The sequence below is a fragment of the Pristiophorus japonicus genome, unplaced genomic scaffold (genome assembly GCF_044704955.1).
Source record: "Pristiophorus japonicus isolate sPriJap1 unplaced genomic scaffold, sPriJap1.hap1 HAP1_SCAFFOLD_378, whole genome shotgun sequence".
NCBI lineage: Eukaryota > Metazoa > Chordata > Chondrichthyes > Pristiophoridae > Pristiophorus > Pristiophorus japonicus.
In genome coordinates, this window is record NW_027253631.1 from 539,071 (window position 1) to 665,529 (window position 126,459).

The 126,459-nt window shown below is 49.7% G+C and overlaps 1 protein-coding gene across 3 annotated transcripts; it reads right to left on the bottom strand.

Annotated features, from left to right (window-relative positions):
* Positions 1–44,792: 44,792 nt before the first annotated feature.
* LOC139250462 (interferon-induced GTP-binding protein Mx3-like) lies at positions 44,793–119,562 on the bottom strand. Of its 3 annotated transcripts, XM_070872863.1 has the most exons (15): positions 119,373–119,562; positions 118,700–118,837; positions 117,150–117,301; positions 115,180–115,318; positions 112,121–112,319; positions 109,808–109,886; positions 103,434–103,550; positions 94,527–94,671; positions 85,676–85,834; positions 67,410–67,486; positions 66,206–66,424; positions 62,819–63,031; positions 48,522–48,602; positions 48,246–48,408; positions 44,793–48,013 (listed from the first exon to the last, which is right to left on the bottom strand). In XM_070872863.1, the coding sequence occupies exons 1-15, from the start codon at positions 119,560–119,562 to the stop codon at positions 47,034–47,036; spliced, it is 3,051 nt and encodes a 1,016-aa protein (XP_070728964.1). In that variant the 3' UTR covers positions 44,793–47,033. The 3 variants fall into 3 exon arrangements, with proteins under 3 accessions (XP_070728964.1, XP_070728965.1, XP_070728966.1); XM_070872864.1 differs by lacking the exon at positions 48,522–48,602; XM_070872865.1 differs by lacking the exons at positions 44,793–48,013; positions 48,246–48,408; positions 48,522–48,602 and adding an exon at positions 54,680–54,820.
* Between the last annotated feature and the right edge of the window lie 6,897 nt (positions 119,563–126,459).

Sequence of the window (126,459 nt, forward strand, 5' to 3'; positions counted from 1 at the left end):
CTTAAGAACTGGCGCCCGGTCTCCCTCCTCAGCATGGACTACAAAATCTTCGCCAGGGCGATGTCTGCTCGCCTTGGTGCCGTGCTGGACCACATGATCCACCCCGACCAGTCATACACGGTCCCGGGCCGGACAATCCACGACAACATCCATCTGGTCCGGGACCTCATCCATTGCTCCCAGGAGGCTGGTCTGTCGGTCGCCTTCCTATCCCTCGACCAAGAGAAGGCGTTCGACAGGGTGGATCACGACTATCTGCTCGGAACTCTGCGCGCTTTCGGGTTCGGGACGCATTTCGTCGCCCGGATCCGACTTTTGTACGCCGCCGCGGAGTGTCTGATTAAGGTTAACGGGTCCTTGACGGCGCCCCTTCGCTTTAGGAGAGGGGTGCGCCAGGGATGCCCCATGTCCGGCCAGTTATACGCCGTTTGCGTGGAGCCTTTCCTGCGCCTCTTGCGGACGAGGTTGACGGGACTGGCTCTGCAAGGGCCGGGCGTGGAGGTCGTCCTCTCGGCTTACGCCGATGACGTGCTCCTCGCGGTAGAGGATCCCGCTGACCTGCGGAGGATGCGTGAGTGCCAGGAGATTTACTCGGCCGCGTCCTCCGCCAGGATCAACTGGGAGAAATGTTCCGGACTCCTGGTGGGTCAGTGGCGGGTGGACTCCCTGCCGGAGGAGCTCAGGCCTTTTGCCTGGAGCACGACCCATCTCCTCTATCTGGGAGTCTACCTTAGCCCCGACGAGGGAGCCTGGCCGGCGAACTGGCAGGAGCTGGAGGCCAAGGTCGCCGCTCGCCTAGGGCGCTGGACAGGACTGCTCCGAGTGCTGTCCTACAGGGGTCGAGCGCTAGTCATAAACCAGCTGGTGGCCGCAATGTTGTGGTACCGGCTGGTCACTTTGACCCCTCCCCCTGCGTTTGTCGCCAAGATACAGAAGAAGCTGGTGGACTTCTTCTGGAACAACAGGAAGCACTGGGTCTCTGCCGCGGTCTTGAGTCTCCCGCTTGAGGAGGGCGGTCAGTCGTTGGTGTGCGTCAGCGCCCAGCTCGCGACTTTCCGTCTTCAGACCCTGCAGAGATACCTTTACGTCGAGCCCCCTCCTAGGTGGTGTGCTCTGGCGAGGTATTTCTTCCGCCAGCAGCTCGACCTCAATTATGACACGCAGCTCCTGTTTGTGAACTTGGGGGGTGCCAGGACCGCCCTCCGGGAGCTGCCTGTCTTTTACAGGGAACTCATCAGGGTCTGGAACAAAGTCTCCACCAAGCGCAGCTCTCCGCCGGCTGGAGTGGCGGCCGTCCTGCAGGAGCCGCTGCTCGGGAATCCGTACTTCCACGGCCGAGGTTTCATGTGGCGGTCGGAAGAGAGGGCTGTGGCTGGTGAGGTGACCAGGGTCAGGGACCTGCTCGATGGCGGAGGAGCGGGCTTGATGGCGCCAGACACGCTGGCGCGGCGCCTAAACTCTGCCAACGTCCGCCACGCGGCCGATGCCATCGAGTCGCTAAAAACAGCTCTGGGCCCTGACTCCGTTAGGTGCGTCGAGGAGGCTCAAGCACGTGGGGAGATCCCGTCCGAACTGACCCCCGTCCAGACGGAATTCCTCATCGGCGCCAAACCCCGGAACCTCCCTCGGGGGCCGGCGCCTCACAACTTGAGCCGCCTCGGGGAAATCCCCTCCGTGCCTTTCAGTTCCGCGCGGAGGGGTTTCCTGTACGGGCTGCTCCTGCACACCCTCAACTTTGCCATCCTCGCCGGCCGTCCGGACACGCCATGGCGTACCATCTTGCCGTCCGGAGGAGGCGGGGGTCCCCGATGGAGGGCACTCTACGCAGGGGTCCTCCCACTATTCATCGGGGACTTGGCCTGGAGGGTGGTGCACGGAGCAGTGCCGCGCAACAAATTTTTAAGCCGGTTCACGGACTCCCAGGCCGCCTGCAATTTCTGCGGTCTGGAGGAGTCCGTGTTCCATGTTTTTATTGAGTGCACGAGGTTGCAGCCCCTGTTCCATTATTTGAAGGGGCTGCTCCTGAAATTCTGGCTGCACTTCAGTCCCACTCTCCTGATCTTTGGGCACCCTGTGCGGAGGGGAGCGGGTAGGTCCGAAGGCCTCCTCGTAGGACTGCTCCTGGGCACGGCCAAGGGTGCCATCAGCCGGTCCAGGCAGCGGGCGGTCGAGGGGGTCGTTCAACCTGACTGCCTGCCTCTCTTCCGCTCTTACATCCGGTCCAGGGTGTCCTTGGAGATGGAGCACGCGGTGTCCACCGGTACGCTCGCGGCCTTCCGCGAGAGGTGGGCACCGGAGGGACTGGAGTGCATCATCACGCCCGGCAACCAAATTTTAATTTGATTTTACATTTTAAAGTTTAATTTGTTTTAATTGCCGGTGCTTTTAGTGTCCCCCTTCCCTTTTATAGGGGGCACTGGGGAAAATTGTGATTTTATTGCCCAAAAAAAAAAGAGAGAAAAAAAGAAAAACACAAAAAAAAAAAAAAGGGGGGGGAAAAAAAAAAAAAGGGCCTTGTAAATGTCTGGAGTGTCACCCAGGTCGGGTGGCACCATTTAATGTTTTTATGTTTTGCAGGTAAACTCAAAAGAGTTTCATGCACAAGGACCAATTGTGGAGCAGTGGAGGCGTGTCCTGCACAGTTGGAGCTGTGAGCAGTGAGGAGAGCAGCTAGCAACTTGTGCTCCTGCCTGGAGAGCCCTGAGACCAGCCCAGGAAGAGAAGGAAGGAAGGGGCTTCACCACCACTTTCACCCAGAGGGAGAGGAGGAAAAAGCAGAAAACTTTTAAACAACTTTTACCATTTCTGCAAGGAGTTGGAGAGAGGGGGAAAAACCAACAACAAACCAGTGTGGAAGGAGGGAGACTCTACTATTTCAGCAGATGGGTGTGGGTGCATTTCCCAAAAGACTTTGTTGTATCGGTGGGGGGAGGAAAGAAGACCACTGAGGGCCGGAACATCGCGGGGGTTGTGTGTGTGTGTGTGGTAGTGTGTGTGGGGGCCTTGCTTACAACTAGGCCCCCCCCACAATTGGAATCCCCCCCACCCCCCACACTCCCCCCCAATTGCCTAGCCTGGGATAGCTGGAGCTACCAGGCTGAAGTTTCTTTAAATCACTAATTAACATCGTTAGGAGTGTGTGCCTGGTGGCTCTAGCTACCCCAGGTGAAGACATCTTCTCCCCCCACCTGAAGACCAACCCAAAGACTGTGCTTGTGTGTTTTGCCATCTGGGGAGTGCACCCACCCACAGCTGCGAGGGGAGACCTGCCCTCGCAGTTCCCCCCCCCCTTCCCACCCCCCTCTCTCTTTCTCCGTTACTCTCTGTTTCTCCCCTCTCTCTCTGAGAGCCCTTTTCCTCCCAAATCGATTAAAAAAACAAATAAAAAAGTAAAAAAAAATAAAAACAATTGAGACAACTGAGCAGAGGGAGCAAGGCCCCTCCCCAATTGCCAACGAGGGTAGAGGTACCTCATTAAGGGCTCCTCTGCTCAGTCTAATCAAACGAGGCCAATTAAGACCATTAAGGCCTGTGACTTTGGGGTGGGTGTAGCCCTTAAAGGGACCCGGTGATGGCGACCCCATCCACGCCGGTGGCAGGGCCAGCGAGGACATATGCGCAGGTGGCAACCGCTTCCACGGCACCTCCTGCGCCACCCGCTGCCCTGCCACCTTTCAGTCTAATAACCAAAAAACACGGGGTCAAGAGCTACACTCACCCCACAATGAGCATTGAGGAGTGCGTGCGGGCGATGGCTGGGGTAGTCGGCCCCTCGGCCGTTGTTGCAGCCTCCAAGATGTCTGGGAAGGCTGTGTTCTTCCTGGGGTCGGAGCGGGCGGTGTCCCTGGCCCTCGAAAAGGGGCTCACGGTGGGCGGGACGTTCCTGCCGGTGGACCCTCTCGAGGCCACCGCGCAGAGGGTCATCATATCGAACGTCCCGCCCTTTGTTCCCGCTGAGCTCCTCCTCCCTCACCTACACCAACTGGGGGAGGTAAGGTCGGGGATCAACCCCATACCGCTCTGCCTCAGGGAGAACAGCCTGCGCCATGTGTTCTCCTTCCGCCGCCAGCTCTTTGTCCGGCTGGCGCGGGAGGACACGACGGAGGGGTCTTTTAATGTGGTGCACGAGGGGACTGCCTACCGCGTCTTCTGGACGTCAGACGGCGTGCGGTGCCATGCCTGCAGGGAGGTGGGGCACATTCGCAAGAACTGCCCCGCCTCCAAGGCCGCCAAACCACCGAAGGCGGCCAAGGCTGGCGCCGCCGCCACCCCTCCCCCTAGTGCCGGGAGTCATAGGTGCGCGGGCATCGTCGGAGGCCTTTGTTTTCGGGGCCTCCGGCGGGGGGGAGGGAGAGCGTCCGAACGGAAGGAAGGCGCAGAAGAAGACGAGACATCTAGAGGCGGGTCCCCTCAGTGCGCCGGAAAGTTTGACCACCGCGCTCAGCCCAACCCAGCCACCGGCGAGCGCGGGGTGCCCCGAGCCCGTGCCCGAGCCCTTGAATAATACCACAGAGGGGCCCGGGCGCGGGCAAGGAAAGGAAAAGGGGGGGCGGAGCGGGAGGCCTCGGCAGACATGGGGGTCTCCCTGCCTCCGCGCGCCCCCAGGAACAAAAAGAGGCACCGCCCCAATGAGGCGGAGGGGGAACAACATCCCTCCGCGGAGGAGTCGGTGCCCGCCGCGTGTCCCGCGTCCCCCACCAGCGCCCCCAAATTGCGCTGCAGGCGTGAGGAGTCTGTCCCCGCGGAGGGTGAGGCAGTCGAGGCTGCCCAGCCTCTGCCTCCCGGGGATGGAGTGGAAGATCTGCCTGTCGTGGGGGGCGTGGGGCCAGCGGAAGAATGCATTGCCGCCGGGCCGGGCGTCCCGGGGACTGAGGCGGGCGGGGCCGAAAAGGCCGGACCTGAGCCCGCCCAGCCAATACCCAACTTCCCCCGGGAGTCGCTCGACCCGGCAGAAAATGAAATTAATGTTTTTTATGACACTGTAGATGCTGGGCCGGGGGGTGGCAGCGGGGAGGGGGAGGAACACCCACCCTCGCCCCTTACTTTGGAGCTGGTGCACTTGGGGAGCCTGGTGATTTCCGATGGCCGGGTCTCTCCTTGTTCTCCGGTTCCTGGGGCGGAGGGGGAACCCCTTCCGCTGTCATTTCCCGACCCAGCACCATTTTTAAAAGAGCCCAGTGGGGACTCCTCTGCCGACGATCCTGGGGGTGGGATCGGGGCAGAGCCAGGGCCGGTTGGAGCGGCCGGTTCATTTGCCGTACCTTGTGCGGTCGATGGGCCGGCTGCTGGCGGCCACCTCCCGGAGGAGGACGGGGACTCGGTGGGGGACGCGGGAGAAGAACTAGAGACCACCGCCAGCGAGGCGGTGGATCTGCTCGCGGCCGCCGCCGAGACCATCCTCATTCCTGCAAAGGAACTCTGGGACTTTTTGGCCCAGAACCGGGGTCGCTGCGACCAAGCCCGACTGGCCCTGGAAAAATGGTCCGAGCCAGAGCTGATCAAGGGGTCCGTCCGCGCCGCCGTTAAAACCTTGGCCGCGGGCGGGCCCTTGACAAAGGCGCAACACCTTGAGCTGCGCGAGCTCGAGGGACTCCTCGCTGGGCTGCGGAGGGAGCGGAGTTCAACAAAAGACTCCGCTCCCTCCCCCACAATAGGTTAAGGTAGAGGTTGTACTATGCTTTTGCCATGAAGATAACCATAGCCAGCCTCAACATCAACTGCGGCAGAGGGGTACGCCGTAGATTTGACAATTTTTCGCTCCTGCGGGAGGGGAAATATGCGGTGTGCTTCCTGCAAGAAACCCACACCGTTCCGGGAGACGAAGCCACGTGGCTCCTGGAATGGCAAGGAGAGGTCCGCATGAGCCACCTCACCGCCATTTCTAGTGGGGTGGCCATCTTGCTGGGCCCGCATTTTCAGCCGGAGATCTTGGGGGTCGAGGAGCCCGTGCCAGGCCGCTTGCTGCACGTAACGGTTCGCCTGGGGGACGTGCCGCTCCATCTCGTGAACGTGTACACCCATCAGCCCGGCCCGCAGCAAACGCGCTTCTTTGAAGAGGTGTCCGCTCTTCTTGGCTCCGTCGACGTCGGCGACTGCATTGTCCTCGGGGGGGATTTTAACTGCACCCTCGAGGCGAGGGACTGCTCCGGTGCCCTGCAGTGCATGACGGCGATGGAGAAGTTGAGGGACCTGGTCGGGTCCTTCGACTTGGTGGACGTCTGGCGAAATCTCCACCCCGACTCCAGCGCCTTTACTTGGGTGAGGCCTGGAGTTGGATGGTCCAGAGTCGACCGCCTTTACGTGTCTCGGGCGTACATTTCCTGCGTCCCGGCGGCCTCCATGCGGCCGGTGCCGTGTTCGGACCACCACCTGGTGTGGGCGGAGCTCGCTTCGCTCCGCGCGAGGACGGGGTCCGCGTACTGGCACTTTAACAACCGGCTGCTGGAGGACGTGCGGTTCCAGGACTCGTTCCGTCGATTCTGGTCCGACTGGAGAAGGAAGCAGGGGGGCTTCGCCTCCTTGAGGCTATGGTGGGACGTGGGCAAGGCTCATGTCCGCGTCTTCTGTCAAGAGTACGCGAGGGGGTCGACCAAGAGGCGGGCGGCCAGAGTCGGGCGCCTAGAAAAAGAGGTGTTCGACCTGGAAGCCCGTCTCGGTCAAGTCGTCCAGGACCCGGCCCTGCGGACGGTGTACGAAGCGAAGAAGGCCGCGCTGAAGGACCTGCAGCTCGTCGGGTCCCGAGGCGCGTTCGTGAGGTCGCGGATCCGGTTCCTGCGGGATCTGGACCGCGGCTCCCCCTTCTTCTACTCGCTGGAAAAAAGGCAGAGTGTCCGTAAGCAGCTCTTGACGCTGCTGGCCGACGACGGCTCTCTCGTCTCGGATCCGGAGGGCGTCAACAACAGGGCCCGTAAATATTACGGGGCTCTGTTCTCTCCGGATCCGTCCAGCGAGGAAGCACGTAGAGTTTTGTGGGAGGACCTGCCGAAGGTCAGCCCGGAGGGCGCCGAAAATCTGGAAGCTCCGCTAAGCCTGGCGGAGCTGACCGGTGCCCTCGCCCGGCTCTCGAGGGGAAAGTCCCCGGGGCTGGACGGGCTGACCGTGGAGTTCCACAGGGCGTTCTGGGACGTCCTGGGGAGCGACTACGCGCGGGTCCTGGGGGAAAGTCTGGTGACCGGGGAGATGCCCCTCTCTTGGCGCAGGGCAGTCATCGTCCTGCTGCCTAAGAAGGGCGATCTCCGCCTCCTTAAGAACTGGCGCCCGGTCTCCCTCCTCAGCACGGACTACAAAATCTTCGCCAGGGCGATGTCTGCTCGCCTTGGTGCCGTGCTGGACCACATGATCCACCCCGACCAGTCCTACACGGTCCCAGGCCGGACAATCCACGATAACATCCATCTGGTCCGGGACCTCATCCATTGTTCCCAGGAGGCTGGTCTGTCGGTCGCCTTCCTATCCCTCGACCAAGAGAAGGCGTTCGACAGGGTGGATCACGACTATCTGCTCGGAACCCTGCGCGCTTTCGGGTTCAGGACGCATTTCGTCACCCGGATCCGACTTTTGTACGCCGCCGCGGAGTGTCTGATTAAGGTTAACGGGTCCTTGACGGCGCCCCTTCGCTTTAGGAGAGGGGTGCGCCAGGGATGCCCCATGTCCGGCCAGTTATACTCCGTTTGCGTGGAGCCTTTCCTGCGCCTCTTGCGGACGAGGTTGACGGGACTGGCTCTGCAAGGGCCGGGCGTGGAGGTCGTCCTCTCGGCTTACGCCGATGACGTGCTCCTCGCGATAGAGGATCCCGCTGACCTGCGGAGGATGCGTGAGTGCCAGGAGATTTACTCGGCCGCGTCCTCCGCCAGGATCAACTGGGAGAAATGTTCCGGACTCCTGGTGGGTCAGTGGCGGGTGGACTCCCTGCCGGAGGAGCTCAGGCCTTTTGCCTGGAGCACGACCCATCTCCTCTATCTGGGAGTCTACCTGAGCCCCGACGAGGGAGCCTGGCCGGCGAACTGGCAGGAGCTGGAGGCCAAGGTCGCCGCTCGCCTAGGGCGATGGACAGGACTGCTCCGAGTGCTGTCCTACAGGGGTCGAGCGCTAGTCATAAACCAGCTGGTGGCCGCAATGTTGTGGTACCGGCTGGTCACTTTGACCCCTCCCCCTGCGTTTGTCGCCAAGATACAGAAGAAGCTGGTGGACTTCTTCTGGAACAACAGGAAGCACTGGGTCTCTGCCGTGGTCCTGAGTCTCCCGCTTGAGGAGGGCGGTCAGTCGTTGGTGTGCGTCAGCGCCCAGCTCGCGACTTTCCGTCTTCAGACCCTGCAGAGATACCTTTACGTCGAGCCCCCTCCTAGGTGGTGTGCTCTGGCGAGGTATTTCTTCCGCCAGCAGCTCGACCTCAATTATGACACGCAGCTCCTGTTTGTGAACTTGGGGGGTGCCAGGACCGCCCTCCGGGAGCTGCCTGTCTTTTACAGGGAACTCATCAGGGTCTGGAACAAAGTCTCCACCAAGCGCAGCTCTCCGCCGGCTGGAGTGGCGGCCGTCCTGCAGGAACCGCTGCTCGGGAATCCGTACCTCCACGGCCGAGGTTTTATGTGGCGGTCGGAAGAGAGGGCTGTGGCTGGTGAGGTGACCAGGGTCAGGGACCTGCTCGATGGCGGAGGAGCGGGCTGGATGGCGCCAGACACGCTGGCGCGGCGCCTAAATTCTGCCAACGTCCGCCACGCGGCCGATGTCATCAAGTCGCTAAAAACAGCTCTGGGCCCTGACTCCGTTAGGTGCATCGAGGAGGCTCAGGCACGTGGGGAGATCCCGTCCGAACTGACCCCCGTCCGGACGGAATTCCTCATCGGCGCCAAACCCCGGAACCTCCCTCGGGGGCCGGCGCCTCACAACTTGAGCCGCCTCGGGGAAATCCCCTCCGTGCCTTTCAGTTCCGCGCGGAGGGGTTTCCTGTACGGGCTGCTCCTGCACACCCTCAACTTTGCCATCCTCGCCGGCCGTCCGGACACGCCATGGCGTACCATCTTGCCGTCCGGAGGAGGCGGGGGTCCCCGATGGAGGGCACTCTACGCAGGGGTCCTCCCACTATTCATCGGGGACTTGGCCTGGAGGGTGGTGCACGGAGCAGTGCCGTGCAATAAATTTTTAAGCCGGTTCACGGACTCCCAGGCCGCCTGCAATTTCTGCGGTCTGGAGGAGTCCGTGTTCCATGTTTTTATCGAGTGCACGAGGTTGCAGCCCCTGTTCCATTATTTGAAGGGGCTGCTCCTGAAATTCTGGCTGCACTTCAGTCCCACACTCCTGATCTTTGGGCACCCTGTGCGGAGGGGAGCGGGTAGGTCCGAAGGCCTCCTCGTAGGACTGCTCCTGGGCACGGCCAAGGGTGCCATCAGCCGGTCCAGGCAGCGGGCGGTCGAGGGGGTCGTTCAACCTGACTGCCTGCCTCTCTTCCGCTCTTACATTCGGTCCAGGGTGTCCTTGGAGATGGAGCACGCGGTGTCCACTGGTACGCTCGCGGCCTTCCGCGAGAGGTGGGCACCGGAGGGACTGGAGTGCATCATCACGCCCGGCAACCAAATTTTTATTTGATTTTACGTTTTTTTAAGTTTAATTTGTTTTAATTGCCGGTGCTTTTAGTGTCCCCCTTCCCTTTTATAGGGGGCACTGGGGAAAATTGTGATTTTAGTGCCCAAAATAAAAAGAAAGAAAAACACAAAAAAAAGGGGGGGGAAAAAAAGGGCCTTGTAAATGTCTGGAGTGTCACCCAGGTCGGGTGGCACCGTTTAATGTTTTTATGTTTTGCAGGTAAACTCAAAAGAGTTTCATGCACAAGGACCAATTGTGGAGCAGTGGAGGCGTGTCCTGCACAGTTGGAGCTGTGAGCAGTGAGGAGAGGAGCTATCAACTTTAGCTCCTGTCTGGAGAGCCCTGAGACCAGCCCAGGAAAAGAAGGAAGGAAGGGGCTTCACCACCAAATTTTACCCAGAGGGAGAGGAGGAAAAAGCAGAAAACTTTGAACAACTTTACCATTTCTGAAAGGAGTTGGAGAGAGGGGGAAAAGACCAACAACATCCAGTGTGGAAGGAGGGAGACTCTACATTTCTACAGGTGGGTGTGGGTGCATTTCCCAAAAGACTTTGTTATATCGGTGGGGGGAGGAAAGAAGACCACTGAGGGCCGGAACATCGCGGGGGGTGTGTGTGTGTGGAAGTGTGTGTGGGGGCCTTGCTACAACTAGGCCCCACACAGAACTGAACCCCCCCCCCCCCAATTGCCTAGCCTGGGATAGCTGGAGCTACCAGGCTGAAGATTGTTTAATCACCCTATTAACATCGTTAGGAGTGTGTGCCTGGTGGCTCTAGCTACCCCAGGTGAAGACGTCTTCTCCCCCCACCTGAAGACCAACCCAAAGACTGTGCTTGATAGTTTTTGCCATCTGGGGAGTGCACCCACCCACAGCTGCGAGGGGAGACCTGCCCTCGCAGTTCCCCCTCTCTCTTTCCCTGTTACTCTGATTCTCCCCTCTCTCTCTGAGAGCCCTTTTCCTCCCAAATCAATTTAAAAAAACAACAAACAAACAATTGAGACAACTGAGCAGAGGGAGCAAGGCCCCTCCCCAATTGCCAACTAGGGGAGAGGTACCTCATTAAGAGCTCCTCTGCTCAGTCTAATCAAACGAGGCCAATTAAGACCATTAAGGCCTGTGACTTTGGGGTGGGTGTAGCCCTTAAAGGGACCCCGTGATGGCGACCCCATCCACGCCAGTGGCAGGGCCAGCGAAGACGTATGTGCAGGTGGCAACCGCGTCCACGGCACCTCCTGCGCCGCCCGCTGCCCTGCCACCTTTTCAACTTATAACCAGGAAACATGGGGTCAAGAGCTACACTCACCCCACAATGAGCATTGAGGAGTGCGTGCGGGCGATGGCTGGGGTAGTCGGTCCCTCGGCCATTGTCGCGGCGTCCAAGATGTCTGGGAAGGCTGTTTTCTTCCTGGGGTCGGAGCGAGCGGTGTCCCTGGCCCTCGAAAAGGGGCTCACGGTGGGCAGGACGTTCCTGGCGGTGGACCCTCTCGAGGCCACCGCGCAGAGGGTCATCATATCGAACGTCCCGCCCTTTGTTCCCGCTGAGCTCCTCCTCCCTCACCTACACCAACTGGGGGAGGTACGGTCGGGGATCAACCCCATACCGCTCGGCCTCAGGGAGAACAGCCTGCGCCACGTGTTCTCCTTCCGCCGCCAGCTCTTTGTCCGGCTGGCGCGGGAGGACATGACGGAGGGTTCTTTTAATGTGGTGCACGAGGGGACTGCCTACCGCGTCTTCTGGACGTCGGACGGCGTGCGGTGCCATGCCTGTAGGGAGGTGGGGCACGTTCGCAAGAACTGCCCCGCCTCCAAGGCCGCCAAACCACCGAAGGCGGCCAAGGCTGGCGCCGCCGCCACCCCTCCCCCTAGTTGCGTCCGCGTGCCGGGAGCCATGGGTGCGCGGGCATCGCCGGGGGCCTTTGTTTTCGGGGCCTCCGGCGGGGGGGAGGGAGAGCGTCCGAACGGAAGGAAGGCGCAGAAGAAGACGAGACATCTAGAGGCGGGTCCCCTCAGTGCGCCGGAAAGTTTGACCACCGCGCTCAGCCCAACCCAGTCACCGGCAAGCGCGGGGTGCCCCGAGCCCGTGCCCGAGCCCTTGAATAATACCACAGAGGGGCCCAGGCGCGGGCAAGGAAAGGAAAAGGGGGGGGGCGGAGCGGGAGGCCTCGGCAGACATGGGGGTCTCCCTGCCTCCGCGCGCCCCCAGGAACAAAAAGAGGCACCGCCCCAATGAGGCGGAGGGGGAACAACATCCCTCCGCGGAGGAGTCGGTGCCCGCCGCGTGTCCCGCGTCCCCCACCAGCGCTCCCAAATTGCGCTGCAGGCGCGAGGAGTCTGTCCCCGGGGAGGGTGAGGCAGTTGAGGCTGCCCAGCCTCTGCCTCCCGGGGATGGCGTGGAAGATCTGCCTGTCGTGGGGGGCGTGGGGACCGCGGAGGAATGCGTAGCCGCCGGGCCGGGCGTCCCGGGGACTGAGGCGGGCGGGGCCGAAAAGGCTGAACCTGAGCCCGCCCAGCCAATACCCAACTTCCCCCGGGAGTCGCTCGACCCGGCAGAAAATGAAATTAATGTTTTTTATGACACTGTCGATGCTGGGCCGGGGGGTGGCAGCGGGGAGGGGGAGGAACACCCACCCTCGCCTCTTGCTGTGGAGCTGGAGCACTTGGGGAGCCTGGTGATTTCCTATGGCCGGGTCTCTCCTTGTTCCCCGGTTCCTGGGGCGGAGGGGGAACCCCTTCCGCTGTCATTTCCCGACCCAGCACCATTTTTAAAAGAGCCCAGTGGGGACTCCTCTGCCGACGATCCTGGGGGTGGGATCGGGGCAGAGCCAGGGCCGGTTGGAGCGGCCGGTTCATTTTCCGTACCTTGTGCGGTCGATGGGCCGGCTGCTGGCGGCCACCTCCCGGAGGAGGACGGGGACTCGGTGGGGGACGCGGGTGAAGACCTAGAGACCACCGCCAGCGAGGCGGTGGATCTGCTCGCGGCCGCCGCCGAGACCATCCTCATTCCTGCAAAGGAACTCCGGGACTTTTTGGCCCAGACCCGGGGTCGCTGCAACCAAGCCCGACTGGCCCTGGAAAAATGGTCCGAGCCGGAGCTGATCAAGGGGTCCGTCCGCGCCGCCGTTAAAACCTTGGCCGCGGGCGGGCCCCTGACAAAGGCGCAACACCTTGAGCTGCGCGAGCTCGAGGGACTCCTCGCTGGGCTGCGGAGGGAGCGGAGTTCAACAAAAGACTCCGCTCCCTCCCCCACAATAGGTTAAGGTAGAGGTTGCACTATGCTTTTGCCATGAAGATAACCATAGCCAGCCTCAACATCAACGGCGGCAGAGGGGCACGCCGTAGATTTGACAATTTTTCGCTCCTGCGGGAGGGGAAATATGCAGTGTGCTTCCTGCAAGAAACCCACACCGTTCCGGGAGACGAAGTCACGTGGCTCCTGGAATGGCAAGGAGAGGTCCGCATGAGCCACCTCACCGCCATTTCTAGTGGGGTGGCCATCTTGCTGGGCCCGCATTTTCAGCCGGAGATCTTGGGGGTCGAGGAGCCCGTGCCAGGCCGCTTGCTGCACATAACGATTCGCCTGGGGGACGTGCCGCTCCATCTCGTGAACATGTACGCCCCTCATCCCGGCCCGCAGCAAACGCGCTTCTTTGAAGAGGTGTCCGCTCTTCTTGGCTCCGTCGACGTCGGCGACTGCATTGTCCTCGGGGGGGATTTTAACTGCACCCTCGAGGCGCGGGACCGCTCCGGTGCCCCGCAGTGCATGACGGCGATGGAGAAGTTGAGGGACCTGGTCGGGTCCTTCGACTTGGTGGACGTCTGGCGAAATCTCCACCCCGACTCCAGCGCCTTTACTTGGGTGAGGCCTGGATTTGGATGGTCTAGAGTCGACCGCCTTTACGTGTCTCGGGCGTACGTTTCCTGCGTCCCGGCGGCCTCCATGCGGCCGGTGCCGTGTTCGGACCACCACCTAGTGTGGGCGGAGCTCTCTTCGCTCCGCGCGAGGACGGGGTCCGCGTACTGGCACTTTAACAACCGGCTGCTGGAGGACGTGCGGTTCCAGGACTCGTTCCGTCGATTCTGGTCCGACTGGAGAAGGAAGCAGGGGGGCTTCCCCTCCTTGAGGCTATGGTGGGACGTGGGCAAGGCTCACGTCCGTGTCTTCTGTCAAGAGTACGCGAGGGGGTCGACCAAGAGGCGGGCGGCCAGAGTCGGGCGCCTAGAAAAAGAGGTGCTCGACCTGGAAGCCCGTCTCGGTCAAGTCGTCCAGGACCCGGCCCTGCGGACGGTGTACGAAGCGAAGAAGGCCGCGCTGAAGGACCTGCAGCTCGTCGGGTCCCGAGGCGCATTCGTGAGGTCGCGGATCCGGTTCCTGCGGAATCTGGACCGCGGCTCCCCCTTCTTCTACTCGCTGGAAAAAAGGCAGAGTGTCCGTAAGCAGCTCTTGACGCTGCTGGCCGACGACAGCTCTCTCGTCTCGGATCCGGAGGGCGTCAACAACAGGGCCCGCGAATATTACGGGGCTCTGTTCTCTCTGGATCCGTCCAGCGAGGAAGCGCGTAGAGTTTTGTGGGAGGACCTGCCGAAGGTCAGCCCGGAGGGCGCCGAAAATCTGGAAGCTCCGCTAAGCCTGGCGGAGCTGACCGGTGCCCTCGCCCGGCTCTCGAGGGGAAAATCCCCGGGGCTGGACGGGCTGACCGTGGAGTTCCACAGGGCGTTCTGGAGTGCATAAGGGATGGTTTTTTAGACCAATATGTCGAGGAACCAACTAGGGGTGAGGCCATCTTAGACTGGGTGTTGTGTAATGAGAGAGGATTAATTAGCAATCTCATTGTGCGAGGCCCCTTGGGGAAGAGTGACCATTATATGGTGGAATTCTGCATTAGGATGGAGAATGAAACAGCTAATTCAGAGACCATGGTCCAGAACTTAAAGAAGGGTAACTTTGAAGGTATGAGGCGTGAATTGGCTAGGATAGATTGGCAAATGATACTTAAGGGGTTGACTGTGGATGGGCAATGGCAGACATTTAGAGACCGCATGGATGAACTACAACAATTGTACATTCCTGTCTGGCGTAAAAATAAAAAAGGGAAGGTGGCTCAACCGTGGCTATCAAGGGAAATCAGGGATAGTATTAAAGCCAAGGAAGTGGCATACAAATTGGCCAGAAATAGCAGCGAACCCGGGGACTGGGAGCAATTTAGACCTCAGCAGAGGAGGACAAAGGGTTTGATTAGGGCAGGGAAAATGGAGTACGAGAAGAAGCTTGCAGGAAACATTAAGACGGATTGCAAACGTTTCTTTGGTTCGGTATTCACTAAGGAGGACACAAACAACCTTCCGGATATAAAAGGGGTCGGAGGGTCTAGTAAGGAGGAGGAACTGAGGGAAATCCTTATTAGTCGGGAAATTGTGTTGGGGAAATTGATGGGATTGAAGGCCGATAAATTTCCAGGGCCTGATGGACTGCATCCCAGAGTACTTAAGGAGGTGGCCTTGAAAATAGTGGATGCATTGACAGTCATTTTCCAACATTCCATTGACTCTGGATCAGTTCCTATGGAGTGGAGGGTAGCCAATGTAACCCCACTTTTTAAAAAAGAAGGGAGAGAGAAAACAGGGAAGTTTAGACCGGTCAGCCAGACATCGGTAGTGGGTAAAATGATGGAATCAATTATTAAGGATTTCATAGCAGTGCATTTGGAAAGAGGTGATATGATAGGTCCAAGTCAGCGTGGATTTGTGAAAGGGAAATCATGCTTGACAAATCTTCTGGAATTTTTTGAGGATGTTTCCAGTAGAGTGGACAAGGGAGAGCCAGTTGATGTGGTATATTTGGACTTTCAGAAGGCTTTCGACAAGGTCCCACACAAGAGATTAATGTGCAAAGTTAAAGCACATGGGATTGGGGGTAGTGTGTTGACATGGATTGAGAACTGGTTGTCAGACAGGAAGCAAAGAGTAGGAGTAAATGGGGACTTTTCAGAATGGCAGGCAGTGACTAGTGGGGTACCGCAAGGTTCTGTGCTGGGGCCCCAGCTGTTTACACTGTACATTAATGATTTAGACGAGGGGACTAAATGTAGTATCTCCACATTTGCGGATGACACTAAGTTGGGTGGCAGTGTGAGCTGCGAGGAGGATGCTATGAGGCTGCAGAGCGACTTGGATAGGTTAGGTGAGTGGGCAAATGCATGGCAGATGAAGTATAATGTGGATAAATGTGAGGTTATCCACTTTGGTGGTAAAAACAGAGAGACAGACTATTATCTGAATGGTGACAGATTAGGAAAAGGGCAGGTGCAAAGAGACCTGGGTGTCATGGTACATCAGTCATTGAAGGTTGGCATGCAGGTACAGCAGGCGGTTAAGAAAGCAAATGGCATGTTGGCCTTCATAGCGAGGGGATTTGAGTACAGGGGCAGGGAGGTGTTGCTACAGTTGTACAGGGCCTTGGTGAGGCCACACCTGGAGTACTGTGTACAGATTTGGTCTCCTAACCTGAGGAAGGACATTCTTGCTATTGAGGGCGTGCAGCGAAGGTTCACCAGACTGATTCCTGGGATGGCGGGACTGACCTATCAAGAAAGACTGGATCAACTGGGCTTGTATTCACTGGAGTTCAGAAGAATGAGAGGGGACCTCATAGAAACGTTTAAAATTCTGACGGGGTTAGACAGGTTAGATGCAGGAAGAATGTTCCCAATGTTGGGGAAGTCCAGAACCAGGGGACACAGTCTAAGTAAAGGGGGAAGCCATTTAGGTCCGAATGAGGAGAAACTTCTTCACCCAGAGAGTGGTGAACCTGTGGAATTCTCTACCACAGAAAGTAGTTGAGGTCAATTCACTAAATATATTCAAAAGGGAGTTAGATGTGGTCCTTACTACTAGGGGGATCAAGGGGTATGGTGAGAAAGCAGAAAGGGGGTACTGCAGTTTCATGTTCAGCCATGAACTCATTGAATGACGGTGCAGGCTAGAAGGGCCGAATGGCCTACTCTTGCACCTGTTTTCTATGTTTCTATGTTTCTATGTTTCTATGAGCACAATCTGACCTGGAAGCCAGCAACTGAGCAACTGACCACAGTCTGACCTAGGACTCAGTAACTGACCAATTGATCACAGTCTAACATTGGAACACAAAACTGACCAACTGACCACAGTCTGACCTTGAAACCTGTAACTGACCAACAGACCACAGTCTGACTGAGACAACCCAAAACTGAGCAACTGACCACATTCTGTCCTACAAGCCAGAACCTGACCAACTGACCACAGTCTGACCGAGGAACTCGAAACTGAGCAACTGACCACAGTCTGACCAAGAAACTAGAAACTGAGCAACTGACCACAGTCTGACACAGAAACCCGAAACTGACCACAGTCTGACCTCGGAACCCAAAACTGAGCAACTGACCACAGTCTGATCTAGAAACCAGAAACTGACCAACTGACCACAGTCTGACCTAGAAACCAGAAACTGACCAACTGACCACAGTCTGACCTAGAAACCAGAAACTGACCAACTGACCACAGTCTGAAAGCGACAACCCGAAACTGAGTAACTCATCAAAGTCTGATGTCGAAACCAGAAACTGACCAGCTGACCACAGACTGACATCGTAATCTGAAACTGAGCAACTGACCACAGTCTGACCGAGCCAACCCGAAACTGACCAACTGACCACAGTCTGACCTAGAAACCAGAAACTGAGCAACTGACCAGTCTGACATAGAAACCATAAACTGCCCAACTGACCACAGTCTGACCTAGAAACCAGAAACTGACCAACTGATCACAGTCTGACCTAGAAACCAGAAACTGACCAACTGACCACAGTCTGACCTAGAAACCTAAAACTGAGCAACTGACCACAGTCTGACCTAGAAACCAGAAACTGACCAACTGATCACAGTCTGACCTAGAAACCAGAAACTGACCAACTGATCACAGTCTGACCTAGAAACCAGAAACTGACCAACTGATCACAGTCTGACCTAGAAACCAGAAACTGACCAACTGACCACAGTCTGACCTAGAAACCTAAAACTGAGCAACTGACTGCAGTCTGACCGAGCAACCAGAAACTGACCAACTGATCACAGTCTGACCTAGAAACCAGAAACTGACCAACTGACCACAGTCTGACATAGAAACCCGAAACTGACCAACTGACCACAGTCTGACCTAGGAACCCAAAACTGAGCAACTGACCACAGTCTGATCTAGAAACCAGAAACTGACCAACTGACCACAGTCTGACCTAGCAACCAGAAACTGACCAACTGATCACAGTCTGACCGAGAAACCCAAAACTGAGCATCTGATCACAGTCTGACCTAGAAACCAGAAACTGACCAACTGACCACAGTCTGACCTAGAAACCAGAAACTTAGCAACTGACCACAGTCTGACCTAGAAACCAGAAACTGACCAACTGACCACAGTCTGACATAGAAACCCGAAACTGACGAACTGACCACAGTCTGACCTAGAAACCAGAAACTGACCAACTGACCACAGTCTGACCTAGAAACCAGAAACTTAGCAACTGACCACAGTCTGACCTAGAAACCAGAAACTGACAAACTGACCACAGTCTGACCTAGAAACCAGAAACTTAGCAACTGACCACAGTCTGACCTAGAAACCAGAAACTGACCAACTGGCCACCGTCTGACCTAGAAACCTCAAAAGTAGTAATCTCGGGATTGCTACCAGTGCCACGTGCTAGTCAGAGTAGGAATCGCAGGATAGCGCAGATGAATACGTGGCTTGAGCAGTGGTGCAGCAGGGAGGGATTCAAATTCCTGGGGCATTGGAACCGGTTCTGGGGGAGGTGGGACCAGTACAATCCGGACGGTCTGCACCTGGGCAGGACCGGAACCAATGTCCTAGGGGGAGTGTTTGCTAGTGCTGTTGGGGAGGATTTAAACTAATATGGCAGGGGGATGGGAACCAATGCAGGGAGACAGAGGGAAACAAAAAGGAGGCAAAAGCAAAAGACAGAAAGGAGATGAGGAAAAGTGGAGGGCAGAGAAACCCAAGGCAAAGAACAAAAAGGGCCACTGTACAGCAAAATTCTAAAAGGACAAAGGGTGTTAAAAAAACAAGCCTGAAGGCTTTGTGTCTTAATGCAAGGAGTATCCGCAATAAGGTGGATGAATTAACTGTGCAAATAGATGTTAACAAATATGATGTGATTGGGATTACGGAGACGTGGCTCCAGGATGATCAGGGCTGGGAACTCAACATCCAGGGGTATTCAACATTCAGGAAAGATAGAATAAAAGGAAAAGGAGGTGGGGTAGCATTGCTCGTTAAGGAGCAAATTAAGGCAATAGTTCGGAAGGACATTAGCTTGGATGATGTGGAATCTATGTGGGTCGAGCTGCAGAATACCAAAGGGCAAAAAACGTTAGTGGGAGTTGTGTACAGACCTCCAAACAGTAGTAGTGATGTTGGGGAGGGCATCAAACATGAAATTAGGGGTGCGTGCAATAAAGGTGCAGCAGTTATAATGGGTGACTTTAATATGCACATAGATTGGGTTAACCAAACCGGAAGCAATACGGTGGAGGAGGATTTCCTGGAGTGCATAAGGGATGGTTTTTTAGACCAATATGTCGAGGAACCAACTAGGGGGGAGGCCATCTTAGACTGGGTGTTGTGTAATGAGAGAGGATTAATTAGCAATCTCGTTGTGCGAGGCCCCTTGGGGAAGAGTGACCATTATATGGTGGAATTCTGCATTAGGATGGAGAATGAAACAGCTAATTCAGAGACCATGGTCCAGAACTTAAAGAAGGGTAACTTTGAAGGTATGAGGCGTGAATTGGCTAGGATAGATTGGCAAATGATACTTAAGGGGTTGACTGTGGATGGGCAATGGCAGACATTTAGAGACCGCATGGATGAACTACAACAATTGTACATTCCTGTCTGGCGTAAAAATAAAAAAGGGAAGGTGGCTCAACCGTGGCTATCAAGGGAAATCAGGGATAGTATTAAAGCCAAGGAAGTGGCATACAAATTGGCCAGAAATAGCAGCGAACCCGGGGACTGGGAGAAATTTAGATCTCAGCAGAGGAGGACAAAGGGTTTGATTAGGGCAGGGAAAATGGAGTACGAGAAGAAGCTTGCAGGGAACATTAAGACGGATTGCAAACGTTTCTATAGATATGTAAAGAGAAAAAGGTTAGTAAAGACAACGTAGGTCCCCTGCAGTCAGAATCAGGGGAAGTCATAACGGGGAACAAAGAAATGGCGGACCAATTGAACAAGTACTTTGGTTCGGTATTCACTAAGGAGGACACAAACAACCTTCCGGATATAAAAGGGGTCGGAGGGTCTAGTAAGGAGGAGGAACTGAGGGAAATCCTTATTAGTCGGGAAATTGTGTTGGGGAAATTGATGGGATTGAAGGCCGATAAATTTCCAGGGCCTGATGGACTGCATCCCAGAGTACTTAAGGAGGTGGCCTTGGAAATAGTGGATGCATTGACAGTCATTTTGCAACATTCCATTGACTCTGGATCAGTTCCTATGGAGTGGAGGGTAGCCAATGTAACCCCACTTTTAAAAAAAGGAGGGAGAGAGAAAACAGGGAAGTTTAGACCGGTCAGCCTGACATCGGTAGTGGGTAAAATGATGGGTAAAATGAAAGAACAAAAAGGGCCACTGTACAGCAAAATTCTAAAAGGACAAAGGGTGTTAAAAGAACAAACCTGAAGGCTATGTGTCTTAATGCAAGGAGTATCCGCAATAAAGTGGATGAATTAACTGTGCAAATAGATGTTAACAAATATGATGTGATTGGGATTACGGAGACGTGGCTCCAGGATGATCAGGGCTGGGAACTCAACATCCAGGGGTATTCAACATTCAGGAAAGATAGAATAAAAGGAAAAGGAGGTGGGGTAGCATTGCTGGTTAAGGAGCAAATTAAGGTAATAGTTCGGAAGGACATTAGCTTGGATGATGTGGAATCTATATGGGTAGAGCTGCAGAATACCAAAGGACAAAAAACGTTAGTGGGAGTTGTGCACAGACCTCCAAACAGTAGTAGTGATGTTGGGGAGGGCATCAAACATGAAATTAGGGGTGCGTGCAATAAAGGTGCAGCAGTTATAATAGAAACATAGAAACATAGAAAATAGGTGCAGGAGCAGGCCATTCAGCCCTTCTAGCCTGCACCGCCATTCAACGAGTTCATGGCTGAACATGAAACTTCAGTACCCACTTCCTGCTTTCACGCCATACCCCTTGATCCCCCGAGTACTAAGGACTTCATCTAACTCCCTTTTGAATATAATGGGTGACTTTAATATGCACATAGATTGGGTTAACCAAACTGGAAGCAATACGGAAGAGGAGGATTTCCTGGAGTGCATAAGGGATGGTTTTTTAGACCAATATGTCGAGGAACCAACTAGGGGGGAGGCCATCTTAGACTGGGTGTTGTGTAATGAGAGAGGATTAATTAGCAATCTCGTTGTGCGAGGCCCCTTGGGGAAGAGTGACCATAATATGGTGGAATTCTGCATTAGGATGGAGAATGAAACAGTTAATTCAGAGACCATGGTCCAGAACTTAAAGAAGGGTAACTTTGAAGGTATGAGGCGTGAATTGGCTAAGATAGATTGGCGAATGATACTGAAAGGGTTGACTGTGGATGGCCAATGGCAGACATTTAGAGACCGCATGGATGAACTACAACAATTGTACATTCCTGTCTGTCGTAAAAGTAAAAAAGGGAAGGTGGCTCAACCGTGGCTATCAAGGGAAATCAGGGATAGCATTAAAGCCAAGGAAGTGGCATACAAATTGGCCAGAAATAGCAGAGAACCCGGGGACTGGGAGAAATTTAGAACTCAGCAGAGGAGGATAAAGGGTTTGATTAGGGCAGGGAAAATGGAGTACGAGAAGAAGCTTGCAGGGAACATTAAGACGGATTGCAAAAGTTTCTATAGATATGTAAAGAGAAAAAGGTTAGTAAAGACAAACATAGGTCCCCTGCAGTCAGAATCAGGGGAAGTCAAAACGGGAAACAAAGAAATGGCGGACCAATTGAACAAGTACTTTGGTTCGGTATTCACTGAGGAGGACACAAACAACCTTCCGGATATAAAAGGGGTCGGAGGGTCTAGTAAGGAGGAGGAACTGAGGGAAATCCTTATTAGTCGGGAAATTGTGTTGGGGAAATTGATGGGATTGAAGGCCGATAAATCCCCAGGGCCTGATGGACTGCATCCCAGAGTACTTAAGGAGGTGGCCTTGGAAATAGTGGATGCATTGACAGTCATTTTCCAACATTCCATTGACTCTGGATCAATTCCTATGGAGTGGAGGGTAGCCAATGTAACCCCACTTTTTAAAAAAGGAGGGAGAGAGAAAAAAGGGAATTACAGATCGGTCAGCCTGACATCGGTAGTGGGTAAAATGATGGAATCAATTATTAAGGATGTCATCGCAGTGCATTTGGAAAGAGGTAATATGATAGGTCCAAGTCAGCATGGATTTGTGAAAGGGAAATCATGCTTGACAAATCTTCTGGAATTTTTTGAGGATGTTTCCAGTAGAGTGGACAAGGGAGAACCAGTTGATGTGGTATATTTGGACTTTCAGAAGGCTTTCGACAAGGTCCCACACAAGAGATTAATGTGCAAAGTTAAAGCACATGGGATTGGGGGTAGTGTGCTGACATGGATTGAGAACTGGTTGTCAGACAGGAAGCAAAGAGTAGGAGTAAATGGGGACTTTTCAGAATGGCAGGCAGTGACTAGTGGGGTACCGCAAGGTTCTGTGCTGGGGCCCCAGCTGTTTACACTGTACATTAATGATTTAGACGAGGGGATTAAATGTAGTATCTCCAAATTTGCAGATGACACTAAGTTGGGTGGCAGTGTGAGCTGCAAGGAGGATTCTATGAGGCTGCAGAGCGACTTGGATAGGTTAGGTGAGTGGGCAAATGCATGGCAGATGAAGTATAATGTGGATAAATGTGAGGTTATCCACTTTGGTGGTAAAAACAGAGAGACAGACTATTATCTGAATGGTGACAGATTAGGAAAAGGGCAGGTGTAAAGAGACCTGGGTGTCATGGTACATCAGTCATTGAAGGTTGGCATGCAGGTACAGCAGGCGGTTAAGAAAGCAAATGGCATGTTGGCCTTCATAGCGAGGGGATTTGAGTACAAGGGCAGGGAGGTGTTGCTACAATTGTACAGGGCCTTGGTGAGGCCACACCTGGAGTATTGTGTACAGTTTTGGTCTCCTAACCTGAGGAAGGACATTCTTGCTATTGAGGGAGTGCAGCGAAGGTTCACCAGACTGATTCCCGGGATGGCGGGACTGACCTATCAAGAAAGACTGGATCAACTGGGCTTGTATTCACTGGAGTTCAGAAGAATGAGAGGGGACCTCATAGAAACGTTTAAAATTCTGACGGGGTTAGACAGGTTAGATGCAGGAAGAATGTTCCCAATGTTGGGGAAGTCCAGAAACAGGGGACACAGTCTAAGGATAAGGGGGAAGCCATTTAGGACCGAGATGAGGAGGAATTTCTTCACCCAGAGAGTGGTGAACCTGTGGAATTCTCTACCACAGAAAGTTGTTGAGGCCAATTCACTAAATATATTCAAAAAGGAGTTAGATGGAGTCCTTACTACTAGGGGAATCAAGGGGTATGGTGAGAAAGCAGGAATGGGGTACTGAAGTTGCATGTTCAGCCATGAACTCATTGAATGGCGGTGCAGGCTAGAAGGGCCGAATGGCCTACTCCTGCACCTATTTTCTATGTTTCTATGTTTCTATTAAGGATTTCATAGCAGTGCATTTGGAAAGAGGTGATATGATAGGTCCAAGTCAGCATGGATTTGTGAAAGGGAAATCATGCTTGACAAATCTTCTGGAATTTTTTGAGGATGTTTCCAGTAGAGTGGACAAGGGAGAACCAGTTGATGTGGTATATTTGGACTTTCAGAAGGCTTTCGACAAGGTCCCACACAAGAGATTAATGTGCAAAGTTAAAGCACATGGGATTGGGGGTAGTGTGCTGACATGGATTGAGAACTGGTTGTCAGACAGGAAGCAAAGAGTAGGAGTAAATGGGGACTTTTCAGAATGGCAGGCAGTGACTAGTGGGGTACCGCAAGGTTCTGTGCTGGGGCCCCAGCTGTTTACACTGTACATTAATGATTTAGACGAGGGGATTAAATGTAGTATCTCCAAATTTGCGGATGACACTAAGTTGGGTGGCAGTGTGAGCTGCGAGGAGGATGCTATGAGGCTGCAGAGCGATTGGATAGGTTAGGTGAGTGGGCAAATGCATGGCAGATGAAGTATAATGTGGATAAATGTGAGGTTATCCACTTTGGTGGTAAAAACAGAGAGACAGACTATTATCTGAATGGTGACAGATTAGGAAAAGGGCAGGTGCAAAGAGACCTGGGTGTCATGGTACATCAGTCATTGAAGGTTGGCATGCAGGTACAGCAGGCGGTTAAGAAAGCAAATGGCATGTTGGCCTTCATAGCGAGGGGATTTGAGTACAGGGGCAGGGAGGTGTTGCTACAGTTGTACAGGGCCTTGGTGAGGTCACACCTGGAGTACTGTGTACAGATTTGGTCTCCTAACCTGAGGAAGGACATTCTTGCTATTGAGGGCGTGCAGCGAAGGTTCACCAGACTGATTCCCGGGATGGCGGGACTGACCTATCAAGAAAGACTGGATCAACTGGGCTTGTATTCACTGGAGTTCAGAAGAATGAGAGGGGACCTCATAGAAACATTTAAAATTCTGACGGGGTTAGACAGGTTAGATGCAGGAAGAATGTTCCCAATGTTGGGGAAGTCCAGAACCAGGGGACACAGTCTAAGGATAAGGGGGAAGCCATTTAGGACCGAGATGAGGAGAAACTTCTTCACCTGTGGAATTCTCTACCACAGAAAGTTGTTGAGGCCAATTCACTAAATATATTCAAAAAGGAGTTAGATGTAGTCCTTACTACTCGGGGGATCAAGGGGTATGGTGAGAAAGCAGGAATGGGGTACTGAAGTTGCATGTTCAGCCATGAACTCATTGAATGGTGGTGCAGGCTAGAAGGGCCGAATGGCCTACTCCTGCACCTGTTTTCTGTGATTCTATGTTTCTATGTTTCTATGAGCACAGTCTGATCTAGAAACCAGAAACTGACCAACTGACCACCGTCTGACCTAGAAACCCAAAACTGAGCATCTGATCACAGTCTGACCTAGAAACTAGACACTGATCAACTGATCACAGTCTGACCTGGAAACCAGAAACTGACCAACTGATCACAGTCTGACCTAGAAACCAGAAACTGACCAACTGATCACAGTCTGACCTCGAAACCAGAAACTGACCAACTGATCACAGTCTGACCTAGAAACCTAAAACTGAGCAACTGACCACAGTCGGACCTAGAAACCAGCAACTGAGCTACTGGCCACCGTCTGACCTAGAAACTAGACACTGACCAACTGACCACAATCTGACCAAGTCAACTAGAAACTGAGCAACTGACCACAGCCTGACCTAGAAACTAGAAACTGAGCAACTGACCACAGTCTGACCTGGAAACCAGAAACTGAGCAACTGACCACAGTCTGACCTAGGACTCAGTAACTGACCAACTGACCACAGTCTGACCTAAGAACCCAAAACTGACCACAGCCTGACCTAGAAACTAGAAACTGAGCAACTGACCACAGTCTGACTGACAACCCGAAACTGAGCAACTGACCACAGTCTGTCCTAGGAACTCGAAACTGAGCAACTGACCACAGCCTGACCTAGAAACCAGCAACTGACCAACTGACCACAGTCTGACCTAGAAACCAGAAACTGACCAACTGACCACAGTCTGACCTAGAAACTAGACACTGATCAACTGACCACAGTCTGACCTAGAAACCTAAAACTGAGCAACTGACTGCAGTCTGACCTAGAAACCAGAAACTGACCAACTGACCACAGTCTGACCAAGTCATCCTGAAACTGAACAACTGACCACAGTCTGACCTGGAAACCAGAAACTGAGCAACTGACCAGTCTGACCTAGAAACTAGACACTGATCAACTGACCACAGTCTGACCTAGAAACCAGAAACTGACCAACTGATCACAGTCTGACCAAGTCATCCTGAAACTGACCAACTGATCACAGTCTGACCTAGAAACCAGAAACTGACCAACTGACCACAGTCTGACCAAGTCATCCTGAAACTGAACAACTGACCACAGTCTGACCTGGAAACCAGAAACTGAGCAACTGACCACCATCTAACCTAGAAACTAGACACTGATCAACTGACCACAGTCTGACCAAGTCATCCTGAAACTGAGCAACTGACCACCGTCTGACCTAGAAACCAGAAACTGACCAACTGATCACACTCTGACCTAGAAACCTAAAACTGAGCAACTGACCAGTCTGACCTACAAGCCAGTACCTGACCAACTGACCACAGTCTGACCTAGGAACTCGAAACTGACCAACTGACCACAGTCTGACCTAGAAACCAGAAACTGAGCAACTGACCACAGTCTGACCTAGAAACCAGAAACTGACCAACTGACCACAGTCTGACCAAGTCAAGCTGTAACTGAGCAACTGACCACAGTCTGACCTAGAAACCAGCAACTGAGCTACTGGCCACCATCTGACCTAGAAACTAGACACTGACCAACTGACCACAATCTGACCAAGTCAACTAGAAACTGAGCAACTGACCACAGCCTGACCTAGAAACTAGAAACTGAGCAACTGACCACAGTCTGACCTGGAAAACAGAAACTGAGCAACTGACCACAGTCTGACCTAGGACTCAGTAACTGACCAACTGACCACAGTCTGACCTAGGAACCCAAAACTGACCACAGCCTGACCTAGAAACTAGAAACTGAGCAACTGACCACAGTCTGACCTAGAAACTAGAAACTGAGCAACTGACCACAGTCTGACCTAAAAGCCAGAACCTGACCAACTGACCACAGTCTGACCTAGAAACTAGAACCTGACCAACTGACCACAGTCTGACCTAGGAACTCGAAACTGAGCAACTGACCACAATCTTACCTAGAAACCAGCAACTGAACAATTGACCACAGACTGACCGAGCCAACCTGAAACTGAGCAACTGACCACAGTCTGACCCGGAAACCAGACACTGACCAACTGACCACAGTCTGACCAAGTCAAGCTGTAACTGAGCAACTGACCACAGTCTGACCTAGAAACCAGAAACTGACCAACTGACCACAGTCTGACCTTGGAACCAGCAGCTGACCAAATGGTCACAGTCTAATCTAGCAACCAGAAACTGACCAACTAACCAATGTCTGTCCTAGAAACAGATTCTGACAACTGACCACAGTCTGACCTAGGAACCCGAAACTGACCAACTGACCACCGTCTGACCTATCAACCAGAAACTGACCAACTGACCACAGTCTGATTGAGCAACCAGAAACTACCAACTGACCACAGTCTGACGTAGGAACCAGAAACTGACCAACTGACCACAGCCTGACCGAGCAACCAGAAACTGACCAACTGACCACCGCCTGACCTATCAACCAGAAACTGACCAACTGACCACAGTCTGACTGAGCAACCAGAAACTACCAACTGACCACAGTCTGACGTAGGAACCAGAAACTGACCAACTGACCACAGCCTGACCGAGCAACCAGAAACTGACCAACTGACCACAGCCTGACCGAGCAACCAGAAACTGACCAACTGACCACAATCTGACGCAGCAATCAGAAACTGACCAACTGACCACAGTTTGTCCGAGAAAGCAGAAACTGACCAACTGACCACATTGTGACCTAACAACCAGTAACTGAGCAACTGACCACAGTCTGACCGAGCAACTAGCAACTGACCTACTGACCACATTCTGACCTAGAAACCAGAAACTGAACAACTGACCACAGTTTGTCCGAGAAAGCAGAAACTGACCAACTGACCACATTCTGACCGAACAACCAGTAACTGAGCAACTGACCACAGTCTGACCGAGCAACTAGCAACTGACCTACTGACCACATTCTGACCTAGAAACCAGAAACTGAACAACTGACCACAGTCTGACCTAGAAACAGTAACTGACCAACTGACCACAGTCTGACCTAGGAACCAGAAACTGACCAACTGAACACAGTCTGACCTAGGAACCAGAAACTGACCAACTGACCACTGTCTGACCTATCAACCAGAAACTACCAACTGACCACAGTCTGACGTAGGAACCAGAAACAGACCAACTGACCACATTCTGACCTAACAACCAGTAACTGAGCAACTGACCACAGTCTGACCGAGCAACTAGCAACTGACCTACTGACCACAGTCTGACCTAGGAACCAGAAACTGACCAACTGAACACAGTCTGACCTAGGAACCAGAAACTGACCAACTGACCAGTCTGACATAGAAACCATAAACTGACCAACTGACCACAGTCTGACCTAGAAACCAGAAACTGACCAACTGATCACAGTCTGACCTAGAAACCTAAAACTGAGCAACTGACCACAGTCGGACCTAGAAACCAGCAACTGAGCTACTGGCCACCATCTGACCTAGAAACTAGACACTGACCAACTGACCACAATCTGACCAAGTCAACTAGAAACTGAGCAACTGACCACAGCCTGACCTAGAAACTAGAAACTGAGCAACTGACCACAGTCTGACCTGGAAACCAGAAACTGAGCAACTGACCACAGTCTGACCTAGGACTCAGTAACTGACCAACTGACCACAGTCTGACTTAGGAACCCAAAACTGACCACAGCCTGACCTAGAAACTAGAAACTGAGCAACTGACCACAGTCTGACCTGGAAACCAGAAACTGAGCAACTGACCACAGTCTGACCTAGCACTCAGTAACTGACCAACTGACCACAGTCTGACTTAGGAACCCAAAACTGACCACAGCCTGACCTAGAAACTAGAAACTGAGCAACTGACCACAGTCTGACCTAGGACTCAGTAACTGACCAACTGACCACAGTCTGACTTAGGAACCCAAAACTGACCACAGTCTGACCTAGAAACTAGAAACTGAGCAACTGACCACAGTCTGTCCTAAAAGCCAGAACCTGACCAACTGACCACAATCTGACCTAGAAACCAGCAACTGAACAATTGACCACAGACTGACCGAGCCAACCTGAAACTGAGCAACTGACCACAGTCTGACCCGGAAACCAGACACTGACCAACTGACCACAGTCTGACCAAGTCAAGCTGTAACTGAGCAACTGACCACAGTCTGACCTAGAAACCAGAAACTGACCAACTGACCACAGTCTGACCTTGGAACCAGCAGCTGACCAAATGGTCACAGTCTAATCTAGCAACCAGAAACTGACCAACTAACCAATGTCTGTCCTAGAAACAGATTCTGACAACTGACCACAGTCTGACCTAGGAACCAGAAACTGACCAACTGACCACAGTCTGACCTAGGAACCAGAAACTGACCAACTGACCACCGTCTGACCTATCAACCAGAAACTGACCAACTGACCACAGTCTGATTGAGCAACCAGAAACTACCAACTGACCACAGTCTGACGTAGGAACCAGAAACTGACCAACTGACCACAGCCTGACCGAGCAACCAGAAACTGACCAACTGACCACCGCCTGACCTATCAACCAGAAACTGACCAACTGACCACAGTCTGACTGAGCAACCAGAAACTACCAACTGACCACAGTCTGACGTAGGAACCAGAAACTGACCAACTGACCGCAGCCTGACCGAGCAACCAGAAACTGACCAACTGACCACAGCCTGACCGAGCAACTAGCAACTGACCTACTGACCACATTCTGACCTAGAAACCAGAAACTGACCAACTGACCACAGTTTGTCCGAGAAAGCAGAAACTGACCAACTGACCACATTCTGACCTAACAACCAGTAACTGAGCAACTGACCACAGTCTGACCGAGCAACTAGCAACTGACCTACTGACCACATTCTGACCTAGAAACCAGAAACTGAACAACTGACCACAGTCTGACCTAGAAACAGTAACTGACCAACTGACCAAAGTCTGACCGAGCAACCAGAAACTGACCAACTGACCACAGCCTGACCGAGCAACCAGAAACTGACCAACTGACCACAGCCTGACCGAGCAACCAGAAACTGACCAACTGACCACAATCTGACGCAGCAATCAGAAACTGACCAACTGACCACAGTTTGTCCGAGAAAGCAGAAACTGACCAACTGACCACATTGTGACCTAACAACCAGTAACTGAGCAACTGACCACAGTCTGACCGAGCAACTAGCAACTGACCTACTGACCACATTCTGACCTAGAAACCAGAAACTGAACAACTGACCACAGTTTGTCCGAGAAAGCAGAAACTGACCAACTGACCACATTCTGACCTAACAACCAGTAACTGAGCAACTGACCACAGTCTGACCGAGCAACTAGCAACTGACCTACTGACCACATTCTGACCTAGAAACCAGAAACTGAACAACTGACCACAGTCTGACCTAGAAACAGTAACTGACCAACTGACCACAGTCTGACCTAGGAACCAGAAACTGACCAACTGAACACAGTCTGACCTAGGAACCAGAAACTGACCAACTGACCACTGTCTGACCGAGCAACCAGAAACTGACCAACTGACCACAGTCTGACCTATCAACCAGAAACTACCAACTGACCACAGTCTGACGTAGGAACCAGAAACAGACCAACTGACCACATTCTGACCTAACAACCAGTAACTGAGCAACTGACCACAGTCTGACCGAGCAACTAGCAACTGACCTACTGACCACAGTCTGACCTAGGAACCAGAAACTGACCAACTGAACACAGTCTGACATAGAAACCATAAACTGACCAACTGACCACAGTCTGACCTAGAAACCAGAAACTGACCAACTGATCACAGTCTGACCTAGAAACCTAAAACTGAGCAACTGACCACAGTCGGACCTAGAAACCAGCAACTGAGCTACTGGCCACCATCTGACCTAGAAACTAGACACTGACCAACTGACCACAATCTGACCAAGTCAACTAGAAACTGAGCAACTGACCACAGCCTGACCTAGAAACTAGAAACTGAGCAACTGACCACAGTCTGACCTGGAAACCAGAAACTGAGCAACTGACCACAGTCTGACCTAGGACTCAGTAACTGACCAACTGACCACAGTCTGACTTAGGAACCCAAAACTGACCACAGCCTGACCTAGAAACTAGAAACTGAGCAACTGACCACAGTCTGACCTGGAAACCAGAAACTGAGCAACTGACCACAGTCTGACCTAGGACTCAGTAACTGACCAACTGACCACAGTCTGACTTAGGAACCCAAAACTGACCACAGCCTGACCTAGAAACTAGAAACTGAGCAACTGACCACAGTCTGACCTAGGACTCAGTAACTGAGTTATGCTCCTCCTGTACCATGTGGGAACTCAGGGACGCTTCCGGTGTCCCTGACGACTATGTGTGCGGGAAGTGTATCTGCCTCCAGCTCCTGACGGTCCGCGTTACGGAATTGGAGCTGAGGGTGGATTTACTCTGGAGCATCCACGATGCTGAGAATGACGTGAGTATCACGTGTAGTGAGTTGGTCTTACCGCAGGGAAAGGGTCCACAGCCAGATAGGGAATGGAAGACCAGCAGGAAGAGTAGAGCAAGGAAGGTAGTGCAGGGGTCCCCTGCGGTCATCCCCCTGCAAAACAGATACACCGCTTTGGGTACTGTTGAGGGGAATGACTCATCAGGGGAGGGCAGCAGCAGCCAAGTTCATGGCACCGTGGCTGGCTCTGCTGCACAGGAGGGCAAGAAAAAGAGTGGGAGAGCGATAGTGATAGGGGATTCAATTGTGAGGGGAATAGATAGGCGTTTCTGCGGCCGCAACCGAGACTCCAGGATGGTATGTTGCCTCCCTGGTGCAAGGGTCAAGGATGTCTCGGAGCGGGTGCAGGACATTCTGAAATGGGAGGGAGAACAGCCAGTTGTCGTGGTGCACATTGGTACCAACGACATAGGCAAAAAAAGGGATGAGGTCCTACGAAACGAATTTAAGGAGCTAGGAGCTAAATTAAAAAGTAGGACCTCAAAAGTAGTAATCTCGGGATTGCTACCAGTGCCACGTGATAGTCAGAGTAGGAATCGCAGGATAGCGCAGATGAATACGTGGCTTGAGCAGTGGTGCAGCAGGGAGGGATTCAAATTCCTGGGGCATTGGGACCGGTTCTGGGGGAGGTGGGACCAGTACAAACCGGACGGTCTGCACCTGGGCAGGACTGGAACCAATGTCCTAGGGGGAGTGTTTGCTAGTGCTGTTGGGGAGGATTTAAACTAATATGGCAGGGGGATGGGAACCAATGCAGGGAGACAGAGGGAAACAAAAAGGAGCCAAAAGCAAAAGACAGAAAGGAGATGAGGAAAAGTGTAGGGCAGAGAAACCCAAGGCAAAGAACAAAAAGGGCCACTGTACAGCAAAATTCTAAAAGGACAAAGGGTGTTAATAAAACAAGCCTGAAGGCTTTGTGTCTTAATGCAAGGAGTATCCGCAATAAGGTGGATGAATTAATTGTGCAAATAGATGTTAACAAATATGATGTGATTAGGATTACGGAGACGTGGCTCCAGGATGATCAGGGCTGGGAACTCAACATTCAGGGGTATTCAACATTCAGGAAGGATAGAATAAAAGGAAAAGGAGGTGGGGTAGCATTGCTGGTTAAAGAGGAGATTAATGCAATAGTTAGGAAAGACATTAGCTTGGATGATGTGGAATCTATATGGGTAGAGCTGCAGAACACCAAAGGGCAAAAAACGTTAGTAGGAGTTGTGTACAGACCTCCAAACAGTAATAGGGATGTTGGGGAGGGCATCAAACAGGAAATTAGGGGTGCATGCAATAAAGGTGTAGCAGTTATAATGGGTGACTTTAATATGCACATAGATTGGGCTAGCCAAACTGGAAGCAATACGGTGGAGGAGGATTTCCTGGAGTGCATAAGGGATGGTTTTCTAGACCAATATGTTGAGGAACCAACTAGGGGGGAGGCCATCTTAGACTGGGTGTTGTGTAATGAGAGAGGATTAATTAGCAATCTCATTGTGCGAGGCCCCTTGGGGAAGAGTGACCATAATATGGTGGAATTCTGCATTAGGATGGAGAATGAAACAGTAATTTCAGAGACCATGGTCCAGAACTTAAAGAAGGGTAACTTTGAAGGTATGAGGCGTGAATTGGCTAGGATAGATTGGCGAATGATACTTAGGGGGTTGACTGTGGATGGGCAATGGCAGACATTTAGAGACCGCATGGATGAAGTACAACAATTGTACATTCCTGTCTGGCGTAAAAATAAAAAGGGGAAGGTGGCTCAACCGTGGCTATCTAGGGAAATCAGGGATAGTATTAAAGCCAAAGAAGTGGCATACAAATTGGCCAGAAATAGCAGCGAACCTGGGGACTGGGAGAAATTTAGAACTCAGCAGAGGAGGACAAAGGGTTTGATTAGGACAGGGAAAATGGAGTACGAGAAGAAGCTTGCAGGGAACATTAAGGCGGATTGCAAAAGTTTCTATAGGTATGTAAAGAGAAAAAGGTTGGTGAAGACAAACGTAGGTCCCCTGCAGTCAGAATCAGGGGAAGTCATAACGGGGAACAAAGAAATGGCGGATCAATTGAACAAGTACTTTGGTTCGGTATTCACTAAGGAGGATACAAACAACCTTCCGGATATAAAAGGGGTCAGAGGGTCTAGTAAGGAAGAGGAACTGAGGGAAATCTTTATTAGTCGGGAAATTGTGTTGGGGAAATTGATGGGATTGAAGGCAGATAAATCCCCAGGGCCTGATGGCCTGCATCCTAGAGTACTTAAGGAGGTGGCCTTGGAAATAGCGGATGCATTGACAGTCATTTTCCAACATTCCATTGACTCTGGATCAGTTCCTATGGAGTGGAGGGTAGCCAATGTAACCCCACTTTTTAAAAAAGGAGGGAGAGAGAAAACAGGGAATTATAGACCGGTCAGCCTGACCTCAGTAGTGGGTAAAATGATGGAATCAATTATTAAGGATGTCATAGCAGTGCATCTGGAAAATGGTGACATGATAGGTCCAAGTCAGCATGGATTTGTGAAAGGGAAATCATGCTTGACAAATCTTCTGGAATTTTTTGAGGATGTTTCCAGTAAAGTGGACAAAGGAGAACCAGTTGATGTGGTATATTTGGACTTTCAGAAGGCTTTCGACAAGGTCCCACACAAGAGATTAATGTGCAAAGTTAAAGCACATGGGATTGGGGGTAGTGTGCTGACGTGGATTGAGAACTGGTTGTCAGACAGGAAGCAAAGAGTAGGAGTAAACGGGTACTTTTCAGAATGGCAGGCAGTGACTAGTGGAGTGCCGCAAGGTTCTGTGCTGGGGCCCCAGCTGTTTACATTGTACATTAATGATTTAGACGAGGGGATTAAATGCAGTATCTCCAAATTTGCGGATGATACTAAGTTGGGTGGCAGTGTGAGCTGCGAGGAGGATGCTATTAGGCTGCAGAGTGACTTGGATAGGTTAGGTGAGTGGGCAAATGCATGGCAGATGAAGTATAATGTGGATAAATGTGAGGTTATCCACTTTGGTGGTAAAAACAGAGAGACAGACTATTATCTGAATGGTGACAGATTAGGAAAAGGGAAGGTGCAACGAGACCTGGGTGTCATGGTACATCAGTCATTGAAGGTTGGCATGCAGGTACAGCAGGCGGTTAAGAAAGCAAATGGCATGTTGGCCTTCATAGCGAGGGGATTTGAATACAGGGGCAGGGAGGTGTTGCTACAGTTGTACAGGGCCTTGGTGAGGCCACACCTGGAGTATTGTGTACAGTTTTGGTCTCCTAACTTGAGGAAGGACATTCTTGCTATTGAGGGAGTGCAGCGAAGGTTCACCAGACTGATTCCCGGGATGGCGGGACTGACCTATCAAGAAAGATTGGATCAATTGGGATTGTATTCACTGGAGTTCAGAAGAATGAGAGGGGACCTCATAGAAACGTTTAAAATTCTGACGGGTTTAGACAGGTTAGATGCAGAAAGAATGTTCCCAATGTTGGGGAAGTCCAGAACCAGGGGTCACAGTCTGAGGATAAGGGGTAAGCCATTTAGGACCGAGATGAGGAGAAACTTCTTCACCCAGAGAGTGGTGAACCTGTGGAATTCTCTACCACAGAAAGTAGTTGAGGCCAATTCACTAAATATATTCAAAAGGGAGTTAGATGAAGTCCTTACTACTCGGGGGATCAAGGGTTATGGCGAGAAAGCAGGAAGGGGGTACTGAAGTTTCATGTTCAGCCATGAACTCATTGAATGGCGGTGCAGGCTAGAAGGGCTGAATGGCCTGCTCCTGCACCTATTTTCTATGTTTCTAACTGACCACAGTCTGACTTAGGAACCCAAAACTGACCACAGTCTGACCTAGAAACTAGAAACTGAGCAACTGACCACAGTCTGTCCTAAAAGCCAGAACCTGACCAACTGACCACAATCTGACCTAGAAACCAGCAACTGAACAATTGACCACAGACTGACCGAGCCAACCTGAAACTGAGCAACTGACCACAGTCTGACCCGGAAACCAGACACTGACCAACTGACCACAGTCTGACCAAGTCAAGCTGTAACTGAGCAACTGACCACAGTCTGACCTAGAAACCAGAAACTGACCAACTGACCACAGTCTGACCTTGGAACCAGCAGCTGACCAAATGGTCACAGTCTAATCTAGCAACCAGAAACTGACCAACTAACCAATGTCTGTCCTAGAAACAGATTCTGACAACTGACCACAGTCTGACCTAGGAACCAGAAACTGACCAACTGACCACAGTCTGACCTAGGAACCAGAAACTGACCAACTGACCACCGTCTGACCTATCAACCAGAAACTGACCAACTGACCACAGTCTGATTGAGCAACCAGAAACTACCAACTGACCACAGTCTGACGTAGGAACCAGAAACTGACCAACTGACCACAGCCTGACCGAGCAACCAGAAACTGACCAACTGACCACCGCCTGACCTATCAACCAGAAACTGACCAACTGACCACAGTCTGACTGAGCAACCAGAAACTACCAACTGACCACAGTCTGACGTAGGAACCAGAAACTGACCAACTGACCACAGCCTGACCGAGCAACCAGAAACTGACCAACTGACCACAGCCTGACCGAGCAACTAGCAACTGACCTACTGACCACATTCTGACCAAGAAACCAGAAACTGACCAACTGACCACAGTTTGTCCGAGAAAGCAGAAACTGACCAACTGACCACATTCTGACCTAACAACCAGTAACTGAGCAACTGACCACAGTCTGACCGAGCAACTAGCAACTGACCTACTGACCACATTCTGACCTAGAAACCAGAAACTGAACAACTGACCACAGTCTGACCTAGAAACAGTAACTGACCAACTGACCACAGTCTGACCGAGCAACCAGAAACTGACCAACTGACCACAGCCTGACCGAGCAACCAGAAACTGACCAACTGACCACAATCTGACGCAGCAATCAGAAACTGACCAACTGACCACAGTTTGTCCGAGAAAGCAGAAACTGACCAACTGACCACATTGTGACCTAACAACCAGTAACTGAGCAACTGACCACAGTCTGACCGAGCAACTAGCAACTGACCTACTGACCACATTCTGACCTAGAAACCAGAAACTGAACAACTGACCACAGTTTGTCCGAGAAAGCAGAAACTGACCAACTGACCACATTCTGACCTAACAACCAGTAACTGAGCAACTGACCACAGTCTGACCGAGCAACTAGCAACTGACCTACTGACCACATTCTGACCTAGAAACCAGAAACTGAACAACTGACCACAGTCTGACCTAGAAACAGTAACTGACCAACTGACCAGAGTCTGACCTAGGAACTAGAAACTGACCAACTGAACACAGTCTGACCTAGGAACCAGAAACTGACCAACTGACCACTGTCTGACCGAGCAACCAGAAACTGACCAACTGACCACAGTCTGACCTATCAACCAGAAACTACCAACTGACCACAGTCTGACCTAGAATCCAGCAACTGACCTACTGACCACAGTCTGACTTAGGAACCAGCAACGGACCAAATGACCACAGTCTGACACAGGAACCCGAATCTGAGCAACTGACCACAGTCTGACCTAGAAACTGTAACTGACCAACTGACCACAGTCTGACCCAGAAACCAGAAACTGACCAACTGACCACAGTCTGACCTAGGACTCAGTAACTGACCAACTGACCACAGTCTGACCTAGAAACTAGAAACTGAGCAACTGACAACAGTCTGACCCAGAAACCAGACACTGACCAACTGACCACAGTCTGACCAAGTCAAGCTGTAACTGAGCAACTGACCAGTCTGACCTAGAAACCAGCAACTGAGCTACTGGCCACCGTCTGATCTAGGACTCAGTAACTGACCAACTGACCACAGTCTGACCTAGGAACCCAAAACTGACCACAGCCTGACCTAGAAACTAGAAACTGAGCAACTGACCACAGTCTGACTGACAACCCGAAACTGAGCAACTGACCACAGTCTGTCCTACAAGCCAGAACCTGACCAACTGACCAGTCTGACCTAGAAACCAGCAACTGAGCAACTGACCACAGTCTGACCTAGGACTCAGTAACTGACCAACTGACCACAGTCTGACCTAGGAACCCAAAACTGACCACAGCCTGACCTAGAAACTAGAAACTGAGCAACTGACCACAGTCTGACTGACAACCCGAAACTGAGCAACTGACCACAGTCTGTCCTACAAGCCAGAACCTGACCAACTGACCACACTCTGACCTAGGAATCGGAAACTGAGCAACTGACCACAGTCTGACCTAGAAACCAGAAACTGACCAACTGACCACAGTCTGACCTTGGAACCAGCAGCTGACCAAATGGCCACAGTCTAATCTAGCAACCAGAAACTGACCAACTGACCAATGTCTGTCCTAGAAACAGATTCTGACAACTGACCACAGTCTGACCTAGGAACCAGAAACTGACCAACTGAACACAGTCTGACCTAGGAACCCGAAACTGACCAACTGACCACCGTCTGACCTATCAACCAGAAACTGACCAACTGACCACAGTCTGACTGAGCAACCAGAAACTGACCAACTGACCACAGTCTGACGTAGGAACCAGAAACTGACCAACTGACCACAGCCTGACCGAGCAACCAGAAACTGACCACCGCCTGACCTATCAACCAGAAACTGACCAACTGACCACAGTCTGACTGAGCAACCAGAAACTACCAACTGACCACAGTCTGACATAGGAACCAGAAACTGACCTACTGACCACAGCCTGACCGAGCAACCAGAAACTGACCAACTGACCACAGCCTGACCGAGCAACCAGAAACTGACCAACTGACCACAATCTGATGCAGCAATCAGAAACTGACCAACTGACCACAGTTTGTCCGTGAAAGCAGAAACTGACCAACTGACCACATTCTGACCTAACAACCAGTAACTGAGCAACTGACCACAGTCTGACCGAGCAACTAGCAACTGACCTACTGACCACATTCTGACCTAGAAACAAGAAACTGAACAACTGACCACAGTCTGACCTAGGAACCAGAAACTGACCAACTGAACACAGTCTGACCTAGGAACCAGAAACTGACCAACTGACCACTGTCTGACCGAGCAACCAGAAACTGACCAACTGACCACAGTCTGACCTATCAAGGGATCAAGGGTTATGGCGAGAAAGCAGGAAGGGGGTACTGAAGTTTCATGTTCAGCCATGAACTCATTGAATGGCGGTGCAGGCTAGAAGGGCTGAATGGCCTGCTCCTGCACCTATTTTCTATGTTTCTATGTTTCTATGTTTCTATCAACCAGAAACTACCAACTGACCACAGTCTGACGTAGGAACCAGAAACTGACCAACTGACCACAGTCTGAGCTAGGAACCCAAAACTGACCAACTGACCACTGTCTGAGCTAGGAACCAGAAGCTGACCAACTGACCACAGTCTGACCGAGACAACCCGAAATTGAGCAACTAACCACAGTCTGACTTAGGAACCAGCAATAGACCAAATGACCACAGTCTGACCTGGAAACCAGAAATTGACCAACTGACCACAGTCTGACCTATCAAGGGATCAAGGGTTATGGCGAGAAAGCAGGAAGGGGGTACTGAAGTTTCATGTTCAGCCATGAACTCATTGAATGGCGGTGCAGGCTAGAAGGGCTGAATGGCCTGCTCCTGCACCTATTTTCTATGTTTCTATGTTTCTATGTTTCTATCAACCAGAAACTACCAACTGACCACAGTCTGACCTAGGAACCAGAAACTGACCAACTGACCACAGTCTGACACAGGAACCCGAATCTGAGCAACTGACCACAGTCTGACCTAGGAACCCGAAACTGACCAACTGACCACAGTCTGAGCTAGGAACCAGAAGCTGACCAACTGACCACAGTCTGACCGAGACAACTCGAAACTGAGCAACTGACCACAGTCTGACTTAGGAACCAGCAACTGACCAAATGACCACAGTCTGACCGAGCAACCAGCAACTGACCAACTGACCACAGCCTGACCTACGAACCTGAAACTGACCAACTGACCACATTCTGACCTAGGAACCAGTAACTGACCAACTGACCACAGTCTGACCGAGACAACCCGAAACTGACCAACTGACCACAGTCTGACCTAGAAACTAGCAAACGAGCAACTGACCACCGATTGACCTAGAAATCAGCATCTGGTCAACTGACCACAGTCTGATCGTGACAACCAGAAACTGAGCAACTGACCAATGTCTGACCTAGAAATCAGAAACTGACCAACTGACCACTGTGGTGTATGTAGCACACAAATCACTGACTCCACACGGTCTGGTGTAAATCTAACTGCTGTGACCTTCGTCCTTTATTGTTCAGCTACAGAGTGTCTCTCAGGTGTGGTGGTCAGCCTTATATAGCACCTGTTGCAGGTACTACCAGGGTTTCCCACCACAGCGCCCTATGGGTGTGGCATAGTGCTTACAATACATTTAAGCTACTGGGACAATACACACATCATTACATAACATCACACTTGTCCAATGGAAGGAAGGTAGGTATAGACAGTGCGTTAGTATGGTACATATTATCTGATACATTAACTAGTTATTGACTGGTAACGGATCCCTGATTTCCTTGTTAGCCGTTATCATTAATTGTACTTCATCCATTATTTTACACAGATACAGTGGCCATTCAGCATTAAAAAATTAATTCGTATTATAAATTCACTATCTCACATTAACATAGCTCATTTTAGACTCGCTCTGCCTTACAGAAGTCCTTTGTGGGGACCACCTCTTGGTAAGGCCCTTTTAAGACTCCCGGGTGCATTTCCTTTTTAAGGCGCCATCTTTGATGCAGGAGGATTCCACGAGGCTTCTCCTTGGGCGCCGCCATCTTTGATGCTCTGCTGCTCCGACACGATGCCGCCGCCATCTTCTTCTCCGCCGCTCCGGATGCCCTCCGCCGCCGCAGCCTCCGCCGTCACCTGACTCGCCGCGTCCCCCGTGGCCTCCGTGGCCCCCGACCTCCAGCTGCTGCCGCCGCCCGACACTAACAGCTCCTCGGCGGGGCTCTTCCGAACCGCGGCCCCTGGATCCCTCGCACCCCGCCGGCTCACCCCCCCCACTAGGCCCCTCGGTGCAGGGGCTGTCTGTCTGTGGGGCCGGGGCTGCAGGGTCGCTGTGTGAGGCCCAGGCCTGGGGCTTGCCTGTGGGGGCCGGGGCTGCAGGGTCTCTGTGTGAGGCCCGGGCCTGGGGCTTGCCTGTGGGGGCCGGGGCTGCAGGGTCTCTGTGTGAGGCCCGGGCCTGGGGCTTGCCTGTGGGGGCCGGGGCTGCAGGGTCTCTGTGTGAGGCCCGGGCCTGGGGCTTGCCTGTGGGGGCCGGGGCTGCAGGGTCTCTGTGTGAGGCCCAGGCCTGGGGCTTGCCTGTGGGGGCCGGGGCTGCAGGGTCTCTGTGTGAGGCCCGGGCCTGGGGCTTGCCTGTGGGGGCCGGGGCTGCAGGGTCTCTGTGTGAGGCCCGGGCCTGGGGCTTGCCTGTGGGGGCCGGGGCTGCAGGGTCTCTGTGTGAGGCCCGGGCCTGGGGCTTGCCTGTGGGGGCCGGGGCTGCAGGGTCTCTGTGTGAGGCCCGGGCCTGGGGCTTGCCTGTGGGGGGATTGAGGCTGCAGCTCCAGCTCGGTCGGCGCTGCTCTCTGGGGACCCGGGGCACGGCAGCACCCCGGGGAGCAGCAGCCTGTGGAGGAATGAAGTCTTCCCAGCTCCCACGGACTGTCCCCATCCACCTCCGGCCGAGGAATGTCGGTCCATCGCCTGCAACGACCCACAGAGGTAAACCGTGCGTCTGGTCCCCGTGGGATACCTGCACCATCGCTCTGCCGAGAACAGGTATCAGTTCCCTGGTGTAGGTACGTAGCTTCACCGTGACCGGGACCAGCTTGGGTCGTGCAGCTGGGTTAATCCACAGTTTATCAAACGTTCTCCGACTCATCAACGACGGACCCGAGCCCGTGTCCACTTCCATTCTCACAGGAACTCTGTTGATTTTTACTTCCCTTATCACTGGGGGTGAATCGTCAGTACACGTGTACAGTCCCAACACCTCATCATCTTCTACCTGCTCCTCACTGAACAGTGGATCATCCCCCATCTCCTCAGCCACTTGGTGAGTCCGATTTCTTTTACACATACGCTGAAGGTGGCCTTTCAGGTGGCAGGTATTGCACGTGTACTCCGCAAACCTGCACCGGTGAGCCCCATGGCTTCCTCCACAACGCCAGCATGGTGCTGCTCGATTGGCCCCCCTCAACGGACTCTGAGTTCCAGGATCCCGAGGTCCGTGCTCTCTGCCCTGGGCAGAGCCACGTTCTGCAGTTTTGTCCGTGGTGGGCGCTATCCTGTGGACAGTGCCTGCTGGGTTCGAGACTGTGTGGATCATTTGCTTGGTGCTGCAAGTCGAGGTCATATATGCCCGGCTGATGGCGATGGCCTTTGTCGGGGTGACTGCGGGTTCCGTGGCCAGCAGCTTGTGAAGGAGGCCCTCATGGCCAATCCCCATAACGAAAACGTCCTGCAAAGCCTCGTCAAGGTGTGCGCTAAAATCACACGGCGCCGCGAGTCTCCTGAGGTCCGCAGCATATTTGGTGATACCCTGGCCCTCAGGTCTGCAGTGATGGTAAAATTTGTATCTGGCCGTGAGGATGCTCTTCTTTGGTTTCAACTGGTCACGAATGAGTTCAGTCAGCTCCTCGTATGACTTGTCCCTGGCGCTCCCAGGTGCCAGCAAATCCCTGACGAGACAATAAACCTCATCTCCACAACTGGAGAGCAATATCGCCTTACGCTTCTCTCTCATTGCGTCCGTGCTCCCCATCAGGTCGTTTGCTGTGAAGTAGTACTCGAGCCTTTCCGTAAAAGCCTCCCAATCATTGCCCACCGTAAAATCCTTTAGCGAGCCCAGAGTAGCCATGGTTGTGTGGAGTTCGTCCGCTTCCTTGTTGCCAATGTGGTGTATGTAGCACACAAATCACTGACTCCACACGGTCTGGTGTAAATCTAACTGCTGTGACCTTCGTCCTTTATTGTTCAGCTCCAGAGTGCCTCTCAGGTGTGGTGGTCAGCCTTTTATATTGCCTCGTGCAGGTACGTTCAGGTCTCCCACCACAGCGCCCTGAGTGGTGTGGCATAGTACTTACATTACATTTCAGGTACCAGGACGATACACACATCAATACATAACAATATTCAAGAGGGAGTTAGATGTGGCCCTTATGGTTAAAGGGATCAAGGGGTATGGAGAGAAAGCAGGAAAGGGGTAGTGAGGGAATGATCAGCCATGATCTTATTGAATGGTGGTGCAGGCTCGAAGGGCCGAATGGCCCACTCCTGCACCTATTTTCTGTGAGCCCAAGTTTCGGCCTGAGTTGCTCCTGTTTTTTTTGGAGGTACTGGTTTAGAATGGAGTATCTTAGAAATTGCAATTCTCGGCATTCAGTTTGCTCCAGTTCTAGTCAGTTAGAACATTTTCAGTTTGGAACAGATTTTTTTTTTCAAAAGGGGGCATGTCCAGCCACTTACGCCTGTTTTGAAAGTTTAGGCAGTGAAATCTTACGCCAAACTAACTTAGAATGGAGTAAGTGAAGATTTTTGTACGCTCAGAAAAACCTTGCCTGCACTTAGAAAATCAGGCGTAGGGAATGGGGGAGGGGGGTTTAAAGGGAAGTTTACAAACATAGAAACATGGAAAATAGGTGCAGGAGTAGGCCATTCGGCCCTTCTAGCCTGCACCGCCATTCAATGAGTTCATGGCTGAACATGCAACTTCAGTACCCCCTTCCTGCTTTCTCACCATACCCCTTGATCCCCCGAGTAGTAAGGACTCGGGGGATTAACACTTCAGTTTTACAAATAAAGAGCCATCATCAATAATAAATGATAAATACATCAATAAATCAACCAATAAATCAATCAAAAAAAATTAATAAAAATTTTAAAAATTTTAAAAATCAATAAATAAAAAATGTTCTACTCACCGGCTGCAGCACCGGGAGCCCTCCAACAGCATGCTGGGATGGGGCCACCCCCAGTATGTGTCTCTCTCTTTCTGTCTGTCAGTGTCTATGTGTTTCTGACAGCGAGAGGAGGGGGGGAGGGGGGGGGAGAGGACATGGAGGGAGGAGAGGAGAGGGAGGGAGGGGGAGGAGAGGGGAGGGAGGGGGGGAAACGACATGGAGGGAGGGGGGGAAGAGGAAAGGGAGGGAGGGGGGGAAAGAGGAGAGGGAGGGAGGGGAGGAGAGGGAGGGAGGGAGGGAGGGGAGGAGTGGAAGGGGAGGAGAGGGAGGGGAGGAGTGGAAGGGGAGGAGAGGAGAGGGAGGGGGGGGAGAGGAGAGGGAGGGAGGGGGAGAGAGGGGAGGGAGGGGGAGAGGGGAGGGAGGGGGAGAGGAGAGAGAGGGAGGGGGGGAGAGGAGAGGGAGGGAGGGAGGGGGTGAGAGGAGAGGGAGGGGGGGAGAGGAGAGGGAGGGGGGGAGAGGAGAGGGAGGGGGGGAGAGGAGAGGGAGGGGGAGAGAAGAGGGAGGGGGGGAGATGAGAGGGAGGGAGGGGGGGAGAGAAGAGGGAGGGAGGGGGAGAGAAGAGGGAGGGAGGGGGGAGAGAAGAGGGAGGGAGGGGGGAGAGGAGAGGGAGGGGGGAGAGGAGAGGGAGGGGGGAGAGGAGAGGGAGGGGGGAGAGGAGGGGGAGAGGAGAGGGAGGGGGAGAGGAGAAGGAGAGGGAGGGGGGAGAGGAGGGTGGGGGGAGAGGGAGGAGGCTGAACAGGCCGGCTGACGTGAAGAAGCTGGGCCCAAGACTTCGGGTGGGGCCCGCCGAAGGAGTTAAAGGTAGGTGGCCGGGGGGAGCGGAGCGGGAGCTGTGGGGGAGTGGGGTTGAGAGAGCCAGCTGAACAGGGGAGGAATCTGGAGCCAGAGCAGGAGCTGGACCAGGGAGGTGCAACCTGATCCACGCCCCAGTGAGCCCATTGGGCCAGGGCTAGGGGCTGCGTGCTTCGGGCCCCTCCCACACAGTTTCGGGCGCCTGGAGCTACTGCACATGTGCACCCCCTGTAGCGTGCCTGTGCAGTGGTCCCGGCACTGATTTCAGCGCAGGGACCTGGCTCCCACCCTCACAGCTCATGCTGTGCTGCCCCGAGCTCCAAACGACCTGCAGGGAGCCGGAGAATCTGCAAATATTTTTTAGGCGCACTTTCGGTCGTGAAATACGGGCGTCCAGATCGGGGCTACGCCGTTCTAGGCATGGCCTGAAACTTGGGCCCTATGTTTCTAACAAAGAACCTGTCCTGCCTGCTGTGTTAATAATGGAACAAAAAATGAAAATGATTCAGATTTAATGTAAAATATATTTTATTCAAAAGTTTAACAAACAGTTCTTTGTGCTTAACTTTAATAAAATTATTCTTGCATCAAACGTTAAAGTTTTCAGTTACGATCACTTACAAACTTTTAAATTTGTAAATTTACATAACTTACAAAAATCTTTTCATTTGAGAACAGTAAGAATAATAACAACAGCAGCAGCAAAGAAAGGCGGCACCCACCTTATTGTAAGACCACCCACCGTGCTTGTTCTTGGTAACTCCACCACCACTGCCCACAGGCGGTGGCGCAGTGTTTCTGGGTTTGGTACCAAGCTTATTCTTTCTAAGATCTTGGGTAGTGTGCACCTGTTGAGGGGGCGGCAGCAAGGTGGAGGGCCCGGCTTGGGCCTCTTCAGAGGCTGGTCTGGGGATTGGAGTGGGAGTGGCAGTTGATTCTGTCAATGGGCGCGGGGTCTGGGCCTGTTCCCTTATTGCAGCAGCTAACTCCAACATTCCCTCCCTCATGCGCCCTGACAGTGTCTCAACTACCTGTGACATTCCCTCCCTCATGTTCAGTGATGGGGGCCGAAATTCACCGTCCCCGAAGGGACGATGCCGCGGAGTTTGGGTGGGCGATCGATAAAATCGATGGGCCGCTGCGGTTGGATGATTCAGCTCGGTGCAGTGAATCTGCTGTAAAGGTAAGTTTCTCGCGGAGAGCTCTGCAGTGTGCAGGCCGGGATTGTCAGCTGCAAAAAAGCCACCCTTTTCCCAGCAGTGCCCCCGTGAGGTATTCGAGTCGGTGCTCGAACGGGACACCGCTGGTTGTGGCCGCGATCAGGGCCCTTTGGTAGGGAAATAGTTTTATTCATTTTAGTATTTTTATTTAAGATTACAGCATCCACTGTTTTTATCTTTTATTAGTTTGATTAATTATTAGTATTTTTATTTAAGGTTCCATCATCCACAGTACTTAGCTTTTTATATCGTGTCATTAATTGTTTTGGCTCCATTAAACCCGCTGAGTGCTGCTCAGAGGTTTGCACAGACTTTTGTACAACTTTCAGGTCTGTCTCTTTAGTGGAGGCCTGTGGGCTGCAGAGACCTGCCTGACAGGGTTCACCCTGAGGCTGGGAGGAGTGTTGGGAGGGTGACACTTGGTACACCTGGTCAGACACAGGGTGGTACGCAGGAGAAGGCATCGCCATCAGCACCGTGCAGACAGGCAGCAGGCAAGGGAGGCAGCAGCCATGATTTGTTCATTCTGCACCAGACCAGTGTCTTCACCGGCCTGAATCAGATTGCGATTGGCTGCTTGGGGACATCCCCTGTCCACTTGGCCGCTCACTCCTCTGTGGAACCCCAGGACAGCGCCAGAGCATGTATACAATGACGCTCATTGTGTCACCAGGTGCATCATCAAACAGTGTATAGACATCCTTAAACAGAGGTTCCGGTGCCTGGACTGCTCTGGTGGCACCGTGCAGTACTCTCCTCAACGGGTCTCCATCATCGTCGTGGTCTGCTGCATGCTGCACAACCTGGCCATGGTCATCCTGAGCGGACAGCCGCTGGAGGTTGAGGCAGCAGTACCACCTGAGGAGGAGGAGGAGAGGAGGCGCAGGAGGAGGAGGATCTCCGTCGCCCCAGAGCTAGGAGGCATCGACCCATCGCCACCCTGGAAGGGCCGGGTGCAGACTGGCCAGCACCCTCCTGGGAGGGTGCACCCTCACATATATGGAGGTGCCTGACACCTCCCCTGCAATCTCCCTCCGTGCATTATTACTGGCGGTCTGCCAGGTCTCCCCACGTCAGGAAACAGGATTCTGCTTCTGTCCTCCACACCGTCCATCAGTGTCTCCAGCTCCATATCAGTGACCCTGTTGGCTCTCCTTACACCTCTTACACCAGCCATCCTTCCATCCTCCTTCTCCCCTCAGGGCCTTGCTGCCTTCAAAAAAGGCCAGGGAGCAGCTGGCTGGTTAGGAACCCTTACCTGATGCTGAATTTCTCAGTGATGATAACGTTCAAAGTAAGACAGCCACACCACTGAAAACTCCACTTTGGAAGGGTTCATTAGCACTGGAACCCATTTGTTCACTTTTGGAGCTGAATATGGGAGTGGCCCAGCCATGAAAAAATTTTGCCGCTAATGGCCCCAAAAAGGTGGCCAGCTTTCCAGCGGTACTGAATTTCGGGCCCATAGTGTTTGCACCATCTCTGACATTCCTTCCCTGCTGTTCACTTACAACGCATCACCTACCTGTGACATTCCCTCCCTCATGGTCACTGACATCGTTCCCGTTTCTCATGAGATTGTTGTTACTTCTCCCAACAGTCCCGATACCTCATCACCCACCCCACTGATGGTGTCCTGGAGTGATCGCGTAAGGTCAATGCTCTCTGCACTCAATTACATCATCTGAAGCACATCTGTTAGATACTGCACCTCAGAAAGTATGGTCGAGCTCTCCATCCCCTCCTCCCCACGGGTGTGGCTCGTACCCCACCACTGGGACCTGCAGCCTCGGACATTAGGGCCCGGGGTGTGGCTTGTACCCCACCACTGGGACCTGCAGCCTCGGACAATAGGGCCCTGGATGTGGCTCGTACCCCACCACTGGGACCCGCAGCCTCGGACAATAGGGCCCGGGGTGTGGCTCGTACCCCACCACTGGGACCTGCAGCCTCGGACAATAGGGTCCTGGGTGTGCCTCGTACCCCACCACTGGGACCTGCAGCCTCGGACAATAGGGTCCTGGGTGTGCCTCGTACCCCACCACTGGGACCCGCAGCCTCGGACAATAGGGCCCGGGGTGTGGCTCGTACCCCACCACTGGGACCTGCAGCCTCGGACGATAGGGTCCTGGGTGTGGCTCGTACCCCATCACTGGGACCCGCAGCCTCGGACGATAGGGTCCTGGGTGTGGCTCGTACCCCACCACTGGGACCTGCAGCCTCGGACGATAGGGCCCTGGGTGTGGCTCGTACCCCACCACTGGGACCCGCAGCCTCGGACAATAGGGCCCTGGGTGTGGCTTGTACCCCACCACTGGGACCTGCAGCCTCGGACAATAGGGCCCTGGGTGTGGCTTGTACCCCACCACTGGGACCTGCAGCCTCGGACAATAGGGCCTGGGGTGTGGCTCGTACCCCACCACTGGGACCTGCAGCCTCGGACAATAGGAAACTATGGAATGTCCCACCAACACTCAAACCACTAATCACGGAAGGGGCTGTCACCTCCATGAGCGGCACCTCCTCCAAAGTCAGTACAACAGAGCGAGCTTCATCCAGCTCCATCCCCTCCCTCTCCCCCCCATGTTGGTCTGGAGGGTTGGACTGGAAGATGTTCTCCTCTTCAGGCTTGTCCATGTCTGAATCTTCTTCTGCATCATCAGGGTTGGCCTTAAGTTCTGCAAAATATAACAGAACACAGACAAATGGTAGCAGCAGAGGAGGGGGCAGGGTGGGTGGGAGGCTGACACAGAGCAGGCAGCAGGCTGATTTGAAGGACCACGATGAATGATAGCACATTGCATCAACTGAAGCGTAGCTGATGGAGACACCCCCAGGAACCGAAGCATGGCGAGCTCGTGCTGCCGTTAACATGTAGCAAAGCCAGACTGTGGAATTTGCAGGACTCACCCTCTCTCTCGAGTGTGGGCCAAGCTTGTGCAGTGCTGGTTACTTTTCTCCAGGCAGGACCCGTCAAAGCAGCGACCCTCTCTTCCAAGGGTGTCAGTGGCTGCAGATTTGCTGGGCCTCCTCCTGTTCCAGTTCTTTCCCTTTTATTATGTGCCACCTTCCTCTGCAAAGATGAAAATGCAACTTTTTAGAGAATGTCTTTCTGCTGGGTGAGACATAAACAACTGGTCACATTTACAATTGCACTTCCATTGAATAAATGAAAATATTACTTACATCAACTACTTGACCAACACACAACTGGCTCTTTAAAAATGGCCGATTGCCAACCCAGAGCTGTACTGGGTTTGAGAGGTGCTGTTACATAAGAACATAAGAACATAAGAATTAAGACCAGGAGTAGGCCATCTAGCCCCTCGAGCCTGCTCTACCATTCAATAAGATCATGGCTGATCTGACCATGGACTCAGCTTCACTTCCCCGTAACCCTTAATTCCCTTATTGGTTAAAAATCTATCTATCTGTGACTTGAATACATTCAATGAGCTAGCCTCAACTGCTTCCTTGGGCAGAGAATTCCACAGATTCACAACCCTCTGGGAGAAGAAATTCCTTCTCAACTCGGTTTTAAATTAGCTCCCCCGTATTTTGAGGCTGTGCCCCCTAGTTCTAGTCTCCCCGACCAGTGGAAACAACCTCTCTGCCTCTATCTTGTCTATCCCTTTCATTATTTTAAATGTTTCTATAAGATCACCCCTCATCCATCTGAACTCCAACGAGTAAAGACCCAGTCTACTCAATCTATCATCATAAGGTAACCCCCTCATCTCCGGAATCAGCCTAGTGAATTGTCTCTGTACCCGCTCCAAAGCCAGTACTCCAGGTGCGGCCTCACCAATACCCTGTACAGTTGCAGCAGGACCTCCCTGCTTTTGTACTCCATCTCTCTCGCAATGAAGGCCAACATTCCATTCGCCTTCCTGATTACCTGCTGCACCTGCAAACTAACTTTTGGGATTCATGCACAAGGACCCCCAGGTCCCTCTGCACCGCAGCATGTTGTAATTTCTCCCCATTCAAATAATATTCCCTTTTACTGTTTTTTTTCCCAAGGTGGATGACCTCACACTTTCCGACATTGTATTCCATCTGCCAAACCTGAGACCATTCGTTTAACCTATCCAAATCTCTTTGGATTCAATTTTGCTACAGTGCATCTTGTAGATAGTACTCACTGTAGCCACGGTGTATCAGTGTTGCAGGGAGTAAATGTTGAAGGTGGTGGATGGGGTGCTGATCAATCATGCTGCTTTGTCCTGGATGGTGTCGAGCTTCTCGAGTGTTGTTGGAGCTGCACTGATCCAGGCAAGTGGAGAGTATTCCATCACACTCCTGACTTGTGCCTTGTAGATGGTGGGAAGGCTTTGGGGAGTCAGGAGGTGAGACATTCACCGCAGAATACCCAGCCTCTGACCTGCTCTTGTAGCCACAGTATTTATGTGGCTGGTCCAGTTAAGTTTCTGGTCAATGGTGACCCCCAGGATGTTGATCATGGGGGTTTCGGCGATGGGAATACTGTTCAATGTTATGGGGTAGTGGTTAGATACTGGCTTGTTGGAGATAGTTATTGCTTGCCACTTGTATGGCGTGAATGTTACTTGCCACATCAGCCCATGCCTGAATGTCGAGTGTATTGGATAATGGCATAGACTACTTCATTATCTGAGGAGTTGCAAATGGAACTGAACACTGCAATTATCAGCAAACATCTGCACTTCTGCCTTATGATGGAGGGAAGGTCATTGATGAAGCAGCTGAAAATGGTTGAGCCTAAGACACTGTCCTGAGGAACTCGTGCAGCGATGTTCTGGGGCTGGGATGATTCACCTCCAACAACCACAACCATCTTCCTTTGTGCTGTGTATGACTCCAGTGCAGACGGTGCCTCAGGTTAACGTCTCATCCAAAAGACGGTACCTCTGACTGTGCAGCATACCCTCAGTACTGCACTTAAGTGTCAACCTAGATTATGTGCTCAAGTCTCTGTAGTGCAACATTAACCTACGAAGTTCTGACTCAAAGGCGAGAACATAACATTGTTAGCTATATAAGTATTTGAAAATTTCAGGATTATCCAATAACCAGTCTAGTCCTTTTCCAAACCATGCACACTCTACTCTATTAGAATCTGATGCCTTAATGACTTGGATGAAGGGACCGAGTGTATTGTCGACACATTTGCTGACGATACAAAGATAGGTGGGAAAGCAAGTTGTGAAGAGGCCACAAAAAATCTGCAAAGGGATATAGACAGGCTAAATGAGTGGGAACAAAATGGCAGATGGAGTATAATGTGGGAAAGTGTGAGGTTATCCACTTTGGTAGCAATAATAGTAAAGCAAATGATTATTTAAATGGGGAGAGATTACAAAATGCTGCGGTACAGAGGGATCTGGGAGTACCCGTACATGAAACACAAAAAGTTACTATGCAAGTACAGCAAGTGATCAGGAAGGCAAATGGAATGTTGGCCTTTATTGCAAGAGGGATAGAGTATAAAAGCAGGGAAGTCCTGCTACAACTGTACAGGGTATTGGTGAGGCCACACCTGGAGTACTGCGTACAGTTTCAGTCTCCGTATTTAAGGAGGGATTTATTTGCATTGGAGGTACTTCAGAGAAGGTTGACTCCTGAGATGAAGGGGTTATCTTATGAGGAAAGTTTAAGCAGGTTGGGCCTATACTCAAGTATTAATGCTTGGGGGGTCACCAGACACTAGAGGGGGCCGTGGTCAGAGGTCATTGGCTGTACGCATGTGGCATGTGTGCTTGCTGACCTGTATATAAGCTGGATGTCTTTATCACGCAAGCACTCTTGGGCTGGAATAAAGATGGATCAGGTTGCGCCTGAGTGAGTTTACAGTAACCCGACTCTTGAGTCATTACAATTGGCGACGAGGTAATTTAAGAACCTTTGCATGCACAATGGGCGCGGTTGGAATCCTGGAGAGATTCGTGGAGGGCAAGGATTGGGAGGATTTTGTCGACCGTATGGTTCAGTATTTTGTGGCCAACAGTGTGAAGACAGAGGCTGACGCAGTTAAGCACAGGGCAGTTCTCCTCACCATTTGTGGTCCGAAAATTTATGGCCTCATGAAGAATTTTCTCTTGCCTGTACGTCCGGTGGAAAACGGGTACGAGGAATTGTGTAGTGTGGTGTGTAACCATCTGAAGCCACAAGAGGGGATCATATCATGCTACCGTTTCTACACGCATGTTCGTACTGAGGAGCAGGTCGTGTCGGGATTTGTCGCCGACCTGCAATGACTTGCTGAGCCGTGTAAGTTCAGGAACATGCTGGAAGACATGCTGCATGAAGTCTTCGTGTTAGGCATCAGCCATGATGTGATCCTCAGGAAGCTGTTGGCTGCAGAGACGCTGGATTGAAAAAGGCCATCCCGACTGCCCAGGCATGCATGACAACGGATGATAATTTGAGGCAGATATCATCGACGAGTCGGAGTTCCACGGCAAGTACTGTAAACAAGATGGCGTCGTCTTTGGGCAGAGCTGCTTACGCAAAACCTGCCGCTGCTCAGAGCCCGCCAACTGGTTCAATCCAGATTTCACCCTGTTGGCGTTGTGGGGACAATCATCGACCTCACCAGTGTCTGTTTATACAATACTCATGCAATGGATGTTCGAAAGTGGGGCATCTTCACAGGATGTGTCCACAACGGAGCAAGCGTGGTGCAGCTCACCACGTGGTTCTGTACATGATGAGGGAGAAGGTTGAAATTGAGCTTAACAGACTCCAGCGTGAAGGGATCATATCACTGGTTGAGTTTAACAAGTGGGCTAGTCCCATTGTTCCTGTGGCACTGTCAGGATTTGTGGAAACTACAAGGTTACGATTAACCGATTTTCGAAACAGGATCAGTATCCGTTACCGAGAGCTGATGACCTATTCACCATGATAGCTGGTGGAAAATATTTCACGAAACTGGATCTGCCATCGTCCTATATGACCCAGGAGCTTGTCGACACTTCGAAGAAACTCACCTGTATCAACACCCATAAAGGACTGTTGGTCCACAACAGGTGTCCTTTTGGGATTCGTTCGGCTGCAGCCATATCTCAGAGGAATATGGAGAGTTTACTGAAGTCCGTTCCTAGAACTGTCGTGTTTAAAGATGACATTCTGGTCACAGGTCGCGACACTGCTGAACATCTGAACAATCTTGAAGAAGTCCTACAGCGTCTGGACAAAGTGGGACTCAGGCTGAAACGCTCGAAGTGTGTATTCATGGCACCTGAAGTCGAATTCCTCGGGAGGAAGATTGCCGCTGATGGCATCAGGCCCCCTGATTCAAAAACCGAGGCCATCAAAAACCAGGCCTCAGAATGTGACGGAGCTGCCTTCGTTCCTTGGGCTACTCAACTACTTTGGTAATTTCTTACCCAGATTCAGCACTTTACTAGAGCCATGGCATATGTTACTACGAAAAGGTGACAACTGGGTCTGGGGTACGTCTCAAGATAGAGCCTTTGAGAAAGCCAAGAATCTGCTCTGTTGAAACAAGTTGCTTGTTCGTTATGATCCGTGTAAGCGTCTTGTATTGGCCTGTGATGCTTCATCATATGGGGTTGGCTGCGTACTCCAACAAGCAAATGAATCGGGCAAGCTACAACCTGTTGCGTATGCTTCGAGAAGTCTGTCTGAAGTGGAAAGGGCTGACATTATGGTAGAGAAAGAAGCTTTGGCCTGTGTGTATGGGGTAAAAAAAATGCACCAGTACCGGTTTGGTCTTCATTTTGAACTAGAAACGTATCACAAGCCACTCATCTAATTGTTTGCGAAAAACAAAGGTATTAATACCAATGCATCGTCCCGCATTTAAAGGTGGGCGCTGACATTGTCTGCCTATGATTATATGATCCGTCATAGACCGGGTACTGAGAATTGTGCCGATGCATTGAGTCATCTGAGATGGAGACACCTCAACCTGCAGATCTGCTGTTAGTAACGGACATTTTGAGAGTGAAGGAACACCTGTCACTGCTCAACAAGTTAGGATCTGGACCAGCCATGACCCTATTGTATCGGTTGTGAAATGGTGTGTACTCAGTGGTGATTGGTCTGCCATACCTATGGAGCTGTGTGAGGAGACCAAACCTTACAACCATCGCAAGGATGAGCTGTCCATTCAGTCAGACTATTTACTGTGGGGTAATCGTGTAATCATGCTGAAGAAAGGTCGAGAAAAATTTGTACGTGAACTTCATACCACTCATCCTGGTATTGTCATGATGAAGTCCATTGCTAGGTCTCATGTATGGTGGCCTGGAATTGACTCTGATCTGGAACCATGCGAGCATCAGTGCAATACTTGCATGCAGCTGAGTAAAGTACCAACGGAATCTCCGCTGAGTCTCTGGTCATGGCCATCCAAACCATGGTCGAGGATCCACATTGATTTTGCGGGCCCATTCCAAGGAAAGATGTTTTTTGTCGTAGTAGATGCATATTCCACGTGGATAGAGTGTGTTATTATGTCATCCAGCACATCTACAGCTACCATCGAGAGCCTTCGTATCATGTTTGCTACTCATGGTTTGCCTGACCTTGTTGTGAGCGACAACGGATCTTGCTTCACAAGTCTTGAGTTCCAGGAGTTCATGAACCACAATGGCATCAGACATGTGAGATCAGCTCCATTCAAGCTTGGTTCTAACGGTCAAGCAGAGCGTGCCATTCAAACGATCAAACAAAGTATGAAATGTGTAACTCAGGGCTCACTGCAGAGATGGTTGTCATGTATATTGCTCAGTTACAGGTCAAGACCTCATACACTTACTGGGGTTCCTCCTGCTGAACTACTGATGGAGAGAAATCTCAAGACCAGGCTTTCTCTTGTTCATCCTGATTTGAATGTTCATATTGAAAACAGACGTCAAAGTCAGCAATGGTGTCATGATCGTGTTGCCGTGTCACGTGACATCTCGGTCAATGATCCGGTTTATGTACTGAACTATGGCTAAGGTCCAAAGTGGATCGCCGGTACTGTTACAGCCAAGGAGGATAACAGAGTGTTTATTGTCGTGTTCAAGAATGGGCAAACCTGCAGGAAACACCTTGACCAGGTTAAACTGCGGCACACGGATGAACTGGAACCGAGTGAGGAAGATACAGTCAGTGACCAACCAACCATTGTTCACCCATCAGAGGACTCTGCTGACATTACTGACTCTGAACCTTCAGTCTCTGATATGGTCATGACCACTCCCGTCAGATCGGTTACTCAGCCTCAGTCTCAATGGACTCAATGTTCGCTCAGAGACAAAGTTGAACTGAGACGACCAACTTGTGAGAGGAAAGTCCCAGACAGTCTTAACAGTTTTTTTTTTTTACAAATTAAGATTTTAAAAGGGGGATGTTGTTATATATTAATTCTTGGGGGTCACCAAACACCAGAGGGTGCTACGATCGGAAGTCACCGGGCTGTACACATGTGGCATGTGTGCTTGGTCACCTGTATATAAGCTGCGTGTCTTTATCATGCAGACACTCTTGAGCTGGAAAAAAAATGGATCAGGTTGCACCTGAGTGAGTTTATAGTAACCAGACTCGAGTCATTACAACTCATAAGAACATAAGAACATGAGAATTAGGGACAGAAGTAGGCCATCTAGCCCCTCGAGCCTGCTCCGCCATTTAACAAGATCATGGCTGATCTGGCCGTGGACTCAGCTCCACTTACCCCCCGCTCCCCATAACCCTTAATTCCCTTATTGGTTAAAAATCTATCTATCTGTGACTTGAATACATTCAATGAGCTAGCCTCAACTGCTTCCTTGGGCAGAGAATTCCACAGATTCACAACCCTCTGGGAGAAGAAATTCCTTCTCAACTCGGTTTTAAATTGGCTCCCCCGTATTTTGAGGCTGTGCCCCCTAGTTCTAGTCTCCCCGACCAGTGGAAACAACCTCTCTGCCTCTATCGTGTCTATCCCTTTCATTATTTTAAATGTTTCTATAAGATCATCCCTCATCCTTCTGAACTCCAACGAGTAAAGACCCAGTCTACTCAATCTATCATCATAAGGTAACCCCCTCATCTCCGGAATCAGCCGAGTGAATCGTCTCTGTACCCCCTCCAAAGCTAGTATATCCTTCCTTAAGTAAGGTGACCAAAACTGCACGCAGTACTTCAGGTGCGGCCTCACCAATACCCTATACAGTTACAGCAGGACCTCCCTGCTTTTGTACTCCATCCCTCTCGCAATGGAGGCCAACATTCCATTCGCCTTCCTGATTACCTGCTGCACCTGCAAACTAACTTTTTGGGATTCGTGCACAAGGACCCCCAGGTACCTCTGCACCGCAGCATGTTGTAATTTCTCCCTGTTGTAGGGCATTAGGCACCTGCTGAATATATAAATATATGTATGTTTAAAATGTTAGTCAAATATAAAATGGCTGCCAGGGGGGCTTAGCAAAGCATGCTGGGAGCTCGGTTAGCCAAGTTAGCTAAAGCTGCTGACTGAGCACTGACCCTGCAGAGCCTGGTCTCAGGAATGTCTTGAATCAACAACTTGAGACAAGATAGTATATAGAATACTGCGGTACCTAGTACGGAATGTCCTCAAGTCAGTGACCCCCATATAGGATGCCTAGCAACCATAGAGATAAGGAGCTAGGCACCGGCAGAATCCATGAGCAACGAAGTTACGGGGGGCCTGGAGAGCATCACACGGATAGGGATCCGCCCCCAACTGTCACAACTGATCATGCAGCCCCCTGATGTACCGGGGTTAATTATATTGGCCCATTTAAACCTATATGTAATCTATAATCATTATGATTGGATTGTGTCCAGCCGAAGTGGGCTGAGTAACTGTAATGAACTATTGTAAAACATATAAATATCGCTGAATTTCTTTGTTCGGTGGAGTGGAGTGCCTGGAGTTGGACCAGAGGCTCTCTCCCCGCCGGCATAATAAAAGCCGTTTTGGTGTCGGAACCGACCCAGAGTGTCGAGTGATTCTTGCAGGAAAACATTCGCGCTAACAGTGGCGTCATGAACAGGATTTCCTGGAGTCGCTGGACGCCCTTGGAAAAACCCGGGTGAGTATAAAAAGCGTTTAATTATAAAGGGTGCAGAAGGTGGATGCTGGTTGATCGACACGAGGAGACGGTCTAATATCTCAAACGCCTAGCCTGAGCCTAAATTAAGAGGACTTTAGTGCCACGTGACGGCCAGGAACTAAGTCGGCGTAGGGAACACACTTAGACCGTGGGATCGTGATACCGAGCGACATCTCCCGGACCCAGTAGTGTGATTTGAAAATATACCCCGGAGACCAGGCGGTGCACAGCGACCAACGGGAACCAAACCTGTGAACAGAGTCGGACCGACAGACAAAACGGTGGTAGGTAGTCGCTCAGGAGACGTGGGGCACTGTGGGAATTGCTTAAACGCGTTTTAAGAATTGTATAAGTTTGTGTAACAGCAGAACTTGTGACCTGACAGTAGCCAGGAGACGGTCTACTACAAGTTACGCTTGGTAGAAAGCGGACCACTGAGAGTAGATTCCTAACGGTTCTAGTCCTACCCAGGAATGGCCAATAAAGCAAATCACCTCGAGTGGCGACCACCTGGTGGAAAAACAAAAGAAACTAATTGAGAAGATAATTAATTCAGGATGGGACCCCCAGGACCCGCCAGCAAATCAGCGGGAATGGTGGGAGGGGGAAAGGAAAGATAAAGATGAGAAAGCCGTGGTCTTGATTCTTCGAGATAACGGATGGAATGTGCATCCCAGCAGCCAAGGACTGGAGCAAGGACAGGACTTATTTTAATGCATGGCTGCAAGTGAACCTGAATAAGGACAAAGAATGCGTGCAATGCTCCACGGGTACAAGGAGCAGTTGCATTGGGCGAAGGGAGGCCAGGGGGCTCGATAAATGTATTTGGGATCATTTGTGCGCCCCCTGCCCAACCACAACCGTTAGTCACCCACAAAAAGGGGGTGGGGCTGTGTGGATACTACAAGGAGGTAGAGGCTGCTGCAATATCACTGTATGTATGCTTCTCACCCCCTCCGACACCGCGCCCCATACGAACCACTACATTGCCCGAGGAACTGCCTTGTCCAACAAATACCAAGGGGCCAGAAAATGGGATCGTAATGTTCAACGAAGGGGAATTGTTGTATGATAATGTTAAGCATGAAATTGTGCCTGTCCTGATCAATATTTCAGGCATCCAGATGCCGGAATACTGTACAGAACAGTCAAGGAAAATGTATAATGTATTAAGTAAAGTCGCAATGCAGCAGGCTGCCGATGCAATGGGTGCCAGTAGATTCCGAGGACAGGGGTCAGCCCCCAGGATAAAGAGGGAAATAGTTAATGATGTTGCTTCAATACAGGGACCTCCGTAGTAAACCCGCTAGACATACAAGGGTTAAACGAAAGGGTGGAACAGCTCAAAGGGGTGATGAAGGGGTTATTAGAAAGGGTGAAGCAAAACCAGGAAGATCAAGCCAACCTAGGAAAGGAGGGTGCCGAAATCCAGCTGGATGGCATCTCAGTCATGGAAGCTCACGCCAGAACCATCAATCACCTCATTAATAGAGAAAGAGAAGATACTGGAGGGCAAACAACAAACCAGTTTGAGTTCTACATTATAAAGGTAGTAACCATATCCAGTCTGAATTTTAATTTGGGCAACTGTCACGCTTATGGTCTGTGGATGGTGGGACAGATCCGCCACAATCTCGACCAGATCCAACGCGGGGAAGTACCCGATTGGATAGACAGTTCACATTTGGATCAGTTGGCCAACCAGAGGGGGACACTGGATAATTGTACTCTGAAGGGACTGACCCGAGTACACCCAGCGATTCCAGATTGCCAGATGGGTAGGAATACTGGGATAGGGATAGTCCTGATGATCCCTATAGTCACGCCGGACTCAGGGCCGTTCTCCCTATACCAACTAGAGAATATCGGAATAATACGGGAAAATGTCTCCATCTGTTATTATCTGACCACCACCTCCGCCGTTCGCCGAAACGACATACTTACCGGAATTTCCCTAACAAAATGCAAGCAAAGGGGGGAGATCACAGTATGCCCTCATCCAGTGGACAGAGGTGAGCTAGACGAGTGCGGGTTTAACCGAACCAACGGGTGTGTACTAGAAATAGTGCCCGCACACAGACACTTCGCGAGGGCAGGCTACGGAGGGAAGGGAAGATACTGCGTCTCTACCACAGAGCGGTCATACCAGTATAATGACCTGCAGTGCCCTATACCACAGCTGAACTTTTGCTTTACGCTACTACCCCCTGTCACGATCGGGCAAGCGCATATCACCCAGGTTAGGCGCCGGAAGCCCGAAGTTATTGATGTAACCGATCAACTCCACGATCATTTGCAGGATTATGACGAGCCAGATCAGGTCCCTATCCCACATCTAACCGAAGTATTACGAGAATTGAGGCTCAGGGTGGGTCAATCCGTAAAGCTCTACCACCAACTGCAAACTAAAATTAGACTTACAAGACCAGAGTTGGTGGAGAAAGGTCTGGGACTGGGGAATAAATGTGAACATCCATCCTTGGATTCGAATAATTTCACACATACTGGTCGGGGTACAATTGATCTTAGTAATAACATGGGGCATAATGGCCTGCCAGGCATGCAGGCACCACGCACAACAAAGAAGGACCCATGCCAGGTCCCTGGGAATTAATAAAGCCTGTCTAACAGAGGGACAGGAGGATTTAGCCTTCATCAATTTGATCTGAGCAACCGGGACTCCTGAAACCGCGTGACTGGCAGCACGTTGGGACAGGGAATACCGGGCCGTGCACAAAATCTATTAGGGATGGAGATAGGGTGGTCGGTTAAAGGGGGACTAGGACTTGTCCCTTTACCGAAAGGGGGGAATTGTTGTAGGGCATTAGGCACCTGCTGAATATATAAATATATGTATGTTTAAAATGTTAGCCAAATATAAAATGGCTGCCAGGGGGCTTAGCAAAGCATGATGGGAGCTGGGTTAGCTAAGTTAGCTAAAGCTGCTGACTGAGCACTGACCCTGCAGAGTCTGGTCTCAGGAATGTCTTGAATCAACAACTTGAGACAAGATAGTATATAGAACACTGCGGTACCTAGTACGGAATGTCCTCAAGTCAGTGACCCCCCGTATAGGATGCCTAGCAACCATAGAGATAAGGAGCTAGGCACCGGCAGAATCCATGAGCAACGAAGTTAAGGGGGGCCTGGAGAGCATCACACGGATAGGGATCCGCCCCCAACTGTCACAACTGATCATGCAGCCCCCTGATGTACCGGGGTTAATTATATTGGCCCATTTAAACCTATATGTAATCTATAATCATTATGATTGGATTGTGTCCAGCCGAAATGGGCTGAGTAACTGTAATGAACTATTGTAAAACATATAAATATCGATGAATTTCTTTGTTCGGTGGAGTGGAGTGCCTGGAGTTAACCAGAGGCTCTCTCCCCGCCGGCGTAATAAAAGCCGTTTTGGCGTTGGAACCGACCCAGAGTGTCGAATGATTCTTGCAGGAAAACATTCGCGCTAACACTCCCCATTCAAATAATATTCCCTTTTTCTGTTTTTTCCCCCAAGGTGGATGACCTCACACTTTCCGACATTGTATTCCATTTGCCAAACCTTAGCCCATTCGCTTAACCTATCTAAATCTCTTTGCAGCGTTTCTGTGTCCTCTGCACAACCCGCTTTCCCACTAATCTTTGTGTCATCTGCAAATTTTGTTACACTACACTCTGTCCCCTCTTCCAGGTCATCTATGTATATTGTAAACAGTTGTGGTCCCAGCACCGATCCCTGTGGCACACCACTAACCACCGATTTCCAACCCAAAAAGGACCCATTTATCCCGACTCTCTGCTTTGTGTTCGCCAGCCAATTCTCTATCCATGCTAATACATTTCCTCTGACCCCGCGTACCTTTATCTTCTGTAGTAACCTTTTGTGTGGCACCTTATCGAATGCCTTTTGAAAATCTAAATACACCACATCCATCGGTACACCTCTATCCACCATGCTCGTTATATCCTCAAAGAATTCCAGTAAATTAGTTAAACATGATTTCCCCTTCATGAATCCATGCTGCGTCTGCTTGATTGCACTATTACTATCTAGATGTCCTGCTATTTCTTCCTTAATGATAGTTTCAAGCATTTTCCCCACTACAGATGTTAAACTAACTGGCCTATAGTTACCTGCCTTTTGTCTGCCCCCTTTTTAAACAGAGGCGTTACATTATTGTTTAATTGTTACATAATTGTTTAAGGTCTCAGCCATTTCCACATTTCCATTATTAAATCCCCCTCCTCATCTTCTAAGGGACCAACATTTACTTTAGTCACTCTTTTCCATTTTATATATCGATAAAAGCTTTTACTATCTGTTTTTATGTTTTGCGCAAATTTACCTTCGTAATCTATCTTTCCTTTCTTTATTGCTTTCTTAGTCATTCTTTGCTGTCGTTTAAAATTTTCCCAATCTTCTATTTTCCCACTAACCTTGGCCACCTTTACGCATTGGTTTTTAATTTGATACTCTCCTTTATTTCCTTGGTTATCCACGGCTGGTTATCCCTTCTCTTACCGCCCTTCTTTTTCACTGGAATATATTTTTGTTGCGCACTATGAAAGAGCTCCTTAAAAGTCCTCCACTCTTCCTCAATTGTGCCACCATTTAGTCTGTGTTTCCAGTTACTTTAGCCAACTCTGCCCTCATCCCACTATAGTCCCCTTTGTTTAAGCATAGTACGCTCATTTGAGACACTACTTCCTCACCCTCAATCTGTACTACAAATTCAACCATACTGTGATCACTCATTCTGAGAGGATCTTTTACTAGGAGATCGTTTATTATTCCTGTCTCATTACACAGGACCAGATCTAAGATAGCTTGCTCCCTTGTAGGTTCTGTGACACACTGTTCTAAGAAACAATCCCGTATGCATTCTTTGAACTCATTGGAGTTTAGAAGAATAAGAGCTGCTCTTATTGAAACATATAAGCTCCTGAGGGGGCTTGACAGGGTAGATGCTGAGAGGATGTTTCCCCTCGTGGGGGAATCTAGAACTAGGGGGCGTAGTTTCAGAATAAGGGGTCACCCATTTGAGATGGAAATTAGGAGGGATTTCTTCTCTGAGGGTCGTGAATCTTTGGAATTCTCTATCCCAGGGAGCTGTGGAGGCTGGGTCATTGAATCTATTTAAGGTGGACAGAGACAGATTTTTGAGCAATAAGGGAATAAAGGGTTATGGGGAGCGGGCAGGGAAGTGGAGTCGAGGCCAAGATCAGATCAGCCATGATCTTATTAAATGGCCGAGCAGGCTCGAGGGGCCAAATGACCTACACCTGCTCCTATTTCTTATGTTCTTATGTTCTTAAGAAATGTAACAGAACTCCAGGAGATTGATCTGTTCTCATACACCCACCACTGAACGCTGATTAGCTCCAGTTTACTTGTGTAAAATACATTAAAATAGCTCAACGATTTCAGAAAAACTCAGAGGCTCCGAGAATCCACAACAATTGTCGTGAACTCCGGGCATAGATCCAGCTAGCAGCACAGCACACTACCTGAGGGAAGATTTCCCATACACAGAGCAATCATAAACAAGTTTAGAGAGAACACATTCATGGTTACGCTGCATTTAGCCCACAGAGAGATACTTTAGAGATTTAAATGCAAAAAATTCAACTGAAATTATAGTTGGTGATTTTATTTTCATTTGAGGTCTGTTTTCATACATACATCATGAACGATCTTTCGAGTCATTGAGAACAGAAGGAGGCCATCCGGCCCATCATGCCTGTGCCATCTCATTGCAAGAGCAATCCGATTAGTCCCACTCCCCCCTGCTCTTTCTCCACTGCCCTGTCATTTTGCCCTTTTCAAGTATATATGCAGAGAGGATGTTTCCACTGATAGGGGAGACTAGAACTAATCTTAGAATAAGGAGCCGCCCATTTAAAACTGAGATGAGGAGGAATTTCTTCTCTCAGAGGGTTGGAAATCTGTGGAATTCGCTGCTTCAGAGAGCTGTGGAAGCTGAGTTATTGAATAAATGTAAGACAGAAATAGACAGTTTCTTAACCAATAAGGGATTAAGAGGTTAAGGGGAGTTTGTATTTGCCTTCCTCTGTTTTCCCTCACCGATTCCCCCTCCAATATCAGACATTTCCTACACCAAAGGGGCCTAGTGAGTGGGTCATTCTGAGGCCACCACCAAAGCTGCTCTTCCTACTCGCCCGCCCACCAGGGGCACATTTTGTTTTGGAATGTCAACCCTCCCGATTCATGAGGAAATATCCGGCCTGGCTCAGGAGCTTCCCACACAGCTTAGGCGAGATCGGTGACTCAGGACGGTGTGTCTCCTCCCACCCTCAGGTGCTGTGCATTGATGTCCCAATCTGTATCACAGCACCACCTTAATGCTCCATTGCCCTGCTCATGCTGTCTGTGTGAAGTAAAAATAATCAATAATTCACCAGAAGATTCCGTGCATTGGTCAACCGATCCAGGCTGTCCTTCAAAGCTCTTCGTTTTTCTGCTACATCATCCGCCTCGTGAAGGAGAGCGTCCATATCCGGACTCTGGAACAACAGCTGAGTCAACTCCAACTTGGTCTGGACAGACAGTTCTTGGAGAAGGAAGTATCTCAGCACCATCGGAACCATTTGGATCAATCGATCAATGGCAATCTGAGGATTTAAAGGAAAGGTAAACACTCAAACCAAGACCTGCACAGTTTAAAGATTAACTCTCACTTTCCCACCAAAAAATGATCTTTAAAGTGATTGACTTTAACTGAACTGAGAAAGAAAGACTTGCATTTATATATCGCTGGTCACGACCACCGGATGTCTCAAAGCGCTTTACAGCCAATGAAGTGCTTTTTGAAGTGTAGTTACTGTTGTAATGTGGGAAACGTGGCAGCCAATTTTCGCACAGCAAGCTCCCACAAACAGTAATGTAATAAACATAGAAAATAGGTGCAGGAGTAGGCCATTCGGCCCTTCGAGCCTGCACCACCATTCAATGAGTTCATGGCTGATCATTCCCTCAGTACCCCTTTCCTGCTTTCTCTCCATACCCCTTGATCCCTTTAGCCGTAAGGGCCACATCTAACTCCCTTTTGAATATATCCAACGAAATGGACTCAACAACTTTCTTTGAGAATTCCATAGCTTCACAATTCTTTGAGTGAAGACGTTTCTCCTCATCTCAGTCCTAAATGGCCTACCCCTTATCCTTAGACTGTGACCCCTGGTTCTGGACTTCCTCAACATTGGGAACATTCTTCCTGCATCTAACCTGTCCAACACCGTCAGAATTTTATTTGTTTCTATGAGATCCCCTCTCATTCTTCTAAATTCCAGTGAGTATAAGCCTAGCCGATCCAGTCTTTCTTCATATGTCAGTTCTGCCATCCCTGGAATCAGTCTGGTGAACCTTCGCTGCACTCCCTCAATAGCAAGAACATCCTTCCTCAGATTAGGAGACCAAAACTGAACACAATATTCCAGGTGAGGCCTCACCAAGGCCCTGTACAACTGTAGTAACACCTCCCTGCCCCTGTACTCAAATCCCCACGCTATGAAGGGCAGCATGCCATTTGCTTTCTTCACCGCCTGCTGTACCTGCATGCCAACCTTCAGTGACTGATGTACCATGACACCCAGGTCTCGTTGCACCTCCCCTTTTACTAATCTGTTACCATTTAGATAATAATCTGCCTTCCTGTTTATCCACATTATACTGCATCTGCCATGCATTTGCCCACTCACCTAACCTGTCCAAGTCACCCTGCAGCCTCATAGCATCCTCCTCACAGCTCACTCCGGTACCCAGCTTAGTGTCATCTGCAAACTTGGAGATATTACATTCAATTCCTTCATCTAAATCATTAATGTATATTGTAATTAGCTGGGGTCCCAGCACTGAGCCCTGCGGCACTCCACTAGTCACTGCCTGCCATTCTGAAAAGGACCTGTTTATTCCCAATCTTTGCTTCCTGTCTGCCAACCAGTTCTCTATCCACGTCAATACATTACCCCCAATACCATGTGCCTTAATTTTGCACACCAATCTCTTGTGTGGAACCTTGTCAAAAGCCTTTTGAAAGTCCAAATACACCACATCCACTGGTTCTTCCTTGTCCACTCTACTAGTTACATCCTCAAAAAACGCAAAGATTTGTCAAGCATGATTTCCCTTTCATAAATCCATGCTGACTTAGACCGATCCTGTCACTGCTTTCCAAATGCATCTTTAATAATTGATTCCAGCATTTTCCCCACCACCGAAGTCAGGCTAACTGGTCTATAATTCCCTGTTTTCTCTCTCCCTCCTTTTTTAAAAAAGTGGGGTTACATTCGCTATCCTCCAGTCCATAGGAACTGATCCAGAGTCCATGGAATTTTGGAAAATAACCACCAATGCATCCACTATTTCTAGGGCCACTTCCTTAATTATTCTGGGATGCAGACTATCAGGCTCTGGGGATTTGTCGGCCTTCAGTCCCTTCAATTTCCCTAACACCATTTCCTGGCTAATAAGGATTTCCCTTAGTTCCTCCTTCTCACTAGACCCTCGGTCCTCTAGTATTTTCGGGAGGTTATTTGTGTCTTCCTTAGTGAAGACAGATCCAAAGTATTTGTTCAATTGGTCTGCCATTTCCTTGTCCCCCATTATGAATTCACCTGATTCTGACTGCAAGGGACCTACATTAGTCTTCACTAATCTTTTTCTCTTCACATGTCTATAGAAGCTCACATATCTATATTACATATATATTACATATCACATTCTCCTCACATATCTATATAATGACCAGACGATCTGTTTTTATTGTTATGTTGATTGAGGGATAAATATTGGCCAGGACACCAGGGAGAACTCCCCTGCTCTTCTTCGAAATAGTGTCCTGGATCTTTTACGTCCACTTGAGAGAGCAGACGGGGCCTTGGTTTAACGTCTCATCCGAATGTCGCCACCCCCATCAATGCAGCACTCCCTCAGCACTGCACTGGGGTATCAGCCAGGAGTCCCTGGAGTGGGAAGTTTAAGTAAAGACAATGTGGTAGTGAAATTAGATATTACTAGCTAGTCAGTAGATACCACAATATAAAACATTTGCAAATTGAGATGAAGGCCAGTTAAAGGCTTGTTAATTGTACTTTTATCAAAATGGTACTTGTGCCATTTTGCATCAATTTTCTCCATCAGCAGTCATGTGGAGTATGGCCCAAATTTCTAATATGCATCCTGGTGCGTGAAGCTGTGTGTCAGGAGAACTCAATCATCGAACACATCACATTGATATTTCAGCTAGCTGTCACCGCAGCTTTAAGACAATCGGAGTTGCAGCACTGTCAGGGTGACTGTGACTGCCTTTTCCTCTGCTCCATCTAATCAAAAAGGTGTTGAGTTGATGACTGACCTCGTTGCTGCCATGTTACATCAGGCAGACCTCACTTTTGCAAATTAATATGCTTTTATTGTTTGTTCGTGGGAGCTTGCTGTGCACAAATTGGCTGCCGCGTTTCCCTACAGTACTACAGTGGCTGCGCTTCCAAAGTACTTGATTGGCTGTAACGCATTTTGGGATGTCCTGATGGCCATGAAAGGCGCTATAAAAATGCAAGTCCTTTCCTTTTATGCAATACGTGTGTGGGGCAAGCATTATGGGTTCAGTAATGATTCACCATATGGCCACACATGGTCAAGTTACTTGGGTGACTTCCTGAAGCATTTGAACCTTTCTCACCACTCTTAACCCTTTAATGCTCAATTCCATTCCTCGCCAGTTCTTCTGCAACAGAGCTAAGGAACATCATACTACTATTTTGGCCACTGTGCTTTTGAGATCTCACCTGATAATAGATTTGTAAATGAACGACCATTGACTGGACATCAGGATTGGAACTCAATGTTGAGTTGCTCCCCTTTTTTGGGGGTAGTGACTGAACCTCTATTAGTTTGTAGCTGTACATTGCATCTGGTGCATAGACCATTTCCTCCATATTAAAGTTCATGATTATCATATGCTCTGCCTGGTTTTCCATTTTCTGACAGGTTTCAGCTATTTTAATCTGTGCAAAACAGGAAAGACAATTATGATATTCAAAAATGCAGCAATGAGGAGAAAAAAATAATCTCGATAGCATCCAACAGCCTCAGGCTGTGCTTCTTTGATAGTACAAATATTCTGAGATTTCAATTGGTTAATCTAAGTGGTCGAATGCAAGAGGATGGGTGGGTGGTGGGGGGGATGCCATCTGATGCAGGGATACCCATGTACCTGACTTGCTAATAGTTTATCGTGCTGGCAACTTGGCAGCCCCAAGTTTGGCTTTGCAATTGTCCAAATTTGGGGTCTCTTGCAAACAAAGCCAAAGGAAGCTCAGTGGTTCCTTGAATTGTCCATTCTGTTCTGTGGAACCGCAGTGAGGTCCCATTTGGCATCATCCCCAGTCGTTCAGAACTTGTCTTGGGAAGAGTCACGTTCAGCCATCCACCTTACATCCAGTATGCTAGATGTGTATAAAATTGCAATAGGCTGGTTTCAAAGCATAGAATTAGGAGATGGATCGATTCGAACTTACACCACTAGTCAACCACCCTGTCTGTTCCTTTCCATTCAGCTCCAACTATTATTCATACTTGGGCTTTTACCTAGCTTGACAGTCTTGGAGGATTACTTGGGGGTGGGCTGGGGGGTGGGGGAAGAGAGAATAACCTGGCTGGAGAGAGACTCCTTGCTTCAGCTCTTGAGCACATCTCCAAACAATCAACCAAGCCTGCCATGAGGCCAGCTCACTAGGAACCCACCTTTCCTCCTAATAATCCAACCATGGACTTTAAAGTGAGCTGGCCATGAACCAAGCGTTCTTCATATCATTCTGACGAAAGCATCATCACACATCCTGACCGTCTAAACAGGGACTAAGTCTGCCTCCCAGCTGTCTGACTGAGGGCCAAAACCTTGGGCAGATCAAACAATCAACTGGCTGCAATGGATCTTTATGAGTAGTCAGTCCACCATCAAAATATGAGTTAGCAGTTAGTGTTACGTACCTTAACTTCATTGATTAAAACTGGGAAACCACTAAAGTGTTGAATTGCCAACATGTTAAACACTGTCTCAACTTTATCTGTAGAGAACAAGAAATCACTGGATTACACTTCTGAAACATGACAATCAAAAACAGAGAGAATTACAATCACTACTTTAGAGGAGCATGAATGTAAATGAAACAGTGCTTCACTACAAATTAAATAACAGCAACCTTTACTTACATCATGTAAATAATGTCCCAAGCTGCTTCTTGGACAGGTGTTAGGAAAACTGATGTTACATCAGGAAAGGATTTAGGAGGTAAGACCAAAAGCTTGGCTGAATAAAAGAACATAAGAATTAGGAGCAGGAGTAGGTCACAAGCTCCTTGAGCTACTGCGCCATTCAAGCAGAACATGGCTGATCTTCAACTTCAACTCCACAGAATGTCGGGCACAGAATGTACTCTGGGTGGAGGGACTTCAATGTCCATCACCAAGAGTGACTCGGTACTACCACTAGAGGTGTGGCGTCCAAAATCCGAAGTTCCACGGTCCGGAATGTTCTGGAATGCGGACTCCAGGACGATTCGTGGCAGTGTCGTCCAGAATCCGTAAAATGTTCCGGAATCCGGACCGGACTACCCTGCCCGACCTCGGGGCCTCGCCTCGCCGCCCTTACCTCAGGGCCTCCTCGGTGGGCCCCGCCCGACAACATCCTCGGCGGGTCCTGGATGGCCCAAACATCTCCTCAGTGGGCCCCGGATGGCCCAGACATCTCCTCGGTGGGCCCTGGATGGCACAAACAGCTCCTCGGTGGGCCCCGGATGGCCCAGACATCTCCTCGGTGGGCCCTGGATGGCCCAAACATCTCCTCAGTGGGCCCCGGATGGCCCAGACATCTCCTCGGTGGGCCCTGGATGGCACAAACAGCTCCTCGGTGGGCCCCGGATGGCCCAAACAGCTCCTCAGTGGGTCCTGGATGGCCCAGACACCTCCTCGGTGGGCCCTGGATGGCACAAACAGCTCCTCGGTGGGCCCCGGATGGCCCAGACATCTCCTCGGCGGGTCCTGGATGGCCCAGACACCTCCTCGGTGGGCCCCGGATGGCCCAGACATCTCCTCGGTGGGCCCTGGATGGCCCAAACAGCTCCTCAGTGGGTCCTGGATGGCCCAGACACCTCCTCGGCGGGTCCTGGATGGCCCAGACACCTCCTCGGTGGGCCCCGGATGGCCCAGACACCTCCTCGGCGGGTCCTGGATGGCCCAGACACCTCCTCGGTGGGCCCCGTCCGACGCAAACATCTCCTCGGCAGGCCCCGGATGGCCCAAACAGCTCCTCGGCAGGTACCCACCCCACCCTCCCCCTTTCTGACATTTCAAAATCCGGAAATAACCGAACCTGGGCTCGATGTTTACGGATTCGTGACATCAGAAAGATGTTCCAAAGTCCGGAAAAATCCAAAGTCCGGAATGGCCTCGCTCCCGAGGGTTCCGGATTCGGGACACTGCATCTGCACTGACTGAGTTGGCCGAGCCCTGATGAACATTTCTGCCAGACTGGGCCTGTGGGAGGTGGTGAGAGAACCAACACGAGGGTAAAACCTATTTGACCTCATCATCACCAATCTACCTGTCATAGATGCATCTATCCATGACAGCATTAGCAGCAGTGACCACCGCCCAGACCTTGTGGAGACAAAGTCCCATCTTCACACTGAGGACACCCTCCACCGTGTTGTGTGGCACTACCACCGTGCTAAATGGGATAGATTCAGAACAGATCTAGCAGCTCAAAACTGGGCATCCATGAGGTGCTGTGGGCCATCAGCAGCAGGAGAATTGTATTCCACCACAATCTGTAACCTCATGGCCCGGCTCATCCCTCACTCTATCATTACCATCAAACCAGGGGACCAACACTGGTTCAATGAGGAGTGTAGAAGAGCATGCCAGGAGCAGCACCAGGTGTACCTAAAAATGAGGTACCAACCTGGGGAAGCTGCACCACAGGACTACATGTATACTATAAACAGAGCTAAGCGATCCCACAATCAACGGATCAGATCAAAGCTCTGCAGTCCTGCAACATCCAGTCAGGAATGGTGGTGGACAATTAAACAACTAACGGGAGGAGGAGGCACTATGTATATCCCAATCCTCAATGGTGGCAGAGCCCATCATGCAAGTGCAAAACACAAGGCTGAAGCGTTTGTAACTACCTTCAGCTAGAAGTGCCGAGTGACTAATCCATATCAGCCTCCTCCTGAGGTCCCCACCATCACAGAAGCCAGTCTTCAGCCAATTCGATTCACTCCACGTGATATCAAGAAACAGCTGAGCGCACTGGATACAGCAAAGGCTCTGGGTCCCAACAACATCCCGGCTGTTGTGCTGAAGACTTGTGCTCCAGAACTAGCTGTGCCTCTAGCCAAGCTGTTCCAGTACAGCTACAACACTGGTATCTACCCGACAATGTGGAAAACTGCCCAGGTATATCCCATCAAGAAAAAGGACAAATCCAATCTGGCCAATTGCTGCTCCATCAGTCTACTCCCAATCTTCAGCAAAGTGATGGAAAATGTCGTCAACAGTGCTATCAAATGGCTCTTACACACCAATAACCTAATCACCAATGCTCAGTTTGGGTTCCGCCAGAACCACTCAGCTGCAGACCTCAGTACAGCTTTGGTTCGAGAGGTGAGGGGAGAGTGGCTGCCCTTGACATCTAGGCAGCATTTGATGGAATGTGGCATCAAGGAGCCCTAATAAAATAGATGTCAATGAGAATCAGGGGAAAGCTGCTCACTGGTTGACGTCATGCCTAGCACAAAGGAAAATGTTTGTGGTTATTGGAGTTCAAACATTCCAGCCCCAGGACATCACTGCAGGAGTTCCTCAGTACAATGTCCGAGGCCCAAACATCTTCAGCTGCTTCATCAATGACCATGAAGTGTCAGCTGTGGCTCAGTGGGTAGCATTCTCACCTCGGAGTCAGAAGGTTGTGGGTTTAAGTCCCACTCCAGAGACCTGAGCACAAACAAAATCTCCAGTGCAGTGCTATGGGAGCTAGCTTGTGTGCAAATTGGCTGCCGCGTTTCCTACATTAAAACAGTAATTACACTCCAAAAGTATTTCATAGGCTGTAAAGCGCTCAGAGACATCCGGCAGTTGTTGAAAGGCGCTGTAGAAATGCAAGTCTTTCTTTCTTTCCCTCCGTTATAAGGTCAGAAGTAGGGATGTTCACTAATGATTGCACAGTGTTCAGTTCCATTCACACTCCTCAGAAAATGAATCAGTTCAAGCCAGTATTCAGCAAGACCTGACGACATTCAGGCTTGGGCTGATAAGTGGTAAGTCACATTCGTGCCAGGCAATGACCATCTCCAACAAGCACCACCCCATGATATGCAAACTAGCATGATATATAAAAACAGATACGAAGAGTTTCTATAGGTACATAAAAAGGAAGAGTGGCTAAAGCAAATGTTGGTCCCTTAGCGGATGAGACTGGGGAATTAATAATGGTAAACGGGGAAATGGCAGAGACTTTGTACAAATATTTTGTATCGGTCTTCACAGTAGAAAACACTAAAAACATCCCAATAATGGATAATCAGGGCTATAGGGAGGGAGGAACTTAACACAATCACAATCACAATCACTAAAGTACTCGGTAAAATAATGGGACTAAAGCGGACAAGTCCCCTGGACCTGATGGCTTACATCCTAAGATCTTAAAAGAATGGCAGCAGAGATAGTGGATGCATTGGTTACAATCTACCAAAATTCCCTGGATTCTGGGGCGGTCCCAGGGGATTGGAAACCCACAAATGTAACGCCTCTATTTAAAAAAGGAGGCAGACAGAAAGCAGGAAACTATAGACCAGTTAGCCTAACATCTGTCGTTGGGAAAATGCTGGAATACATTATTAAAGAAGCAGTAGCAGGTCATTTGGAAAAGCATAATTCAATCAGGCAGAGTCAGCATGGTTTTATGAAAGGGAAATCATGTTTGACAAGTTTGCTGGAGTTCTTTGAGGATGTAATGAGCAGGGTGGGTAAGGGGGAACCAGTGGATGTGGTGTATTTGGATTTCCAGAAGGCATTCGATAAGGTGCCACATAAAAGGTTACTGCACAAGATAAAAGTTCACGGGGTTGGGGGTAATATGGGCCCAAGTTTCGAGCCGCGCCTAGAACGGCGCAGTCCCGACCTGGACGCCCGTTTTTCGCGCCACAAAGTGCGCCTAAAAAAACCCTCCGTATTCTCCACCTCCCTGCAGGTCTTCTGGCCCTCGGCGCAGCGCAGCAGGAGCTGTAGGGGGCGGAGCTACAGTGAGCATGCAAGTGCAGTAGCTCCAGGTGCCCGAAACTGTGTGGGAGGGGCCCGAAGCACACAGCCCCTAGCCCTGGCCCAATGGCTTCACTGGGGCTGCGTGAATAAGGCTCCTCCCAAGCCCAGCTCCTGCTTCCTTCCGACCCGACCCGACTCCTGCTACCCCCCCCACCCCCCCCGCCCCTGGACCGGACCCGACCCGACTCCCGCTTCCCCCTCCCCCGCCCCCCCCCCGGACTGGACCCGACCCGACTCCCGCTCACCCCCCCCCAAACGGACCTGACACCGACCCAACCCGACTCCCGCTCCCCCCCCATCCGGACTGGATCTGACCTGACCTCCCTCTCCCTCCCTCCCTCCCCCCGACCCGAACCGACCTCCCTCCCACCACCCACCCGACCCGACCCAACGTCACCTACCTGTAAATCTGGTGCTGGGGACGGGCCCGGCCCGTTCAGCCTCCCTCCCCCTTCTCCTTCCCCCCACTCCACCCCCAATCTCCTTTCCCCCCCCCCCGTCGATTAAGCTCTTTGGTTAAAGTGGCGTTTTGTATTATGCAGTCTATCGGCGGAAAATTGATGATTGACCATTTTGAGGCGGTAACATTGCCTGGGTGCTAATTTTAGCGCTGGCCAATAATTAGTGCCTGCGATCGGGAAATTGATTTTTACCGCTCTAAGGGGGGATAGCAACACTAAATCAAGCACTGTACACTTCTCTCAGGGCAATAGTATCGCCAAGTGCAGCGCTGCTGATCCATTTCAGCTGGGCTCATGTCCAGACACAGCAGACTTGTTGGCTCCAACTGGATCTTTAAGGGGAGGGGCTATGATGTCACACAGCCTCAAACTCACCATTCAATCCCTGCTGTTGGTGTTGAAGCAGCAACATGGCTGCTCAGGGACAAAGACTGCACACCTCGCGCTTTAGCGACGACACCCTTCAGGCTCTTGTGGAGACGGTGGAGAGGCGTTGGGCCTCCATGTTTCCTGAGACGAGCAGGAGGCCAATGCCAGGAGGGAGGGAGCGCAATGTGTGTCTGCCAGGAGCGTGGTGGACAGGACGGCAACACAATGTCGCAAGAAGTTCAATGCCCTCACTCGGGTAGTCAGGTTTGTGGAAATGTATTTTTATCTAAGCTGATACCACACGGTATTTGTGTGCCCTTTGCAATATATATATATCAAAATTGAGTCCTGGCCCTTCCAGAACTTTCTGCATTTGAGCAGTCAGCTTGCATAAACAGCTAAACCTGGTTTGAGATGGCTGATGGCCATCAGACAGCTAGGAGACAAGTCATGCTGAGACAAGTAACCCCCCCCCCCCCATGGTGCTCTCCTATTGTCTACACTACAGGAGTTCCATGTCACCCCACCCTTATCTTCTAGCCATTATCTCTTTCCAAGACCTCATCCATTTGATGCAAACAGATAAACTGACCAGGAAATTGGAACAATCCTGACACAATACAAGACAGGTGATAGCCCATTACCTATGACTCATGGAGTAATGGCCGGCTGGCTTTCTGATAACCCTGACAAAAGGAAATATCTGGATACCATGTCAGGACCAGGATATAGTAATTAACTCTTTATCTGTATTCACTGACTGTGAGACAGAGCAATACACAGGGAGAGGCCATAACTTTGGTTTTACTGTATAAATATCTTGTTAAACTGAACCATTTGGGAGGTGTTCACTTAGCCCTTGACTGAGTGTAACCTACCCCTTGCGAGCAAGTAAATTAAAGAAACTTCTACCGGAGCTGTAAGTGTCGGAGTCATTCTTTTCGGAGGTCGAGATTTCGACAGTTATAACTTGGAGGTTCCACCGAGATGCATACTCTCTGTCCTGTGAGTAAAACGGATACAGGCATAGTGCCTCTCCAGTGAAAGGCTTCAGTGGCCAAACAAGGTGAGCCTTTTGCTCACAAGAGGTTTCTTCACTGTTGAATCGCAGATGTAATCTGTTGTCCACAGCTGAGGTACTGCATCTACAAGACTCGGCATTTAAAAGCTAAAGGTATTTTTTTATAACCATTTCTTTCTCAGCTCGCCAGCAGAAGAGAACAGGTTCTGGAAAAAAATCTCGAGACAGCCCGGGGAAGGTTTCAGTAGGTAAGGGAGCGCTAGTCGATCGAAAAGGGTTCCAGGTTCTTATGTGATAAGATTTTTATTGTTTTTAATTCGGAAGGGGTTCTTATGTGATAAGACTATAAAAAAAAAAGAAAGCGCAATCGATCAAAGAGTTTGGGTACGGAACCTTAAGTTTTATCAGTTTTTATTAGGATAAGTTAAGGACTCGGTCTGTAGTGGCGTACAACGCAGACTGAGAATTTGTTTAGAGGTTATAGAAACATAGAAAATAGGTGCAGGAGTAGGCTATTCGGCCCTTCTAGTCTGCACCGCCATTCAATGAGTTCATGGCTGAACATTCAACTTCAGTACCCCATTCCTGCTTTCTCTATTATGATTTGTGTACTCGCGGGAATATTGTTTGTTGTCCTTGTATTACTGTCGTGTGCAATACCTTTGTGAGTCATTGCCATTAGAGAAACGAGAAGAGTCACTAGGGAAAGTTGTGATTCGAAAAAAAAAACCCACAAGGATTGATTAGGAAAAGAAACAGTAACTGATTGATCAACTACGGTTGGTTCGTGCCAACATATCTCACACACCCAGACTGAGCCCAAATTAAGAGCCTTTTCAGGCCACGTAACGGCCAGGAGAAGTGGGCGTAGAGAACTCGGTTGGCCGAAAGGATTGTGAGATCAGAAACTGTGGAAAAATCTTAAATCATCCAGAATGGGGGCTGGAGCAAGTAAACCACCACCAAAAGGGACCCCAGCCCATTTTATGCTCCAGAATTGTGGTCAGTCTTCAATTGACCACCTAAGAGAATGGGTAAAATGGACTAAGGGTGAAAACAGGCCATTTCCACCCGATGGTTCATTCAATTTAGAGAGAATAACCTGTCTAGAAGAATGTCTTATAGACAGAGACCCAGGTAGAAGAGGGAAAAAAAAAGTGAATTGGTCAGCGTTTGGAGATTGGAAAAGGGAAGCTGAGGAAAGACACGAGAAGAGCCTAAGAGTTAGCAAGCAGTGTACTAGAGGGAGAAAGCAGGGGGATGAACGGGTAGAGCAGGTGAATCGCCCTCGACATAACAAACACCCATCTGTTATGGTTGCTAAAGAGACAAAGGCACACTCACCTAGGGCCCCTGAGGGTTGGGATAAGGATGAGGATGAGGACTGGGATGAGGATTGGACTCCCTACAGCCATCGACCACCGCTGTATGTTCCATCCCCGGGGGGTGCTCCAGGCCAACAAGGAGGAGATGATCCTCGGGCCGGAGTACAGGGAAACGGGGTAACACCCGCTCTCAATAATACAGGTGCGGCTGCAGGAAATATAAGTCAGTCACAAGGGAATCAATACCGTGACGGCCCTGCAGGGGGCACACGAAGTCTTACCCGTGGACCAGAGCCCAGTGCCCTGGAGCCATCATCATCTGCATACCCAGTAAGTCTTACCCGTGGACCAGGGCCCGGTGCCCTGGAGCCATCATCATCAGCATACCCAGTAAGACTTTTTCCCAGTCCACTCTCTGGGGGGGCTCCGGTCCCCTATTTATCGACCATGGTCACCAAGTGAGTTAAGAATAATTGTGGAAGGATTGGCAGACCCTAAAACCAATATTGAAAAGGCCATAGACCAGTTAAAAGTGATCATCTTGTGCCACGAACCCAGTATATTAGATGGTCAAATCTTACTGAAAGCATGGTTAAAGGACACAAAATTTGCCGAACTTGAGATAAAATTAAAAGATTTTAAAACCCATCGAGAGGCTCCGGATGCAGATCCCAGCACGAAGCCAGGAGAGGGGTTCTGGGAAAGATGTTGGGAAGCCTTACATTCGGTGTTCCCGAGGAAAACGAATTGGTCCAAAATTATGGAAACTACACAAAGAAAGAGGAGGATGTTGAGGATTATGTAGAAAGAGTGCGAGAGATCATGAACCAATGTTCAGGCATGAAAATGGAGGAGGTAGAGGCTCCTATGATCAGCGCCGTGGTAAACGGGCTACGACCCGAACTCAGAGATCCCTTTAAACTAGTTTGTCTCGGATGGCGACAGGAATCGCTATCCAAGGTTGTATCTATGTTAAAGGACATACAAGAGCGAAATAGAGAATCTAAAAGCAAGGTCACCATGTTTGTAGGACAAGCAGCTCCAATAACACCCACCCCGGTGACACCGTCCTACGCCCCCCCCCCAGGGTAGAGGAAGAGGGCGAGCCAGAGGAGGATATTACAGGGGAAGAGGGAGAGGAGGTGCAGGGCAGGAACAATATGATACCTGTTACAATTGTGGTCAGATTGGTCACTGGGCTAGAACTTGCCGGGCAAAACAGCAACAACCAAATTATGGTTGGACTCAACAGGCAGGTAATAGAGCATCCCCTCCCCCTCCAGGACCCAACCCATATGTGACCCAAGTCCAGGTACATGCTAGACCTCAGACTCATTTCTCTGTGCAAGATCCATTTGGATCACAGAATCAAAAGCAATTCGGCCAACCACCAAATTGCCCGTATAATGATCAATGACGCCCAATCCCAGACCCGAGTGCTGTGAACAAACAGCTACCCGTCGTTTCGTTAAATGCCATAGGAGAACCTGAAGTAAAAATACGAATACAAGGAAAGGATGTCCCATTCCTAGTGGATACTGGTGCCACCTATTCGGTCCTTTCAAGGGAGGATACGAGGGGAATTCCCACTTCCACTAATCAAACCTCAGTGATTGGACTATCTGGACACGCACAGCAAATGTTTTTCTCCAACCCTATCAATGTACAATTAGAGGATTACGAAGATAATCATTCATTTCTACTGTCTAAGGAGGTTCCAGTGAATCTGTGTGGACGTGACCTGTTATGTAAAATGAATGCCACGATCCTCTGTTCCCCAGCTGGTCTGGAGGTTCGAGTCCCCATAGATAAATGTGGCGCATATCCACTACTTCAACCCACAACTCCCATATTGTATGCCTGGAAAAATTTGGACCCCACACTAAGCAAAACCCTATCCTATTTGGTTGGTTCATATTGGTGTGTAACAAGGTTAATCACAGACTACCTCAAATCTCAAACCTTGGGCAAGTGGTACGAAACATTACACTGCACAGCATATTGTGACAACACGGGATCAGACGCTACAGCACAAATCTTTTATCAACCATTCCTGCACCAGAAACATCAATTGATGATCGAAAAAAAAAATCTTTATCGGACCCGAAGGGATAGCGGCAGGGGTTGAATTATCCTCCCACAGTCAGAGCTTGTTTAGGGTTAAAGGGAGCGTTCCACACTGCACCCTTGCGGTTGCAGGCACACATAAACCCCAGGATTTAGGACGAATGGTTAAATGAATGCAAGGATCCCCAGTACAAGAGGAATGGCACACACGTAATGGAACTTTGGGGCAACATGAAAGGGGGGGAGGCTATTCTGTCAAGTTGAATGGGAAAATATACTTCGATGCTGTCTTAGAAGAAAGGATGCTCTCAGCCACTAGCTTCCCAGTACGACAAAGCACAGCAGAGCTTCTTGCTAAAGTTCCAGAACAACTATGGTCGACACACGCTAATGAAGTAGGAAGGATGCTCACCGCACAACCCTATAAGGTAGCGATCAATTCAACCGCCCCGCTCCCCAAGAAGCCCCAATACCCCTTGTCCCCAGCCGCAGAACAAGGTATTGAGCCAGTCATTAAGTCCCTGCTGGCCCAGGGAGTAATCGTTCCAACTAGAAGTCCATGTAACACACCGATCTTTCCGGTGCAGAAGCCCAATAGTGACAAATGGAGATTTGTCCAAGACCTACAAGCCGTGAATCATTCGGTATTCCCAACTTATCCAGTGGTACCCAACTCGGCAATTATACTTGCCAGTATTCCGGCATCATCAACGTATTACACAGTAGTTGATCTGTGTTCAGCATTTTTCTCAATACCCATTCACCCAGAGTCCCAATTCCTGTTTGCCTTCACGTATAAAGGACGCCAATATACGTGGACAAGACTCCCGCAGGGATTTACCGAGAGCCCTACCATATTCTCACAATGCCTAAAGAGGGATCTGGAAGATGTAATTTTACCAGCAGGTTCTACACTTGTGCAGTATGTTGACGACTTATTGCTCGCCTCACCCTCCAAATTGGCCTGCGAAACGGACTCCCTTGTGTTATTAAAAGCTCTGGCCTCGAAAGGACACAAGGTGTCAAAGGCAAAGTTATAATTTGTCTCAGAAAAGGTTCGGTATCTTGGGCACGAATTGGTCAGAGATACGAGACAATTGACACAAGACCAAGTAAAAGCAATCTGCTCTGCCCCACTACCAGTAACCAAGAGAGAAATGAAACACCTCCTCGGCATGACAGGATACTGCCGGCAATGGGTTACGAGTTATTCCGAGATTGTTAGACCACTGTTAGACATGTCCATGCCCGCACTACCAGAGAAGTTGATTTGGAATGAGGTATCCCGGAATGCTTTTCAGAACCTTAAACAGTCCCTCACTTCAGCACCCGCCTTGGGATTACCAGATTACACTAAGCTATTCAACTTATTTGTGCATCACAAGTCGGGTTTTGCACAATCTGTTTTGACTCAGTTACATGGGGACAGGCAGCGACCGGTAGCATATTTCAGTGTCCAACTAGACCCAGTGGGACGCGGACTATCGGGATGTCTTCCTTTGTTGGCAGCAGCTTATTATGCTCTGCAACAGGCTCAGACAATAACTCTAAATCATCAGACCATTTTGTATATCCCACACTCTGTCGAGATTTTACTTACTAAATGTGCTACCCAACACCTAACCTCCGCAAGAACCACTAAATACGAGGTCGAACTGTTATCAAATCCGAACCTTATCATCAAAAGATGTACTACCTTAAATCCAGCCACTCTACTCCCCACGGAAGACGACGGCGAACCCCATTCATGTGAAATGGTAACCGAATTAGTGACTAAACCACGTATCAATCTAACAGATGTACCAATGTGTAACCCTGATCGAGTGTACTATGTTGACGGATCAGACTTACGAAATGATAGGGGCCAACCTAGAGCAGCTTATGCAATTGTAACTCAGTTTAATGTTGTCGAAACAGCCTCTCTTCCAGACTCCTTTTCAGCCCAACAAGCCGAATTGTTTGCGTTAACTCGAGCCTGTATTCTGGCTGAAGGACACACAGTTAATATCTACACTGACTCCAGGTATGCTTTTGGGGTATCACATGACTATGGACAAATTTGGAAGATTCGCGGGTACCTGACTTCTTCAGGAACCCCTATCAAAAATGCAGAACAAGTGGAAAATCTCCTGCGAGCCATTCAATGCCCTTTGAAACTTGCCATTATCAAATGCCAAACACATACAGGCCAGTTGAATGAGGTGGCACTTGGGAACGCCAGAGCTGATAATGCAGCTAAGTCAGCAGCTCTGTCGAAAGGGGGGATGCAGGTGTCATTGTTCCCACTAAGGAAAGATAATTGCTCAGACCCGCCACCCACTATTAATGACGTGCTGGCCTTTCAGACACAGGCCAGTACGGAGGAGGTGGTGACCTGGACGAAGGATCAATGTTATAAAAATCCAGAAGGAATATGGGTTCACCATGACGGCCGCGTGGTGGCCCCCAGATCCTTACTTCCATGGATTGCCCGATGTGTTCATACATTCAACATGCAGGCAAAGGGGGATTGGCAGATTATATTTTGGCAACTTGGTATGCACCAGGTATTTCAGCAATTGCAAAACAAATCTGTGAAAATTGTGTTACCTGTCAGACAATGAATCCGGGTAAGACGGAAAAAGTAGAATCTGCCTCCCACCCAAATCCAGTCGGGCCTTTTGTACATTTACAGATGGATTTTATTGAATTACCTATGTGTATGGGATTCAAGTATGTATTAGTTATTGTAGATGTGTTCTCTCGATGGATTGAAGCCTTTCCATGTAAAAAGGCCGATGCCACTACTGTTGCTAAATGTTTGTTAAAAGAAATTGTACCGCGCTTCGGAATCCCTGCTAAGCTTTCTAGTGATAACGGGTCACATTTCACGGGAACTGTTATAAGAGAAATGTGTAAAGCTTTGCAGATTAATCAACGTTTTCATTGCAGTTATCATCCACAATCAGCTGGACTTGTTGAAAGATATAATGGAATGCTTAAAAATAAGCTGGCAAAACTATGCAATGACACTGGACTGAAATGGACAGAAATGCTGCCCTTAGCTTTGATGGTAATGCGATCTGCAACCAACAGAACAACAGGCCTGTCACCGCATGAGATAGTTATGGGACGTCCCCAACGACTACCTTTTACAGCACCATTTACTGCAAAACAGATGGACATCCACAAAATGGAGGAAAATATGTTGAATTATTGTATTGCACTGACCAAATGTATTTCCAGCTTTCATTCACAGGAAGCCCAAGTCAAGCCAGCGGAAGGGAAGTGTCATAACCTGGAGCCAGGGGAATTCGTTTACATCAAGATTTTTAAAAGAAAAAGCAGTCTACAGCCAAGATTCGAAGGACCATACCAGGTCTTGCTGGCGACCAATACTGCAATCAAGGTAAAGGAAAGACCAACATGGATCCACGCATCCCATTGCAAACGGGCACCCGACCAGGAGGAAGGGACGAAGGAATCAGAGGAACAGAAAAAGGAAGACTGAATAAGGAACTGTATGGACTATGGGGACTGATGGTGCTGGGCTTGACAGGGTTTTACTTCACATTATTGATTACACCAGGGGTACAGACCCACCACCGAAGGGAATTGCACGTAAACGTATTTATGGCACTGAGTCATAGGTATGCTCAAGAAAGAAACTTGTCGAGTTGTTGGATATGTTTCCATGTACCTGTCCACTCCGAAGGGAGTATTCCCCTGAGATCTGTCCCCTTTAACGAATCAGAAATGGTAGAATGGTTGACAGTGCAAAATAGGACAAAACTAACTAAGGGGCCAGAAACGAAGGAGCAAACAGAATGGAGGTCGGCAGGGTATAAACTTACAGCCTTCCAGGGATGGTACCAGCCCAATTATGATAATAACCATCAGCCTCCCTTCCTAAGCATTACTCCCAGAATAGGAAACCCTGAAGGTATAATATGCCTAGTGAGTAATGAAACTAAAGGACCAGAAATGGGACGCAGCAAGTGTTCCCAAATGACTAAATGGCAAGCCACAACTAATCCCACTGAGAGAAAGATAGCAACCGTTGGCTGGACAATGGTCCATAACAAAGCCCCGGGTGAAGGGTGGGAAGGTGAGACCACTTGAGTAGGGATAGTGCAAAAGGACCAGGAGCTGACGTCCTATAATTGCACCTACTTTATTTGTGGCCATAAAGCCTACCCATGGTTACCAGCCGACTGGACAGGGTCCTGTTACTTAGGATATGTGGTACCCCTTATCAGATCAGTAAGGACTCTAAGGGAGGCCTATGGAAGTCATAGATTTAAACGGGATTTGACGTGGCTAAACGGAATATTCAAGGTAATGGTGCCACCCTATGGAATAGCATCGACTGAACTGGCTAACTTAGTCGAATCAGTAGCCAATGCAACTTCCCAAGCCTTTGAAGGGATAAATGACGAAATGGTAGCTATTCGAACAGTGGCTCTCCAAAATCGTATGGCCTTAGATTATCTCCTAACCAAGGAGGGAGGAACATGCGCATTAATAGGTGAAGAATGCTGTACATATATCCCAGATAAATCAGAAGATATTGGCAGTCTAGCTGAAAACATCCGGAAAAAGGTCATAGAGTATAAACAGACAGTTGGCCAGGACGGTATCACCTTGTGGGGTTGGGCATCAGGATGGTTGGGAGCCCTGGGGAAATCTGTGGTACAGGGTTTGATCATATTCCTGCTGATAGTCTTCGCCCTGTATCTATTATTTGTCATCGTTAAGTGTTGCTGTGCCAGGGTGGGAGAAACTATGTTACCTACCGAGACCACGGCTAGAGTTATGGTAGCAACAACTGCTGAAGGCTCTTGTGTGGAAATGGAAATGGAGAGACTGTACAAGATCAGAATGGATTGAGTTGTCCTTGTGAAGGACAAAATGGGGGAATGTGGAAATGTATTTTTATCTAAGCTGATACCACACGGTATTTGTGTGCCCTTTGCAATATATATATATCAAAATTGAGTCCTGGCCCTTCCAGAACTTTCTGCATTTGAGCAGTCAGCTTGCATAAACAGCTAAACCTGGTTTGAGATGGCTGATGGCCATCAGACAGCTAGGAGACAAGTCATGCTGAGACAAGTAACCCCCCATGGTGCTCTCCTATTGTCTACACTACAGGAGTTCCATGTCACCCCACCCTTATCTTCTAGCCATTATCTCTTCCCGAGACCTCATCCATTTGATGCAAACAGATAAACTGACCAGGAAATTGGAACAATCCTGACACAATACAAGACAGATGATAGCCCATTACCTATGACTCATGGAGTAATGGCCGGCTGGCTTTCTGATAACCCTGACAAAAGGAAATATCTGGATACCATGTCAGGACCAGGATATAGTAATTAACTCTTTATCTATATTCACTGACTGTGAGACAGAGCAATACACAGGGAGAGGCCATAACTTTGGTTTTACTGTATAAATATCTTGTTAAACTGAACCATTGCGGAGGTGTTCACTTAGCCCTTGACTGAGTGTGACCTACCCCTTGCGAGCAAGTAAATTAAAGAAACTTCTACCGGAGCTGTAAGTGTCGGAGTCATTCTTTTCGGAGGTCGAGATTTCGACAGGTTGAGTACATCCTTCACAACCTCAAAAAATTCTAACCGACTTGTCAAACCTGATTTCCCTTTCATAAATCCATGGGGACAGCACTGGTATGTTCCGTACCAACCCTGGGGACAGCACTGGTGTGTTCTGTACCAACCCCCCATGGGGACAGCACTGGTATGTTCTGTACCAACCCCCCATGGGGACAGCACTGGTGTGTTCCGTACCAACCCCCCATGGGGACAGCACTGGTATGTTCTGTACCAACCCCCCATGGGGACAGCACTGGTGTGTTCCGTACCAACCCCCCATGGGGACAGCACTGGTATGTTCCGTACCAACCCCCCATGGGGACAGCACTGGTATGTTCCGTACCAACCCCCCATGGGGACAGCACTGGTATGTTCCGTACCAACCCCCCATGGGGACAGCACTGGTATGTTCCGTACCAACCCCCCATGGGGACAGCACTGGTGTGTTCCGTACCAACCCCCCATGGGGACAGCACTGGTATGTTCCGTACCAACCCCCCATGGGGACAGCACTGGTATGTTCCGTACCAACCCCCCATGGGGACAGCACTGGTGTGTTCCGTACCAACCCCCCATGGGGATAGCACTGGTATGTTCCTCACCTCTGCCTCTTCCCTGATACCACTTCCCCCGCAAACCTCAAGCCTTTCCCATTTTAGCATTAAAGTGCAGTGTCTCCATTCCTTGCTCCCTTCCTGCCCTCCTTCCCCTGAACACTCTTGTGCCTTTGTGCTTGCAGATGATGGGCCAGCACAGCAGCAGCCTGTCCCTCAGCCTCCCAGTGAGTGCAGCAAGGGAGAGGAGGATGAAGGACAGGAGACCCCAGCTCAGACACAGTCATCTCAGCAAGCTGGCCCCAGCTCTGGGGAGACGACGTCGGTGGAGGTGGCGATGTTCCTGGGCTTTGATCAGGGTGCTGCTCCAGGACCCAGCAGCATTGAACAGTGACATGATGCAAGGGAAGCTCGAGGGCCTGCTCCCCGGAGGGTGAGTTCACGCGCAGGTTCTGCTCAGCAGGTCTCAGATGAGGACCTCGACGTGGAGGCTATGGCCAGACGGTCAGCGGGCACGCACAGCGAGCTTCTGGGTGCAACGGCAAGGGTGCCCGAGAGCATGGGCACACTTGTTAGGCGTTTGGGGGAGTCCACCTCCCAGCAAATCTTCGAGCCCACCCTTAGCAGCTTCCAAAGCATGGTAGACTCGCACAGAGACGCTGGGGACCTGGACCTCACGCCTCGTGTCATGGGTGAGGTGGCAGCAGCTATTTTCGAACAGGCCGAAGCCACGCAACGGCTTACTGCAGTAATGGAGTCAGTGGTTGGTGGCATGCAGACTCAGTCTGCTCTCATACAGACTCAGACACTGACTGCTGCCACCGTTTCTGGGCAGTGCCGCAGGAGACCAGCAATCTGTTCCCCATCAGATAGCTCCGGATGCTGACACACTGCCACGGGGGAGTGGCAGTGTGTCGGGTGAAATGGAAGGTACTGTCCTCACTCAGGACGACAGTATTCCGGCTCCCACCACTGCCTCTGCGCCAATGCACTTGGCGCTGTCTGCACCCCAGCCATCCGACACTGCTGCCGCCCAGCCTCAGGTGCTGCAGTCTGCAGCTGGGCCCTCCAGGCCCAAAGCTGGGCCCTCTCAATGGCCAGGTTGTGCAGCATGCAGCACACAACAACGAAAAGGGAGACTCGATCAGGAGAGTACCTCAGGGCTCCACCAGAGCAGTTAAGGCAGCGGAACCGTTGTTTGAGCAACCCGATTCTCTGTTCGATGAGGTTCCTGTGGCGGTATGGCTCTCATTGTATGCGTGCTCAGCACGAGTGTTGGGGTTGCAGAGTGATGTCATCAACCAGGCAGCGAGTGCATAACCCTTGTCCCCCGAGCGAGCTCCATGTGGTGGTTGGAAGAGTTGTGGGACAGTGGTATCTTGGCCTTTATTGCAAAGGGGATGGAGTATAAAAGCAGGGAAGTCTTGCTACAGTTGTACAGGGTATTGGTGAGGCCACACCTGGAGTACTGCGTGCAGTTTTGGTTTCAATTTACGAAAGGATATACTTGCTTTGGAGGCAGTTCAGAGAAGGTTCACTCGGTTGATTCCGGAGATGAGGGGGTTGACTTATGAGGAAAGGTTGAGTAGGTTGGGCCTACTCATTGGAATTCAGAAGAATGAGAGGTGATCTTATCGAAACATATAAGATTATGAGTGGGGCTTGACAAGGTGGATGCAGAGAGGATGTTTCCACTGATGGGGGAGACTAGAACTAGGGGGCATGGTCTTAGAATAAGGGGCCGCCCATTTAAAACTGAGATGAGGAGGAATTTCTTCTCTCAAAGGGTTGTAAATCTGTGGAATTCGCTGCCTCGGAGAGCTGTGGAAGCTGGGACATTGAATAAATTTAAGACAGAGATAGACAGTTTCTTAAATGATAAGAGGATAAAGGGGGCGGGCAGGGAAGTGGAGCTGAGTCCATGATCGGATCAGCCATGATATTATTGAATGGCGGAGCAGGCTCGAGGGGCCGTATGGCCTACTCCCGTTCCTATTTCTTATGTTCTTAGGATAAATGAATCGTGGGTTCTGCCAGCAGGCATTGATGGCGAGGGTGAGCTATCTGCGGTCACACACCAACTGAACGTTCAGAGAGCGGTAGCCTTTGCTAATGAACAAACTATAACACCAGAAACAAAGCAACTATCTTCACAATCTGAAAGCCGTCAGCAGAATCTCTGGGAAGGTAGCAATCAATCTGACCTCCCAATGACCCGGTTGCTCATTGCCTTGTATATCGCCACGCTAGCGCTAATACCATGTGTGAGCGCGTGGCGTGATTAGAAGCAAGCAGTACATGCAGTGAAAACAATCAATATTGTGATTGGGGCACTAGCAGGGTGGTGCACACTCATTGATGTCCCTGGTGCTATGTTATGGTGCTGTCATTAAAACATTATTCAAATTGGCGAGCGACTCTAATATCGCTGTGCCCGGGCGATAAACCTTTAACGCCCCAGTAGTGCTCTTCACCAGCGTTAACAGGTGGCACTAACATATTCAATTTCCCACCCTATGTGTTTCATGTTTTACCTGAAAACTCTTTCATCATTTGAAGGGAGGGCTCCAGTAACTCCTGAATCTGGTCTCTGATAATCGCTTCGAAAACTCGGTATTTTGTGAATCCAGGCAACTCTCTGCCTTTCGAGTATTTTTCGTGATGTTCGACGATTTTGATCGCTTCCTCGTTGTCTGAACCCAAGCACAAACAAGACACAAGAGTGAAGAAACTCCATCTATTCTGGTCTTTCTGTAACCGTTCTTGATGCGAAACGAGAACAACACGAGTGGGGGGGCGGGGGGGGGGGCAGAGAGAATTTCCTTGGCCAATATAGCCGGAATTTGCTCCGCTGACTCCCGCTCTTCCACCGTGACTGCACCAGACGTGCGACACAAACTCTGTTCACGCGGGTATCTCTGCGCTCCGGGACAGTTCCGGTGGTGGAGCGGGAGTGGCTCCGGGGACACTCCCGGACTATGTGCAGTGATGTTGCATAGCGCATGTGTAAAGATGTCTTGTGTTTGGTCATTCTGGTGAAAATTGGACATTGCTTTCAGAGGGGTGAAATTAAGAAGGAAATTAGGAAAGCAAAAAGTGGGCATGAAAAAATATTGATCAGTAGAATCAAAGAAAACCCAAAGACAATTACATAAAGAGCAAGAGGTTAACGAAGGAAAGAGTAGGGCTTATTAGGTACCAAAATGTGATCTATGTGTGGAGGCGGAGGACGTGGGTAAGGTAATAAGGGCTAGAACCTCCACTTTTGTGGTATATTTCCGGCATGGGCGTTAAAAAAGGGTTTTCAGATTGCCAGCTTCTAGCCCATTCTCAAAGCACCTAGTCTCCACTTTTGACAATAGCCGTTACCGCGAGCGATATAAAATGGGCAGTAGCATTAAATTTTTTTGACCTTCTGCTGTAAAGTGAGGCCATCATTAGCAACGGCATGGCAACGCTCGATTCCCACGATCCTGGGGGTCAAGGGTCACCATGACATGCGCAGAAGAGAAGACAGAGAGAGAGGGAGCTCAGAGGGACTGAAGGTGTGTCTGGGTGTGGTGTGGCTGCTTTGGGAGGATGACTTTAGAGCTTCACAGCAAGTAGGCAAACAAAAAGTAGCTGTTACCAGCCACATATTTGCCCGAATTTAGCCTATAATGGAGAGAGAGGAGGAGGCATCACAGCACGCTGTGGAGACTGATGCTGGAGAGCGCAGTGAGCTGGGGGAGGAGCACATTGGAGGGCACAAAGGAGCCAGGAGGTTCTCGGATGAGGAAAATGCCTCCCTCCTGCAGGTCGAGTTACACTGGGGTGATTTGACACAGGGAGGGCGTGGGAAGCCCACCCCAAAGGCCGACCAGAAGATATGGACCGAGATAGCAGAGGTGGTCTCGTCGATGACCAGCGAGGTTTGTGAGGGCAACCAATACCGCAAACGATGGAACGACCTTGTGGGATCCGCAAGAGTAAGTATTACATTGATTTACATGTACTTCTGTATTTATATAATTTGATTTGTAACAGTCATGAGTGACTATCAGCAGATGTGAGGTCTTTCACTTTTACCGGGAATGTTTTACTCAAAGCCTGCAGTCACGGTGTACGTCTTTAGGTAAAGAATGATAATAATCATAATAATATTACATCTGTCGGCTATGTGTTGTATCAGTGTCTGTGACAGTACCTAGCAATGATATCACGCAATGATCTCATGCCATGTCGTCCTGTCACCTTTTACAGAAGGAGCTATCGACGATGAGGTCCGTGCAGAGGTGAACGGGTGGGGGGCCACCAGTCCCCAGCGACATCACTGGGATGGAGGAGCGGGTGCTCGCACTCATGGGGAAGCACCCCCGGACAGCCACGGATGCATCTACAGACTCTGAAGTGATGCCACGTGAGTAAAGCTTACACCTTTGTGTGACGTGAAGTCAATAGATGCCACACCCACTCATATCCGACCAATCATACATGATAGATGATTTCTAAAATTGTCATAGAAATAATGCTGGCCTAATGAAAATCATTGCAATGCAAATGTGCTGATGGTCATGAAATGTGATGTCTGTGATGATTTTGAGAGCGGTGGTGCTTTTGTTGTGCATATGTTGTGTGTAGCGCTGGACTCACCTTGTGACCCGAGTACCCCCTTCTCCTCTAATAACCTCATTCGTGTTTTTCAGCTCAGCCAGCAGCGCGGCCCCAGGCAAGACCACAGAGACCAGAAGGTGGGGGCGCGGGGCAGGAGTCGGCGGATGATCCTACACCTGGTGCTGAGGAGCTCCGATTCTCACCCGTCAATCCATTGGGTCTGTTCTCTGCGGAATTCGAGGAACCTGCATCGCCACGCTCCAGAAGCCATTCCACCCCAAGGCCATCTAGTGGTCCTCCGGTCATTCCCACCTCCACTCTGGAGGTACAGGCCCCAAGCACCTCGCCACAAGGTACCCCATTTGTCCCCAGGACAGCGCCGACCCCGCGGAGGTCTCGTGGACGCGGCAGGTCTGTTCCACGAGCGCCACATGACAGCGGAGAGGTGGTACAGTTGTCCAGGACTGTAGCCATTGGTGACCAGCTTATCGAAACATTGGGGGGCATATCCCGACAGCTGGCCACCATGACCGAGTACATTCCGCGGATGGCTGAGGCCCTGGATGCGATAGCCAGGAACACTGCTGCCACCGGCCTCCCAGTGGTCCCCGAGCGCGACACTCCACCACTGCGAACGACAAATGAGAGCAAGGACCAAGATCCTTCTTCTGATTCAGAGAATGTTGCCCCCTCGGTACCCCCCATTCCTGTACCGGTGCAACCACCGCATCTGCCTTCATCCCCTCCAATGAGGCACAGCCTGAGGAGCTCCTCGGCCAGGCGCCATGGAGCGAGGAGGGGAAGGGGTAGAGGTGGGGAGAAGCAGAGGGGGGGGGAAGGACAGTGAGGTACATGTGCGCAGATGATGGCTGTGTTCTATTTCTATCTGGATGTATGCAATTTGTTGCAATGTATGGGGGCTGGGGACCACTCTCCTGCTTTGCCTTTGTATTCTGTGTTGCTGGACATGTTGAACATGTGATTGATGTCAATGGTGGAAAAAGTGGGATGTGGGCGGTGGTTTGGTGTTATTGCCTGCGATACTTCTGATTTCAGACCAATGATGGTTATAAAATTTTTGTTATTGAACAGAACCTTGTTGCGCATTGTCTTAGATAGCTACACTGTTACACATTGGCAATTCCTTACCATGAAAGGGTTAAATATAACTTAACATCAATCAACGTAAACTTTAACTGGCACCAAGGCGATGGGCACCATTGATGTCTGAGCTGCACACACACAGCAGTGTGTCAGTGTTGTCACTCACATCAACGCTCTTTCAGGCAAATCGTTCAGATATCAGCTCTTCGCATAGGAGTGGGATTTTAAAAATGCCAGACACACCTCTGGCGTTCGTTCAGAACAGTTCCACTTTTTGTGGGTGGTTTTTAGGGTGAGCGATATTGTGGGCGATGTGTGCGAGGTGGGGAAAGTGACAGGGGGCGATCTCCTGGGCGATAGTTTCGCCAAATGTGTTCTTTACGACAAAAAAAAGTGGGTGGGCGGTATTATTGAAATTCGGCATTAATTCCGTGTGGAAAGTAATGCTGGGCGACATTATGGGCGTTGATTTCGAATATTCTATTGATTCCGCCCAAAAAAAGTGGGCATGCGGTCATATTTTTTCCCGGCATTAACTATATGGGGAAAGTAATGCTCGGCGATAAGGTTTCTAAAAATGGCCGTCAGTTTCCATTTTGTGCCAAAATGGGCGATATATGGGCATTATGCGTCATTTCAGCGGTAAAAAGGGCGTTAAACAGGCAAAAAAAGTGGAGGTTCTAGCACCATATGAATACATTGCAGCTGTCTTCACAAAAGAGGGGACAATGCTGATGTTGAAGTTAAGGAGGAAGAGAGTGAAATATTGGACGGGATAAACATAGTGAGAGGAAGTATTAAGGGGTTTAACATCCTTGAAAGTAGATAAATCGCCAGGACCGGATGAAATATATCCGAGGTTACTAAAAGAAGCAAGGGAGGAAATTGCGGAGGCTCTGACCATCATTTTACAATTCTCCCTGTCTACAGGAGTTGTGCCAGAGGATTGGAGAACTGCTCACATTGTACCATTGTTTAAAAAGGGAGGAAGGGATAAACCGAGTAATTACAGGCCAGTTAGTTTAACCTCGGTGGTGGGCAAATGACTGGAACCGATTCTGAGGGACAGTATAAACCTTCATTTAGAAAGACACAGATTAATCAAGGACAGTCAGCATGGATTTGTTAAGGGAAGGTCGTGTCTGACTGATTTGATTGAGTTCTTTGAGGCGGTTCTTTGAGGTTCGATAAGGGCAGTGCATTTGATGTAGTTTGCGTAGATTTTAGCAAGGCTTTTGACAAGGTCCCACATGACAGGCTGATCAAAAATTAAAAGCCCATGGGATCCAAGGGAGAGGGGGAAATTGGATCCAAAACTGGCTCAGTGCAGGAAGCAAAGGTAATGGTTGGGGGGAGGTTTTGTGATTGGAAGGCTGTTTCCAGTAGGGTTCCACAGGGCTCAGCACTCCGTCCCTTACTTTTTGTAGTATAAATGATTTAGACTTAATTGTTGGGGGCATGATAAAGAAATGTTCAGATGATACAAGAATTGTCGGTGTGGTTGACAGTGAGGAGGAACGCTCCCGACTGCAGGAGGATATCGATGGACTGGTCAGTTGGGCAGAAAGGTGGCAAATGGAATTCAATCCGGAAAAGTGCGAGGGAATGTATTTGGGGAGGGGCAACAAGGCAAGGGAATACACAATAAATGGGAGCATACTGAGGAGGTGTGGAGGAACAGAGGGACCTTGGAGTGTATGTCCACAGATCCGTAAAGGTAGCAGGACAGGTAGATAAGGTGGTTAAAAGGGCATTCGGAATGCTTTCCTTTATTAGCTGAGGAATAGTACATAAGAGCAGGGAAGTTCTGCTCAAACTGTATGCACCACTAGTTAGGCCACAGCTGGAGTACTGCGTGCAGTTCTGGTCACCACATTACAGGAAGGATGTGATTGCACTCGAGAGGGTGCAGGGGCGATTTACGAGGATGTTGCTCGGACTGGAAAACTTCAGCTGTGAGGAAAGATTGGATAGGCTGGGGTTGTTTTTTTGGAACAGAGGAGGCTGAGGGGAGATTTAATTGAGGTGTATAAAATTATGATGGGCCTAGATAGAGTGGATAGGAAGGACCTATTTCCCTTAGCAAAGGGGTCAATAACAGGGGGCATAAGAACATAAGAATTAGGAACAGGAGTAGGCCATCTAGCCCCTCGAGCCTGCTCCGCCATTCAACAAGATCATGGCTGATCTGACCGTGGACTCAGCTCCACTTACCCGCCCGCTCCCCATAACCCTTAATTCCCTTATTGGTTAAAAATCTATCTATCTGTGACTTGAATACATTCAATGAGCTAGCCTCAACTGCTTCCTTGGGCAGAGAATTCCACAGATTCACAACCCTCTGGGAGAAGAAATTCCTTCTCAACTCGGTTTTAAATTGGCTCCCCCGTATTTTGAGGCTGTGCCCCCTAGTTCTAGTCTCCCCAACCAGTGGAAACAACCTCTCTGCCTCTATCTTGTCTATCCCTTTCATTATTTTAAATGTTTCTAGAAGATCACCCCTCATCCTTCTGAACTCCAACGAGTAAAGACCCAGTCTACTCAATCTATCATCAGAAGGTAACTCCCTCATCTCCGGAATCAGCCTCGTGAATCGTCTCTGTACCCCCTCCAAAGCCAGTATATCCTTCCTTAAGTAAGGTGACCAAAACAGCACGCAGTACTCCAGGTGCGGCCTCACCAATACCCTATACAGTTGCAGCAGGACTTCCCTGCTTTTGTACTCCATCCCTCTCGCAATGAAGGCCAACATTCCATTCACCTTCCTGATTACCTGCTGCACCTGCAAACTAACTTTTTGGGATTCATGCACAAGAGTCCTTGGAGATGGAGCACGCGGTGTCCACCGGTACGCTCGCGGCCTTCCGCGAGAGGTGGGCACCGGAGGGACTGGAGTGCATCATCACGCCCGGCAACCAAATTTTAATTTGATTTTACGTTTTAAAGTTTAATTTGTTTTCATTGCTGGTGCTTTTAGTGTCCCCCTCCCCTTTTATAGGGGGCACTGGAAAAATTTGATTTTAGCGCCCCAAAAAAAAACAAAAACCAAAAAAAAAAGGGGCCTTGAAAATGTCTGCTGTGTCACCCAGGTCGGGTGGCATGGTTTTAATGTTTTATGTTTTTGCAGGTTAACTCAAAAGAGTTTCATGCACAAGAACCCCCAGGTCCCTCTGCACCGCAGCATGTTGTAATTTCTCCCCAGTCAAATAATATTCCCTTTCTCTGTTTATTTTCCCAAGGTGGATGACCTCACACTTTCCGATATTGTATTCCATCTGCCAAACCTTAGCCCATTCGCTTAACCTATCTAAATCTCTTTGCAGCCTCTCTGTGTCCTCTGCACAACCCGCTTTCCCACGAATCTTTGTATCATCTGCAAATTTTGTTACACTACACTCTGTCCCCTCTTCCAGGTCATCTATGTATATTGTAAACAGTTGCGGTCCCAGCACCGATCCCTGTGGCACACCACTAACCACCGATTTCCAACCCGAAAAGGACCCATTTATCCCGACTCTCTGCTTTCTGTTAGCCAGCCAATTCTCGATCCATGCTAATACATTTCCTCTGACTCCGCATACCTCTATCTTCTGCAGTAACCTTTTGTGTGGCACCTTATCGAATGCCTTTTGGAAATCTAAATACACCACATACATCGGTATACCTCTATCCACCATGCTCGTTATATCCTCAAAGAATTCCAGTAAATTAGTTAAACATGATTTCCCCTTCATGAATCCATGCTGCGTCTGCTTGATTGCACTATTCCTATCTAGATGTCCCGCTATTTCTTCCTTAATGATAGTTTCAAGCATTTTCCCCACGACAGATGTTAAACTAACCGGCCTATAGTTACCTGCCTTTTGACTGCCCCCTTTTTTAAACAGAGGCGTTACATTAGCTGCTTTCCAATCCGCTGGTACCTCCCCAGAGTCCAGAGAATTTTGGTAGATTATAACGAATGCATCTGCTATAACTTCCGCCATCTCTTTTAATACCCTGGGATGCATTTCATCAGGACCAGGGGACTTGTCTACCTTGAGTCCCATTAGCCTGTCCAGCACTACCCCGCTAGTGATAGTGATTGTCTCAAGGTCCTCCCTTCCCACATTCCTGTGACCAGCAATTTCTGGCATGGTTTTTGTGTCTTCCACTGTGAAGACCGAAGCAAAATAATTGTTTAAAGTCTCAGCCATTTCCACATTTCCCATTATTAAATCCCCCTTCTCATCTTCTAAGGGACCAACATTTACTTTAGTCACTCTTTTCCGTTTTATATATCTGTAAAAGCTTTTACTATCTGTTTTTATGTTTTGCGCAAGTTTACCTTCGTAATCTATCTTTCCATTCTTTATTGCTTTTTTAGTCATTCTTTGCTGTTGTTTAAAATTTTCCCAATCTTCTAGTTTCCCACTAACCTTGGCCACCTTAAACGCATTGGTTTTTAATTTGATACTCTCCTTTATTTCCTTGGTTATCCACGGCTGGTTATCCCGTCTCTTACCGCCCTTCTTTTTCACTGGAATATATTTTTGTTGAGCACTATGAAAGAGCTCCTTAAAAGTCCTCCACTCTTCCTCAATTGTGCCACCATTTAGTCTGTGTTCCCAGTCTACTTTAGCCAACTCTGCCCTCATCCCACTGTAGTCCCCTTTGTTTAAGCATAGTACGCTCGTTTCTGACACAACTTCCTCACCCTCAATCTGTATTACAAATTCAACCATATTGTGATCACTCATTCCGAGAGGATCTTTTACAAGGAGATCGTTTATTTAAAGTAGTTGGTAGAAGGATTAGAGGGAGTTGAGGAAACGTTTCTTCACCAGAGGGTGCTGGGGGTCTGGAACTCATGGTCTGAAAGGGTGGTAGAGGCAGAAACCCTCACCACATTTAAAAGGCACTTGGATGTGCACTTACAGAGCAGTAACCTACAGGGCTATGGACCTAGTGCTGGAAAGTAGGATTAGGCTAGGTAGCTCTTTTTTGACCGGCAGACACGATGGGCGGAATGGCCTCCTTCTGTGTCGTAATTTTCTATGATTCTATGAAGGGGACTGGGTGATGCCTGGCCTGCACTGGTTCTTGACGGGAGCATAGCTTGCATCATGTCGAAGGCAAGTGTCTTTACAGCTAAGACTTGGTCCAGCTGATGTAACCAATCTATGATACTCGCACAGAAGGAGGCCATTCAGCCCATCGAGCCCGTGCCGGCTCTCTGTAAGAGCACTTGAGCTAGTCGCACTCCCCCGCACTTTCTTTGAAGCCAATTTCTTTGCTTCAAGCGTAGCTCGTCAGGACGGGGATTGAACCCGCAATCTTGGCGTTACTAGCACATCATTCTAACCACCTCAGCTAAATGATTGGCCCTCCGTTCTCCTGGACTCGTCTCGATTGCCTGAGAGGGCCGGAGAGGAAGTTTCCCACCTGTTTTTCCCCCTTATCTGGCTTCTTTTCTCTGTTTTTTTTTAGCCTCTCCCGGGAGATGACATTGCTGTGGGGTCGTGTGGCAGATGGGACATCTTTAGTCAGGGTGGTCCAGCCACCATAAGGTGTGGGGCAGGCTTGATAGATCAGCTGGTCCTTTCCTGCCCATTGTATGTTCGTATGGTCTGTCAGGGGGAACACGGTTTTCCAAAAGAGCATCAAAAAAAATACATTTAAAATTAAAAATAATGCTAATATATTTACACTTCATTTTCACTTCGTTCAGCTTCTGATACCACTCTGTAAACTTCCCCCTGGCAAAGTCGTGCAGCTTCACATCATCACTGAAGTCTTTCTTGTAATCTCCCATTGCTAAATTCATGAGCTCTTCACAGTAGACTAGAATTTTCTGCAATTGAATTAGCAAGTATTAGTTTTCCTGTGACTCGCAGTGATATATTGAAATGAGTGTGAGAAGTTTTTAAAATAAAAGTATCGTGATAAGAATGGGCTTGTGGTGGGGAAAATTTTTTTTTTTTAAATCAAATTTTTCTTTTTCAGGCTTAAAAACTGCATGAAATACAACACCTTTTCAGTTTAGGCACCCCGTATCAAGGTCAAGCATCAGCAAGTCGATATGGTTTGGCTAAACAAGGCATCGATATTGGCCAGGACACCAGACCTCCCCTTCTCTTCAATGAAATAGTGCCATGGGATCTTTTATGCCCACCTGAGAGAGCAAACCAGGCCTTGTATTCCTGTCTCATCAGAAAGACGGCACCTCCGACAGTGCAGCACTCCCTCAGCACTGCACCGGAGTGTCAGCCTCGAGTTATCTGCTCAAGTCCCTGGAGTGGGACTTGAACCCACAACCTTCTGGCTCAGAGGCGAGAGTGCTGCCCACTGAGCCACAACTGCCACGTGATGTGAACATTGACAACAGCTGGCTGGGCTTCTCTGGCTGGAAAGACCAGTTTCGTGTTGAATTGTGGACAGCTTGCTGATTGGAAGTGGATTGAGAGTGCCAAATCATTCAGTTAGGACTTTACAGAGAATAAACTTTTACCTCATCTTAGGACCTTCACAGAGACCACAGAAGAGCCTTCAATCTGATTTCAGTGTGAGCCCAGGTTTTTTATAACATGCCACTGCTGTGACCGACCAAATCGCTGTGGGCCCGAAACAACATTAAATAAAGTGTAGAATCTTTGTGGAATGAATTGAAGTGTGATCTGTGATATTTTGAGCCACAGCTAAGCACACACACAGCTCACAAAATGGCTCCCAACAGAACTGTGCCACATGGCTTTTTATTGTTATTATGGTGGAATCGTCCACCAGGGGCTCTATGATATGATCCTCCAGTGCAGCCTTTAGTCACCTGAGGAAGAGACTGTTCAAGGACCAGGACCTCAAATCTGGCACCAAGTTTATGGTCTACAGGGCTGCAGTGATACCCGCCCTCCTGTATGGCTCAGAGATGTGGACCATATACAGTAGACACCTCAAATCGCGGGAGAAATACCACCAACGCTGTCTCCGCAAAATCCTACAAATCCCCTGGGAGGACAGACGCACCAACGTCAGTGTTCTCGATCAGGCCCAACATCCCCAGCATCGAAGCACTGACCACACTCGACCAGCTCCGTTGGGCGGGCCACATTGTCCACATACCCGACACGAGACTCCCAAACCAAGCGCTCTATTCGGAACTCCTACACAGCAAACGTACCCCAGGTGGGCTGAGGAAACATTTCAAGCCTCAAAGCCTCCTTTATAAAGTGCAACATTCCTACTGGCACCTGGGAGTCTGACCAAAGACTGCCCTAAGTGGAGGAAGAGCATCTGGGAGGGCACTGAGCACCTCGAGTCTCGTCGCCGAGAGCATGCAGAAAGCAAGTGCAGGCAGCGGAAGGAGCGTGCGGCAAACCAGTCCCACTCTCCCTTTCCTTCAACCACTGTCTGTCCCACCTGTGACAGAGACTGTAATTCCTGTATTGGACTGTTCAGTCACCTGAGAACTCACTTTTAGAGTGGAAGCAAGTCTTCCTCGATTGCGAGGTACTGCCTCTGAATGAATGAATGAATGACTAGGTGGAATAGTCCACCAGAAGCTCTATAACATGAAGCAATGATCTCGTGCTCTTATACTGAACTGAACCGTGCTATATTGGACTGCATTCAAGCTTCATCACTTTGTTCTGGGCATCATTAAAAACTGGATGGTACATAAGGAAACAAGGGTTCAGAATAATTACTGAGATCCATAAAAAAACTTCTAGCTAGTTTACAGAATGTCTGGCGGACATGTGGTTAACATTAATCAAGTTCGGACGCAAGGCATAAAAGTAATCAGGGCCAAATTTGCTCAACCTTCTGCAGACCTGGGCAGGGGGGGTAAGAACATAAGAAATAGGAGCAGGTGTAAGCTAAACAGCCCGTTGAGCCTGCTCCGCAATTTAATAAGATCATGGCTGAGGCGATCATGGACTCAGCTCCACTTCCCTACCCACTCCTCATAACCCCTTATTCCCTTATCGGTTAAGAAACTGTCTGTCTCTGTCTTACATGTATTCAATGTCCCAGCTTCCACAGCTCTCTGAGGCAGCGAATTCGACAGATTTACAACCCTCTGAGAGATGTTTCTCCTTATAAATCTCAGCTTTATATGGGTGGCCCCTTATTCTAAGATTATGCCCCCTAGTTCTAGTGTGGGGAAGATGGGGGGTGGAGGGAAGGGCTTGGAAATAGGCCAGGTCCTGAATATTTCGGGTCCCGGCCCATGCTGAGAGTTTCCATTCGGCATTGTGAAGTGACAGATCGTCCACACACCCCTTAGAAGGCAAATGACGCAAAGGGGGAGGTTCTGGGACAGGGCAGAGGGCAAGGACCCCCCCTGTGCTGGGAGGTCCCACTCCGCTGTGCTCAGTGGGACCAGGCATCATGGCTGGAGGACAGTCCGCCCAGTGAGATGAGCTATGTGGTCTCCGGAAGAGCACAAGGTGGTTATGTTCCTGGGCCAGTAATCCTGAGGCCCGGCCTAATTATCTGCTGCACAGCAGGGCAGGAAAAAGAGTGGGAGAGCGATAGTGATCGGGGATTCGATTGTAAGGGGAATAGATAGGCGTTTCTGTGGCCGCAACCGAGACTTCAGGATGGTATGTTGCCTCCCTGGTGCAAGGGTCAAGGATGTCTCGGAGCGGGTGCAGGACATTCTGAAAAGGGAGTGTGAACAGCCAGTTGTCGTGGTGCACATTGGTACCAACGATATAGGTAAAAAACGGGATGAGGTCCTACGAGACGAATTTAAGGAGCTAGGAGCTAAATTAAAAAGTAGGACCTCAAAAGTAGTAATCTCGGGATTGCGACCAATGCCACGTGCTAGTCAGAGTAGGAATCGCAGGAAAGCTCAGATGAATACGTGGCTTGAGCAGTGGTGCAGCAGGGAGGGATTCAAATTCCTGGGGCATTGGAACCGATTCTGGGGGAGGTGGGACCATTACAAACCGGACGGTCTGCACCTAGGCAGGACTGGAACCAATGTCCTAGGGGGAGCGTTTGCTAGTGCTGTTGGGGAGGAGTTAAACTAATATGGCAGGGGGATGGGAACCAATGCAGGGAGATAGAGGGAAACAAAAAGGAGACAAAAGCAAAAGACAGAAAGGAGATGAGTAAAAGTGGAGGGCAGAGAAACCCAAGGCAAAAAACAAAAAGGGCCACTGAATGTAAAGGGGCTGCAGGAGGGGTCAAAACTAAAAATCATGGTTTAAAAACTTTGATGAAAACACTCTACCTAAACGCACGCAGCATTCGAAATAAAGTAAATGAGTTGACGGCACAAATCATTACAAATGGGTATGATTTGGTGGCCATTACAGAAACGTGGTTGCAGGGTTGCCAAGACTGGGAATTAAACATACAGGGGTATCTGACAATTCGGAAAGATAGACAAGAAGGGAAAGGAGGTGGGGTAGCTCTGTTAATAAAGGATGATATCAGGGCAGTTGTGAGAGACGATATTGGCTCTAATGAACAAAATGTTGAATCATTGTGGGTGGAGATTAGAGATAGTAAGGGGAAAAATTCACTGGTGGGAGTAGTTTATAGGCCCCCAAATAATAACTTCACGGTGGGGCGGGCAATAATCAAGGGAATAATGGAGGCATGTGAAAAAGGAATGGCAGTAGTCATGGGGGATTTTAATCTACATATCGATTGGTCAACTCAAATCGCACGGGGTAGCCTGGAGGAGGAATTCATAGAATGGATTGTTTCTTCGAACAGTATGTTACAGAACTTACAAGGGAGCAAGCTATCTTAGATCTGGTCCTGTGTAATGAGACAGGAATAATAAGCGATCTCCTAGTAAAAGATCCTCTCGGAATAAGTGATCACAGTATGGTTGAATTTGTAATACAGATTGAGGGTGAGGAAGTAGTGTCTCAAACGAGCGTACTATGCTTAAACAAAGGGGACTACAGTGGGATGAGGGCAGAGTTGGCTAAAGTAGACTGGAAACACAGACTAAACGGTGGCACAATTGAGGAAGAGTGGAGGACTTTTAAGGAGCTCTTTCATAGTGCGCAACAAAAATATATTCCAGTGAAAAAGAAAGGCGGTAAGAGAAGGGATAACCAGCCGGGGATAACCAAGAAAATAAAGGAGAGTATCAAATTAAAAACCAATGCGTATAAGGTGGCCAAGGTTAGTGGAAAACTAGAAGATAGGGAAAATTTTAAACAACAGCAAAGAATGACTAAGAAAGAAATAAAGAAAGGAAAGATAGATTACGAAGGTAAACTTGCGCAAAACATAAAAACAGATAGTAAAAGCTTTTACAGATATATAAAACGGAAAAGAGTGACTAATGTAAATGTTGGTCTCTTAGAAGATGAGAAGGGGGATTTAATAATGGGAAATGTGGAAATGGCGGAGACCTTGAACAATTATTTTGCTTCGGTCTTCACAGTGGAAGACACAAAAACCATGCCAAAAATTGCTGGTCACAGGAATGTGGGAAGAGAGGACCTTGAGACAATCACTATCACTAGCGGGGTAGTGCTGGACAGGCTAATGGGACTCAAGGTAGACAAGTCCCCTGGTCCTGATGAAATGCATCCCAGGGTATTAAAAGAGATGGCGGAAGTTATAGCAGATGCATTCGTTATAATCTACCAAAATTCTCTGGACACTGGGGAGGTACCAGCGGATTGGAAAGCAGCTAATGTAACGCCTCTGTTTAAAAAAGGGGGCAGACAAAAGGCAGGTAACTATAGGCCGGTTAGTTTAACATCTGTAGTGGGGCAAATGCTTGAAACTATCATTAAGGAAGAAATAGCGGGACATCTAGATAGGAATAGTGCAATCAAGCAGACGCAGCATGGATTCATGAAGGGGAAATCATGTTTAACTAATTTACTGGAATTCTTTGAGGATATAACGAGCATGGTGGATAGAGGTGTACCGATGGATGTGGTGTATTTAGATTTCCAAAAGGCATTCGATAAGGTGCCACACAAAAGGTTACTGCAGAAGATAAAGCTACACGGAGTCAGAGGAAATGTATTAGCATGGATCGAGAATTAGCTGGCGAACAGAAAGCAGAGAGTCGGGATAAATGGGTCCTTTTCGGGTTGGAAATTGGTGGTCAGTGGTGTGCCACAGAGATCGGTGCTGGGACCACAACTGTTTACAATATACATAGATGACCTGGAAGAGGGGACAGAGTGTAGTGTAACAAAATTTGAAGATGACACAAAGATTAGTGGGAAAGCGGGTTGTGTCGAGGACACAGAGAGGCTGCAAAGAGATTTAGATAGGTTAAGCGAATGGACTAAGGTTTGGCAGATGGAATACAATATCGGAAAGTGTGAGGTCATCCACCTTGGGGGAAAAAAACAGTAAAAGGGAATATTATTTGAATGGGGAGAAATTACAACATGCTGAGGTGCAGAGGGACCTGGGGGTCCTTGTGCATGAATCCCAAAGTTAGTTTGCAGGTGCAGCAGGTAATCAGGAAGGCGAATGGGATGTTGGCCTTCATTGCGAGAGGGATGGAGTACAAAAGCAGGGAGGTCCTGCTGCAACTGTACAGGGTATTGGTGAGGCCGCACCTGGAGTACTGCATGCAGTTTTGGTCACCTTACTTAAGGAAGGATATACTGGCTTTGGAGGGGGTACAGAGACAATTCACTCGGCTGATTCTGGAGATGAGGGGGTTACCTTATGATGATAGATTGAGTAGACTGGGTCTTTACTCGTTGGAGTTCAGAAGGATGAGGAGTGATCTTATCGAAACATTTAAAATAATGAAAGGGATAGACAAGATGGAGGCAGAGAGGTTGTTTCCACTGGTCGGGGTGACTAGAACTAGGGGGCACAGCCTCAAAATACGGGGGAGCCAATTTAAAACCGAGTTGAGAAGGAATTTCTTCTCCCAGAGGGTTGTGAATCTGTGGAATTCTCTGTCCAAGGAAGCAGTTGAGGCTAGCTCATTGAATGTATTCAAATCACAGATAGATAGATTTTTAACCAATAAGGGAATTAAGGGTTACGGGGAGCGGGCGGGTAAGTGGAGCTGAGTCCACGGCCAGATCAGCCATGATCTTATTGAATGGCGGAGCAGGCTCGAGGGGCTAGATGGCCTACTCCTGTTCCTAATTCTTAAGTTATTATGTTCTTATGCTCGATGCCAGTTCAAATCCCACCAGCTGGGGAATTTAAATTCAGTTGATGAACTAAATCTGGAATAAAAAGCTAGCATCAGTAATAGTGATCATGAATTTACCTGATTGTCATAAAAAACCCATCTGGTTCACTAATGTGCTTTCAGGAAGGGTTCTATATTTAAAAAGCGAGTATTGTCTCCTTGCATTGGAGGCAGAAAGGTAAATGAATGGGCTCGGAAGTCAGGCAGCCTCCCGAATGGCAGTAGGCACCAGAGTGTCTGGCAACTTGGCATCCAGGGTGCACTTTGCACTCATCGTGGCACAGGCATCTGTCAGCCCCACACAAACAAGGTGCCTGCGGGCACCAGTGGGCACAATCCTGGCATAACTGCCAGGTTCCTGCTTCACTATTTCATCTTCTTTGGGCTTGTATTTATAAACTGTATCGGGTGTTCTCACATTACTGCTAGGAGCACAATTTCCTCCCAAGCACTGCCCTGAATTTGCCATGTTCTGATCCCACACGGAACAGGAAGTGAGAAATTACACGTGCCGTCACACGGTGGCTGACTGGAAAGTTAACAGGAGATCCTAATTCTTGGTCTGTGTGACACAAAATAAATATTCATATCGGTTCACTTTCCAAATCTGTCGTGCATGAGGTTGAGATGAGCCAACTAATTTAATACTTGATCCTGTCAGAGGCCCGTTTCACGATGGTGGCCAATTATATCTGGAGATAGGTTGAGGGCCACCTCACATAAAATAAACTCACATTTTCTTTTTACCGTTTTAGATTCTTAGATCAGCTTTTGTACAGGTTAGACGCAGAGTAAACCTCCCTCTGACCTTCCCCATCAATGTTCCTCAACTCGTATCTCAGAAAAGCTCCTGTTAGTGAAACGTCGTGACATTATTACACTTGCCAATGTATTTCAGTGAGAGTGGCAATCTAGTGCCAGTTAGTACCATAGTCGGGACAAGGTAATGCTGTGCCCTCCTACACCAAGAACTGGCATAAACTGTGCCAGCTTGTTGAATGTAGAACTCTTACAGCCATAGAATCATAGAATCGTACAGCACAGAAGGCCATTCGGCCCATCGAGTCTGCTCCGGATCTTTCGAAGAGCAATCCAGTTAGTTCCACTCCCCCACTCTTTCCCCAAATCCTGCAAATATTTTCTCCTTCAAATATTTATCCAATTCCCTTTTGAAGACTTCTATTGAATTTGTATCCCCCGCCCTTTCAGACAGTGCATTCCAAATCCTAACCACTCGTTCCGTAAAAACGTTTTTCCTCACGTTGCAATCAGTTAAATCTGTGCCCTCTGGTTATCGACACCTCAGCTACTGGTTACTCTATCTAACCCCTCCTGATTTTGAACACCTCTATCAAATCTCCGCTCAACCTTCTCTGCTCTATCATCAAGAACAACCCCAGTTTCTCCAGTGTATCCACGTAAATGTAATCTCTCATCCCTGGAACCATTCTTGCAAATCTCTTCTTAACCCTCTCCAAAGCCTTCACGTCCTTCTTAAAGTACGGTGTCCAGAATTGGACAAAATACTCCAGCTGGGGCCGAAGTAGTGTTTTGTTTAGGTTTAGCACAGCTTCCTGGCTTTTATACTCTCTGCGTCTATTTATAAAGCCCAGGATCCGATATGTTTTATTAATTGCTTTGTTAACCTGTCCTTCCACCTTTGAAGATTTGTGCACAAGCCCCACCAGCTCTCTCTCTTCTTGCAACCCCTTTAACATTGTACCATTTACTATGTATGGTCTCTCCTCAGTTCTTCTACCAAAATATATCACTTTGCACTTTTCTAAGTTGAATTTCATCTCCCACATGTCCGCCCATTCCACCAGCCTGTCTATATCTTCTTGATGTCTATCACTATCCTCCTCACTGTTTACTACACTTCCAAGTTTTGTGACGAGACAAACTAGGCTCCTCTCATTCCAACAAAGGAGATGTGATAGAAGTGTTTCGAATTATAACGAGAGGTGATGCGGTGATTTGGCTCAGACTCGACGGGCCGAATGGCTTCCTTCTGCACTGTAACCATTCTATGATTCTTATGTTTCTTAACAAACTATCTTCACTAGTCGCCGAGTGACCAACTAAAGGGAAAACATTTTGATCATCAGCAATGAATGAAGAGGTTTGGAGAAGTAATGTTGGGCAGAGTGTTGCAAGGATATTGAATGTTCCATTATAAACAACGGTGGAAATATAAACTATTGAAAAAGAAAACAGATAAATAATTGCAAAAGAAAAGTTGAAAAGGCTGGGTGGGGGGGAATGCAGGGGAATGGGAATAAATGGGTATGTGATGGGCTGAACGGCCTTCTGTACTGTAAGCTTCTATATAGATAGCACCTTCATTCCACTTCTACTTGTATGTTTTGCAATGTTAATGATACATCGCATGTTCTGTTCTTGTACAAAGATTACCTCACTTGTTTACAGAAAGTTTCAATGAATCTGTTCCCACAACTTACGCTGGTCAGGTTGTGCACTTTGGTTTTTGTGTCCTCTGCGCTTCCCATTTTATCCAACTGTTTTGTGATCTTACTTATTTTCATCCGGATTTTCTCTTGAATGTCAGGCAGGCATTTCTTTTTGGGAAAAAGGATTCCAAAAGCATATTAAATAAAGCGTAGATAACTTTTCACACAATTGGTCAAATCAGATAATGTGAAGTTATCAAAACATTAATTCAGCTACTTAAGATCAGAACATAAGCATTAGGTGCAGGAGTCGGCCCTTCAAGCCTGCTCTGCCATTCAATGAGATCATTGGCTGATCTTCAACCTCAACTCCACCTTCCTGCATTATCCCCATATCCCTCTAATCCCTTAATATCCAAAAATCTATCGACTTCTGTCCTGAATATACTCAGAGACTCAGCATCCACAGCCCTCTGGGGTAGAGAATTCCAAAGATCCACGACCTCCCGAGTGAAGAAATGTCTCCTCAGCTCAGTCCGAAATGGCCAACCGGTTGTGCAGGCCTAATGGAGGCCTTCAAAGGGCCTGCAGAGTTCACAGCATTCCTCCACTTTAACAATAGGGAAGGAGCGTTGGAACGCATCAGCGCTATGAGGAGAGCCCACCTAGTGCCCCCGATCCTTCCCTAAAAGGAAGGGGAACATGCGACATTGCGGCCCACCTCCTGAGCGGCGAAACTGGATTTCAAAGTCCCAGAACGCTTGTGCCATTTATGAGTTAATTAAATGTTGAGAGTTGGTGATCCAAATGATCACTAAAGGAGGGGGGGAAAATCACATTAAAAATCGCATAACCTTGCACGAGTCTCACTGGGATGTCCATTACTCTGTGGGAGCGAAATTGCCCCAATTTATAGCCCCGTTAGTGCCTCCTGGGGGTGGGTGGGGCACATGGTGTTTTCACCCAGGGAAGCAGGAGTGCTACTGCCTCCCAGGAAATTTCCCTGGAGGTTTGGGGGTTGCTGCCCCGGTAGCCCCACGCCCCGTGATTAGCGTCCTGGGCCGGCACTCAACCGGTGATGACATCATCGGCGTCTGCGCTGAACCTTCACCGCCCGGGCCGACCCCGTAACGCCCCGCGGGCCGCGAGCCTGTTACGGGCGGCCATCAACGCCAGCGACGTAAAGCTGGCGGACATCTGCCAATGTGACGCCCCTTAAAGGGGAGGCCTTTAGCACCCCGGGCGTCTGACTCTCAGGTCGGCCTGAAAATGGCGGTCCTCACGTCGACCAGGCCGCCATTGTCCATTTTGGGTGCTGGGCTGCTGGCCCAATGGCGGCCTGCAGAGTGCACGGCGGCCCTCCCCTTTAATGGAAGCGTTTCCGGAACATCCACATTGTGCTGGTCCGTTTCGTATATTCAGTGCCATGAACGCCCCTCAACGAAGAGGAGAATGCACCCTGCTTCCTTGAAGGGCCTATTTTCTATGTTTCTATGATGGTGGGGGATTCGGTGATGGTAATACTGTTGAATATCAAAGAGAGATAGTTAATCTCTCACTTGTTGAAGATGGCACTTGTGTGGTGCGAATGTTATTTGCACTCAGCCCGAGCCTGAATGGTGCCCAGGTCTTGCTGCATGTGGGTATAGACTGCTCCATTATCTGAGGGGTTGTGAATGGAACTGAACACTGTGCAATCATCAGCGAACATCCCCATTTATGACCCTATGATGGAGGGAAGGTCATTGATGAACCAGCTGAAGATGGTTGGGCCGAGGACATTGATCTGAAGAACTCCTGCAGCGATGTCCTGGGGCTGGAATAATTGGCCTCCACAACCACAACCATCTCCCTGACTCCAGCCAGTGGAGAGTTTCCCCCGATTCCCATTGTTTTCAGTTTTACTAGAGCTCCTTGATGCCACACTCGGTCAAATGCTGCCTTGATGTCAAGGGCAGTCACTCTCACCTCATGTGGAATTCAGCTCTTCTGTCCATGTTTGGACCGAGGCTGTAATGAGGTCTGGAGCTGAGTGGTCCTGGCGGAACCCAAACTGAGCATCGATGAGCAGGTTATTGATGAGTAAGTGCTGCTTGATAACACTGTCGACAACACCGTCCCTCACTTTGCTGATGACTGAGATTAGACTGATGGGGCGGTAATTGGTCAGATTGGGTTTGTCCTGTTTTTTATACACAGGACATACCTGGGCAGTTTTCCACATTGTCAGGTAGATACCAGTGTTGTATCTGTACTGGAACAGCTTGGCTAGAGGCACAGCTAGTTCTGGAGCACAAGTCTTCGGCACAACAGCCGGGATGTTGTCAGGGCCCAGAGCCTTTGCTGTATTCAGTGCGCTCAGCCATTTCTTGATATCACGTGGAGTGAATCGAATTCCATTCCAACATTCCATTGACTCTGGATCAGTTCCTATGGAGTGGAGGGTAGCCAATGTAACCCCACTTTTTAAAAAAGGAGGGAGAGAGAAAACAGGGAATTATAGACTGGTCAGCCTGACCTCAGTAGTGGGTAAAATGATGGAATCAATTATTAAGGATGTCATAGCAGTGCATCTGGAAAATGGTGACATGATAGGTCCAAGTCAGCATGGATTTGTGAAAGGGAAATCATGCTTGACAAATCTTCTGGAATTTTTTGAGGATGTTTCCAGTAAAGTGGACAAAAGAGAACCAGTTGATGTGGTATATTTGGACTTTCAGAAGGCTTTCGACAAGGTCCCACACAAGAGATTAATGTGCAAAGTTAAAGCACATGGGATTGGGGGTAGTGTGCTGACGTGGATTGAGAACTGGTTGTCAGACAGGAAGCAAAGAGTAGGAGTAAACGGGTACTTTTCAGAATGGCAGGCAGTGACTAGTGGAGTGCCGCAAGGTTCTGTGCTGGGGCCCCAGCTGTTTACATTGTACAATAATGATTTAGAAGAGGGGATTAAATGCAGTATCTCCAAATTTGCGGATGATACTAAGTTGGGTGGCAGTGTGAGCTGCGAGGAGGATGCTATTAGGCTGCAGAGTGACTTGGATAGGTTAGGTGAGTGGGCAAATGCATGGCAGATGAAGTATAATGTGGATAAATGTGAGGTTATCCACTTTGGTGGTAAAAACAGAGAGGCAGACTATTATCTGAATGGTGACAGATTAGGAAAAGGGAAGGTGCAACGAGACCTGGGTGTCATGGTACATCAGTCATTGAAGGTTAGCATGCAGGTACAGCAGGCGGTTAAGAAAGCAAATGGCATGTTGGCCTTCATAGCGAGGGGATTTGAATACAGGGGCAGGGAGGTGTTGCTACAGTTGTACAGGGCCTTGGTGAGGCCACACCTGGAGTATTGTGTACAGTTTTGGTCTCCTAACTTGAGGAAGGACATTCTTGCTATTGAGGGAGTGCAGCGAAGGTTCACCAGACTGATTCCCGGGATGGTGGGACTGACCTATCAAGAAAGATTGGATCAACTGGGCTTGTATTCACTGGAGTTCAGAAGAATGAGAGGGGACCTCATAGAAACGTTTAAAATTCTGACGGGTTTAGACAGGTTAGATGCAGAAAGAATGTTCCCAATGTTGGGGAAGTCCAGAACCAGGGGTCACAGTCTGAGGATAAGGGGTAAGCCATTTAGGACCGAGATGAGGAGAAACTTCTTCACCCAGAGAGTGGTGAACCTGTGGAATTCTCTACCACAGAAAGTAGTCGAGGCCAATTCACTAAATATATTCAAAAGGGAGTTAGATGTGGTCCTTACTACTCGGGGGATCAAGGGTTTTGGCGAGAAAGCAGGAAGGGGGTACTGAAGTTTCATGTTCAGCCATGAACTCATTGAATGGCGGTGCAGGCTAGAAGGGCTGAATGGCCTGCTCCTGCACCTATTTTCTATGTTTCTATGTTTCTATGAATTGGCTGAAGACTGGCTTCTGTGATGGTGGGGACCTCAGGAGGACTTGCACGCTGGGATCTGCCATTATTGAGGATGGGGATATACATAGTGCCTCCTCCTCCCGTTAGTTGTTTAATGGTCCACCACTATTCAAGACTTGATGTGACAGAACTGCAGAGCTTCGATCTGTTGATTGTGGGATCACTTAGCTCTGTCTATAACATGCTGCTCCCACTGTTTAGCATGTAGTCCTGTGTTGCAGCTTCCCCAGGTTGGTACCTCATTTTTAGATACACCTGGTGCTGCTCCTATGCTCTCCTCATTGAACCAGTGTTGGTCCCCTGGTTTGATGGTAATGATAGAGTGAGGGATGAGCCGGGCCATGAGGTTACAGATTGTGGTGGAATACAATTCTCCTGCTGCTGATGGCCCACAGCACCTCATGGATGCCCAGTTTTGAGCTGCTAGATCTGTTCTGAATCTATCCCATTTAGCACGGTGGTAGTGCCACACAACACGGTGGAGGGTGTCCTCAGTGTGAAGACAGGTCTTTGTCTCCACAGTGACTGGGCGGTGGTCACTGCTACCAATACTGTCATGGACAGATGTTAACTAGGTTTTTCCCCTCATGTTGGTTCTCTCACCACCCGCCTGGCGTGTTGGGTTAAAATCACCCCCCACAATCGTCTTAATTAACCTCAAAAAGTTTTGATTTGGCCTGTCTAATGGTACGGGCTTGGAATACCCTCCGCACAAAGTGGGGCACAATTGGGCTGCAAGGCCTATCGCAGCCTCCTCACACTGAGCTCCATCACCGTTCCCCCTGGCCCGGACAGTACCGCTAGCATTCCCTTGCCCAACTGCTCCATGTCAATGCTGACGGGGCTTGCTAGAGGTATCGGTGGCCAGCTTGCTGCTCCATTGTGCTGATCACTGAGACCGCCTGCTGGAAGGCGGAGGTAGGCCTCAGCCAGCAGCGGGGAAGGCCTACAAAGTTTCTTCATACGTGCCGATATTCTGCCCCTCGTCACCTCCCCTAAGCCCTGCGCTGATGATCCGAACAAAAGATGGCAGAATTTTCTACACCAGTAAAATGCAGCACAGTTTTGTGGCTATTTAACATTCAGTCCCAGAAACAACAACAACTGGTATTTATATAGCGACTTTAACAGTGAAACGTCCCAAGATGCTTCACAGAAGTTTTATAAGATAAAACATTTGACACCGAACCACACAAGGAGAAATTAGGGCAGGTGACCAAAAGCATCGTCAAATAAATAGATTTTAAGGAGCGTCTTGAAGGAGGAAAGAGAGGTAGAGAGGCGGAGAGGTTTAGGGAGGGAGTTCCAGAGCTTGGGGCCCAGGCAACAGAAGGCACGGCCACCGATGGTGGAGCGATTATAATCAGGGCTGCTCAAGGGGGCAGAATTAGAGGAGCGCAGACATCTCAGGGGGTTGTGGGGCTGGAGGAGATTACAGAGATAGGGAGGGACGAGGGCCATGGAGGGATTTGAAAATAAGGATGAGAATTTTGAAATCGAGGTGTTGTTTAAATGGAAGCCAATGTAGGTCAGTGAGCACAGGGGTGATGGGTGAGTGGGACTTGGTGCGAGTTAGGACACAGGGTCAGTGAGCACAGGGGGTGATGGGTGAGTGGGACTGGGTGTGAGTTAGGACACGGGTCAGTGAGCACAGGGGGTGATGGGTGAGTGGAACTTGGTGCGAGTTAGGACACGGACAGCAAGCACAGGGGTGATGGATGAGTGGGACTGGGTGTGAGTTAGGACACAGGGCAGTGAGCACAGCGGGTGATGGGTGAGTGGGACTGGGTGTGAGTTAGGACACGGGGCAGTGAGCACAGGAGGTGATGGGTGAGTGGGACTCGGTGTGAGTTAGGACACAGGGTCAGTGAGCACAGGGGTGATGGGTGAGTGGGACTGGGTGTGAGTTAGGACACAGGGTCAGTGAGCACAGGGGTGATGGGTGAGTGGGACTGGGTGTGAGTTAGGACACAGGGTCAGTGAGCACAGGGGTGATGGGTGAGTGGGACTGGGTGCGAGTTAGGACACGGGGCAGTGAGCACAGGGGGTGATGGGTGAGCGGGACTGGGTGTGAGTTAGGACACGGGATCAGTGAGCACAGGGGTGATGGGTGAGTGGGACTGGGTGTGAGTTAGGACACGGGTCAGTGAGCACAGGGGTGATGGGTGAGTGGGACTTGGTGCGAGTTAGGACACGGACAGCCGAGTTTTGGATCACCTCTCGATTACATAGGGTAGAATGTGGGCCAGGAGTGCGTTGGGATAGTCAAGTCTAGAGGTAACAAAGGTATGGATGAGGGCTTCAGCAGCAGATGAGCTGAGGCAAGGGCAGAGACGGGCGATGTTACGGAGGTGGAAATAGGCGGTCTTAGTTATGGTGTGGATGTGTGGTCAAAAACTCATTTCAGGGTCAAATATGACACTAAGGTTGCGAACAGTCTGGTCCAGCTGGATGTTGAAAACAAATCTTGGACAAAAGTGAGTTTAACTAACCTTGATGTGTACAACAAGCTCATTGGTGAGTCTGGCAGACAGGTGATGGCAGGAGGCCATTTTTCTTTCCAGCAGTGGCCTATGGAGAGAGATTTTAAAATAGGTTGAAAAATTTGGCACAAATGTCTGTGGTATTTCTTATTTTCTTCCTTACGAAACAATCTTGCCCCTTTTCACAATTCAAAGCTGAAAGTAGATTGGCCAATGGAACAGTATCTCTCGAGTGGAGATAAAAGATCCCATCGCACTATTATAAAATGAGCAAGGGAGTTCTCTCAGAGTTCTGGCCAACAATCATCCCTCAACCAACATCAAAAAGAAAGACTTGCATTTATATAGCATCTTTCACGACCACCGGACTGTGGTAAAGTGGCAGCCATTCAGCGCACAGCAAGCTCCCACAAACAGCAATGTGATAATGACCAGATAATCTATTTTTGTGATATTGATTGAAGGATAAATATTGGCCAGGACACCGGGGAGAACTCCCTGCTCTTCTTCACAATAGTGCCTTGGGATTTTTTACATCCACCTGAGAGCGCATCTCGGTTTAACGTCTCATCCGAAAAAGACGGCACCTCCGACAGTGCAGCACTGCCCCTCCGACAGTGCAGCGCTCCCTCAGCACTGCCCCTCCGACAGTGCAGCACTCCCTCAGCACTGCCCCTCCGACAGTGCAGCACTCCCTCAGTACTGCCCTTCCGACAGTGCTACACTCCCTCAGTACTGCCCCTCCGACAGTGCAGCACTCCCTCAGTACTGCCCCTCCGACAGTGCAGCACTCCCTCAGTACTGCCCCTCCGACAGTGCAGCACTCCCAGTACTGCCCCTCCGACAGTGCAGCACTCCCTCAGTACTGCCCCTCCGACAGTGCAGCGCTCCCTCAGCACCGCCCCTCCGACAGTGCAGCGCTCCCTCAGCACTGCCCCTCCGACAGAGCAGCACTCCCTCAGTGCTGCCCCTCCGACAGTGCAGCACTCCCTCAGTACTGCCCCTCCGACAGTGCAGCACTCCCTCAGTACTGCCCCTCCGACAGTGCAGCGCTCCCTCAGCACCGCCCCTCCAGCAGTGCAGCACTCCCTCAGCACTGCCCCTCCGACAGTGCAGCACTCCCTCAGTGCTGCCCCTCCGACAGTGCAGCACTCCCTCAGTACTGCCCTCCGACAGTGCAGCACTCCCTCAGTACTGCCCCTCCGACAGTGCAGCACTCCCTCAGTGCTGCCCCTCCGACAGTGCAGCACTCCCTCAGTACTGCCCCTCCGACAGTGCAGCACTCCCTCAGTACTGCACTGAGAGTGTCAGCCTAGATTTTTGTGCTCAAGTCCCTGGAGTGGGGCCTGAACCCACAACCTTCTGACTCTGAGGTGAGCCACGGCTGAGAGGGGGAACATTTTGCATGGGATACCCTCTAGCTTTACACGGGTCATCAACAATACTTCCACAGCTCTTCTGTCTGCCTTAAGCAGCGAAGCTCCCAAGAGTCCCCGGTTAAATTTCCAGGACTCAGGGAGAACTCCCCTGCTCATTTTCTAATAGTGCGATGGAATCTTTTTCCTCCACTCGAGAGATATTGTTCCATTGGCCAATCTACTTTCAGCTTTGAGTTGGTTCATGTTTGACACATTAAAACAGATGCTCTGGTCATTTATTTCATTGCTGTTTGTGAAACCTTGCTATGCGCAAATTGGTTGCCACATTTCCAACATTACAACCGTGACTACACTTCAAAAATAGTACTTAATTGGCTGTAGAGCACTTTAGGATGTCCTGTGGTCATGAAAGGAGCTATACAAGTTTCTTTAAGAAACTTCAAGCTAAACTACTGAGAAACCCCACAGGTAGAACATCTGTTTGCCCATTTTGGAGCCTACAATCCTTCCCAATAGGGACACTCAAAGTCCAAAGAACCTAGGTGCTGGTTGACATGACCCGAGGCTTAGGAACGACCAGGTATGTGTGAAGTACTGGTGTACTTCCTGTGGCTTATCCAGTCAGGATCACCCCAGCCACTAGGCCTTGGACTTGTAAGTTTAGCTGGAGGTGAATGGGGCAACAGCCTGGCCCAGTGACCCTTCAGATTCCATTAATGAGCTGGGTGCTCAATTATCAACAGTACCATGGAGTACTGCAGACACAACTGGTGCCCTGGAGGGTTAACTTTTCCCCAGTCTCCTGATGGGATATAATCTTGAAGCCAACCCGACCCCATGATGACCCTGTCGATGTCCCCCTAAGAAAGATGGTCACTAATTGGTCAATTTTATGGTAATTAATCAACTTATGAAAGAAGGTTGTGACTCAGAAGATGAGTACCTATAATGAACATTCTGCTCGAAAAATTTGGTTTCGTTCTCCAGTGCATTAGCCAGGGATGTATTTGCGATTAAATCTTGTTGTCCACGACACTTGATGAGCATGTAGCCTTTTTGTAGAGGAACAATCTGATTGTTGATGATTTTGAGAAGATCTCTTTCTGTGCCACGATCAATTAAGTCTGGTTTTGTTAGAACACCTGTAAAACGTAATACAACATTCAGTGACTTCTGAAGCAGCGTGAGAGACAATTATTCCTCAATTCATTGTGGCCATTGTATTTGTGAGTTACATCCAATGACACCAGCTATAGAACCCAATTTTGAGACACATTAACTAACTACCTTTCAAGCAGAATCGCATTTGAGATAAAAGGGCCCAGTTGGAATCAGTTAGACATTGGTTCAAATCCAACTACTCGAATGGGATGCAAGTCCTTCCTATCTTGTGATTGTATAAGTCCTACATTACATGAATTTGGCCAGTCTCAATCTAGTTCCCAGTCGGTCTGCGTCCCTGGGGTCTACCCCCGCCTTCATTCCGTCAAACTCCCAGGTCACAGATTTCGGATGCTTCCCTCCCCTTCTGCTAATCTACTGTAACCATTTACACCTCTTCTGTCTCCTTACCTGTCCCATTACCATTCCCTTTTGTCTTGCACCATCATCCCTTTTGTCTTTTAATCACTCCTGCCCTCTATCCTATCATAGACCATCGCCTTTTGTTCTTTCCACCTTCCCATTCCCCCCTTTCCTCAACTCTGTACCTGCTTAAAAACTGTTAAATCCCCAACATCTTCCAGTTCTGATGAAAGGTGCTTGACCTAAAACATTAAGGGGCCAAAACTGCCCCTTGCAATAAGGTCAGGCGGCCGTGGGGCGGCGCGGAATGGCCGCCAAGTCTCCGCGGAGGGGCCACCATTTTGGAAATGACACTTCCTCAGTTTTGGAGTGGTGTCCGGGACCACGCTGCCCGTTTTCCCACCGCGGCGTGTACGTGCCGACCCCTTACCGCCTGGCAGGCACGCCTTTGCGAAATTGCCCCTTTCCCGGAATTGCCCCGCAGGAGTGGCCCCACCACGGATCGGTGCCCCCGACAGCTTTTGTTGTCAGTACACTCTCTGTGGCATTTCGTCCCGGCCGCCCTTAAAGGCTGCCATGTTATTTTTTTTGTCGGCCGACTACCAGCTCGGGCCGACAATTATGGCCGCGGGTTCGGCCGAGCCAGCAACGGGTGGGTGCCAGGACGCTGGCTCAGCCAAAACCCAGTGTTTGCCACTAAAGTGGCTGCAGAGTTCACAGCGGCCCTCCCCTTTAACTGAAGGGAGAGATGTTGTGATGCACCAGCGCGATGACGTCAGCAGTGCGGCTCTGAACACTGACAGCCGTGGCCACTCTGCCCCGCCCCCACTTCCTCCCCGCTAGCGATGGCCACTCTGCCCTTCCCCCACTTCCTCCCCGCTAGCGATGGCCACTCTGCCCTTCCCCCACTTCCTCCCCGCTAGCGATGGCCACTCTGCCCTTCCCCCACTTCCTCCCCGCTAGCAACGGCCACTCTGCCCCGCCCCCACTTCCTCCCCGCTAGCGATGGCCACTCTGCCCTTCCCCCACTTCCTCCCCGCTAGCGATGGCCACTCTGCCCTTCCCCCACTTCCTCCCCGCTAGCAACGGCCACTCTGCCCCGCCCCCACTTCCTCCCCGCTAGCAACGGCCACTCCGCCCTTCCCCCACTTCCGCCCCGCTAGCGATGGCCACTCCGCCCCGCCCCCATGATGAGGTCACTTCCGCCCCACCTCCAAAAAAAATCCCCGAAGTGCTGAATTTTGACGGTGAGGCCGGGGCGGCCAGAACACATGGGAACCAGTAGGTGCCCTTCGTTTCGGGCAGTGGCCATTTTCGGCCCCTAACTCTGTTTCTCTCGCCACAGATGCTGCCTGACCTGTTATGTGCTTTCCAGCGTTTGCTGTTTTTATCCCAATAGGTGTGTGTGGGCTTAAGTGTTTCTTGACAATTGACTGAAATGGTCCGGTAAATGAGAAGCTCCCACACCAACCAATCAAAGCCTCTCTGAGGGAAACTGTGAAGACTTACCGAGATGTCAAAGCAAAGACAGACACTCTGAAAGGTACAAGCAGTTAGGGACCATGAGAATCAGTTAAAATACAAGAGCCAGAACAATCCAGAGTATTGTTAGAAAAGACCCAAAAGCATCACATGTTGACATAGTTGTATAAGTCCCCAGAATATGTCAACATTTTCAGGGCATCTTGGAGTACTTGTCAATATTTAGGAGGATCTCCAGACAAAAATATTAAAACGGATTAATACATTACCCTTTCACCACAGGAATGCATTGAAGTAAATTTGGACAGAGTTAACCCAATTCATCGTGCCTTTGGTCCACAGCACAAACCAGCAATTGCTCAACACTGAATTGAATTCTCACTCAGATACCCGGTGTGGGAAATGATATTACCCTCGCGCAATGGAGATGATTTTCTACAGTTGGTGTTATGGTGTATTTTTGGGAAAGAGCATGGGGGAATCTCTTTCCAGTGCTACATCCACTCTGGCAATTCTTGACAATGACACTGGGGGAAGAAGTGCTGTGCTGAGGGAGTGCTGCACTGTCGGAGGTGCCGTCTTTCAGATGAGACGTTAAACCAAGGCCCTGCCTGCCCCCTCAGGTGAATGTAAAAGATCCCATGGCACTATTTCGAAGAGCAGGAGAGTTATCCCGGTGTCCTGGCCAATATTTATCCCCCAATCAACATAACAAAAACAGAGTATCTGGTCATTATCGCATTGCTATTTGTGGGAGCTTGCTGTGCGCAATTGGCTATTGCGTTTCCCACATTACAACAGTGACCACACTCCAAAAGTACTTCATTGGCTGTAAAGTGCTTTGGGACGTCCGGTGGTCGTGAAAGGTCTTTCTTCTAAAAAGTTTCCAAGTGATGACCTGGCTTAACAGAGTACACAAAAGCATCCATCAAACCACATTTATTTAAGTGAAGCCAGAAATATATTGGCAGTGGACTGAATCCTATGTTGATTTACCCAGTGTCCTTTCTCCTTTAGGGTCAACTTCCTGAGCCATCTTCAATGCCTCAGTGGTTGCGATGTCCACATTACAGGCAATGACAACCAAAATGATAGTTTCTTCTTTACTAATGTAGGATTTGATCAGATTTTTGATCTAGAAAATAAATGAAATGTAATCGTTATTTACTGACACACACTCTTGAGATGAGGGAGAAGGCATGTTGCTGGGGTGTAGTTGCCGAACCAATACTTTATTTTTTTTTAAATTTGTTTGACAGAAAGGCTGGATTTATTGTTCATCCCATAATTTCGCCAAGAAGGCGATTGTTGCTGTGTATTTTCAGAGGGCTTTAGGAGTCAACCGTATAGCTCAGAATTGTCTGTAACGTATACAATTCCCGGAGGGCTTGGCAAGGTAGATGCCGAGAGGTTGTTTTCCCCGGGCTGAAGAGACTAGAACTAGGGGGCATAGTCTCAGGATAAGGGGTCGGTCATTTAAGACAGAGATGAGGAATTTCTTCACTCAGAGGGTTGCGAATCTTTGGAATTCTCTGCCCCAGAGGGCTGTGGATGCTGAGTCATTGCGTATATTCAAGTCTGAGATAGATAGATTTTTGATATTAAGGGAGTCAAGAGATATGGGGATCAGGCGGGAAAGTGGAATTGAGGTAGAAGATCAGCCATGGTCTTATTGAATGGCGGAGCAGGTTCGAGGGGCCAAGTGGCCTACTCCTGCTCCTAATTCTTATGTTCTTATGTAACATTTAACACATGATGAGTACAATAATTCACCAAAAAGAGATCAATGTTAAAAATTCTGTATCTATCTGAATCATAACTTCAAGAGGAAAATTAGGCCAGTGACCAGCCTCCTTCCCGAGGATAACTGGATCTCAAGGCCAAATTGAGCACATTTCAAGTCGTCTTAAAAAACGTGGGCAATTCTTGTTATTGATGCAGTGGGGAAGGGGCATTGTTATATCTGGACACAGTAACAAGAAGCTTCATTCAATTAGATAGCATGGGATTCTGGTAACATCAGAAATGACCATGTCAGGAAATAGTAGGGTGGAGTTTTGTGGAAGTTTGGCAGGTTTTCCAGCATATATCAAGTAGGCAGGTGGCCATTTCTGTCCCCAGAGCATAATTTCTGTTGGATGCTGTAAGTGGCCGCTGTGACCAAATAAGGCGGTGAACAGGAAGTGACACTCTTTGGTCACCCACAGCACCACAGTAACTCAGTCAGGACACTGCTAATAGGAGCGTGTTTTTTTTAATTTGTCGCTGACAGCCCTTATTGCCCATCCCTAATGGCCCTTGACAAGGTGGTGGTGAGCCGCCTTCTTGAACCGCTGCAGTCCGTGTGGTGAAGGTGCTCCCACAGTGCTGTTAGAGAGGGAGTTCCAGGATTTTGTCCAGCGGAGGAGTTTTTACACTGGAACTCTCCTCAGTGAGTACACTCAGTCACAGTACCATACGTACATTCGCACACACCAGTAAAAGTTGCAAGATTTTTCAAGACATTTCCCTCTAGATGGGGGCCGAGCTGCTCTATTAAGCTGCTGTAAGTGGCCAAATCCAACGTCCTTCCACGAGCCAGTAGCAGGCTCTCAAGGGTGGACAGAAACACCACTGGGTGCCTGCCCAAACAATATTAAAATAAGGACCGAAAATGAATGAAATCTTGGGCTGGCCAGTGGTTCAGGTTTCAGGCAGGAGAAACTCCCAGCCCGCCACACTTATGGTGGTATAAGTTACAAAGGAGTAAGTCTTGGCTTCGTGTCCTTGATTCCATATTGGAAAGCTGAAGAATCGATGGGCAATTGCTCTTCGCTCCATGTTCAGGCCTGGCGAAGCTTCAGAAAATAGGTGAGTGATTGATTGGAACCAAGATTAAGATCAAATTGTCACAGAACAAGTTACGACAATGTTCCTCAGAACTTGTCCATTGTAACTGAGCTCTATTACCACCAGGTCTGTTTTACCTTGGCTCCAATGTCCTGAGGCTGGTCACCAACGGGAACCCTGATGATCCCAGGCAGGTCTATTAAGGTCAACTCCGGGACGCAACTCGATTCCACTTGTAGACTGATCAGTTCTGAGCTTATCCCAGTTTTTCCAGCTAACTTTTCCTGGGCTGTGTATGAAAGATAAAACGTGCGTGCATTAATTTCACAACTCTGTACTATGTGATGACATCATCTTCATTTTATGTATGTGATCAAGTCGCATGACACTCTGGGGGAGAAATTCAACTCACGGTCGCCCGTTTCTGGGGCAAAAATTGCTGTTCGACCTTGGAACTTTGTGCCTCGATCGCACCAAGTCCTGCTCACCCATCACCCCTGTGCTCACTGACCCGTGTCCTAACTCACACCAAGTCCTGCTCACCCATCACCCCTGTGCTCACTGACCCTGTGTCATAACTCACACCCAGTCCCGCTCACCCATCACCCCTGTGCTTGCTGACCCGTGTCCTAACTCACACCCAGTCCCACTCACCCATCACCCCCTGTGCTCGCTGACCTACATTGTCTCTCGGTCCGATAACACCTCGATTTCAAAATTCTCACATTTATTTTCAAATCCCTCCATGGCCTCGGTCCTCCCGATCTCCACCCTCCGAGGTCTCTGCACTCCTCCAATTCCGGCCTCTTGAACATCCCTGATTTTAATCGCTCCACCATCGGTGGCCGAGCCATCAGCTGCCTGGGCCCTAAGCTCTGGAATTCCCTCCCTAAGTCTCCCCACCTCTCTACCTCTCCCTCCTCCTGTAAAACGCTCGTTAAAACCTACTTCCTCGACCAAAGTTTTGGTCTCCTCTCCTGATATCTCTTTGTGGCTCGGTGTCAAATTGTGTTTGATAATGTTCCTGTAAAGCGCCTTGGGACATTTTTACTCGGCTAAAGGTGTGAGTTGCTGTTCTTTGTTGAAAGAAACAGGTGGCTGTTTGATTTCCTATTGCCCCACACCCACTAGCACAATGCCATGAGTACCCAGTGCACTTGATTTAACAAGGACCTCGAGGAAGTTCGTGGTGAAGGTCTCGGAAGAGCGCACATCTGATACGTCCCAGCAAGAACTGCAATTCGGGGAGCACAGCGAGCACACACCAAATGTGAAATAGGTTTGTGCTGTGATCCCATGCTCACCAATGAAATGCACTGAGACTCTCCAAACGTATTCCATGTAGGATTCTTGCAGCCAACAGAGCGAGGTGGTTTTCATCCCATCACCCTGGGCTGTACGTGAGCTCATGGCCCAGAGATGTGTAACTCACTCTGCCACTCCATTCCATTCCACCCAACGCATTGCACTGTGCTGTTTCTCCCATTACATCCCATTTAATTATATTACAACATGTGAATAATTGTTACAAAATCAAAATATTGTAGCTATTGGATATCTGAAACAAAAACATAAAATGCTGGAAATGCTCAGCGGGTCAGGCAGTATTTGTGGAGAGAGAAACAGAGTTAACGTTTCAGGTCAATGACCCTTTGTCACAACTGAATAATTGTTATAGACCTCGTACCTGTTTTAATTTCCTCTTCCAGCTTATCTGGGTTCTTCAATGTTACCAAAGTGTCTCTGCAACATAATAGTCCTTTCCACGGTGTGCCTTTCTCTCCATTCTTCAGCTTTAGCTCAAGCGGGCACCTGGTCACAATACCTGATACAAAATGTTACAATGATATTAGCCTGCTGAGCGAATCGCTGAATATCGCCAAGTTTGGGCCATTGGGAACACAATGTTATTTCGGTGAGTTGGGACAAACCCGCGGGCACAAACCATAAGGTCCCAGGTTGGAATCCCAGTGGGCATTACACCAGCTGATCTCACCCCAGACAGCCAATGGGACGCTACAGTTGGCCTCAGCACCCAAGGTTCCCCGACTTAATTGCTACTCCCTCGTTATCGACCCGTCAGCCACTGGAAACAGTTTCCCTTTATTATCTCTATCTGAACCCTTCATGATTTTGAACACCTCGATGAAATCTCCGCTTAGTCTTCTCTGCTCCAAGGAGGAGAACAATCCCAGCTTCTCCAGTCTATCCACACAACTGTAATCCCTCATTCCTGGAACCATTCTAGTAAATCTCTTCTGTACCCAAAACCTTCACATCCTTCCTAAATTGGGCGCTGGGGCTGAACTAGTGTTTTATCTCGTCAAAGGCACAGAGAATAAGCACAATATTCTTCTTACCAGTGCCCCTGGGAAGGGCCACCTCAGAGAGCATCTCCAGCACGGAGCTTTTGCCTGAGCTCTGGTCTCCAATCACGGCGATGGTGGGGAGTGCTAATTCATTATCCAAGCCCAGTTCTCTCAGGGAGTCAATGAGGTCAATGTAAGGACGAATTTTCTTTTTGTACTCAGTGTACAAAGGGCAGGCCATTTGTCTGAAAACAAAACCACGTCATTAAACCATAGCTTCTTCTCAATTGCTGTCTGCAGAAGGGAGCAGCGTATCAAGTACACAGTTACGTTTCTTTATGTCAGCTATGGCTCAGTTGGTGGCACTCCCATCTCGGAGTCAAAAAGTTGTGGCTTCAGAGAATCATAGATAGAAAATTACGACACAGAAGGAGGCCATTACGGCCCATCCTGTCTGTGCCGGTCGAAAGAGCTACCCAGCCGAATCCCACCTTCCAGCACTAGGTCCATAGCACTGTAGGCTCCGGCTCTGTAAGTGCACATCCAAGTACTTTTTAAATGTGGTGAGGGTTTCTGCCTCTACCACCCTTTCAGGCCGTGAGTTCCAGATCCCCACAACCCTCTGGGTGAAGAAATATTTCCTTATCTCCCCTCTAATCCTTCCCCCAATTACTTTAAATCTATGCCCCCTGGTTATTGAGCCCTCTGCTGAGGGAAATAGTCTCATTCCAGAGACTTGAGCACAAAATCCAGGTTGACATTCCGAATTCATACTGAGGGAGTGCAGCACTGTCGGAGGTGCTGTCTTTAGGATGGCAACATTAAATCAAGACCCCATTGCCCTCTCAGGTGCACGTAAAATATCCTGTGGCACTGTTCAAAGAGCAGAGGCGTTCTCCCGAGTGTCCTCCAACCAACATCACTAAAACAGATTATCTAGTCATTATCTCATTTGTTTGTGTGGGAGCTTGCTGTGCAAAGATTAGCTGCTGCATTTCCTACATTACAACAGTGACCACACTTCAAAAAAAGTATATCTTTGGCTGCGGAGCGATTTGAGACATCCTGAGTCCGTGAAAGGTGCTATATAAATGCATCAATAAACTTGACATATTTACATCACCAGATAAAGTACCAGCTGAGGGAACCTCCCCTGCTCTTAGAAATAGTGCTACAGGATATTTTACATCCGCCTGAGAGGGCAGACGGGACATCGGTTAACGTCTCTTCCGAAAGACATTTAAAATTTAAAGCCATGGCAATGCTAGATGTCAGGAGCGTACAGGGACACGTGGGCTGTCCGAGCCCCCAGAATTGCTCGGGTGAAAACCACGGGAATTATGTCAGCTAACGTATCCTGTTATTTGCACGCGCTTGCAAATATATCCGCTCACATTTGGACAGACGTGTAATATGTCTCCTGCTACGTTCATCTGAATATCCCAGCAGTGGCAGGAGGAAGCGGATCGACAGCACCCAAAGAATACCACACCCTGTCCTCCAGGGTAGGGTGGCCATATTTTCTCAACCCAATCCGGGGACACACAGGGTGGGAGCACAGCGAAGTTACGCAGCGAAGTGAGGCAGCATTTTTATCAACCTGCATTTTAAGTCGAACATATACACTGCAGATGTAAAAAAAATTTGCATATAATTACCACGGATGTGATGTCACACTGTCGATGCACAAACACCTGACCAACCCCCCAACCAATGACAGAAGTCGCACTGGACCCCTCCCACCCCCTCCCCCAGTGACAGAGGTCACACCGGACCCCTCCCCCAGTGACGGAGGTCACACCGGACCCCTCCCCCAGTGACAGAGGTCACACCGGACCCCTCCCCCAGTGACGGAGGTCACACCGGACCCCTCCCCCAGTGACAGAGCACACACCGGACCCCTCCCCCAGTGACAGAGCACACACCGGACCCCTCCCCCAGTGACAGAGGTCACACCGGACCCCTCCCCCAGTGACAGAGGTCACACCGGACCCTTCCCCCAGTGACAGAGGTCACACCGGACCCCTCCCCCAGTGACAGAGCACACACCGGACCCCTCCCCCAGTGACAGAGGTCACACCGGACCCCTCCCCCAGTGACGGAGGTCACACCGGACCCCTCCCCCAGTGACGGAGGTCACACCGGTCCCCTCCCCCAGTGACGGAGGTCACACCGGACCCCTCCCCCAGTGACAGAGGTCACACCGGACCCCTCCCCCAGTGACAGAGCACACACCGGACCCCTCCCCCAGTGACAGAGGTCACACCGGACCCCTCCCCCAGTGACAGAGGTCACACCGGACCCCTCCCTCAGTGACAGAGGTCACACCGGACCCCTCCCTCAGTGACAGAGGTCACACCGGACCCCTCCCCCAGTGACAGAGGTCACACCGGATCCCTCCCCCAGTGACAGAGGTCACACCGGACCCCTCCCCCAGTGACAGAGGTCACACCGGACCCCTCCCCCACTGACAGAGGTCACACCGGACCCCTCCCCCACACATGTGGAGCAGCTGGAATACCAACACACCACTGACCTTCGGCCCAGCGACATGTCAGTGGGCAGTGTGCCAGTGTGGGCACTCCTTGGGCTGGGGTTGGGGCAGGAAGATGTGACACTTCACAAATACTTGCGGGGGTGGGGCGTCGCAGGGGCGGGGGGTGGAATTAGAAATGATCTCTTTTCTAAGAGAGCAGAACCCACTGATAATTCTGGGCTGTTTAAGGCCAAGACACAGACCTGGTGGGGGAGGGGGGGGGTGGAAACACACAGCCCGGGAGGGTGGGGGGCGACTGCCCAGGGACGCACAGTGCCCGGGGGTGGGACGGAACACACTGCCCGGTGCGGGAGGGGGGGGGAGACTTCAGGGACGGGTTTTGTTGAACCGGGGCATGGCATGTTTCGGGGACATTGTTTGCCCGGGGACACAGTACCTTCCCAGCAATCGGGGACGTGAGCTCACCCTACTCCAGGATTACACCAAGGTGCCGGTCTAACTCCAGCAAAAATCTAGGCCTGCTTTGCCAGTCCTTAGTGTAACCACTGCATGGCGCTGTAGCACATTGTGAGGCCACTTGGTGGGAAACACGGTCAAGGAACAAAGTTCGACTAAACCTTCCTTCGGAGAAGGAGATATTGGGCCAAAGATTGCGGTCTCTAAGGATGTGTATGATGCCCATAGAGGCCCCGTAAGTGCCAGTTCTCGGTACGTGATGCACATCGCCTAAACCTGGCACTTGTGAACTGACAGACTGCATGCATCCCCGAGCGAAGGGAGAATTGGGCTATTTCCCAGCTCCTGGCCAGCGAATGTCCTTCGAACTATTATGCCTGGTAAAAGCAAATATAAGGCCTGCTTTTACCAGGCTTAAGAATTTTAAAAGATTGGAAAATAAAATGTTATCAATAATTTTTATATTAAAAACCTTGTCCGTTAAGGTAAGCTTGTTTTTACCCCTATTAAAACATTTTTTTTTAAATCAAAAAATGTTTTTGTCGAAAATATTTAATTAAATTCAAATATGTGAAGTGTTTTTTGTGTTTATTTAAAACGTGTGTTTTTGGGGTATTTTCATTCATAGAAACAGTGATCTCCATACAACTGGAACTCAGTGTCACTGTGACTGGGGAAACGCCATTTTGATTGGTTGGTCCAGCCCATGTGATCCCAGGCTGCACATACGCTCCTGGAATACATCGGCCCCTGTGCTGGGCTGCACATGGTGGTCTTCGACTCAAGGCTAAGGGCCCCCTGGGCCACCAGCTACTTGCGTAAAACAATATTTCGGTTGGAGGCGTCCGCTTGCATGAAGCCTCCGACCACAATGTACTGTGTGGTTATAAGGATGGAATTTATTTACAGGAAGATTTCAAGCTTCCTGAGCTCCTTTGATTGATTTTATTCTTCTCTCCTGAAGGAGTGGACACCTTGCTGTGTGCGTTTCGGGGGTATCTGGTTTGACCTGACACCAACTTAGAGTTGTCACTATTTGTGGGCGAGTCTTCACAGTGAGGGCCAACAAGCTATTTGGGCATGGGAGCATCACAGTTTTAAAAAAGGAATTAATTTGCAGGATGCGGGCCTCACTGACAATGTCCTTATCGCGTACCCCTAGTTGCTGAGAAGGTGATGGTGGACCGCCTTATGAAGAGCTGGGGTTTTTTTTCGTGCTTTAATACAATTGGCTTTTTAGGCCGCTTCAGAGGGAAGTTAAAAGTCAAGCACAGTAGTGTGGCACTGGAGTCACGTGTAGGCCAGGTCGTGTAAGGACAGCGGGTTTCCTTCCGTAAAGGACATTAGTGAACCAGTTGGGTTTGTACAGCAGTGCTTCATGGTCACATATATTCCAGCATTTTATTATTTTTAACTGAATTGCAATTCTCAAACTGCCGCGGTGGGATTTGGACTCTCAAGGACCGAAATTGCTCACTGCCCCCAAACGAGTCCCAGCTACCGTTTTCAAATAATTCCGTCCGCCCTAATGCATGGGGCGGATGATCCAGAGCAATTCAGGTGTCAGTGCGGGGCAGAAGTGGCCTCATCATCAGTTAAAGGGGAGGGCCACTGCGAACTCTGCAGCCACTTCAGTGACAAAAATGGGTCACCAGGGAGGGTTTTGGCCGGGGTAACGGCCTGGCACCTAACTGGGGGTGTCAGGCTGCCTGTTGCTGACCCGGCTGAACCCACAGCCATGCTGGTCAGCCTGACCTGGCAGGCGGCCGACAAAAAAATAACACGGAGTCGCCGGCAGTGCCACCTCCCCTTTAAGAGCGGCCGGGTCGCCCAGCCACAGAAAGGGCACCGACAGCAAAAGTGACCAGTAGCATCGGCCGGCGGTGGAGCAATTTCGGCAAGGGGTCAGCGCCGGCCGGTAAGGGGACAACGCGTGCACGCGGTGGCGGGAACATGGGCGGAGCGATCCCCTGCACCGCTCCAACCCTGAGGAAGGGCAATTTATAAAATGGTGGCCCCTCCGCAGAGACACGCCGGCCATTCGGCACTGACCCGTAGCCACCACATTCAGGCGGTCACGGGCCTTGGAGAAAGGGACAATTTCGGCCCCAGAAGGCTGTGGGTTCAAGTCCAACTCCAGCAACTGCAGCACAAAAATCTAAGCTGACACTCCCAGTGCGGTGCTGAGGGAGTGCCGCACTGTCGGAGGTGCTGTCTTTCGGATGAGACGTTAAACCGAGGCCTCATCTGCCCTCTCAGGCGGACGTAAAAGATCCCATGACACTATTTCAAAGAAGAGCAGGGGAATTATCCCGCTGCCCTGGTCAATATTTATCCCTCAGCCAACATCACTAAAACAGACTATCTGGTCATTATCACATTGCTGTTTGTGGGAGCTTGCTGTGCGCAAGTTGGCTGCTGCATTTGCCACATTACAACAGCGACTACACTCTAAAAGTACTTCATTGGCTGTAAAGCACTTTGAGACTTCCAGTGGTCGTGAAAGGCGCTATATAAATGCAAGTCTTTCTTTTCTCTAGTGTCTGGTGGTGCTCAGTTAATGCCATCATAAAGTCCATTTTAAAAGCTGAGAAGTACTTACCTATAGCGTTCCTTCCTGCACTATCACTGACTGCACTCACCTATAATTAATTTCCACTTTATATAATTTCACAGCAATGATAATTTTTTTTTAATTGATCATTTTCTTTCAGAACCATCATTGCAATGCATGGAATCCAACCAATTAACAAGCCAGAACAATCAAGTAAAGTTTGTATTTGAACATTTTTCTTAGGATTCATTGGTAATCCCAGTTGGAATGAGAAAGGAATAACTAAGGTTTAAATAACTTTTCTAACTCACATACTCCAATCAGTATGCGTGAGCAAGGATCCTTCCTGCCATCACTGGGAGCCAGGAGGGGTCGAAAGTGCGACTCCTGGCTGACCTCCCATGTTCCACTCTCCGTAAACATGCGGTGATCCAAAACTCGGCAGCCCATGTCCTAACTTGCACCAAGTCCCGTTCACCCCTGTGCTCACTCACCTACATTGGCGCCCAATTAAGCAACGCCTCATTTTCAATATTCTCTTTGTTTTCAATTCCTTCCACAGCTTTGCCTGTCCCTCTGTCCCTCTGTCCCTCTCGCTGTCGCTCTGTCCCTCTGTCCCTCTGTCCCTCTGTCCCTCTGTCGCTCTGTCGCTCTGTCCCTCTGTCCCTCTGTCCCTCTGTCCCTCCACCATCGGTGGCCGAGCCTTCAGCTGCCTGGGCCTGAAACTCTGGAACTCCCTCCCTAAACCTCCTCACCTCTCTTTCCTCCTTAAAACCGACCTCTCTTCTGCCTTCCTATCTCATGTGCCTCGATGTCACTTTTTGTTTTTGTTTGATTACGCACCTGTGAAGCGCCTTGGGATGTTTTGAGTCGGATTAAAGTCAGAAGGCAAGACAAAAAAGCCTAACAATTGTAGAATGATACAGCACTGAAGGAGGACATTAATCCCACTCCCTCTGCTCTTTCTCCAACGCCCTGTACATTTTGTCCCTTCCAGGGTTTATCCAATTCTCTTGCCAAATCCTTCACCTTTCTCTTGAGGGTGTTGAAACAGGCTGAGGTAAGGTGCCGGAAGAATCAAAGCCCAGCCAAAGCCATGTGTCTCCTCACCAGGTGCCCGCACTTGCTCAGTGCCAAACGCTGTGTCCTGCGGGTGAAGTGACATTTAAAATCCCATCCCTTTCCCACAAAAGTGAAGACTGAGGGGTGACCTAATAGAGGCTTTAAAATTATGAAGGGGTTTAATGTAGATCAGGTGTTTCCAATTGTGGCAAAGTCCAAAACTCAGCACCATAAATATAAGATAGTCACTAATAAACACACTGGGGAATTCAGGGGAAACTTCCTCACTGAGTGCTGAGAATGTACTTCAGGCGAACAGCATCGATGCCTTTAAGGGGAAGCTGGATAAGTACATGAGGATGAAAGGAATACAAGGTTAGGCCGATTGGATGAGGTGAAGGACAATGTTTGCAGGCACATGTGGAGAATAAACAGTGTGGAGCCAGACCTATCGGACTAAATGGCAACTTTCCACGCTGTAAATCCGATGTATGGGGAGACGGATTGCGAATCAATTTTTTTTTTTTTAAGAGTTCTGCCAAAATAGACGTCAAGGTTCCTCTGACCGG

Excerpts from the sequence above, each read along its gene's own strand:
- LOC139250462 (XM_070872863.1), bottom strand. The coding sequence starts at position 119,562 with ATGGCCTGCCCTTTGTACACTGAGTACAAAAAGAAAATTCGTCCTTAC. Across the intron at positions 117,302-118,699 it reads GGAAGAGGAAATTAAAACAG|CCCAGGAAAAGTTAGCTGGA; the intron begins GTACGAGGTCTA and ends TTTCATACACAG. Across the intron at positions 48,014-48,245 it reads GCCCACACTCGAGAGAGAGG|AACTTAAGGCCAACCCTGAT; the intron begins GTGAGTCCTGCA and ends TATATTTTGCAG.